This window comes from Microtus pennsylvanicus, chromosome 8, assembly GCF_037038515.1.
Source record: "Microtus pennsylvanicus isolate mMicPen1 chromosome 8, mMicPen1.hap1, whole genome shotgun sequence".
In the NCBI taxonomy this organism is placed as follows: domain Eukaryota; kingdom Metazoa; phylum Chordata; class Mammalia; order Rodentia; family Cricetidae; genus Microtus; species Microtus pennsylvanicus.
In genome coordinates this window covers 55,295,501-55,411,635 of record NC_134586.1, presented here as the reverse complement: position 1 = coordinate 55,411,635, position 116,135 = coordinate 55,295,501, and the positions used below count along the sequence as shown (strand labels likewise).

General features: G+C 52.1%; 1 protein-coding gene across 3 annotated transcripts; it reads left to right on the top strand.

Annotated features, from left to right (window-relative positions):
* Positions 1 to 35,930: 35,930 nt before the first annotated feature.
* Fbln2 (fibulin 2) lies at positions 35,931 to 98,027 on the top strand. Of its 3 annotated transcripts, XM_075983486.1 has the most exons (19): positions 35,967 to 36,024; positions 37,789 to 37,977; positions 56,815 to 58,106; positions 75,466 to 75,577; positions 77,869 to 77,998; positions 79,835 to 80,015; positions 82,065 to 82,274; positions 82,751 to 82,864; positions 83,453 to 83,554; positions 85,378 to 85,518; positions 89,028 to 89,162; positions 90,376 to 90,513; positions 91,967 to 92,110; positions 92,224 to 92,352; positions 92,517 to 92,642; positions 94,243 to 94,359; positions 94,751 to 94,879; positions 95,882 to 96,005; positions 97,102 to 98,027. In XM_075983486.1, exons 3-19 carry the CDS (start codon positions 56,828 to 56,830, stop codon positions 97,457 to 97,459), a joined length of 3,669 nt encoding a protein of 1,222 aa, XP_075839601.1. In that variant the 5' UTR covers positions 35,967 to 36,024; positions 37,789 to 37,977; positions 56,815 to 56,827; the 3' UTR covers positions 97,460 to 98,027. The 3 variants fall into 3 exon arrangements, with proteins under 3 accessions (XP_075839600.1, XP_075839603.1, XP_075839601.1); XM_075983485.1 differs by lacking the exon at positions 37,789 to 37,977 and having other exon boundaries at positions 35,931 to 36,024; positions 97,102 to 98,019; XM_075983488.1 differs by lacking the exons at positions 37,789 to 37,977; positions 85,378 to 85,518 and having other exon boundaries at positions 35,931 to 36,024; positions 97,102 to 98,019.
* Positions 98,028 to 116,135: the final 18,108 nt, after the last annotated feature.

Below are 116,135 nucleotides of genomic sequence, written 5' to 3'. Positions count from 1 at the left end.
GCTGGGCAATAGACTGTATCTGCCGTCCCACTGTGCTCTGTATTCCTGAGAGCGGAACTGCTGCCTCTTTGCTGAAGCAAACCAGGGACAGGACAAGGGTCAGCACAGAAGGGACCCTCAAGGTCCTAAACCTCTGTGCTAGCTGGTTTTTGTCAAACTAAAGTCATCTGAGAAGCTGGAACTCAACTGAGGAGTTGTCTCCCTCAGATCTGTAGACAAACATATGGGGCCCATAGGTGTGGGGAGGGCCAGGTCACAGTGGGTGGGGCCATTCCTGGGCAGGCAGGGGGTGTACTGTATAAGAGAGCAGGCTGAGAAAGCCAGTAAGCAGCATCCTCCATGGTCTCTGCTTCGGTTTCTGCCTTGAGTTTCTGCCCTGACTTCCTTCAGTGAGGGGGTGTGACTTATGAGCTGAAATAAACCCTCCCCTCCCCAAGTTGTTCTAGGTCAGTGTTTCATTACAATAACAGAGAGAAAATGAGGGCAATCCCATGTATAGTCAGGGGACCTGAGACCTCAGAGACAGGGGCCTTGCCCCAAGCAGGCGCTAGAGACCACAGGGAGGCAGAGGCCAGGCCTTTCCTCATGGGCACCTGGGCCTATTGTTCTCCTGATGCCTGGCACACCTCGTCAAAGGACTCAGTTCTTTCCATATTGACTAAGAATATGCTGTTTGGAGTGGGAGGGACATCCTTAGAGCCAGCACTGACTGGAGAGTGTCACAAATGCTTTGAGGCACCCCTGAATGTGAGCTGGTTTCATTCCCAGTCTGCTCAGTGGGAACTATGTGTCTCACATGGTTTCCTCCAGGTATCTTAGAGCTTCTATGCTTGCTCTAGCTCCACCCCTGAGTGCCCTGGGGAACATAGCCCCCCTGTACCCCAAAAACTGTGTCAGTGGAAGGTTTGGGCCTTTGGACCAGGCTGAGTAAGTGGTCGAAAACCTTGTCAGCGCCTTCTTGGTTCTGACTCGCTGTTTTCGGGCTGTGGTGATGGGGCCTTGTCTAGGGGGCTCACACTGGGCAGAGAGGAATGGGCAGAGCCCAATCAGAGGTCGATCTTTTCCACCCTCCAGCCAAGGCACAGCCTGCTGGTCTGTTGTCTCCATAACTGATATGCAGGCAGCCAGACACAGTTATGGCGTGTGTCTGCAAGGCTATTTTGTCTAATATGCTAAACGCCTTTGGAAATTCCCAGAGCCCATCTGGTCCTAGTTATACCACAATATTGCTGTCTCTTCAGCTCTCAGACAAGGGACCACTTTTATTTCTTCCTTCGTAGCTTAGGAATGTACTTAAACACAAGCCGGCAGCCGCCCAATCTGCTCCCCAGTTGCTTGGTCGTGGTCACGCCCATCATTGTTTTAAAGGAACTCTGATCTTTCCCCAAGTCCTCCAAAACCCCAAGAGTGCCTGGGGAGGGCAGATACTTCAAAGGTGCCTCCCCCTTGGCTCTGGGGTGCTCTGGAACCTCTGCCCAGTTTCTCAATGGGTACCATAAACTTGAACAGGCCCCTTGGCTGCTCCAAGCCTGGTCAGGAAAAGACACCTGAAGGATGCTAAGCTGATGGCTGTTTCTTCCACCTAAACCCCTTTGTCACCCACAGCCACCCAAGAACCAGAGGGGAGAGCCAACACCAAGACTCCATATCTAAAGCATCTGGAGGGCCTAGGCGGACCACGCCTACACTCTTCCTTGGCTGGAGTGTGTGTTTGTTCCTACCCAAGAATTCTTGTCCCTTGGGGTCCCTTGGGGGTCCAGCTGGCTGCAATGTCCGGAGACTGGGGAGCTACTCCATGTTGTCTCCCCTCCAGGATGACTGACTCTTGGCTGCTGCCCTGGGCAGTTGCGTGGGGCCAGCTGGCACCCTGTCCCTTCCTTGAGGTAGTTCCACTGTGGAGTCCTAGTCTGGGCCCAGCACCAGCCACGCCTGCTGTCACAGAAGCACGGTATCATTCAGACTGGGCAGCGCTATCCTTCTTTATTCCCTTTGAGGTTTGATGTGGCTGTACACTTGTTCTATGAACTTGTGAGCTCAGTGGTTTGGGAGATTTCCTGTGAATGCTGTAAGACCGGTACCCCGTCCTGACTGTTCCCCCAACACAATGCTGAAGCACCATTCAAGCTTTAGTGCTGGGCACTATGGGTCTCTGAGATCCCAGGATGAGGAGGGCTTCCAGTTGAATCCAGTTAGAATCCGGAGACAGTAATAAATAAACCTTTGTGTCTGGGCTAAGGAGGCCTTGGGGTGACTTGTTATATAGCATAATCTTGTCCAAGGTGACTGATACATGTTCTTTGTTACCGTTTTCTGAGACATGTCACAATAGAGTCCTTACATATTTTCATTTTGGGAGGGGAGAAGGAACCTTGTCTATGGTTATTAGATTTAGAACAACTGTATTTCCTATCACAAAGAGAAAGTCTGGTTTTGGTAATGGATAGGTAAAATACAAGAAGAAAAAGAATCCTGGCCATGTTACATAGGGCTACCATGAGCGGATGCACAGGTTACATACATACTGCTTTTACCCAGGAGGTACAGTAGATTTGTGGTTAGGGCAACTTTCCGGCTGAGAATACGCAAATGTCTTCAGAAGGCCCTTCAGTACCTGGCTAGCAATTGCTATGCAGGCTGACAGCTATACCTGTCAAGCCTGTAGTTTCAACCATTGTGTGGTCTCCAGAACTTGATAGGTACTTGTTAGAATGTATCCATGTGATAAACACCCTCTGCTGTTAACTCTGCTCACAGCAAGATGTTAACCCTCCAGTTACCCCCAGGTGCTTCCACCTGGTGCTCTGGTTCCAGGGCAAAATAAATAAATAAATAACAGCACAACAGTAATAACGACAAACACAGCATCTCAGAGCAGAAAGGGTCTGTTCTGGTTTGGACGTGGTTTTCATTCTCCAAAGGCTCCTATGTAGGAGGCCTGGTGCTTAGCTGGCTGTGTGGGGATGTGGGGACCTTTACAAGGTGGAGCCTGGGCAGGGGAAGCTGGGATTCCTGGTCATGCTGCCCCCCAGAAGCAATTGGGGTAGGTCTTATGAGACCCCCAAAGTGTTCTCTTGAGAACCAGAGCCTGTTTCCTGAATCACCCTCTGGCTGCCTGTCCGGTGCTGTGGCCTCTCCTTATTGCACACACTCTGTCACTGTGATGAGTCTTCAGGTGGTCACCAGAGCCAGGTGGAGCCCTGCCCCTATGCTCCAGGACTGTGAACCCAATAAAGCTCTTTTCTATAAAGTTACTCCCTCCCTTAGTGTTGGTGTATGTGGGACTCCAGGACAGAGCCATGATCTCCTGGCAGCTGATAGCTGTTCATGCAGCAGCCACTGCAGAAACCACAGAAAGCCCTGGCTGAACAACACAGGAAAGTGGCAGGCCAAGCGAACTGTGGGGAACATTTTAACAAGCATCCGCAGACAGACTGGCAAGCCTGGTTGTGAGCCTTTAGCAGCTATTGGTGTGCTCTGGGATGGGGGTTGGGCTGTGGGGTGTTCTTCCTCTCCCCTCCAGGTCTGAGGGCTCTTCCCTGACTGGGCTTCACTTATGCTCTAGTTCCATGCCCACAGTCAGCCAATCGGCAACAGAATTCAACTGAGGATGAAGCAGGATTTGCCTGGGATGGACTCTCTCTCTCTCTCTCTCTCTCTCTCTCTCTCTCTCTCTCTCTCTCTCTCTCTCTCTCTCTCTCTCTCTCTCTTCTCTTCTCTCTCTCTCTCTCTCTCTCTCTCTCTCTCTCTCTCTCTCTCTCTCTCTCTCACACACACACACACACACACACACACACGGTCCTCTGAAGCTCCGTGCTTCAGTTTCCAGCTTCCAAATGTCTGTGGGACAATTTATTTTAAGTTCCTCTACCTCTTTTAAGGTTATTGATCCTGAATTGATAATGAAGTATCTCCTGTTTGTACATACCTACGTGGTGCTGTCTTCCCACTACGTTCTTGAAGGAGATTGGGACAAGAACCTGGTTGGGCACAGGTGATGGTCTGCGTGTGCCACCTTGACAGTAATACAAGCTGGCTAATGCGTCTGTGGAGGTGCAAGAGTCTCTCCTACTCCTCTACATGGGGCCCTTGCTGTCTCATGCTGGGTCCAGCCAAGTGTCAGCCAAGATCACATTCTTTAGGAATACAGAAAAGACGCTGCATACGCTTGGCTTCCTTTTGCAACCGTTACATTCTAGCAGTGCTGTTGCTTACAAGGGGTCAGAATTGTCCAGGGAGTTCATGTGTGTGGCTGAGCTAGATAAATAATGTACCATTGTCAAAGAGAGGATGGTGTCAGCCAAGGTCCAGCTCCCAGATGTCCTCTGTGCAGGCGGATCAGCACCACCCCCTCCAGCCAGTGCCCTGATCCTGCTGTGTCCTGCCAAGACAGCATCCTCTCATGATCCAAATGATAGTAGGTTTCAGAGGAAATGTGGGGATAGCTATGGGCCCTGTGGCCCGATGATCAGGAGCAGGCATGCCAACTCTGTCTTTTCCAACCAGCTGGGGGACCCTTGAAAGCTGTTCCCCCACCTGAAGCCTCAGATACCATGTCTCTGATGTTGGCTAAACTGAGGGACCTTAGGAGGACCAGGTAGGCATGGAAACAGCCTGGCACACTGTAGGTACTTAGCCCCTATGAACCCAGAGTTTGCCGAGATATGGAGCTCCACAGCTTGACTCTGGGTGCCTGGCTGAGACCCTGGGGTGGCATATACTCTCTGAGCTTGGCTTCATCTGTCCAGAGAAGATTCTTGGGGTGCTGGAAACAAGCACATTCTACTTACTTCTGGCTTCACTGTTCCTTCCTGCCAGGTGTAAGCAGCAGGCCTGGAGCCTGTGCCTTTGACACCATCCCAGAATAAGGCTGCAGACACTCAGTCGGTGCCAATTAACATCTTGTCATCTGCTCGTTGGGAGAGAAATTAGCTAGTATGTCTTGGGGCTCCCCCTCTTCCAGACTGTGGGGCTAGAAGCCAGCAGCAGCTAAGGCCAGAGACTTGATCCAGTCTCACCCTGCTGGGGGGCGGGAGAGGAGGCGGCTCCTCCAGTCCGTGAGGCCACGCCCACCCTTGAACAGCCCTTTTCACCTCCCTCCCTCTCTCTCTCCCGTGTTTGTCAGCCAGGCCTGACACTGCAGGACTGGAGGAGGAGACTCGGGCCCTCCAGCCAACACCACAATTGTTTTTCCACCTGCAATGGCCAAGGAACCACTGGCAGCCAGGAGGTGGCTCAGCTTGAGACACCAGCAGATGCATTAGGAATGTGATTCCCCGCTGTATGCAATGGCACCTGGGGTAGCTGAGCCAGTAGCCGGTCCTGGCCCTTGTCCTTTGGTCTTGAACTAGTGATTTACGATCCCATAGTTTCACAATTCCATCATCTTTAAGAATATTTATGACTATTTCTCAATGAGCTACTCCACAGGAGACACCAGATATGCCTGGTACAGTGAATATTCCAGGCATCAGAGATCCTCATGATTGCTGCTTTTATTCCAGCTTGGGAACTGGTTCTGACCTCTGAGGGTGGCAGCTAAGTAACCCAGGGTCAGATCAGGACCCTTTTTACTCGGTGAGCACCCACGTGAAGTCTCATGGATGTGATAGCCCCACCCAAAGGGGTTCAAGGAGTGAGGGATGTTTTCTTCCTTCCTGTAGCCAGGGAGAGTCCCAGAAGATGGGACCAAATAATGGCAAGAGCTGCCTTGTTCCATCTCCCATTACACAGGAGAAAAACAGCTGGGCCAGGGTGATGGGGTCACTGATGCAGCTGGACGGACGACAGTCCAGTGTAGCTAAGGTGTGGCCAGGCCAGTCTCCCTGAGGTCCTGCTGTGGGAACAAGATGTCCTGACTTCTGCAGCAGCAGCCCTTGCTGCTGTTTGTATGAGCATCCGTTGGCAGCTCAGCTCCTGCCCCACCCTCCACGGTGACGGGCTGCCACCTTCTACCTCCATCCAAAAACATGGAGCTTTGGGTGCCCTATCAGTTCAAGGTCAGTGAGAGGACAGGTGGGCCAGTGTGAAGTTGGGGTGCTGGCATAGACGCCCCCCCCCCGGGACATTCATAAGCAGGGATAAATGGTTGTCACTGTTGGGTAAACACAGATGCTGTCCTGGCTAGTTTTAAGTCAACTCAATTTGACACAAGCTAAAGTCATCAGAGAGAAGAGAAACTCAGTTGCGGAAAATGCCTCCTCTACAGAGTCTGTTTATAAGGTGTTTTCTTAATCACTGATCAGTCAGGGAGGGCCCAGCCCATGGTAGGTGGTGTCATTCCTGGACTGGTGTTCTGGCTTCTATAAGAAAGCCGGCTGACATAAATAAACGACATTGAATCTATAATTTGTGATCCTAAAGAAGCTAAATAAGAAGGTGAACTCAAAGAAAAACATATAGTTATCTTCCTGGATATGGGAAGTAGACAAGATTGCCGAGCAAAAATTGGGATCTTGGGGGTGGGGTGGGATAGGGGTAAGGGGAGATGGGGAGAGAAATGTGAGAAGGGGAGGATGGGAGGAACTTGGGGAATTGGGATGGTTGGGATAAAGGAAGGGTGGATATGGGAGCAGGGAAGCATATATCTTAATTAAGGGATCCAGCTTAGGGTGGGCAAGAGACCTGAACCTAGAGGGGCTCCCAGGTGCCCAGGGGGATGTCCCCAGTTAGTGCCTTGGGCAGCTGAGGATAAGGAACCTGAAATGGCCCTATCCTATAACCACACTGATGAATATCTTGCATATCACCATAGAACCTTCATCACGCGATGGATGGAGATAGAGACAGAGACCCATATTGGAGCACCGGGATAAGCTCCCAAGGTCCCAATGAGGAGCAGACGGAGGGAGAACATGAGCATGGAAGTCAGGACCGTGAGGGGTGCACCCACCCACTGAGACAGAGGGACTGATCTATTGGGAGCTCACCAAGGCCAGCTGGACTGGAACTGAAAAAGCATGGGATAAAACCGGACTCTTTGAACAATCAGGATTGATGAGAAGCCAAAGACAATGGCACTGGGGTTTGATCCTACTTCATGTTCTGGCTTGGTGGGAGCCTAGCTAGTTTGGATGCTCACCTTCCTAGACCTAGATGGAGGGGGGAGGACCTTAGACTTTCTACCTGACTGCTCTTCGGTCTGGAGAGGGAGGGGAAAAGGAATGGGGGGAGGGGAAGGGAGTGGGAGGAAGGGGAGGGAAATGGGAGGATGAGAGGAGGCAGAAATTTTTTTTTCCAAGAAAAAATAAATAATAATAATAATAAAAAAAGAAAGCCGGCTGAGCAAACCATGTGGAGCAAGCCAGTAAGCAGCATACCTCCAGGGCATCTGCTCCTAGCCTGCAGGCTCCTGCCCTGTTTGAGTTCCTGTCCTGATTTCCTTCAGTGATGGACTACACTTGGAAGTGTAAGCCACATAAACTATTTCCTCCCCTCCCCAATTTGCTTTTTGGTCATGGTGTTTCATTACAGTAATGGTAACCCTAACTAAGGCAGATGCGTGACCATGTGACTCACCTAACATCGAGTACCTCTTATGGTCGGTGTATATCCACCTGCTCCACCCCAGCTTCATGCTCACCCAGAGTGGGTTTGTGGAGGAGGGGTAGAGTTCATTTGGTCCCTAGGTTGACAGTGGGTGTGGTCTCCAGGGAGAGGGGGAGGAAGCACAGGGTCCTTGGGAAGGGGAGCAGAGAGGCTTGTAGTTGGTTATTTTTTCACTCTTTGTTCTTTACTCTTTTGGGGGGGGGGTGCCATCCACCTACCAAATAAAGAGTCTTACTCTTTCTTATGAATGCCTAGCCTTAGCCTGGCTTATTTCTAGACAGCTTTTCTTAATTTAAATTATACTGTCTACCTTTTGCCTCTGGGCTTTTATTTTTCTCTATTCTGTATACCTTTCTTTACTTCTTACTCCATGCCTTGCTGGCTCCTGGTGTCCTCCCTTCTTCTCCTTTTCTTGTTCCTTGATCTTCTTTTTCCAAAATTCCCCTCCTATTTATCCTCTCTGCCTGCCAGCCCCACCTCTCCTTTTTCCTGCCTTGCTATTGGCTGTTCAGCTCTTTATTAGACCAATCAGGTGTTTTAGACAGCCAAGGTAACAGCTTCACGGAGTTAAACAAATGTAACATAAAAGAATGTAACACATCTTCGCATCATTAAAAAATATCCCACAGCATAAACAAATGTAACACATCTTAGACTAATATTCCACAACAGACACTAGGTTGGCTTAGCTGAAATGGAGCCTTGTGAAGCCACAGCGCAGAGGCGAAGAGATCACATGAAATCTCTCCTCTGGGGCCTGGAGGAACAGCAAGGTTCAGGCTTCTAGTCAGAAAAGGAAACTGATATAAGCAAGAAGTCCAGGTATGCAAGACCCAAGGAGTACCAGGCATTAAGTGGACAGTGGTCCCACCACCCTCGTGGCTCCCACCAGCTCCCTCTACTGGCAGGTAAGAAGTTGCCATCTGCTCAGCTGAGACCAGGCCATGGGTAGGGAGGGCTTGGAGATGTTGAGTCTGGGTCCCTCCTGTTTTTGCAGCCTGCCTAAGATGCTTCCTGTTCACAGGACTGAACAAGATGATGCTCTCTCTCCGTTGTTAGTCAAGTGTAAACTAACAATTCCAAAAGAATGCGAGAGAGGAATAATCTCAAATGCAGGACTGAAGGTCGGAATATAGCCAGGGTTCTCACAGAGGGCCTGGGAAGAGGTCCCTGGGACATTTGATTTTGCACTGGCTCCGTGTCCTTGGAAGCCTCCAGGCTGCTCCTGGATACTTCTGGAAAACAGTGCCAGCCCAGAGGTTGACGGTGCCTATAGGAACTTGGATCTGTCCCACGGATGCAGGCCAGACAGTGGAGAGGAGAGAAGGCAGGCAAAAGGCTTTGCCAGTGCTCTTTTAAGGCATTGGCATGATATGGAAGTGGACAGAGGCCAGTGCCAGGGTGTATGCTACCCATCAATAGCTAGTCATGGAAGACTGGGAGCCTGCAGATGATGATGGAATATTTTCCCAAAGGATGTTGGGAACAAAATGAACCTAGCCAGATCCCTGTGGTGCTGGGCATGGGATCTGCCAGAAGTGGGGCAAGGGGTGTGGTGGCCCCTTCTTAGTGAGTGTGGGCCGTTCAAGTGTGGGCTGACAGTAAGAGTTGAGACTCAGGGATCTGGACCCAGGCATCCGGCTGTAGGGCCCAACCTCCTTTCTTGATTAGCAGGGCTGGCAAGACTCAGGCAAGCCTTACCTGGGAGTTCCCAGCTCAGGACTCTGAGTTTATTACATGAGGTATTCTAAGATGTCACCAGGTCTGTGCTGCCCTGCCAAACTGGGTCAGGAAGTAGGTCCCATGCCTGCAGTGTCTCTGTCCCCACTTCCATAATAGTTACTTCAGACCTATCTTTTCCCTGCTCCTGTGCCACCCAGGGCACCTCCTGCCTCCCTCTCCGCCACCCACTGCTGCCTCTGAGATCCTTGTCCTTCTTCTCCCCATGTCCCCACCTTTCAGCATCACGGATTCTAGCCCTCCTGGCATTCTGGATGTCCCATACCTGCCGCCTCCTCCTCCACTCCCTCACCCTGGGCAGTGCTCAGTTGAGACAGAGTTCCCCTCGTTGATACCCTCAAGAGCCAGGCTGAGGTCTTCAAGTCTCTGCCCACCTCTCAGCAGCACCGGAGATACGACAGGAGAGGCAGGGAGCCGGAACTTGCCTCAAGTGCTAAACCCCATAGGACTGTAGTCCTCTTGGCTGTGGGAATACTAGAGCTATGCCAAACTGGGAAGAACATAGTCCTCACTCCTGAGGGAATCCTCTGGGGCAGTCCCAGTGGGGCCAGAGCCAAGGGCTTCCCTTCTCTTGGAAAGGGTCCCTGGTTGAAGAACCTCAGAAGCCTCCTGATCCACCGTGACAGTCCAGCAGAATCAATATGCCATGGACAAAGGTGTAGGTTCAGGGATTATGAGAAGACCCTTCTAGTCCAGGAGGCCTTCCTGAAGAGAGAGACACATGACACTCCTGTGTTAGGAACATTGATCCAGGTAGAAGGAACAACATATGTAAAATCCCAGGGGAATAAAGAGGTTTGGTAGATAGGCAGGGCTAGGAGCTTGGGATTCCGAGGCTAGAAGGAAAGGTTTTTTTGTTTTTTTTGTTTTTTGTTTTTTTTTTATAAAGTCTTCCTTATTCCATGCCCTTTGAAAAGTTTATACGTCCCAATAAACCTCTCCGCCGACGCAATAATCTAAATCAGACCAAATCAAACTGAATTAGAAAAAGCCTAGATTTAATGGATGCCAGTGCTTCTGGGTGGCCTTCCAGCCACCCAGGAATGGAGATGGAAAGGAAGACCGGAAACACCACGAAGAGGGGAAAGGAAGACCAGAAAGACCACGGAGAGGGGAAAGGGAGACAGGGAAGACCACGTGTTTGTTCTCTGGGAGGCAGCTTAAATAGCTTGTGGGAGTGGTCTTGATCCTCTCTGGGGAGGGGTCACTCTTTGGCGGGCTTTCTCGGAGAGGGCTTGGAATAGGACTTTCCACCAAACATCCCAGACTCATTGGGGTGCCCAGGGACTGGGGTGAAGCCTTAACCCAAACACTCCACTCTTTGGGTTTAGAGGTGTTAGGGGCTGAGGTGATGCCTCCAACCAAACACGCTTCTCATGGTGTCGCTTTCTTTCCCAACTGCCTTAAAGCTCCCTCCTCCTAGGCAGCTGATGGCGGTGCTGCTGGTCAGAGACCTAGGTCCTTCCCTAGTTCTGCCACTCACTAGTTATTCAGCTCTAAGCCAGTTAACTTTTCTGAGCCTCAGTTTCCTTAGCTATAAAATGGGCATGTGTCTCCTTCCTCCCGGAGCTGTTGTGAGTTAAAAATAATCTGTGCTCAGAGAAGCCCCCTCTCTGGTCTGACATGGAATAAGGACTAGAAATGGAAAATCTAGAAGTAATCAACATTGTGAACTTCCGTCCCCTTCCTGGGGGCCTTTGTCTCTCAGTACTTCCTGCCCCAATCACAATATTCTAGGAATCTGGTGACTTTTTGATTGTAGCCTCCCACTGTGACCTGAAAGGGAATCCACTTTCTTCCTGAATCTTGGTTTACCCATCTGTGAAATAGACATTGCTGAGCAGAGCCATAGAGAATACTTGAAAAGGCCTCCCCTACACTAGACCCTCCCCCACACTAGACTGCTTCCAGCTGTCACTACTCAGCTGGTGGTCCTGCTGTGCTCAAGAGGAATCAATGGGGGGGATGTTCCCCAGGGCTGGACTGGCACAGTCAGAGACTCCTGGCTCAAGCCCTGAGAGCCAGGGTCCTGTGACTCCAGGCTGTAGAGGATGCAAGCTTACAGCTCCAGGTGCTCAGGCTGGGGGCTTGTTACCCTGGATTTTATCCAGCCACCCGGCACAAGACAGTTGTCATCCAGCATCAGGCAGCATCCTGGCTGGGCCTCGGACGTGGGGACGCTCAGAAGCTGCAATTGCAAAGGTGTCTGGATGCCTGGTCCTTAAGGTTCGGCAGCATCCTGGAACTCCAAAGACTGGAGCCTGCAGCCTCTCACTTCTGGCTTTCCACAGCGTCTATCTTTAGCCTTGGCTCTTAGTACTCCTACTAGTCCGCAGGCCTCTGACAATGACCCAAGACTCAGAAGAATCACAGGACTCACATCTATGATCTCAGCACTCAGGCGGAGGCAGGCCCCCCCTCTGTGAGTTCTAGGTCAGCCAGGCTTACTCAGTAAAAGTCTCTCAGAACAAATGGACTGGGAAAGATTCACATGGCTTGAATTATTTTCATAATAATCGTCAGAATTTTTTATTCTTTTTGTCTTGCTGACATTTACAATGATGATAGAAAGACAGGAAAAACATGAATCAGGCTGCACACAACTATACTTTGTGCAAGTGTGTGCATGCGTGTGTGTGTGTGTGTGTGAGTGTGACTATATGTGCCTGTGTATGTATGGGCAAAAGCCAGAAGAGGGAATCAGTGTCCTCCTTACTCACTCTACCTAGTCCTTTGAGGCATGGTCTTTTGGGAACCTGAAGCCAGCAAGCCAGGAGCTCTTCCTATCTTGTTACCCTTGAAACTGGGGTTGCAATGATAAGATACCAGTTTTAGAGTAAAAATTAAAATATTAGGAAATGCTTACCAGCCCTAGGAGGTGGTGCATAGAAATGATTCTATTGATGTGGCCCAAGGAACCATCACCTTCAAGGCTTAGTGGATAGTGGAGTGAGTCACCATTTGCAAGATGAGCAGTGTTGGAAGCTGCTGGGGGCTATGGTCCCCCGGACCCCCAGTTCTCTGTGAGCAGCTTGTTCTTCCTATGCTTGCAGCTGCTCTGAGCAAACAACTTTTCCTCTGCTCTGAGAAGGCTGCAGCTGCTCTGATCATGAGACCCTGATGGCAGGCTGGAGGGTCTGCAGCTGAAACATTAGAGCTGGGTGTGGTCAGAGCACTATATAAGCTTCCCCTGAGCACGATAAACTTGGCATTGGCATTCTTGTGTCAAGGATGACCCGTGTCCTCATCTTTCTGCATGTTTCGATCTTCAGTCCCTTGCCCAGAGACTCGCGAACCGTAGCAGTAGCGTTAACCGTCCTGTAGTACAGGCACCACACTACAGGAGTAGAACTGTACAGAGCAGTTTCCCGAATATGGGAGGCAAGTTGTGAGAGCCGTTTGGAGAGCAAGGTCAGTCTACCAGTTTTCTAGTAATCACACAAGAAAGCATTCCCCCAGGTGGTGCACACCCCACACTGCAGTTGGGGTTGAGGAAAGGGCTCCTCGCTGCCTTTGGGGGCTACAGCAAATGGAAGCATCCAGAACTAAGAAAGGCTGTGGAAACGCCCTGCCGTTTCTCACCTCGTATCTGTGAAACACCAGATTTTCCTCACCTAGGTTCAACAAAAATCAGATATTATGACAGACTGAAGAAGCAGCTGTAAAATATCAGCTGTTTTTAATGAAGCCAGACATTAAAGAGATTTGTAAAAATGCAAAATAATAATTACCACACTTCTCATTGACGACGACTCCTCCTCCTCCTCCTCCTCCTCCTCCTTCTCTTCTTCTTCTTCTTCTTCTTCTTCTTCTTCTTCTTCTTCTTCTTCTTCTTCTTCTTCTTCTTCTTCTTCTTCTTCTTCTTTTCTTTTGAGACAGGGTCTCCTGTAGCTCAGACTGACCTCAAGCCTGATATGTGGCCAACGATGGCCTTGAACTCTTGATTCTTCTGCCTCCAACCCCCAGGTGCTGGGAATAAGCACCTGTCAGCACACCAGTTTTTATGTGGTGCTGGAAACCCAACCCAGGACTCTTTACACACCAGGTAAGCATATCACTAGCTGAGCAACTTTCCCTAATCCATCAATGAATTTTTTAAAAGATTTTTTGTGGGTCTGGAGAGATGGTTAAGCTGTTAAGAGCACTGACTCCTCTTCCAGAAGACCTGTTTGATTACCAACCACCTACATGGTGGCAAAACCATCTGTAATTTCCACTCCAGCGGATCCTACGCCCTTTTCTGACCTCTCCAAGCACCCTTCACCATTCGCAGTTAGCTTTCTGCCTCATGCTTGTGGATCAGATGTAGGCTCTCAGCTACTGCTCCGGCTCCACGCCTACTTTCTTGCATTTCCCGACTGTGATGATCATGGACTCTAACCTTGTGGAACTGTGAGCCCCAAATTTAATGCTTTCTTTTATAAGTTTGCTTTGGCCATGGTGTTTTGTCATTAAGGTAGCTTAGGAAGGAAAGAAGATGGCCACCATGTCTGTTCAGGGCCACAGAGACAACCTAACAAGGCACATGGGCAGGAGGACTCAGACTTGAGGCTGCATGAGCATGGGGCCTGGAGTTTGCAATGGGATTGTGACATTTGAGGACTGTCAAGGGAGATGAGACAGGACTTACTATGCTTAAATCGGTTCTGAGGAGGTGAGCATCTGGACATCCAGCACTGGGCTCAGAAAGGTGCAGGGATCAGCCTAGAGGTCTGCATCAGGACGTGACAGCAGGAGGGAGCCCGCGTCCAGCCCTTCCAGGCTCTTCTCACTACAGGATGGGGCTGCTGGCCTGAGGTCTGTGGTAGGAGATGCTCTGCAGGAAACTTCCTTCCTTCCTTTCCTGGCAGCGGAGGAGAAGGAGTGGTTGGGGGCGGGGGGGGGGTGCAGAGGACCAGCCAGACAAGGACGTCTTATGAGAGGAAGGCTTAGGGGCTAGCTAGCCCTGTCTGCACATAGGATTAGGGCCACCAGTTTGATGAGTAGCACCCCTGATGCAGGCTGCCTGCTGGGCCCAGTGGCAAGCTCGCTGGGTTGTGGGGGTGGTGAGCTCACAGCCGTCTGGGCTGGGAAAATGAGATCACAGCTAAGGGCTTCCTAGGATGACAGGGCACAGCCAGAGATATGCTGGTCCTGGGAGACTTCCTAACCTCCACTGCCACTCAGACTCAGGACTGGGCTGTGGCCCAGGTGGTATACAGCCAGGGTAAGGGCTAAGAGAATTTGGAGTCTGGCTGACCTGGGCTACATCTGTGTGATGGGGTGGGACAGCAGGAAAGACCACTCTTTGGAACTGAGAGGCCAAAGCCACTAGTGCACTGAATGGGAGTGGTCAGGCATCTGTTCCAGGACAGCCAATGAGAGTGGCTAACGGGGGCTGAGTTGGGGAATAAGAGGGATGGAACAGAGTCTGAGATATAGATCCAGGTAGTACTAAGAAATAAACTATCCCTTACTCCCACTTCCTGCAGACCAGATCTCTGTTAACCTGCCCCCTAGTGGCTTCTCTCTGCTGAACAGCCCTGCAGCCCTGTTGCTGTAAGTGGTAACTGATTGGTCCCAGCCCAACCCCACTCTGCCCTCTATGTGAACTTAGAGGCAGGAGAGTATGGGAGGGGGTCTCAGAAAGGCTGATTGCATGCCCTCTGCGGCCTGACTCCCCTGCCTTACCCAGCTGGTTTGTATCCTCTGATTCTTTTTAGGCTACTCCATCCTGCCTTGCCGTCCTCTTTCTTTTCCTGCCAAGACCCATATGGTTCACAGTCTCGCGTGGGGCTTGTCCCTTGCTCAGACTCCCCAGCAGGCTCCAGCACTGCCCTACTGTACAGTTCTCCATGCAGCCAACCCTGGGGCCCCACCCTAGTCTCTCTCCTGTATACTCCTCCTCTTTCTCACTGCCCGGGTCCCCTCAGGGGGCTGCTTCTGCTGCCACCTCTGTGTATCTGCTTTTCCCCAGAGCCCAGCCTGAGTCGTTGGCCCATCCTTGGCCCAAGTGCTACTTCCAATATCTCTTTTTCCTTTAGTACCTCAGCTCCTGCTGAGAACCTCCCCTGAGCAAGGTCCTGATGTCTTCCAAGAACTCCTCCTCAACCCCGTGTTCAGCCCCCTGATATGGGATTCCCCTCTGTATGCTGTGAATACCATTGGTTAATAAAGAAACTGTCTTGGGCCTGCGCAGGGAATAGAGGTAGGCAGGGAAAATTAAACTGAATTTTGGGAGAAAGGAGGCAGAGTCAGAAAGAAGCCATGTTATCCCACTGGAGATAAACACCGGAACTTTTCCAGGTAAGCCACAGCCACATGACAATATACAGGTTAATAGAAATGGGTTAAATTAATATGTAAGAGTTAGCCAATAAGAAGCCAGAGCTAATGGGCCAAGCAGTGATTTAATTAATACAGTTTTTGTGTGATTATTTCGGGGCTAAGTGGCCAGGAACAAACAAGAGGCCTCCCTACAACAGCTCCCCTTCCCACAATCCCTCCCTTTCTCCTCCCATCCTTATCCTCCTTTTTGTCCAGCCATCTCCCATTCATCTCTTCCTACTCTGTGCCTTGTCTGCCCTTCTATCTCTCTCCCCTTCCCTCCTCCTCCCTCTCTTTCCAGCACACTCCATCCTTCCCCTCTTTTCTTCACTTGTTCATTTAGTTCCACTTTATACCAGGCCTTCTTTTAGATGCTCTCAGATGTGCAAGGGATGTGGTTCTTGCCTTGAAATTAGGCCCAAACTGGGTTCTGCAGGATGAGTAGGAGGCTTCAGGAAGAGTGAGAGGAAAGGGACTCAGGACAGAGGAAGGAGAATGGTGTGGGTAGGGGAAAAGGAAAGCACAGAGCTGCTCTCAAACCTTGAAGACCAGGCTGAGCCATCCAGACTCTGGTCTGATGATAGCGAGGGCACCAGGCTTCCAGGCAGGGTGTGGCATGGGCAAGTGTATGCTTCTGGAAGTGCCTTCCCTTTGGCCAGAATCAGGCTGACTGTCAAGTTGATTGACAGGGGTGAGGCTTGTGTGCTAGGCCAGCACATTCTCTTGGTATCCAGACCTCAGCCAACATGGAGCTTGCAGCCAGTGTCTGGTTTCAAGCCTGTTGCTTTAAGGCTCTGACATCTTGCCTCTGCCTTGATCCACTAAACCCTAGCTAAAGCTAAACTACATGTTATCAGGGAGCTCTGGGGGGTGTCTCTCAGGGCACCCCCAGTCTCTGAGAGCTTCAGGCTCAGCTCAGTATGGGCGACTCACAGATAAGAGAGAGTCAGGACAGATTAGGGCCACGGCTTGGTCTTGGCTGTGGACATCTGGGTCAGATACCCCTGCTGGCTTTTCAAGAGAAGCCAGAATATAGACTCTGCAAATGTCTTGATTTTAAAACTATTCCAGGCAAGAGCAGTGCATTTGTGGTCCAAGGGTATCCCCTCTATACTCCCACCTCACCATGCTCCTCTCCTAGCAAACAGCAGGCCTGCTTCTTTTCAAACTGGGGGCTGATCCTCCTGGACAGATATGAGAGTCTCTGTAGGAAAAAAAAACCAGAAATGTATACCACAAAGACATGAAAGTGGGGATGTGAAGAACTGCTGGCCCATCACACACTAATCACAGCCCTAAGCAGAAGTATCTACTGATGGGCAGATGGACAGATTGACACAGTACATCTGCTTCAACAACAGACTAGGCATCCACATCTTAAAGGAAGGGGATTGGACACCAGCTGTATCATGGATGAATTCTGGTTTATTTAAATTAGCAAACTGATCATAAAAGGACAAGCTCTGGATAGTTCTTCTTGTACGACATCCCTAAAACCGTTAAATTCAAGCCAGAAGGTAATGTATGTTACAGAGGTTGGAGAGTTAGCTTTAAAAGGGCTAGAGTTGTCTTGTGGGAAGTGGGAGATCGCATAAACAGTATAGGATGAACTTGCAGAAAAAAGAGAGAGATGCTCATAGAGGAGGGGAAAGGCAGGCTTGGGAAGCTGTCCAGGGCTTGAGCACCTATGGAGCTATTGGCGTCTGAAGTGATTGCTCATGTCAGCTTCTAGCTCCTTTCCATGCCTCCATTATGAGGGAGTTTCACTTCATCAAACTTGCTCTCCAGTGTGTATTATAATGGCTGTGAGCTATTTCTTCTTCTTCCTCTTCTTCTCCTTCTTCTTCTCCTCCTCCTTCTCCTTCTTCTTCTCTTCCTCCTCCTTTTTCTCCTTCTCCTTCTCTTCCTCCTCCTCCTCCTTTTCCTTCTCTTCCTTCTCCTCCTTCTCCTTCTCCTTCTCCTCCTTCTCCTTTTCCTTCTCCTCTTTCTCCTTCTTAATATTTTATTATTGTATGTGTATAGGTGTTGCCTGTAGCATGTCTGTGCACCACATGCATGGAGTGTCCAGGAAGACCAGAAGAAGGTGCTGGATCCCCTAAGAATTTAGATGATCATGAGCTGTCAAGTGGGTTCTGCAATCTGTCTTGGTTACTTTTCTATTGCTCAGATAAAATACTGTGACCAATGTGAATCTATTTGGGGGCTTACAGTTTCCGAGGGTTGAAGTTCATGGCCATCAAGACAGAGGGCATGGCAGCAGGCAAGCAGGCATGGAGCTGGAGCTATAGCTGAGGGCTTACCTATCGAAACACAGCCATGAGGCACCAGAAAGCTAACTGGGAATGTGGAATATTGAAACCTCAAAGTCCATCCCCCGGTGACTCACCTTCTTCAGTAAATCCACACTTCCTTGCATGAAAGAAAGGACATGACTGTTCTTGGTGCCGTGGAAGAGAAGGTTTATCATAAATAAAAGGGAGAACGTAGTCAGAGGCAGGAACATCTCGGAGAGTCCAGAGTGAACATGACCAGACTGAGCTGAACCATGTGAGGAAAGAAGGGGAGGGAGAGCAAGCAATGAGCTGCTAACTGAGAGGGGCAACCTGGGCCAAGAGACTGGCATGACCAACATGGCTGAACTCTGTTGTAATATGGAGCGGCGGCAGGGTTGCGTCCCCAAACACCCCAGCCGCCTGCCTGGCTCGGCTAGCTTATGCCCCAAATAATTACACAGATACTGTATTCTTTTAAACACTGCTCTGGCCCATTTCTAATCATCTGTGTAGCGCCCCTAGGTGCGCTTACCGGGAAGATTCTAGCCTAAGTCCATCCTGGGTCGGAGCTGGGGCATGGTGTGCGTCTTCCCTGGAGCAGGTAGCATGGCGTCTCTCTGAAGGCGTCTGCTCTGGAGAGGAGAGCTGTCGAGTCTGACCTCACTTCCTCTTCCTCCTGGCATTCTGTTCTGTCTACTCCTCCCACCTATCTTCTAACCAATGAAATGGGCCGAGGCAGTTCCTTTATTGCTTAGCCAATGAAATCAACAGATTGATATATGACACTCCCACATCAGAACTCCACAGGGAAGGGCAGCCCAACCACTGGACTGGAAAAGTATAGGGTAGGGGGCCAGGTATGGCAGTCATACCCTGTAACAGGTAGGGACTAGGAATGCAGAGAGAACCTGACCATCAGTGTTGGCTTTGACAGGTTAATGGGCACCTCAGTTAGCCATTTGTCCTGACTTTGAGACCTAACACTCCTAATCCTTTCTGAACAGGTCCACCATAAACATTCAAACACAAGAGCCTATGAGAAATATATGAGCCTATGGGGACTATTCTCATTCAAACCACTACGGAATCTAACTTAGGTCCTCTGCAAGAGCAGCCAGTACTCTTAAATGTAGAGCCATCTCTCCACACATACACCCTTAAGATTTCCTTTCTTTCTTTCTTTCTTTTTTTTTTTTTTTTGATTTTTTGAGACAGAGTTTTTCTGTAGCTTTGGAGCCTGTCCTGGAACTAGTTCTTGTAGACCAGGCTGGGCTTGAACTCACAGAAATCTACCTACCTCTGCCTCTCAAGTGGTGGGGTTAAAGGTGTGCACCACGACTGTCCAGGTAAGATTTATTTTCTTTAACTGGACATGGTTGTGCCTCTAATCCCACTGCTCAGGAGGAGGAGCAGAAGGAGATGGATCTGGTGTACATAATGAGTTCCAGTCCAGCCAGAGCTACATAGTGAGATCCTGTCAAAGAAAGAAAGAAAGAAAGAAAGAAAAAAAGAAAGAAAGAAAGAAAAAAAGAAAGAAAGAAAGAAAGTTGGATGTTGGATACATGCCTTTAAGCTTAACACTTGGGAGACAGAGGCAGGTGGACCTCTGAGGCCAGTTTGGTCTTCAGAGTGAGTTCCAGGACAGCCAGGGCTATACAGAAATGCTGTTTAAAAACTTTTTAAAAATTGTTTGTGTGTGTGTGTGTGTGTGTCTGTGTGTGTGTGTGAGAGAGAGAGAGGGAGAGAGAGAGAGAGAGAGAGAGAGAGAGAGAGAGAGAGAGAGAGGGAGAGAACAAATGCATGCATGCACGTGTGTCCCAGGAAACCAGAACAGGGTGTCTAATCTTTAAGAGCTCAAGTTACAAGTGTTGTTGCTGGGTCAAGAGACCCAGTTCCGGTCCCAACTGCTTAGTCTTATGCTAGATCCATGGCCTTCTTTCACTGAGCCACATATCTGGCGCTTTTGGGCTGCCTGGCTCGGGAGAAGCACAATCCACCCACCTGCCTTTGCTGTCTCTTGAGAAGGGACTGGATTAATGTGGTTGTCTGTTTAGGAGTGTTTCCAATTTCTGTCTGGTAAGGGTGGCTGGTCTTTTATTTTGGCTAGGAGCACATATTGCTCAATCCCCCTTCTCCCACACCCGACTGGGATCCGCTTCTCAGACACCTCAGTCATCTCAGTTGGATGTAGTCCCCAAGCTTGGGCACATGTCTACAAGCCAGGACAGAGTTTCATGGGTACCTGTGGGCTTAAGCTTGGGTATGTTGGGGTAGGCAGTAGTGATCCTGGGTGGTGAGACTGCTGATCTCAGTGTCACTGAGGGAAGAGAATCCCTGCTTGAAGAGGAGCAGAGCCTTTCATGGATGGGGATGGGCCACAGCCTGACTTCTCCCAATATCCTTCCGTGCTTTCTCTAGGCAGCTCAGGTACAAATATATGTGCCATGGGTGTGTATTGAGCAGTCTGGACTCTGAAGGACGAAGAACAGAGACTCCTTTTCTGTCTGTTCGGTGCTGTCCTATGGCTCAGGCTCTGATGATCCACGTTTTCCAGTCTCATCTCTGGGAATTCCCAGTGCTCAAACATGAAAAGCCCAGCTTAGCCACTGACAGTTGAGATGCCCCTGCCCCTTCCTATCTGGCACCATGTGACCTGGGGTACCAGACACAGGGACGGGGAAGAGAAGCATGGCCTGTCTTTTTCTGAGGTGAGAGATTGCCACCAGGCCAAACGGACTCTCCTGGCCTCTCGACCTCCCTGACTGCAGTGGCTGGCTATCAGTGATGCAAAGGCCCTTGAAGAAGCACCCCTGTAGTGCATTCTTTCCAAAGCGCTTGCTATGGAGGACACCTTCTCTGCTGGGACATTTGGCACTGGAAGAACCATCTTACCCTCAGCACAGTTGCTGCTGCTTCTGTGACCCCCGTGCCCAGGAACAGCCCAGGCAGCCCAGGCCAGACCCCCTATAGTGCAGCCATTTGACCTGAAGGAACTCTGGCCTGACAGCTCTCCCACTCCTCTTGTCTGCAGGCCTGAAGGCCAGCTGTGATCACAGCATGAGATGACATCCCAGGGAGATGATGGCTGTTGCTAAAATTCCTTCCCAGGGGAAGTCAGCCTTCCCCCAAAGTCGTAATTCTGCCAAAGCTTAGAACCAGTGTGTTTATTGTACTTCCATGCAGAGTATAGATAAGGGTCACCCATACAGATGTGGGCATTCCTCCCCTAACTGGCTGTACCTGGAAAGCCTTACCAGCAGGGATGAGGGCTTTGCTATAGCCATAGATGGAGCCCCTCCCCCAGTCTTTTCCTGCCTCACAATACTCTAGCCCCTCCCACAGGCCTTGTGCTGCCTGCAGTGTTGCCAGGTGGTGGGGAGCAGCTGGAGACTCAGGCAAAAATCTCCAGCCCTCTGCCACCTCTCCATGAGGGGTGTAAACTGTGATAAATCCAGCTGGGATGATCTTTGGTAAGGGGCTCTGCTGAACTCCCCATGGTAGCCTTTGTCTGGCTTGGAGGATAGTCACTGATAAAAGGGGCCTATTTCCCCTCTTTGCAGGCACTCAGTCTCCAGGGGGCTGCAGGCTGTGTCTGGTCACTATCTGGCTCCCTTTAGAAAGTAAGTTTTAAGATGCTCCTCTGTCTTGATTGTGGGGTCCAGGCCACTAAATCCTGAGATGAGCTGTCCCTCAACACCCTGATCAGCTAGGCGAGACTCTGTTGGCAGAGGCTGCTCATTCATTCCCAGCTGCTCAGCCCAGAAATAATCACGCAGAAACCATATTATTTAAAATACTGTTTGGCCAATAACTTAAGCATATTTCTGGTTTACTCTTATATCTTAAATTAACCCATTGCTATTAATCTATGTATCACCACATGGCTGTGGCTTACTGGCAAGGTTCCAGCACATCCGTCTTCTGTGGGAAGCTACATGGCTTCTCACTGATTCCACTTCTTTCTCCCAGCATTCAGTTTAGTCTTCCCATCCAGCTCAATTCTGCTAAGCCACTGGCCGAAACAGATTTATTCATTAACCAATAAAAACAACACATAGACAGAAGGACTTCCCATACTAAGACTCAGCATTTGCCCACAGCCTCATCATGAACTCTGGTTAGATCCAGCACTGACATCCTTCTCCTGATACCCATATGCAGGTAGAAACCATTCATCATTTCCTCTTGTCCCAAGAGGGACACAGAAGATGGGAGCAGGCAGCAGGGCAAAGATGAGAGAGGATAAGGGAGATGCTATCACTGCTGGGAGTTCAATGTGACTGGACAGTGACCCTGTAGGGTACACCCAGATACATCCCAGAAAGCCCAGGTTTTTTAGTAACTATCTACCAGCATCCTTGGGATGATCTGCCCACAGGCAGATAGACAAGAAGCCATCTATATCAAGGGGTAAATCATACATGAGGATGCAGGTGACCTCTGGCTTTAGGACTGAGGACAAAGGGAACAAAGGCATGCAGTCGTGTGCAGCTGTGTGTAGTACCTTGGCCCTTGCTAACTCCATAGGCCTAATTGTCTACCAACAACTTCCTCATGGCTGAGCAATTGCCTGTATCTGGTACCCAGACCCTGGCAGAACCTGCCACCCTACTCCCCACCCAAGTGGCTCTGGGGATACCCACTTCTGGTGATGGGACACAGGTCTCAAGCACCCTAGGCAGGGGCTCCACACCGAATAACAGCTCAGAAAATTCTTCTGTTGTAGAATTTTACAGAACACTAGTACACGCTTCATCATTTACGTCAGACTCCTTGAAGTTCCGTCATGGTGCTGCTTTCTTTCCATGTGTGTCTCTGGGATGGAACTCGTCAGACTTGGCAGCAAATGCCCTTACCCACTGAGCAATCTCACCAGTGCTGCCAAACCATTTTTTTCCTGGTGATTGTCCCCTTTGAAGGCCCGCAGCAGTGGGAGAGCACCCTTGTTGGTTCCATTTAATGCCCACTTTCTGGTTTCCATTCCACCCCTTCAGTTGCAAGCAGGCATGCCCTCAGCTTGCACATGCGTATGTGATGTGTTCCATGCCCCCTGCTGCCCTCGTCTGCTTTGCCCATATTAAACCCAGAGGTTCTCTCACTGCTCTCGCGCAGTTGGTGGGTGGCAGTTCTGCCCGTGGGCCGGACTCTGCAGGAGACCTTCTGCCAGCTGGTTTGCCGTAAGCCCAGGAAGCCACAGCTGGCCACTTAACTGATCCCTGGGGACTAAGTGGAAGATGGGAGCTTAGACTCATTTCTCCCTGAAGTTGGCCCACAAGGGTCATGTGGCCTCTGTTCCTGTGAGGCAAATCAGAGGTACCACCCCCTCTTTAGTTGTTAGATATTATTTTCTTATTTAATTTATTACTTTTTCTTTTGTTAGATCTAGTATGTGCTGCTAATGTGAATAGCAGGCCTCTACTCTAAACACCCTTTTAGTGTGTATTTTTCCTTTAAATAAGCTAAGATGAGGGACGGGACAATTTACAGAGACATAGCTGACAGTTGTTAGTCCCTTCTCTGGTACTCAGATGCTGCACTGTCCTCATGGTGCCCGGGAGTAGGGGTAGGGGAGACACTTCTTGTGGTACCCAGCAAAAGGTCTGTGATTGGTGCAAACACAGTCCTTCTTTGGCATGGAAAATTGTACTGTGATAGTCACAGACAATCTGATCACACCCCTTTCTTACTTACTAAGCTCACCTGGGCCTCAGCTGAGGGACATGAGGGCCTGAGACCAGTACAGTATAAAGTGTGTCAAAGAATGCTGGGTACTGCCAGCCAGGAAGAAAGGCTGTAGAGACAGCAGGGGACAAGGGACAGGAAAAGGGAGAGAGTGGCAGAGAGCCTGTCTGAGCTAAGAGTTCCAGGGAGCTGCAGAGCCCCAAGGGTTCGAGTCTCAGATACTCTGGGTCAGAGAGCTATGACATATTGCCACCAAAGGCCCTGATCCCGTGCCCAAGGCCTGTTCAGGAGCTGGGGGATACCGCAGTTGCCCAGTGCTGAGCTGTGGGGCTTCATGCCCAGGCAATAAGCCTCCAGTCTGAACACCTGGAAACTCAAGTCTCTGGCTTCTACACCTTGGAGCTCTACAGCTCTCAGGCTTTGAGCTGCAGCCTCTGGGCCGCAGTTCCTGGGCTTTGGGCAGGGACTGCCAACACTGGGGATTGTCTCCTTGCCTGCTCGGATTTGTATCCGTGGGGTGGGGCATAAGGACCCCAGTCAGCTGAACTCCTATGATATGAAGCTCACTTGTGCAGTCCTCTCAGAGGAAGTCAGGGGAGGGTCTGGCGTGGGAAATAAGGTGGTATCATCTGGATGCCTCAAGTCACTTGGAGCTGAGCCTGTGGGCTGGGGACCATGACCTCCAAGGGTTCTGGCTTCTCGTCAGCAAATGGGCCACCTAGTATTGCCTTTCTGGAGGCTTGGATGTGCCTTGCATGAGATGAGAGGGAGCAGGGTTTGCCGGGCTCCCTTGCCCTAGGGGAGACAGACAGAGACTCAGACAAGGGCCTGGTGCCACTGAGGCTATGGGGAAGTGGGGGGGGGCTCTCCTTAGATCCCATGGCATCTGGTGTTTCTGGCAGGAGCCCAGACCTTGAGAGGGGTCCTGGGATGCTGCCCGCCCTCTGCCTCCTCCCACATGTTGGCATCTGGTTTTGTTCAGCTGGAGCCAAGCTGGGAGGTAGGGGGGGTTCCGGCAAAGAGCTGGGGGAACAAGGCCCCTTTGTCTGCTCCAGGGTCTGCCTGTTCCCTCTGAATTGTGGGTTGGGCCTCAAGCTGGCTATTTGGGGAACTGTCTGTGATAGGAAAGAGGCCAAGTTTCCGAGTTATAGGGGAAACTGAGGCAAGGAGGACAAAATAACAAGATAAATGTGTCACCAGCACAGATAGAACCAGCGCTAGTTTCCTGAGTCCAAGCCCAGAACCCTCCCCTCCTGTACTGTCCTTTGGGTTCCTGGTGGCTTCCAAATCCTTCCTGGGACCTGTGCAGGAATAGGTCCCTCTTCACCAGCTCTGTGCTTTCCTGTCCCTCCAGTCATGTCCATATTTGGAGGGCTTTGGGAAGATGTGGAGGTAGATACAGGTCTACCGAAGGGTCATGACCTTGGCTTGAAGGAAGTTTGCTGCCTCTGGGAGAAGCCTGAGATAATACAGCCTGGGGACAGTGCTCTGGGATGTGACTCTGAGGTGTTTGGGGTGGCTGGGGGGAAGTGGGGACAGGAGAGTAGAGTAGAAGGCTCCTAAGAGTAAGGGATGTTACAGCTGACACCCGGAAAGTGAGGGAGTAGCCAGCTAGGTGGGGTTGTGGGTTGGCTGTTTCTGTTGTGTGGTACAGCATGAGCCCCACCCAGCCTGAAAGGTGGCAGAGAGAAAGACATGGCAGACATATGGAAGAACCCTAAAGACCTGGGAGGAGGAGGGGAGGGGGAGAGGAAGGAGTCAGGAAGCATCTCCTACAGGGAATGGAGACACAATTTGGAGCCAAACCACCACAAGGCCTTGCCGGCCAGGCTGCTGGGTGTGGGCTCTGCTTCTGGACTCAGGGGAGCCATGGGAGGGCTTCAGGGCAAGGAGCCACATGGCTAGATTGTTCTTGGGAAAGAGCAATCACAGAAAAGCAAACAGCATTTTAAGGCAAAGGACATGAGCAGAAACTTTACACAAGAGGAAAAGCAGATGGCGGAAGCTCAGCCTTCTCAGAGGGCCATGTGAATGAGAACCACCCGGAGACACCATTTAACACCTACTGCATGGGCACATGTCAGCCAAGGGGCTGGGAGGCAGCAGCTAGCGAGGTCGCACATGGGTAGGGACACTTGCAAGCAGCAGCCTGGCCTGGGCTAGTGAATTCCAGCTAGTGTAAACTCCATGACTCAGCCCCATTGTCCTGGATGGCTGCCGTAGAGGACTCCTATGATGTCACAGGGAGACAGCCACAAAACTGTTGTGGCAGGATTGTAGCAGGACCGAGGAAACAAAGCAACTAATTGCCCTCAACCAAGAGACTCATTCAGCATGTTATAGCTGGGTTGTAGAATAGTATGAGGTGTTGAAAAGAGACCAGGAGAACCACCGGTGTTCATATGGACATACCCCATTTTCAGCGCCATGACAGACACTTACAGTATACGTCTCTATAGTGACAGGAACAGCCTGAAAGCTAGATTAGGGATGCATCCAGAGAGAGGAGCTCCATTTAGGAAACAGTCATCCATCTGGAGGCCCTGGGAGAGGAGATCTGGGTGGGATATGGCTGCCTGCCACAGGAACCCCTTCCTCTATGATCATGTAACTTCAATCAAACTCCCAAAGCCCAAGTCATTCTCTCTCCTGGTGCCCACATTTTTGTGATGGGTGTAACCTGATTGTCTTATTAGTCATTAACCACAGGCAACTGGCTTTATTACCAGACCCACCAAGTTCTGCTCTGGTCAAGCCAAGGGGGCCAGTGACCGTGGGAGATGCAATCCCTTGAGTTCTGATTGGCTGGTTTGCTAAAGAGTAAAATTCTCCAGCTGGTAATTGGTCACTGGGGAACTTGGTGAAGCTCTTTGTACCTGTTGGGAATTTTACAGAGAACATACTTCTAAAATGTGTGTTAAATACATGTCCTGCAGAGTGAGAATCAGAGAAGGTGCTGACTTCAAAGCCAGGCTGCTGATTGGCAGCTCAGTCAGGGCCATTCATGGATTCCTGCCAAGCGGCTAGCCCTTGGAGGCTCATTCCTGCTCTACCTCCCTGCCTCAGGTTTTTGGGAGGACAATAGTCTTGGACTGAGCTAATCAACACAGCCCATTCCCACGGGAGTGATTGGTTCAGGTGTGGATACCCACCTTAAACCTAGGACTGTGCTTGGTGCCAGAAGGAGTGGCCTTGGAGGAAAATCAAAGATGAGAGATGAGAGTAGATAACGTCACTCTGGATCCAGCTGTGCTTGAAGTCCACCCTTCTATTCTAGTACGGAACCTCCTTTCCCCTTTGGCATAAGTATGTTTGAGTCAAGTGCTCTGTGATTTGTGGAAGGTCTATCCAGCCCCTTCCCGACTCATCAGGGATGGCTGCTCCCCACCTGCTCCTCCCTTGCTCCTCCCAGCTCCCAGCATCACCCTGCTGTGCACTGTCTCTCTCATCAGCACCTTCCCTATCCGCCTTCTTGCCCAGCCTCTTCCCACAGTTCCCTTGGTTCTCTGAATTATAAACTCTTTCTACAGTGTACAGGTTGCCTTCATCCTCTTTTTTCAACTCTCCCTCTAAATGACTGGCCTTCATCTCCTTTCCACTGCACCTAGTGATTGCCTAGGGCACCTTCTGCAGCTCCTCTTCTAGTTGCTCATTTATTCATCACTCTGACACTGGAGGAGGCAGAATTGGTGCCCCTGCTTCCTAGAGGGGGTGAGGAGTCCCGGAGAGGACAGACCTGTGTTAAGGAGACTCATTTGGACCTCTGGGTTGCCCCACCTTGATGCTTTCTGGTACTTCTCATGGCCTGTGTCTTCGTATTACAGTTTGAGCTCTATGTGGACAAAGAGGAGTCCTATCCACAGGCTGCATAGACCCAGGTACAGAATGACTGGCCAGACATTGCTTGGTACTAAGCACTCAATATGAACAAACTGTGTCCTGAGTATTCCATACACACATACGCTCCCGAACACTGAGAGCATTTTCCATGGAGGACTCCAGTAGCTCAAGCAGCCCCCGCCCCAAACTCACTGAGTTCTCCACTGTGCAGGAGAGACAATGTCTCTGGGTCAAAGGATGGTGAATGCAGAGTAGGGGCTTAGACCTGCAGCTAGGCAGCCTGACCACAGCCTGGTCTGTTCCTTCTATGCTCTACCATCCTATCTGGATAGGTTGTGGGCAGATGCTGAGGTTGTATCCCTTTGGGGGGGGTCCAAACAGTCAGCAGGGTGTAGAGCAGAGACTGCTCTCAGAGCCCAGGCATTCGGGAGCCTACCCAGGACGGAGGGTGATGAAGGAATGAAGAACCTCACCAGGGGATTATTCTTGGCTTCCAAGGGCTGGAGCCAGCTGGGCAATGTGATTCCCTGGGTATAGGTCCCTGACCGGTGCCTGAGTTTGGCTTTAGTAGGATGCCAGGAGGAAGAAGAGGCTGAAGGTCTCCAGGATGGAGATGGTGGGAATATACCAGAGAACAACTTAGTACAGACAGCTGGGACAAATGGACAACCCACATGGAATGCCAAGGTCCTGCAAGGCCAAGGAGGTCAACATGTCTGGCGCTTTAGCATGGCCACTCCCAATAACTACTACCAGCTTGGGTCCTAAAGCCTAAAGGTGACAGTGTGGAAGAGAATCCTTAAGGGCTGTATAGCCCATGTCAGAAGCCTGTTCTGCTCAGTCCCTGGTATAGCCCTGGGTCAGAGACATGAACTTGGGTCATGGAGTCCATTCAGGAGGAAACAGTCATGGAGCCCAGACTGAGAAGGAGCAGGCCGATGCGAAGGACTAGAGGGCAGTCTGCACCCCCAGCCAGAGTCACCTCTAACAGAGTCTGTGCGAAGAGGCTGTCTCCCACTGAAGTTGCTGTAGCATATGTGGGACTGTGGCACTCCCAGCTCCATCTGACTCCTTCCTCTGGGTTCAGTTGGATAGAGGGCTTGAGGACTCCCATTCTTCCTACCCATGGAAGGGGGTTTGCAGCTCTGTCATGCCTTGCTGTGCTTCCCAGGGCTGTTAGAGCTGAGAAAACACACCTTGCCGGGTTGGCCTACGACTAAGGAGCCTGAGATTCCAGAGGAACCTGGGGCACAGAGCCTCAGTTTTGTTACCTGTGAAGTGGGGACATGCTGTTTAAGCTCCAGGGTGCTAGACGGAGACATGAGATGCCCGTGTTGCAGCATGGGCTCTATGAGCTGCTGGTCCTGCAACTGAGTTAGTTTGACTTGTGGAACTTGAAGAGATCTGGCCACTTGGATGAGGTGGTTCAGAGCCCGTGAGCCTTGGGGAGCAGGAGAGGTGCTGCTGGCTGCACAGCTCTGACACATGCTGGGATTGGAGACTGGGAGCTCAGGAAGGCTGGGAATGGGGTTCAGTTTCAGAAGACTCTGGCCAAGCTGCCCAGGCCCAAGGAAACTCCCTACCGTTTCCTGGTGTCCCTGTGTTAGTGCTGCTATGCTGTTATTGCCTGATAGCAACACACAGGGGCCTCAGCTCAACTGCAAGCGTCGGAGTAGAGGGGGTCCATCACTTCTGGGGGGATGTGTTCTTGTGGCCACCAATCTTCAGGTGATTATGACCCTAAACTCATGAATTCCCAAAGGTAGGTGGGGTATTCTTATAGGCAGATGGAGGTTGTTTGCAGAAGTCTCTCTGTTTTCTCATATTCCTGGTGATTCCCTCCTCTCATCCCCAGGCAGCATGCTAAGGGACCAACGCCAGTATGCAGAATGGGGCTGGAGAGGCTGGGGTGAGGCTTAAGGGCAATTAATAGATGGATGGATGAATATATGAATGAGGCAGTGGCTGTGTCTGTCTTAGAAGGGAAGAAGCCATTCCAAGAATTCCCGAGTCTGAAGTCTTAGAGCAGTGGTTTTCAACCTATGGGTCGCGACCCTTTTGGATGTCAAGCAACCTTTTTACATGGGTCATCTACCAGATATCTTGCAGATCAGATATTTACATTACAATTCATAATAGTAGTAAAATTGCGGTTATAAAGTAGAAAATAATGTTATGGGTAGGGACCACCACAGCATGAGGAGCTGTGTTAGATGGGTTGTAGCATTAGGAAGGTTGAGAATCATTCATTGCCTTAGAAAAAAATATTGGTGGGTCCACCTTCATCAACTGAAAAAAAAATCCCTACATAAAAAAATCACATGACCAAAATATAGGAGTGTTTGTAGAGAAAAGGGTGAACCCCTTTTCTATGCAAAGAATTTCAGAAAGAGTCTATTGTACATGCTGAGGCACCCTTCCCAGAGTGAGGGTAGCCAGGAGGCTGGGCACCCGGTGCCAGTCAGCTCTTGGTGTGGCAGAGGAAATAGTGTGCCCTTCAGGGATCTGTCAGCACAAGTATCAAAAGCATCTAGAGATGCATTGTGCCCTGTGCCACTGCAACTTCTTGGAGGTGGACAGGTTCCCAAATCTAAATCCAAAGATACTCTTCAAATGATTTTTTAAAATAATAAAACCATTTAGAAATGGTCAGAACTGTATCAACAAACTGGGCAGAATGGAAGGGACTTCTGAAGAGACGCTGACCGCAGCTGTGAGTGTTTGGGAGACACAGAAAAAAGCCGGGGCAGCTCACGGAGAGACAGTAAGCAGAGTGTTTTGAGGCATTCATATGCTCAGGCTCACACATTTATTCACACACATATGCATGCATGCACTCACTGAGGCAGATGCTCATACTTACATATAGTGATACATTCCTACATGCATTTATTCTTTCATCAGATATACATTTGCATAAAACAGAAGTGATTGAAGCAGATTCTTCTGAGAAGACGTTTGCTGGTATAGACAGTTTGTTTTATATTCTGTACTGTATTTATTAAAATCAGAGCTAGACTCTAGGATTTCATAGGTGGGAAAACCAAGGCTTAGAATAGATAGAAGCTGCTCAGGACTATTGTTTCTGTCTCTGAACTGCCTGTTATTTGGCCTTTGACAAGTCTCTTCCCTCTCTAGGCTGTTCTGGAAAGGTGGGGGGCTCTGGGTATTCCCAGCCTACTTTCTGTCCCATAGGGCTGAACTTCATTCTGAGTTCAGCACCCTACCCCAAGCCAGGAGAGCTGGCCTGAATGGCCAGGGTGGGTCAAGTCTTGTCCCTGGTGACCAGCATTTCTGAAGTTCCAGAAATTTCATCACACCAGGCAGAGGGAAGTGGGGGATGAATCAGTACTGAGCTGGACCACAGAGGCAGAAGCCGACCATTCCCAGACGGAGGCGTCAGGCCGGCAGCTTTCTTGGAACATGCAGGGAACTCATGGAAGAGTAATGACTCCCCACCTCCCCAGGGGTTCCATGTGCTTTCAGACCCTCAGCATATTTTGCAAAGGGGCACTTGGTTTTTCTTCATGGTGCTTGGAGGGAGGGCAGAGCATGCTGGTTGCATGGGACCCTGCCTTATCATGGAGCCTTAGCTTCTTCAACTGTAAAGCTGGACCAGTGATGAAAATCTGGGCATTGTTGGGAGGGGCCTGAGACGCGCATTGGGTGGGCGGTGGGGGCTGCACATGGTAGGCCATTTTGCTTCACTGAATCAAGTTTACAGCCAAACTTTTTTTTTTTTAGGAGAATTTGTGAACAAGAAACTCCTGGTCAAATTGGCCAAAGCCTCAAATGAAACAGCTAGTTCAAAATTGCAACTCGGACTGGCAGGAACTTTCTGAAGCGAGTATTTCCTGGCCCCTATAGTGTAAGCCTGCTATCGGATAGCTCTGGGTTGAGCAGGAAGTGCTTAAGCATCTACTATCAGGAAGAGCTCCTGTGTTCTTGTGCTGCTTCGAGCTGGTCTCTGTTTATTCTTGGCAGGTCACATGGAAGACCATGGCCACAAGCTCAGTCTCCATCAAGGAGCAGAAACAAGTGTCCTCTTTGGGCTCCACACATTCTGACCCTCACTTATTTAACTCCCTTCCCTGATCCAACCACTAAAGCTGGGGATAGACTTCTCCAGCAGGCCACACCTGGGCCAGGTGTCCAGCCAAGAAGTGGGGGAATCCTCCCAGTCCCAATGCATCGTGTAGACCCAGAATAGAGACAGGAAAGTTCTGCAAAGGCCCCGCTACCTGGGGATGTAACTGTTGAACTAAATTGTGGACTGCATAGGTCTTGTAGGACCCACAAACCCCACTCCTCCACAGTTACAGCATTGCACATCTGGGCTTCCTAGCAGAGAGGTTAGCTAGGTACAGGTCAGACTGCTGTAACAAAGGGACCTGTGCTTTGGTGCATTTGCTAGGTACAGGTCAGACTGCTGTAACAAAGGGACCTGTGCTTTGGCGCATTTCCGAGTGAAGCACCAGGGTAGGTAAGGCAGCTTGTGATACCCAAGGGTTCCTTCCAATCTAACAGGGCATGACCTGTATCCAGCCAGCCGGAAGTGAAAGGAAAGGGCAGGCCTGTCCTTTCTTAAAGCTGGTCATATCATTCCTGCTCCTTTCCAGTGGTTCAGAATGTTTATGGCTGTGGCAGCAGGAAATGCAGTCCTTAGCCAGGCTCACCTGCCCATCTGAACTTACAATGGGTAAATTCTTTTTTTTTTTTTAATTAATTAATTTATTTATTTATTAAGGATTTCTGCCTCCTCCCCGCAACCGCCTCCCATTTCCCTCCCCCTCCCCCAATCAAGTCACCCTCCCTCATCTGCTCTAAGAGCAATAAGGGTTCCCTGACCTGTGGGAAGCCCAAGGACCGCCCACCTCTATCCAGGTCTCCTAAGGTGAGCATCCAAACTGCCTAGGCTCCCCCAAAGCCAGTACGTGCAGTAGGATCAAAAACCCACTGCGATTGTTCTTGAGTTCTCAGTATTCCTCATTGTCCTCTATGTTCAGCTAGTCCGGATTTGTCCCATGCTTTTTCAGACCCAGGCCAGCTGGCCTTGGTGAGTTCCCGATAGAACATCCCCATTCAGGCGATGAAAGGAGACAGAGACAGAGGAGCACGGGACAGAAATCTCAAGGTCCAAATCAGGAGCAGAAGGAGACGGAGCACGAGCAAGGAACTCAGGACCGCGAGGGGTGTACCCACACACTGAGACAATGGGTAAATTCTAACCAAACTAGAGGTGTCTAGTTCCTGCCACAGGTAGGAAGGAGTTGGGTAGATGGAACAAATTCATGGTGAGCTGGAAGGCAGAGGGGTGGAGACGTCCCCAGGCAGGCAAACCAGCTTCTCACTGGTGAAGACCACAGTTCCAGCCTTGAAGTGGGTGAAGGGCTAGAGAGGAGGGGATCCAGATCAGAGAGGGCCTGAGCCTGACCCTAACCATTGACTGTGTTTCTATGTATCCAATGCCTTGCTCATGTCAACTGCTAGTTCTTGTCCCAGGTCTCCCTGGAGTCCGAGATGTGTAGGGTGGTGGTGCAGCCACTCTGGGGAAGCAGCAGGGTGTAGGAAGGGCATGCACAGGCAGGAATTCCAGGTGTGGATGTACTACCATCGAGAAGGCCGGGGAAGCCTCGGGGGCCCCAGACGGCCTTTCTCCTTTTTCTTGCAGACACCTCACCCTCTGTGAAGGGACAATGTTAGGAAGGCATTCTGCCCAGCTGTGTTATAACCTCTCAGGTACCTGGGAATTACTGAGAACTCAGATGCTCCACTCTACCCACTGAAGCAGTGGACTTAGGCAGTGTAGACATTTGTATTTCAGATAAAGACAGAAAGTACCAGCGTATCCTGTTCATTGGCAAACACGGCTGTCATGAGTGGTGCTGCCCAGTGTCTTTGTGGGACAACAGGATGGAGGGTGATGCCCCCCCATGGGTGGGCTGACCTCTGAAAGTCACTGGCTGTCATCTTTGAAAGTTATCTTCATTCAGTTTCTGCTGCTGTATGAAGAAAAGAGTCTTATTTAGCTCCGACTCTGGGAGAGCTGCAATTACGGGGCCAGCATCCTGGGGAGGGCCCCTGGGCTGCACCACCTCATGGTGGAAACTCTGTGAGAGGGACAGATCACATGTCGAGACGGGAAGTCAGAGGGGGTGGGGTGGGCAGGCTGGGTCTTTACAACAACGGCTCACTGAACTGGGTCTGAGAGAGACTCATTAATCCCATCTGAGGGTGGAGCCCCCACATAACCACGCTCCACCAGGCCCACTTCCTGAAGATTCTATCACTGCAACATGTTCACCCTCCCGATCACTCCCATCTCCAGGAGCCTTGGGCACACTCAGGTCTCAGGAGCCTGAGGACACTCGAAGGGTATTCAAGCCTTAGCAGAGCTGTTTCTGGCCTGGAGAGACAGCGCTCTCCACTGGAGGGTCTTGGTGACTCTGACACCTCCTGTCCTCTTTTCCTGGGCCGCTGGGGAACCAATGGACTGATGCTACCTCACTGTGACCGCAATAGTAAAGGAAGGGCAGGAGAGGAGGAGGTGCAGCTTGGGTGGGAGCATCAGAGAGCCACTGTTGGAGGCTGAGAGTCACATCAATCCCCAGAGGCAGGAGGACAGCTTCCAATAGGAGTCCTGGCCCCTTGCTGCCTGCACCAGGATGGTAGCAAGATTTGGGTCCCTGTGGGTACTCTTTTGCCTCCAAGTTTGAGTCCCACTGACATTACACCCTTTCTCCCACAAACAGCCCAGGGTGAAGGTGTCATGAGTATAGTCACAACAATAATAAAGTCAAGGGTTTAGCATGTCAAGACATTGCTTCCAGAATCTAACATGGGAACCCTGGAGCTGACTGAAGGCCACTCAGAAAGGACTTTAAGACAAGGCCTGTCTAGCCTCGAAGGCTACCTTCCCAAACCCTTAGATGGTGTCCTGTGCCTTTACAGAGGGGCAGAGACCATCCTGAGGCCACCAGGTATAGATGCAGGCCCCTCCCTCAAAGATTATGAGCCTTTCCTTCCAAGCCCCTTTGTCTAGGTGGTGTAGGTGAGCCCCGTGTCTCCTGTCTGCGGCGCCTCAGTGCCTGGGGAGGCCAAGAGATTGGCACTTGTGTGAATAACACCTCTGCCCCCCGTGACACTCTGTCTGGGCCTTATCAGCCTATAACTTCCTTCAACTCTGTGTCAGCCAAGCCCCGGCCCCAAATTCCTGATGGGTGATGCAGACTTTGTCTTCGATAAGAGTCCTGGCAGGCTCTAGGCGAGCCACATCTCTGGCTCAAATGACGGAGGTGGGAAACAACCTCTGCTTTATCTGGTGGAAAGACAGCCAGGCCCTGGCTCCTTGTCTGCAGCCTGAGCCTGAATTTTGCCTGTTTGTCTCTCATTTCTGAACCTGGGACCTCGGACCTGTGGTGGGTAAAGAGTCCACACTTGCTGCATTCTTACTTTAGCTTATTCTCATAAGCTGGTTGAGCACACCCCTTTGGGATTTCAGCTCAACCCCTGCTGTGGGCTTTGATGTCTTTTTGTTCAATTTACAGTTGAAGAGATCAGTCAAAGCTCAGAGCGAAGTGACTTGCCCAAGTTCACACAGCTGCATGTGTTAGAATTCTTAGCAGCTAAGTTATGATTTATCATTCACAAATCAATCTCAGAAAGGTAGCCAGGGAGAGAATCCAGCCAAGTAGCAGGACACAGTGGCTCTGATGGGGTCTCGGGGAAGGGAAGTGAGGATGTTGTAGCTATATCTCAAAGAGAGAAAGAGCCAGCCCTGGGCTCCTGGGAGAGAAGTTTTCAGGCAGAGTGTAACAGCACATGCAAAGGCCCTGCCTGAGAGAGGCCTTTCTGCAAAGGACCCGCGAAAGAAGGCCTGTCAAGTTCATATGGAAGCTGAGGCAGGCTGGGTGAGGCTCATTGTCAGCTTCCTATCATGCATAGACCCTGGGCCTGCTGGGAGTGGACAGTGGCAACCAGGATACCTGCCTCGTTTGAGGGGTGGGGAGACAAGGACCCAGGAACGGTATTTTTGGAGTTTATTACTTGACGTGTGTTGACCGCCTGTTGCGCCCTACGCTGTGGATAATAGGGTTCTCCACATCTCTCTACCTACAGGGGTCAAGGGTACTGGCCAAGATATACCATGTACATGCAACACAACTAGGCTGGAAAAAGGGCAGGGTGACCTAGACTGTGGAGAACTGAGGTGTGGGTGCGTCCTTGCCTAGTTTCTGCAGGCCTGCCTCTGGGCAGCTTTGTGTCTGGGCACCTCTGGCCAACACAGCATGCTCGAGGGAGTTGGGTCCAGAAGAAGTTGAAGAAGCGGAGCAGTGCTGAGACATCTAAGAGTCAAAGTGTAGCCAGGATGCAGAAACGTGCCGCCGAGACGGGGTGCCGAGAGGGGGCTCAGAGACCGGGACAAGAAAGCCCGGCGCCGGTTGAGCCAGGGGCTGGACGAAGATCTCTTGGCAAAAGCCGAGGCCCCGCCCTGAGGCGGGACCTGTGGGGCGGGGCCTCAAGGCCTGGCTCGTCCCGCTCTTCCCCGCCCCGCGCCGCGCGCAACCCGGGCTCTGGATTCACCGACGGCGGGTCCACCGATGGACAGACGGCGGCGCAGCGCAGCACAGAGCACCGGGTGAGTACGGGGCCCTGAGTGTCCACGCCGCGCTCCCTCCTGGTCGGTCATCTTGCCTTGACCCCTGGCTGCATCCCTCTGGCCTTCCAACCCCCAGCCTTGTCCCTCGGGGTCTCCCAGGATCAGCCCCCACCACCACCAGAGCAGGGAAGACTGGGCCTCTCAGTCTGGCACCACCCCACCTGCAGTCACACACTGCCACACACGCACTCACACTTACACTAACAGAAGTTACTGCAAGCTCTGCAGAGGCATAGGCCACCACCCCAACCCCTAGTCCAGAATCTCTCACGCAGGGGCTGTGCAAACTCTCCCGTCCCGCATCCATCCCTCTGCATGCTGTGCTTTCACGCACGCCAGCCTGCCGTTCAGGCATCCCTCAGACACGCAAATGTGTCGTGTTACACACGTGTGCTTCCAACACCCATAACAAGTTTGGTCCAACACCGGTTGTTGTGGCATGCTTAGCGACATCCACTGTTTCACACACATCTCCCACGCCGGCCTGAGGACACAGAGGGTCCCCACACTCAGGTGCACAGACAACATCATAGTCCCTAGCATCTGTGGTTCTCCTGGTAAGTGGGGGCCTTAGCTGAGTGGGAGAAGGAGGGTGTCTGCTCGTGTTATTGTTGGCTCACACTTACTGTGGCCCGGGTGGCTGTGGGGGGCCCAGGAGGGGCTCAGTCTTCAGGGGTGGGCCTGGCTCCTCACAGCCCTTTGGTTCTCTCCATCACCCTCGTTTCCTAGGCAACGGTGTCATATCTTCCTCCCCTGCTGTCCTGAGATCTTGCCCATCTGCTTTGTGGTGATGGGCACTCCGGCCAGTCAGAAGTTGATCTGAGCCGGCGGGTGTCCTGGGACAGTTCAGAGAGACACAAAGGAGTCTATGGTGTGAGTGAATGTTGCTCAGAGGGTGGTGAACCAGGCCCCCCAGGAGGGGCTGGATGGCTTTGGCGGCAGCAGAAGGCTCCCTGGGCTTGGCACTGGCTGTAGCTGATGCATATTTGTGAAGGAATGACGGAAGCTCAGGGCCTCACCTTCCTGAGGTGCCAAGGGTGGGTGCGGTGCAGGACCCCCAAGAGAAAAGGCAGGGTGGAAGGTGTTGCCAAGGGCAGGTACTCCTTGACTTCCTGCCCACCCCACCATCTAATATGTGGAAAGCCTCTGTCTTGAGACACAGACCGGCCAGCCCCAGCCGTGACTGGCTCTGCATGTTTTGCTTGGCTCTCAACATGCTATTATTGTTTTTAAAAATCGAATTAGCTGCCAGCATTTACTAACTGGCAGCTTTCACAGAAAAGCCTGGATTTCCGTCTTTTCTTGAAAAACACAAGCTCCGGTGGCTCAGGATTCATATGCTTTTGTGGCTTGCTTCAACCAGTGCTGATTGTCTGCTATCCTTAGGGATGGGCCATGTGCACCTTTGGGTGCAGTCCCACCAGGCCTTCCTTATGGGCTCTTGTCTGACCTTTAGGGGCCTGTTTTCGCTGGGACCCTTTGACTGCATGTGATCCCTTGACTGCCTCAAGGGTGGTCCCAGGCTCTGCCATGGCAGGAAGCCTTCAGTGAGTCTTCCACCATTCAGGACCTTGGTCACTAGAGGTGGGAGTGTCCAGGGCTCCGGTCTACAGGGGATCCTTGTGATGGGGTAGACAGTTGGTGCTGGTCTGTGGGGGTGATGGCCTGGTGTCTCCACTGGAGAAAGTTCAGAACTCCTGCTAGATCTGAGGTAGGCCTCAGACAGCATTCTTTTCTTCGTAGATCCTGAGAACCACTCTCTGAGGCCCTATTGGTTCTGATTGACACACAGAGAACGGGGGCTCAGAGAGAGTTCAGCAAGCAGGCCTGGAACAGACAAAGCTCTCTGCCTTCCAGCACTGAACCCTGAGAAAGGGGACCTTGCCATCGGTGACTCTGGACCTTCCTGAGTCTCACCCGTGCTGACACACGGTAGGAGCCTGACAAATGCTCCCGCGTGACTAAGGAGAGGGAACTGCTCCTTAGGATCATGGTGGACGGAGCTCAGGGGTGAGGTTAGACACAGCCTGGCCCACAGGACCCTATCACTGTGATTCCTGTGGTCACCAGGTGGAGAGCACAAAGTTTGGGCATACCGTGGCACTGCTCAGGTGCCTCCCCTCGGACGTCTGCTGGCCTGGCACTGTAGAGTTAGAAGCTGGGCTCTGAGCCATTCTTCTTAGTATTCCTCCCGCTGGCCTCCGCGAATGAGATGTCACGCAGAGAGGGGACTCAGGATACCAGGCAAGCCACGCTTACGTTCCTGCAGGCAGCTGCCGGATGGGTAGCGCAGGGTGTGGTGACCGATGTGTTATTCTAAGCTGAAATTTCTGTGGCCTTCCACACTCGTCCTCTGTATGTGGCTGATTTCAGGTGTGCTGAGCACCCCTGTGTCCTGTGGCTGCCTGTCCGTGGCTCATGGAACATGGAGAGGGAGCAGCCACTGGCCTCCTTTAGCAGGTCTAGAGCCTGGCTGCCCCCTGCCCTCCTGGGCCTCACCCTTCCCTGGGCTTCAGCCTTCTCTTTTGTATGGTAGAGATGTCTGGAATCTTCTAGCACTTGTGAGCATGTAGTGAGGAAGTGGAGATGGGGCGACTGGCTAACGTTTTGTCCCAGCCAGGTGTGGGTGCAGAGCTCCTGGGGGCAGGGGTGGGTGAAGCCTGTGCTGTGTGTGTGAGTGTGTATGTGTGTGTGTGTGTGTGTGTGTGTGTGAGTGTGTGTGTGTGTGTGTGTGTACGCGCCTGTGTGCACCTGTGGGGCAGTCTTGTTATATAGCGGGGCTGGCCTAGATCTTACCTTCTCGCCTAGGCTTAGGGGTTGAGCAGAAGGATCTTTGAGGAGGACTCTCTAAACTGAAATGTGGTAGCCATGGTAACGGCAAGTGAAAGGGGCCTAGGGTAAGAGTCCCCCTGATGACTGTGAGGCAGAAAAAGGGAAGAGGAGGAGCTTTTGTGGGGAGGAGGCTGTAGGGACAGAGGAGGTGTGAGGTGCCCAACAGTTTGGAATTTCCTGGAAGTTTTTTTGTTTGTTTGTTTCTTTTATTTTGCTTTCTGAAACAGAGTCTTACTATGTAGCTTTGTCTGGCCTCAACTCACTATGTAGACCAGGTTGACCTTGAACTCCCAGAGATCTGCCTGCCTCTGCCTCCTTAGTGTTCCAATTAAAGAAGTGTGCCAATATGCACTGGAAGTTCCTGGAAGTTTTGGATCAGGAATCCCCAAGATACAGGTTCCTGTAAAGATGCTTGGGAAGTGTCTGGGTTCTAGAGGCTTTGTGCTTCCGCAGAATGGTGCTGTGTGGCCGCTGAGCCTCCTCAGAGTCAGGCCTGGTGGGCACACCAAGCTTCCCATGAGATGAAACAGAGGGAAGGCTGTGTGGAAAGGTCTAGAAGGTCTGCTGGAAGATAATAACGAAGAACTGCCTCTTGTGTTGCCATGCTGCCTTGCGTAAGATCAGAATACACATTCAGGGGCCGGCGTGTGGAGCAGCCACTACCCTGAGGGGAAAGGCATGGGATGTCAGTGCAAGAGAGGTGAGACACCCTACTGCATGCCTTGTTGTATCTGGAGTGTTGAGCCTTGTTGGTGAGGTAGGCTCAGAACATGCAGGAGAGGCTGGGGTGTTGACTAGTAGTTGAGCATGTGGTTAATGTGTTTAACCCTATGAGCCACCCCGAGTGACACGGAAAATAAACCTCCGAACATCACACAGAGCTGAAAGCCATCAGCGAATGGGTGTTTGCTTGTGAGTGAGGGCTGGTGTCCATATCCCTGTGCTCATGACCTCGTGGAACAGACCGACTTCTCCCTGGCACGACCTGGGAAAGTTTCCACAGAGATTACATTATATGGTGCCAAAGTCACGCTTTGCAAAGTCCAGCCAGTGAGCAAAAGGAAATCCCTCCCCTCTCTCCCTCCCTCCTCTCACCCTCTCCTTTCCTCTCTCCTTTCCTGGGGTGTGCACTCCTGGTTAATCCCCGGGGGGTGTCTGGAATGGGCATTTGGCATTTGGTTGGGAGTGTGTGTCCTCATATGGTCTTAGGTACATAGCCCAACTCAGGGTATCGGCTTAAACGCCACTCTCGCATGGGAAGAAGCTGGTGCAGAAAGAGCCTGTTTGGCCTCATATGAGGTTCACAGCTCTTGTTCAGGCCCATTGGCTCACTCAGCCTCCGAGCCTCAGTTTCCTTCCTTTCTCAGCTTTGTCAGAGAAGACATGCCTTCATCCGGCAGGTATTCACTGAGTACCACTGAGTCCTGAGGATAATGCAGTGGTCCAGGCCACATCCTCCACATCACAGAGCTTGATCTGGTGGGAGATGCAGACCAGAGGCAGGTGGTGCACATATCCCTGTCAGCAGAGGGGCATATGAGGTTGCCTAGAACAGGGTCTGAGGGTGGGCTTAACATTAGGGACCCCACCCTGGGTACTGCTATCAGAAGAGACCTTAACACAGAGACATGTCAGGAAAAGTGACCAGAACCAGCTACAGGATAAGACCCCTCCCCACCCCATAACTTATCAAGGTGGATAGTCGTGGAGGTGAGAGAGGATGGCCTCTGGAGGTGCCGCACTGCTAGGGGGTTCTGATGGCTTAGGGTGGTCTGGTTGAAATGCAAGGTCCCCATGACTGCAATCAGGACAGCAAGCTGGAAGTGACATCAGGGTTATTGCCCCCACTACATCAGTTTATGTCCTGCCTACTACTACAGTTGGAAGTTGGAGCTAGGACCAAAGTGGTCAGGTTGGAAATGAGAAGTGAACAAGACCCAGGGGTCCCCTGATGATAGATCCATTGATTAGGATCCTTGTATCATCTGGGGTCACAGTGGTCCAGCTCTCCTCCCGAGGCCTGAAAGCCCCTCTGTATGTTATACCCTCCCAAAAGGCTAGAACCTGGCAGTGGTGGTAGTGGGGAAATTCAGTTTAATGTACAGAAAACTCTGTATACTGAAGAGGTGAGTGGAGACTGGGACGGGGGCTCAATGGGAGCAGTGGAAACTGTGGCCACACTTAGGGACAGTTGAGAATCTAGTGGGCATTTTGTGGGAATGTCCATGGAGGTGCTTGCTGGAGTTGGGGCTCCTAAGTTTGCTCCCCAGGCTTCCTTGCTGGGGAAGGTGCACAGAGGGAGGAGGATATCTCTCGTGGCAGTCTCGAGGGCTCTGGGGTGCGGCACTCGTAATTTAGGTACACAGTCTGGAGTGACGGGAGTTCAGAGGCCTCCGAAGCTGAGCCAGGAGGCAGCTACATTCAGCTGAACCTCAGGGGAGCTGGGGAGCTTCCTGGGCATGTGGGGGGACCACCATTTTGATGGAAAGGGAGAATGAGAGACACTGGGGCCTTGAAAAAGCATGCTTCCTCTTGGCGAGTGGATTGATTACGAGAGGGAGGTAGAACCTTGGGAATAGAGAACTCTCAGTTTTGAGAAATGGACCGGGGACAGGCACTTCCGAAACTCTAAACACAGGATGGACAAAGCCAGAACTCTTGAGGTGACAGGACAGGTAGATCAAGGCTCTGAGAGGGTCTGTGCCTGCTTGCAGTCACACTAAGGAAGAAGAATGGACTGGAGTCAGCTCTGTCCACCTCCATGGTCTCGGTGGTGAGGTGCTACAGGCCTCCTTTTGGCATGTGCCTTTTCCAGGGTGCCTTGAGGGTCAGGCTGTGCGTCATTTACAGCCATTGTCCTCGAAATTACTGTAACTTGGAAAGGGTTCAGAAATGCCTCTGCATGCAGGCTGATTGCTGCGGAGAAAGTGCAGGTCTAGGGGAGGTTGTTTCCTTCCTTGGGGTGGGAGCCTGACTGTATTGTCCTTGGCTAGGGTCTCCACCCACGTCTTCCAGCTGGTGAGGAAATGGTGCCACCCCAGCACTGGGCAGAGGCCAAGGGGATGGTGGGAGCCTCAGGAAGTGTGGGCTGGGGCACTGAGCACCCATGCTGCGTCCACGAGAGGACATTGCTTGAGGCAGACCCGATCCCCCCAGTCTCTCTTCCCTTTGGGCCTCAGGTGGCTCATCTCTGAGGTGAGGACAGCACCTTTGGGACCAAGGATGGCTTGCATGTGGAAAGAAGCTCTGGGGTGTGAGGAGGGCCAGGCTGTGTATCGGAGTGTGGGGATGAAGACTGGTTGGTCACTTGCCTTTGGCCTTAGCCACAGGTTATCTCTTCCAGCCTCAGAGTCTCCATCTGGGGAGTGGTTGAGTGACAGTCCCCTCCCAAAGGCAGATGGAGACGGAAGGAGGTCACAATCCGTGCACCCCTCCCGAAACACATGCTGGGCATGTGAGCAGCACTGAGTGGCAGCTTCTCTCTTGGCACCTGTCACTCCTTTGGTTGCTGAGGTGTCTTTGCCAAGTTGACTTTTGGCCTGTGGTCCTGCTTCCCAGCTCTTGGTGCCCCCAGAGTCCATCCTCCCTTACCTGTGACTCCCCCAGCCTGAATGTCCAGCCCTGACTTTTTTTTATTTTTGAGACAGAGTTTCTCTGTAGCTTTGGAGTCTGTCTTGGAACTAGCTCTTGTAGACCAGGCTGGCCTCGAACTCAGAGATCCGCCTGCTTCTGCCTCCCAAGTGCTGGGATTAAAGGTGTGTGCTGCCACCATTCAGCTCCAGTCCTGACTTTTATCCAAGGGAGCATTCAAGAAATCCAGAAAGTTCTGGTTTTAGGGTTTTCTCCCCTGGGAAACACATCAGAGAACCCTTGAGTACCCTCCTTGCTATTCCCCTGGGTCTAACCCTATTCTGAGAATGGATCCCAGGACAGTGAGGTGAATCAGGGAGGTGAAGAGAGGATGCAGTGAGGAAGGAGAGGTCCTCCTGAGACCCAGGGATCAGGGCATCAGGGCAGGCAGTCTTGGTGCATAGAATGTCTTGTAAAGACAACTTGCCAATACACTCCAGTCCCTGACATGCACATAGGCATATGCACACAAGAAAACACAGGAACACACATCCATAGTCACATGCATCCATATACACACTCCCTCCTTCTAAGAGTTATTATTACTATTAATTATTGTGTTCCTGTGTCCATGCATGTAACTCCAGAGGTGTCAGATGTGGGGTTACAGGTTTGTGAGTTCCTGATGTGGATGTTAGGAATGAAACTTGAGTCTTCTGGAAGAATAGCAAGTGCGCTTAGCCATGGAGGTATCCCCCATTCTTTCCTATATACAGACATGCACACTCATTGGCACTAACAAAAACAGTTATGCTCAGGCAATGTTCTCACACACAGTACACATTCCTACACCCAATACAGGCGCTCTCTCTCTCTCTCTCTCTCTCTCTCTCTCTCTCTCTCTCACACACACACACACACACACACACACACACCCTCTGTTCCTGGGTCCCTTAGGCAGTCTTCTACAGTTAAGATGATTGCGTTCCTCGGGTTGCAGAGAGGTTGCAGTGGCTGGATTCTTCTGCAGGGGAGAGTAAAGCTGGGGCCCTGGGTCACCTGCTTTTGAACTGCCCAGCATCCATGGATTTGATTTTCAGCCCTATCGTCAGGAGCACCCAGCTTGGTCTTGATCCTTTGTTTCTGCTTCAGCCATGATTGCTGACTGTGTCGGCAGGGTGCAAGGTGGGGTGGGGTTCCTCAGACTCTTGGTCTGGTGGTTGTACCATGGCTGGGACCAGATCTTGCTGGTTTTCGCATACCACCTGCTCTCTGGCAGTCTTGAGAAATACATAAATTCCAGGTTTGTGCCAATAAATTGTTGCTTGGCAAAGGCCTTGGGAGTTGAAGAGGCAAGCTGCCCTCTCCCTTGGCTGACATCTCCATCCAGCTGTGATGGCAGCTGGGGAAGATGGGTGCAGAGTGCCAGTCAGTCACTGAAGGACCCTGAAGGCTGTATGGTCTGGCAGAGGGAAGCAGGGCAAGTTGGGGTCGGGGGAGTGGCTATGCTCCACAGCCAGGGTGGGAGAGCTGGTTCGTACTTAGGAGAGGTGGGAAGTGGCCAGGTGAGGGGAGGCCATCACATGTGTGGCTATATATGCACACGTGACCCTGGAAAAGAATCTTCATGTTTACCCCAGAAAGACCTTGAGGAAGAAGGAAAGACAAAACCTCTGTGAGAGACTATGGGGCCGTGTTTATGGCCACTGCTCCCTCCAGCCCTATCCCCCAAAGGTCACCTCGTTGTCTACGAAGAGATGGGCTAGCCCTTCTCAGAGATTTGAATCCCACAGTGTTGGATTTTATTGCTCGTTTTTCTGCATCTAGGGATGTTTGAATTTGCTTTTGGCTCTTGCCTGCCAGAATGGTGAACCACACTGACTTCCAGCCTTGTGTGGCTTCTGGCGTCCGATGCCACAGTGGAGAGTGGGCAGCGAGGTCTTCCCTCGTGCTGTCTGTGTCTGCTTTAGATTTTAGGATTTTCTTGGTTTTATAATGGGAGGAGGGGGAGGCACATTCCATTTTAAAGGCCTGGAGCAATTTTTAAAACAATCTTTTAATAGGATGGAAATTTTGAGGGGCCCTGTCTGTGCTGCCTCACGCTGGCCTCTGTCAAAAGGCTTTTCCTTTCAATCTCAGTCTCCTGTGAGGACACTGCTGTTCTCATGCAACAGGCAGGAGACTGAGTTCAGAGAGGTACAGCCTCTCACCTGTGGACACACAGCGGGGGAACTCACTCTGCTAGGATCTCCACTAGGCCAGTCGGACTCCAGGGCCTGAGCTCTGGTTCTGGTCCCCAGGGCAGGGAGCTGTCTGAGGTGCTGGCCAGCTGTGGAGCCCTGGGGCTTGGTCGGGGCTGTATTGTGGAAATGAAGAACTCTGACTCACGACTTCCTTTGGTCTGTGACTTTCGTGGGCAAGCCTGACTCTTGACACCCATTCATACAGTCACTGTCTACTGGCCCGTGACTCCATTCATCCTATGCTGATGTCCCCACCTTCCACCCACCTCCGTCCTCCATCTCCTCACCCACCCAGCCACTACCCACTCTGTTCTCCATCTACTCATCCGCTCAACTGACACCCACCAACTTGCTGATAGCTCCATCAGTCTACCTTCCCAGCCATCTGCCCTCCATCCACTGACAACCCATCTACCCAGCTCCCCACGCTCTTCTCACCAGTACCTACTTACTTAGCCATTTTCTAAGTTCATGTGTCCATTAACTCACCTTTTCACCCATCTATCTTCTAATTCTTACCCATCCACTGACACATTCATCTCCCCATCAAACCACCTTCCCACCTATACATTTACCTATCTACCTGTCCAGTCATTCACTTATCCATTTACCTACCCACCCAGCCACCTTCCCATCTACCCTTCTACCCTTCCACTCATATATCCATATACCCACCCATTCGCCCACCTGCTAACCATATATCAAATCTGTTAATCCACTTTCCATCCACCCATCCATCCATCCACCCATCCATTCATCCCTCCCTCCTTCCCTCCCTCCCTTTTTCCCTTCCTCCCTTTCTCCCTCCCTCCCTCCTTCCCTCCCTCCCTTTCCTCTCTTCCTCCCTTTCTCCCTTCCTCCCTTCCTCCTTTCCTCCCTCCCTCCCTCCCTCCCTCCCTTTCCTCCCTTCCTCCCTTCCTCCCTTCCTCCCTTCCTCCCTCCCTCCCTCCCTCCCTCCCTCCCTCCCTCCCTCCACCCAGTCACTCCTCCATGCCTCCATCTACCCACTACCTAGCTACTTCCTCTCCTTTCATCCACTTTCTAACCCTTTGGACTTGATCTTAATCATAGAATGGGATTAGAGGCTGCAGTTTCAGAGGAAAGATATCTCAGGTTGGGGTAATGATAAGAAGGGAATCGGGAAAAATCTTCCAGTTTGGTGGGAATTGGTTCTTTGGAGGGCTCCAGAGGGAGACAGCTTGGGAGAGATGGGTGGGGAAGAAGGATGTGTGCTTGCAAAGTGATCCTTGAGGTTTTCATTTTATGGGGGAGGGGCAGGGACCAGTCCCTGTCTCCACAGAATATGCCTGTATGTTAAGACTTGGGTTCCAGGGACAGCCTGGTTCAAGTTAGCTTGGGTTAGCTCATTACAAGTTTGGCTTTTCAGTTAGCTTTAGGTGTAGCTAGTGCAGGTGCCTGGCAGCTGTGGCCATGCCTCTTTCTCTTTTTCCCTCCCTCCCTCCCTCCCTTCCTTTCTTCTTCCTTTCTTCCCTCCCTCTCCCTCTCCCTCTCCGTTCCTCCCTCCTCCCTTCCTTCCTTTGAGCCAAACTTGCTCCAGTGTCTTCAGTCTCCTTCTGAGGACAGAGTGACTTCAGGGACCCTTGATGCCTCATACAGGGTGATAGAGAGAGTTCATTCCCACTGTGCCCCCTGAGCTTGGTCCTGTGGGCTCTGACTGACTTGATATCCGTCACTCACTGTTGCAAGGGAAATGGAAGTGCTGAGTTGCGTGCCGTGGGCCCTAGAGGGCAATTTAGGAGCTGTTCTTAGACGGGCAGTGTGCAGGTCAGAGCCATCCTTTGTGTACCACAGAGGTTTGCAGAGCCCGCTAAGGGGATCCGGGGAGACAGCTCAGGCAGCCTGGCCCTTGAGCTAGCTCAGAGAGGTCAAGGGTGCTTCATCATAGGCTGGATGAGGCCCCAGGTAGGAGTGCTGAGATCAGTCTTGGCCCAGTCAAGCCCTTTTCACTGCTCCACCCTGGGACTGCTTCCGCTTTGTAGGCTAATAACTGGGGAAGGCAAAGATGGAGCACCCCGGAGCCAAAAGCAACATTTTCTTTTCTCCAATGTTAATTAAGAGTGCTGGGCGTTAAGCTGTGTAATTTTTCACCTGCTTGTCCTGGTTATGAGATTAGCAGTTCATACCTATGAACCCAAGGTTCAGCCCTCACCCAACACTTGGCAGCATTTTATTCTTTTCTTTCTTAGGCAGGGGTGGAAAGGGAGGGTGAAGCCTGGCTGTTCCAATGAGAGTTTGTTTTTCCAACATTCTCATGAGGTCACTCCATTGAAGAATAGTCCAGGGGCTGGAGAGTGAGTGAGAAGCTGCCCAGCACCCTAAATCCCACATGGGGCCAAGCAAACACATCCAGATTGTTTTGTTTTGTTGGCTCGTTTTTGTTTTCAAAACTTCTTTTATTTTTATGTAACCCAGACTGGCCCGAAATGCCTGGCCTCCAGCAATCCTCCTGCCTCAGCCTCTCAAGTAGCTTGAGCCATAGGCATGTGCCATCACGCCTGGCTCTGGGTCACTAGTTTAAATTCATGACTTGCATTTGTATTCAGAATTTCCCTTCTCTTTCCAGGGTAATTGAGGTGGGTGTCCCCATCCTTTTCACCCACTGTCTTCAGCCTGAACCGTTCTTCCTGGCCTGCCTCTTGCCCAAGTACTGTGCCCCAGAGGACTCCAGACCCTTCTCTGAGTCCCAACTAATTCTTTTCCCTGCACAGCCAGACTTGATTTGTGGCAATCACACCATGCTGTGTTCTGACCGGGTCACGGGGCACAAAGGAAGTAGAGCTTCGGAGAGAAACCAGACTCCATGATGGTTGGCAGTCGTGTGTGGCTTTACATCCCTTCCCCAGATTCCTGCCCTCTTCCTTTTGTTGCCTTTTTCTGAATGACGTGGTTCTTTTTCTTTTGAAAAACACCTTACAGAGGAAAAGCACATGTATGAAACATGCATCAGTGTCGGGGTAAGGCGGGAGGGCAGATCCTTGGGCAGCACCACCTTCATGTATCAAGAGGACACGGCTGTCCCTGGAAGGCACTGTGGCTCTGTGGACCCTTCCTCCAGGGGATTGGCCATGGGGAGACATGGTTCTTAGTTCTGCCTCCCGCCCCATTCTTTAAATAGGGATGTCCAGCCTTTGGCCATTGTCACCTACAATTGTGTGGGCTGCCTTCACAGATCTGCTGGAACCATGTGGAACCATGTGGCCTGCAGGCTGGAGGTTGGACACGTCTACTTGGTTTTCCGCTTTCTAGGACTAGGATTGTCTTCAGACCTCAGAAGTTTCTCTTTGAATTTCAAGCATGCTGTTACCCAGTTAGGCAGAACAGTGCGTGCCGGTGTCTGCCAAGCTCCCAGTGCACTCACTGGACCGGTGTAATTAAGGTCTCCTTCCCTTCCGTTCCTCTCCCTTGTCCCCTGATCACCTTCTTTCTTGTTGTCTACTTCCCAGCTCCTGCTGTCTCTCTTCCATGGTACCCGCGGTGTGCCAGACTGGTTCATGCCCAAGGGCTTTTGCATCTGCATTTCCTCTGCCCGTTGCCATTCTCCAGACCTTTGGATATTTTTGCTGGCTAAATCTCAGTTGAAATGTCACCCCCTCAGCCTCCTTGCTCCTCTTTTATCAAGGGTGTTTCCAGCTCATTGTTACAATGCCCAGATTGCAGATTGGATTACTGATTTCTTCCATGTGTTTTTTTCTACATTAGGTTATTGGTTCCAGAAGAGTCTCTCTCTCTCTCTCTCTCTCTCTCTCTCTCTCTCTCTCTCTCTCTCTCTCTCTCTCTCACACACACACACACACACACACACACACACACACACACACACGATACTCATGTCACTATGTAGCCCAGGTTAACCTTGAACTTGTGATCTTAAATCACATTTTCCCTGTGTCTCTGACAGGGGGACTTCTGTTGGTCCACTGTCCCATCTTAGTACTCAGCAAGGGCTGATGGGAGATGGGATGAGGAGGCACTTGCTGAACTAAAGGACTTGAGTTCCTGTCCCCATTCAGATCTGGGTTCATATCCCTTTACTCTTTATGTTTTTGGGTCCTTGGACAGATCACTTATCCCATCTGGCCTCAGTTTCCTCATCAGTGAATTATAGCTAAATAAAATAAACTTGTCTGGACACTCGCAGCCTGGTGTCGGCATTGTCTGCTCTGAGCAGCTCAAATGAGGATGAAGCTGGTCAGCTGCTGAGCTCCTGCCTGGGGGCTGGTGCCAAGAACAAGCTTATTTTCCCAGTGATCTAATGACTTCCTCTTATCAGACGAGGAGCACCGGGTCACCCTCTAATTTCCCTTTTGGCACTGGCTGCCAGGAAGCTTACTACTGAAGACAGGTTTCAGGGGCAGCTCTTGTTTCCTGTCAGGTCTTACCTGTCCCCTCTCTGTGATCTGATCACTCTCTTCTCTTTTGGCTTTTGGTTTGAACTGCATGTGTGAGGTGGGTTTTTTGTTTGTTTGTTTTGTAAAATACACACACAATGTATCAGTTTTGAGTGTGTGGCTCAGTGTCATTAAGAGCCGCTACAGTGTTGTGCAGTTGTCTCCATTTCTATCTCTAGACTCTAATCCTGAGCAGAAGTTCTGGCCATTCAGTACCAGCGCCCCCTCTGTGTCCTGGCACCCACCAATTGCTCTATGCTCATGCCCCAGGGCCCTTTCACATGCATTTCCCCTGCCTGTTGCCATTCCCCGGAGCTTGGGTGACTACACATATTTTTCCTGGGTAAGTCTCAGTTGGAATGTTGCCTCTTCGTCCTCCTCTGTCCTCTTGTACCCAAAGTGTGTCCACTTCTCCATCACAGTGCCCAGACTGTGTAAGTGTAAGTGGACTCTTCAGTGAGTGTCCATTTTGACTAGCATGTTTTGTTACTGGACATCATGTCCTTAAGGGGCATTTGCATGGTGGCCTGTCCCAGAATGTCCTTGCTGAGGCTGGTGGCATTCCATCATCTGGTTGTTTTTATTGGCCTCTTGACCAGTGGGTGGCATGCCGTGGTGAGTGTGGTCATGTGGGATTAATTTAATGAACATGACCTTGTTTTTCTGGGCCTTTGGTGAACCCAGGAAAATCTATGCAATAAAGGTAGGTTCTGAACAATTTTAGAATCCATTGTCAGTGTGCTTGTGAGTTTGTCTCTGTGTGTGTCTGTGCATGTGTCTGTATGTCTGTGTATTTGTATGTGTGTGTATATATGTCTGTGTGTGTGTATCTGTGTCTATGTGTGTGTTTCTCTGTGCATTTGTGTGTGTGTGTATGTCTGTATGTGTGCCTGTATTCTATCTGCCTCTGTATGTGTGGGTCTGTGTGTGGATTTGTGTGTCTCTGTGTGTGCTTGTGTGTGCACATATTCTGTATGTCTCTGTATGTGTGGGTCTGGGTGCGTGTCATGTGTTTGCTTTTGTCTCTCTGTGTGTCTATGTGTGCTAGGCACTGCATGGCTCCAGTTTCTTTTCACCTGGAGACCCCAGTTGGGAGGTGTTGACTGCTAATGATCCACACCTGTACCTTCTCCAGCTTCTCACTGTTGGCTGGCAGGTGTCTTCTCATCTTGACATGACGGACGGTAGCTCTTCCTGGTCTTTGGTGGGGTGAGGGCTGGGTTCCTAGGCCTTTGCCCTGCCCGGTCCATTGGTAGCCCTAGTGCTGTGCTGAGGCTGAGACCCTAGTTCCTCTCTTCTCTCCCCGTACCCAGGAACTCTGGCCTGCTGAGGCCTGTACACGTGCCCATATCCCAGACTTGAGGCCAGTGGGGCAGGGGACACATCTCTTACCACTGAGGGTCTTGAGGAGCTGTAGGCTGTTGAATCTGAAGAGACTGACACACTGAGGGTGACTAGTGCTAGACACAGTGGCTACTGAGTAGAGGGAAAGTAGAGGAAGGCCGTCCTGGTCTACACAGTGAGTTTCAGGCTATCCAGGGCTACATGGCCAGACTGTGTCTCAAACAAAGGAGAAGCCTAAGTCCTTGTGGAATCAAGACCAGGAGCTCTCAGGTCTTACAGAGAGCTAGGGAGGCTGAATCAGTCAAGGGCAGTGTGTTCAGTCTGGTACCATAAACACAAAGTCCCATGGGTGGAGCTGTGTGCAGATGGACTGGCTATTGGCTTGTGCTGTCCTCTGGTTGGATGAGGGGATGGGTCTGGAAGCCTTGAGGGCAGTACCCTGGCCAGGTGGAACTGATTGCTCATGTTCTGACTGGCCAGAGAGAAGGGCTCGTGTGTTTATTTCCCTGCTGTCAGCCCAGCTGTTTGCAAGCCCCAGGGTTTTCTGTAGCTGCCTGTCATTTAAAGGAGATTCATTCCGAATGCTTGAGAAGTTGTAAGGCATACAGCGCCAGGCTGAGACTTTCCTCCAGAGCTGCCCGTCCAGTGCAGGCTGCCAGTTAAAACAGGGTTTCAGAAACCCACCCAGTGACTATGTCCTAAATATCACAGGGGTGTACTCATGTTAAACTAGTGTTCATTGCTGTCTGAAATCCCAGTGTGACTGCATGGCCTGGGTTTTTATTTCTTAGTTCTAGCAGGTCTCTTCTTGTCAGAACCAGAAGTTCTTAGAGAATTGGAGAAGCAAAGGACCCGTCTTACTGTGTAACATGCAGAAGACTTGTTGAAAGCTTCATCTCCCACAGCTTAATTGTCTACAGCCAACAGTGGCCTCAAATATCAAGTAGCAAATCTCAGGACTAGACATCACAGGTTTGAAGAGGTGTGCACTCTGGGGTGAATGATGACCTCTAGTGCCTTCCTGCCTGGGACCTGAGCCGCTCTGCCCAGTGGATTCATGCTGTGTTCACTACCCTCCTGCTGGTTACTTAATAGGGTGCGGCATTGATATGGAACTTGCTTTTCAGCGGTCCCATGCCACTCAGTCATGGCCCCAACGCACAGAAGCACTGATGGTGGTGATCCATATGCCAAAGAGAGTCAGGAAGTGCTCATTGGAGGGGAGGGGTAAGTAAAGGAGAAGCTTGCTGGCTGGCACTTTTATCTAAGTCAGGATTGCAGGATTTGGAGATGTTTGAAGTCTCAGGCATCCCCAGGGATCCAGGAATCCTTTGCCAGAGAATAAGGGGGATTTCTGGGCACTGCTATTATGTGGTCACTGCTCTCCTCTGAACAGACCCCACTTTTACAATGGCAACAATAGAATGTCTTTCTGGGGCCACTCTGGCCTTCCAATGCCCTTGCCAGCTCAGAGTCATGCAACAATATGGAGGTTAACTTGTCAATCACTTCACTGGAGGACCATGGTTTGTAGAGGGTCTGGAACAGTGAGGACTCGGATGTGGCCAGTCACAGAGACCAGCAGAAGTCTAAGCAACATCCTAGAGCACCCGAGGCTCATATACAGAGACCTGCTCCTCTTGGGCATCCTTGCTCACCAAGGGATTTGTATGAGGATGTGGAGACGGGATCTCCAATGGGTACCCTTGGAGAGAGAACTTTGCTGAAAGAGTCTCTACCCCCCAAGGCCCTGTCCATGTGACGTCAAGTCATGTGTTTTCTAAAAATTAAAAGTTTTGTGTATGCATGTGGTATATGTATGTGTATATTTGCAAGTGTGTATGGAGGTCATAGGTCACTGATGAGTGTCTTCCTCTTTCTCTTGCCCCACTTTACTTTTGAGACACAGTCTCTCTCTGAACCTGGAGCTCACTGAGTCAGCTGGCATGGCCCCAGGGATCTTCCTGTCTTCTCTTCCCCAGAGCTGGGATTACAGGCATGTGTGGCTGTGTCCAGATTCTTAGATGGGCCTTGGGGATCAAACTCAGGTCCTCACGCTTGGGAAACAAGCAAGGCTGGCCCAGCCCTCAGCTTCCTGAGCGTGTGTCCTCTGTCTCAGGAACATGCTTGCTTTCACCTGGGCTGCCTCAGTGACTGTGCTCCTGTTCTCTTCCCTGCTCTTCCCACTTAGCATTCCATTTTGAAGGTGCACGAGGTCTCTGCTTTCCATGCTGTGGGGTCCATCAAAGGGCGTGCCTCTCAGGCTGCAGGCAGGGCAGAAAGGGATCTGTGGTCTCCTGGGTCTGGATGACAAGGGGCAGTCACGGAAGCCAACCGTGTCTGTGACAGGAGGAGTGGTGAGGGAAGAGGAACTGTGGCCATGGGGAAAGGTGAACTGCCATGGTATCCCAGAGGGACAGAGGGAAACAAGCAAGGAGTGGACACCCCAGCCTCTCTGTCCCTCCCTTTGACTGGACAGGAAGCTGGAGAACCAAGATGGGGTCTCAGCAGAGTCCAGCCTCCCTGGCACAGAGCAGCACATCTGGGGATGGACAGCCAGACAGTAACTCCCACAGTGACCCCACCACCAACCCGCAGACCACGTCAGTGCTTCCTGGGTGTGAAGTATGTGTCAGCTGCACGCCGCGCTCTGTAGTGCGGGCAGCTTCAGAACATACTGGATGGAGTTGTCCTCACACGATGCTATTCTAGCATGTGTCCTATCTGCCCCCCACTTCTGGAGAGTGGGGCTCCCAGGGGAAACTCTGGGAGACCCTGGCTAGGTGTGGTTGTGACCTTACTCTGGGGAACTTCATCCATGCATGTTAAGAGACAACTGGGAGGGCTAGTGAAGGGCCCTGAAGGCCTGTGGGGTTCACTGGAGGTTTGTGGAGACTGCAGCCTGCTTAGATCTTCCTTCCCCTTCCTACTGTCATGAGGATGAGTGGTTTGAGTTTTTTTTTTGTTTTTTACCAAAATATCAATCGCTCAATTTTACCAATAAAGACCCGGAAGCCAGCTGCTGGGGTGAAAGCCTGCTGTCTCAGAGAGGCAGAGCAAGCACCCAGCTCACCTTCCTTTTTACCTACGTCCCTGAAACCTCCCGCCTTCTCTACACCATCTCAAACCAAACTCCTCCAACTGAATGCCCCTCCCTTCTACTTCCTGTGCATCTATCTGTTCTCCTGATTCCCTCTTACTCCATATGGTCTTTTTTCTTAATAACCACTTCCTGATTATTATTTTTTCTTAATAATCACTTAACAGTTCAACTCTTGTTGACTGATTGCTGGCTCTGCCTCTTGACCTATCATTGACTTTATTTAATCCTGTTTACAGTATTCAAGCAGAAAGCTCTTGGATTAAAGGTGTGTGCTAGAGCTGAGACACACCAGAGATAGAAACAGGTTTTTGCAGTAAATAATGTAATCTTGGGGTTCACAGTGTGGCAATTATCCTGCAGCAGGTGAGGACAGAATCAGCTGGCATGAGCTCCTGGGGCTTCAGATATCCCCGATTCCGTGCCTGGCATGGATGGACACAGGCTCTCTCTTTCAGGGTTATTTTTATGGCATGGTTCCTGGCTTCCCAAACCCTTCCCAGTCCCAACACATCCATGGACTCCATCTGTGGCTTCCTCTTCTAGGCTTCCAAAACCCCTCCTCTTTCCCCTGCCTGACCAGAGTCTGTCTGTCTGCATACTCTGTGGACTTGATCTTCACAGCAAGCACCTCTTCCCACCTTCCTTCTTCTCCTGGGCCAGCCCGCACTTCTTGTTCTTTCTGTCTTCTGCTGTACTCGACACAGGTAGTCTACATGGTTGTCAGGCCCCTGGGCTGCAGGCATACCACGTCCCTCACTCGGGAAAACACACTGCTCTGCTTTCATTACTGTCTCCTTGCTCACCTGTTCCCAGCGCCCATCCTTCCTCCTACCCAAGTCCCTCCCTGTGTCCTGCTGCTCCTGCCTCAAGCCTATGCACTCGCTGTCCCTAGCCCAAAGCACTTTGCCTCCTCAAGTCTGTCAGATGCCACCTCCCGTCAGATGTCTTTCCTGAGTCCTCAGGATAGCAGGCTTCGCAACCAGACCCTCCCCAGATTCTCTATTTACTGCCTTACAGAGCCACAAGTGCCTGGAACAGGTGAGCATGTACCATTTTCCCCAGGGCCATCAGCTAGCCCATCTTACTGGCTGACGAAACACGAGTCCCTGGACGTACCCAGCACAGATTCCTGCCAGCTGATAGCTGCAACTGGTGGTGACCACCTGCCATTCTTTCATTGCTTCCCTTAGGGCTCAGGCCATGCCCACAGGCCATACTTACCCTGCCTGGGTTGGGCAGGAGCTGGGTATCCCAGGCACATTCGTTCTCCAGAAAGCTCAGTACCCTCTCTGCTCCTCTTTCTCACCCCAGACCTTCAAGAAGTTACCATCCATCTTCTTAGTGTTTAAAGTGAGACTTGTGTGTGGTGGTATAGACCTGCTTACCCTAGTACTTGGGAGGCTGAGGAAGGAGAATTCTCTCAAGTTCAAGCCAGCCGTCACTACAATGTGAGACCTGTCTCCAAACAAACACAAACAAACAAAAAAAAAACTCCCCCTAAAACAAATCGACAAATATTGAGACCCAGGAACTATGCTTTGTTGTATTTTCTAAAAGATATAAAACAGGGCTAGGCTTGCCCAATCAGTGAGGTGGTCATCAGGGCTCAATCCCCAGAACCTACGTAAAATGCCGGGCATGATGCTATGTCCCTGTAATCACAGCTCTGGGGAGACAGAAGGAAGGAGCCCTGGAGCTCGCTGGCCAGCTAGTTTACCTTAATTGTCCAGCTCCAGGCCAGTGAGGAACCTTGTCTTAAAGAAGGTGGACAGTGTTTCTGAGGATGAAACCCGAGGTTGTTCTTTGACATCACACATGTGCACACAGGTAGACTCATACATATACACATATGCAACATGTGACCCCCCCAGGAACAAATGCATACATAACCCCCCCCACATGCACATGTGCACACACACACACACACACACACACACACACACACACACACACACACCAAACAGGTACCATCAAAACGGATGGTGTGAGAATCGCTGTTCGTGACTTCAGGGGATTGTGTTGTCCAGGGGCTGACCTGATGTTGAGTCACTGTGCCTGTGCGGATCTGTAACTTTTTCAGGAGTGAGGATTTGAGTGGCTGTGGAAGACTTTGAGGAGAGCAGGGAACAGGAAAGGGGAGGCTCCTGGGAGCATTTATGATTGGTTGGGGGAACCTAACCAGTGCTGGGCATGGTGTGGGTTCTGGCTGCTTCTTCCTGGTGATGGAAGCTAGACCCCTGGATCACTCTGGCATCCCAGGGAAGGTCGGGGAGGCCGCTGGGGTGATGGTTAATCTGGGAATCAGGCAGGGCAGGTGTGGCTTGGGGCAGCAGAGCAGAAGAGAGCTGATCTTGGAGATGGGCAGGACAGAGACAGCAAGGTGCTGTGAGGAAATGGAGAACATCCAAGGTTGACCTTGAAATTCCAGGGTCTCATGGGAGAGATGATCATGAACTCTGGAGTTTACGTATGTAGACGTGTGCATGTATGTAGACATGTGCATGTATGTAGACGTGGGCATGCGTGTAGACGTGGGCATGCGTGTAGACGTGGGCATGCGTGTAGACGTGGGCATGCGTGTAGACGTGGGCATGTGTGTAGACGTGGGCATGTGTGTAGACGTGGGCATGTGTGTAGACGTGGGCATGCGTGTAGACGTGGGTGTGTATGTAGATGTGGGCATGCATGTAGACGTGGGCATGTATGTAGACGTGGGCGTGTATGTAGATGTGGGCATGCATGTAGACGTGGGCATGTATGTAGATGTGGGCATGCATGTAGACGTGGGCATGTATGTCGATGTGGGCATGGGATTATGTGTGCAGGATGACCCATGGGTGTGTCAGGGTGACTGGGCAGGGTGAGGCCACAGTGCTGGACTGAGTGAGCATGTACTCAAGTGTACTTACTTGCCTTTACTTTAGTGTGTGTGTGTGTGTGTGTGTGTGTGTGTGTGTGTGTGTGTGTCTGTCTGTGGATTAGATGACGCAGAGGACTCAAGTCACCTTGAGAACACAGATGTAGGGCCAAATTGCTGACCTACTTCAGCATCTGTGGCACCTGAATGACACATGCTCATGTTCCTGTATCTTCCCTGCATGTGGCTGTCTGTGTGTGCGAGAGACCAGGCCCGAAGGCTGCGTGAGTGTGGGCAGAGGGACGTGCCTGGAGGTGGAGATGGCTGTGTGCTGTGTGTGCACATGCTGGGGTGTGCACCTAATCTCTGTGTGTGTCCTTGGCGTGACCGGCTTCCTCTCCATCCTTCCAGGGCCTCTCAAGACATGATGCTGCTCCAGGAGTCTGCAGGAGCGTGGCTGGCCTTGGCCCTGGTCACGGCACTGACTCTAAGCCCAGGCATGGCTGTCCCGTGGCAGGACTGCACAGGCGTGGAGTGTCCAGTACTGGAGAACTGCATCGAGGAAGCCCTGGAGCCAGGAGCCTGCTGCGCCACCTGTGTTCAGCAGGGCTGTGCCTGTGAAGGCTACCAGTACTATGACTGTGTGCAGGGAGGTTTCGTGGACGGCCGTGTGCCAGCCGGCCAGTCCTATTTTGTGGACTTTGGTAGCACCGAGTGCTCCTGCCCGCAGGGTGGTGGCAAGATCAGCTGCCAGTTTATGCTGTGCCCTGAACTGCCACCCAACTGCATCGAGGCTGTGGTGGTAGCGGACAGTTGTCCCCAGTGTGGCCAGGTGGGCTGTGTCCACTCTGGCCGTAAGTATGCAGCTGGCCACACTGTCCATCTCTCACCCTGCCGGGCCTGCCACTGCCCTGATGTTGGCGGTGAGCTCATTTGCTACCAGCTCCCTGGTTGCCATGGGAACTTCTCAGATGCAGAGGATGGTGATGCTGAGCGACAGTACGAAGACCCCTACAGTTATGATCAGGAGGTGGCTGAGGCAGAAGCCACTATGGCCACTGTGAATGAGGTCCCTGCAGGTGCAGAGGGCCCCCCAGCTGCTCTAGGAGGCGGGAATCTGCCACCATCCTCCATTCGAGCAACTCCCTGGCCAGCTGCCCTCCCCAGACCCACAGCAGCTGCTGCCCTGGGTCCCCCAGCACCCATGCAGGCCAAAGCCAGGAGAGTGACCCAGGACATTGATGAGGAAGAGGAGGATGAAGTGGAGGAGATGTCGGTCACTGAGCCACCAGCAGCAGGTGACCCCGGGAAGCCGGACAGCTTGCCTACAGCATCCCCAGCTGGACCTGACCTCCTTGTCCAGGAGAAGGAGGCTGAAGCCAAGGCAGGACCAGAAGAGAACCTTATTCCTGATGCCCAGGCTACTCCTCCCAGTGCAGGGCAGGAGGGTGCTGCTCCCCTGCCTAAGTCAGGCATGGCTGGTCTCATTCCATCTCTGGCCACAGACAGCTCTCCCGAGGACCCAGTGAGGTCCAGCAGCTACCCCACCCTTTCCACACTGCCGCCTGACAGAGCCCAGGTCACATCCTCCCCAGAGGTGCCTGAAGAAATACGCCACCACCCGCAATTGCGACCTCGATCCCGGGCAGAAGAGGACACAGACCCTAACTCAGTACATTCTGTCCCCAGAAGTGGTCCTGATGGTAAGGCCCTTTCCTGTGTCCCTGCAGGACAACTGAGCCTGGAAGGAACTGTCACTGCCTATGGGTTCACTTTAGCTGCCCTCTCTCAGGCCTGAGACAAAGTGGCATGGGTTGGTGGAGATTTCCATGGTGCTTTCTTTCAGGCCTAAGACAGAAAGACATTGGCAAGGGATCTCAGCAGCTGCCCTTTCATAGGCTTGGCCGAGGGGTACAGAGAGGTCATTTTCTAGGAGGTACAGAGTCCCTGGTGGGCTCTGGCTGAGGGCACAGAAGGTTTTCTTCATCAGAATAGAGTATGGTCCTGCCTACTAGAGTTCAAGGGTGTCTTAGCAGGGATCACAGGGCTCAGCGGGTCTGGTCAACTGTCCGTGAGTGGGCTGATGGCAGAGGGGACATGTTCTATCGTGGCTCTAACTCTGCTGCTCCTTCCAGCCATGAGTCTGGTTAATGCGTCAGCCCCGCAGTGGCTCACACCTTATACAAAGTAGACGCTAAAGTCCCCGTGGTGTCCACATGTCTTTCTCAGCTGCCTAGGGACTTCCTTGCCTCCTCCCCTGACCCCATCACTCTCATAGTTAGCTAAGGCCCATTCTCATAGTCTTGGACAGGCAGCCTCTGGTCCTGGGACCTTTGCACTTGCCACAGCTTCTGTCTGAGATGCTTTCCCAGGTGTCTGGATGACCTATTCCTTTTCTCTGTGACAGGTGCCTCTTTAGGGTGCCCTCTCTGCCACCCGCCTGCCTTCTTGCAGCTTTGACCTCTCTCAGTCAAAGCTGACATTAGAGGCATCATCACTTCGGTCCTTGCTTATTTTCTGATGTTTAGCATTATACCAGTCAGATTTGGGGCTGAGCCCAAGGGCTCCAGTACCTCCTGTGCACAGCTGGCGCTCTGTAAACATTGGATGATGGTTGGAACCGGCGGGAGACCACTGCCAACCTCTCTTCCCCATTCTTCTTCAACTCTGTTGACTCACTGTCTCCCTGAGAATCTGATCTCCCAGTTGTTCTCAGCATTTGCTAAGCTCAGACAGCACCTCCTCCAGGAAGTCTTTCCCGAGCAGTTGAGTCTTGTCTCCTTCCAACCCACCAACTCTATTTTCTCCCGTTTTCCTTACAATAGTGCCTGGGAAATTATGTGGTTTCCCCACAGCCAGAGCCTGTGTCTTGTTCAGCCCCATACTGCAGGGTTGTCTGTGAGCAGGGCCCCAATGGCCCGGGCAAAGCAGGAGTGGGCTGGTGTGGCTCTGGGCCTCGGGTTTGAGGGATGGATGTCAGGGAAGGGCCTGGGAGGGTTTTCAGACAGAGTGGGTGAGGGGCTCTGAGGCAGTCATCTTGTGACCATGATCCTTTTCTGTTGTTCCAGGCTCTGTGGCTATGAGTGAGCCACAAAGTGTGTCTTTTATGACTAGGATGGCTCCAGGCCTATGGTCCTCATACCACCAGCATCTCTGCTTCCAGCCTGCTTCCCATCCCCGTGGCTTCCTGCTCCCAGCCTGCTAGGGAGGTGTGGCTATAGAGGAGGCCTGTGACTGACTGGGCCTGGGGCCCAGGTTGTTCTCCGCCCTGAGCCTGGAAGTACAGGGGGCAGGGAAGGTCTAATGAAGTGCATGTGTGTGGGAGGGCTCAGTGCCCTTGGCCTGCAGCCTCTGGGTTTCCAGGATAGGAAAAGCCCTGGCTTCCCCGGTGACTCCAAGGGATCTGGGAGCAGCTTTGTTCACCTGGTGGATCTCCATGCTGGGTTTTCTCAGCTGTGTTTTGGCTATGGCATTGATGAAAGTTGCTGGAACTAGGCCTGAAGTACCCTCACCTACTGCAGGGCCATCCTAACAGGGGCCCAACTCACGGAAAGGCCCAGTTTATAGTCAGCAGGGCCACGAGGGCCCTAGAGCTTCAGCTGAGGAAGAAGAGGTTTAAAACAGGACCCAGAGCCCTCCATAGGCAAATGGCTTGGCCCTTTGTGCCTCAGTTTCTCCATCCGCAGGCAGTGTAGAAGCCCTACTTCAGGGCCGTTCTGAGGCCGCAGCGAGCTCCTCTGTGGTTGTCGACGGCATGGGGCTGAGTGCCCCCAGAGCATGAGGTGTGACTGACTCTACTCTCGTCTGCCCTTCACCCACAACTCTCTGCTCCTCAGCATTTGTGGGGCCCAGCCTCAGTCAGGGCAGTGTTAGGGAACAAGGCGGGCTCAGCCGACCCTTCGGGGGCCTAGCAGAGTGGAGTGCATTAAGCAGATAAAGGCAGCCAGCGGGGCATGCAGCTGGTGAGGGTGGGTGACTGACAGCAGGCCTTGTGGGTGGGGCTTTGGTGGCCTGCCAAGCCTCTGAGAAAAGTGGGGTCTGAAACTTAGAGTCTCCAGGCTGCTATTGGAGGGGAGTTTGGGGCTATGGGTGGGGGAGAAGCTGGGAGAGACAGCTTTGCCCTACTCAACCTTCTGGGCTCACTGAGAGGCAGGCCGGAAATGACCCTAGCCCTGTTGCCATGGCAGCTCTGGGGCCTGGAGAAGGTGGTTTCTATCCACTGTCTGGGCCTAACTAGGGCGGGGGTCCTGCCTGGGAGTCAGAACTGTACCAGGGATCTCCACGGCCTCAGCTGGGCTGTCCCTGCCTGAGCGTGTCCAGATGTTGCCTAAATGGAAGCCACATGCTTGCCTCTCTGGGCTTTGGAGAGGGGCTCTGACGTCTGCTTCTGCTGTCACTCAAGGGGCTTTGGGAGGGTCCTGATTCTACCGGACTGGCATAGCAGAGGGAGCTGAAGAAACAGCAGGAGGTGGCTTGGCCTTGAAGAGGCTGTTAGAAAGCTGGGCAGGAAGGGCTCCCTTCCTTGGGGCTGCCTCATTCTGCAGGGCAGGTGTCTATCTGGTGCCCAAGTACAGGTGCAGGCTCCTACCTGTCACAGGCGCCATCCTCTGGGCACTAGTATATAAACTCAGTGATGATTAAGCCCTTTTGTCCCCACCAAAGCTCAGAAGGTTCCAGAGAGCCCTGCCTTCTTTCTGGCCTATGGACATAGTGAGAGGAGGCTGGCATGAGGTATGGTACCCTGTGCCTATCTCTTGTGGGTCAGGGAGACTGGAGGGGAGACTGCCTGTGCTTAGTGTTAGGAGGGGCCCGTGAAGGGGGGTGTCTGTAAAGTTCCTGCAGCCAGTAGGAATGAAATCTAAGAGGAGATCCTCTAGCTGATATGAGGAAGAGCTGTTGGCGCAGGGGCAGAAACCAAACCCAGGGCACCATGCCTGTCCTAGGATGCAGATCTGGGCCCAGAACCCTGTCTGGTGAGGCATAGATATAATCTGTTCCTTAGGAGTCTGGGACGGTGGGGCTGCAAGACCAGGGCCAGCCAGGGCAATGATTGAGACCCTGTCCTCAGAGGAAAAGGTGATAGCAAAAGAGCACGGGGTGTGGCTTAGTGGCAGAGTGCAGCCGGGCATGGGCAGGGTCATCTCTCCTCAGCACTCTGCTTACCAAAAAGATCTGGGCCTGTCTGAGTCCACAGGGGTTTTAAACCTGTGAGGTGTCTCAGGCGTCATGAGGATGAAGGGCTGTGTATAAAGTTGTTCCCTGCAGGAACTTGGGAACCCTCTGATTCCATTCCCCCCACCCACTGCCAGCTCCTAGGGCCTGGACATAGGACGTGCCAGGGCTGCTGGGTGGTTGTGGTGCTGGGAGGAGCCCGGGGCTTTCCCCAGCTTCTGCAGCCTCTGCTGTCCTCAGCAAGGCCCTGACTACAGCTCAGCTGTACCGAGTGTGCTGACCTTCCTGTCAGAGGTTTGGAGATGCAGAGGACCCTATGGTCTGTGTTTCCACCAGCGCTGGTTACAAAACATTTGAGACAAGAATTGAAACTGTGTGAAACAAGCAGTTTGGTCCTTATGCCCTAAACATCAGTCCACACAGCATAGTGATATGTGACCGTAGTCTGGAGAAGATCTAGAGCATACAGTGGCTGTGCAGAGGCCAGGCTGGCTCATATATGGGACTGGAACACCTGCTGTTTGGGGGCAGTGCCAGGGTCTCCTGGATCCAGTGCCCTTAGGATCCGTAGGGACAACTGGGCAGTGTTGTCAGAGGTGTCCTGCTTCTGTTCTGCGAACCTGCCATCCTGGCCCTCATTGGTCTACCTGTCGGCTTCTCTACAGAGCATGTTCGTGGTCATTAGAAGTGAGAAGGCCTCTGGGAAACTGCACTTCTGCCTGGTGTTGTTGAATGATAAGCAGGTGTGACCATGCTGGGCTCACGTACCACAGGCCAGCCGCTGGGCAGACAGAGAGGCAGCCCTTCTCACTGGGCAGAGGTGGCTGCTAGCCCTCCATCTTAGCTATGGTGTCACCGCCAGTGGTTGGCAGCTGGATTTGGGTCTGTTTCTCTGGGCCACTGTTTGAACCCTGGAGTGACACAGTCTGGCCGACACAATGGGGAAACTGTCTTCCCAGGTCAAGGGGCTTCTCTGAAGGTCACACAGAGAGGTGGCTGTGGGAAGAGTGGGCTCTAGTTCCCATGAGGGACTCACAGGTAGCTCATATGGGTTTCCTAGGCACTATCCTCCCTATAGGCACCAGTTACATTTAAAGTTGTCCTCACAGTCTGAAGCCAAGGACCACTGTGGGGGGGGGGATTCTTTAATTGGGCCCTTCCACATCAATCATCAATCAATACAACTTCTCTCAGCCAGGGCCTCAGGCCAGTCTGATCAATTGACATTCCCTCTTCACAGGTGACTCAGGTTGTGTCAGGTTGACAGTACAAACTGTCCAGCACAGATGTATACCGCCATGCCTGGGGGAACAAGACCATGGGGATCAAAGTTTCTCTAAATATTCTGTCATCTTTATGAGTGGGATGTTCTCATGGTGTCTCTCAGGGCTGCCACTCCACGGGGACCAACTTTCTCTAAATCTTCTGTTTCTTTAATGTCTTTCTTTAAAAGAAGATTTATTGAGATCATATTTATAGCCAGAAGTCCCCTGCATTTGAAGGCATAGTTCAGTGGCTTTTAATGTATTCACAGTTATGCAGAAATCATCTAAACCTAATTCCAGATTATTCTCAGCATGTGTGGACTCCACAGCCTGTCCCAGCTGCTTCCTCAGCTTATGACTGCTCCCTCCCTTCTGCCCACTGATGTGCGGATTCCTGATGGTCTAGGATGCTCAGGAAACTCTCCACTGGGTTTCCTGACCATGTGCCACCTCCAGGGCTGTGGGGTTACCTCTCTGCCACTCTCCTAAGCCACGCCACTGCCGGTGCTTCTGGTTTTCTTCACAGATGTCTCCTCTGACCCACAGGGTCTCATTTCTGCTCTGCCTGGTCTGATCCCCATGATCTTGTCTCTGCTCTATCTGGTCTTGTTTTCGATCCCCATGGTCTCATCTTTGACCCACCCTGACTCATCTCCGCTCCCCAAGGTTTCTCGTCCTCAACTGGTATGCTCCAGTCTGTCCTAACCCAAAGATGAAGAGTGCACAGTGGTCCTGTGTGCAGGCTCAGCACCGGCGACGCTGCTGCTTTGATGCTCTCCATAGCCAGCTCTGCAGGAAGTCTGACCCCAGGAGAGCGGCTTCAGAGTCCTCAGCAGGCCCTGAGGAATGAGTAAGAGAGTGAGTGAGGGGCCTCTCTACCCCTGCGTGCCAGCCCTCAACACCGTGGCAGGAGCTTCAGGGGCCCCATTTTATTTGCTCCCCACAACAAAAGCATTTCCCCATGATCTGCACAAGGGCAGAGGATGTGCTCTTGCCGCCTGGCCTGCTGGGAGGATCCCAGCTTAGATGACTCAGATCTTTCTCACTGTATAACCTTCAGGCAAATAACTTGGCTGCCCTGTACAAGAGCCTTACAGAGGTCCTTCTGCCATCCTTTGTCTGCCACTGGAAGACAGGAGAACTTTGTAGGACTCTGCAAGGCCCTTGCCCCCATGGGCACACAGTGCTTCCCAGCTCGGTGCCCTGGGAAAGAGCCCAGTATGACTCTCAGAAAGTGGATTCCAGGCCCTGCTCCTCCTGCCTGTGTGACCGCAGGCAAAGGAGTCACCCTCTCTGAGCCTCAGTTCTGCATCTGGAAGATGTAGGAAGCCCTGTTAGGGCTCAGAGTGGCTGCAGAGCTCTGCTGTGTGGTGTGCTCTCTGCTTTCCCTGCAGGGGTTGCTGTGCTCTGGGGAGTGCAAGGAGCGTGGATTTGTGCTTTTGTTTTGACAGATCTGTGTCCTTTCTGCTCGTCAGAAGCCTGTCCCTCCTGCCAAAGAGCCAAGGGGCCAGGCCTGCTGGGGATGGGCTGGAGTGTTTAGCTGCTCACTTCCTGCCCCACCCATGTGTTTGTCATTTCAGCTGCCTCCAGATGTGCATCTGAGTGCTCCTCCCTGCCTGCCTCCTCCTTGTGCTGTGCTCCCCTTCTAGCTAAGTGTTCCTCCCTGCCTGTCATTTACTCTGTATTCCTCTGGCACTCCTTTGCTAGCCATGAACAAATGCCCAGCCTGAAGTCCTTTCTACCTGTAGTGTTGCCTGTTTGTGAGGTGACATTCCATTAAGGGTAAGCAAGTGGGTGGATTATGTGTCAGGTGCTGGATTCAACTCTGGCTATGTATGGATCTTTTCATTCCTTGAGATACCCTCAGGGGTTCACCGTCATTATACCCATTTTATAGATGGGTGATCGAGGCCCAGGGAGTTTAAGGGAACTATCATAGGTTCCAAGGCCAACGAAACAGAGAAATGTGCTGACTACCCACTTGGCCTTTTGCCCTGGTACTTCCTAGCCCTGCATGGCATCCCCCTGAGTGCCCAACTACACTGTACAGGCAAATGTGCCTCTATTGTCCAGATGGAGGCTCTGGAATAATTACAGGGCACTGGGCCCATTGGGCAGAACAGGGCTGGTGTGTAGCTGGCAGACTGTCGGCTTTTCTCTGGCCTCTGGCCTGGACCTCTTTGCGTCATTCAGTCCAGGGGCCAGAGAGCCAGAGTCTCTGGGATGTAGGTGGTGGAGTGTGGGAAGCTGAGCGCAGGGTCTGACTGTCCTGCTCTTGCTTAGAGAGCTGCTGAGCTTGGGATGGGATGGGCCAAGCTCCTGGATGGTGTTGGATGCCTGGGAACATGTCAGCAGCGAACAGAGGTGAGGCCTACCCTGCAGGGATGGTGTCCAGCTGTGGCTCAATGCCTGGGGGTCCACTACACCTTTGGGAGGCTGTGGCCCGGAAGCAGTTAGAGATACCAGGCTGGTGGAAGGTCAGATTCCACTTGTATAGAAGATGCTGGTTCTGTTGTTTCATGGGCTGGAGAGACTGAGCATGGTCACTTTTGGTTTTCTTCAGAATCCTGGGATCTGGAATTTCATCTGGAAGCTCCCAACATGTGAATACTGGCAGTTTATTCAAACAATTTAAAGCACCAAGAAAATGTGCAGTGGGCCTGACCTTGCTTCTGGGAGTGTTGACTGCCCTGCTCCTTCCCATGCCCAGGCATACAACCAGAACTCTGAAGAGGCTAGGGATAGGTGAGGAGCCTGCCAAAAGCCCAGGGAGCTCTGAGATGGAATCATGAGTCCTGACTCCTAGCTAGGGCTCCCTTCCCTGTGAAGACCCTCCCAGCTGAGCCAAAGCCCATGGGAAGCGCTTTCATGAAGGAGATGTGATTGGATCTGAGGGGACCAGCAGAACCCTGTGGCTCAGGGATGGTGGCAGTTTAGCTGCCATTAGGAAACCCACATCAGCTCTGGCTGTAGCTTGAGGAACAGAAGCAGTCAGGTCAGCATGTTGTTGAGATTCTAGGCGTCTACCCCTCCAGGCTATCTCCCTGCTGAGCAAAGAATAGGGCTGAGCAAGGTAGAAGGCCAGCTTGGAAGAATGAGGAGAGGGCAGTAGGCTGGGGAGGATGGTCAAGTAAGTGCAGTTGGCAAGGGATAAGGAACCCTCTTGTGTCACTTCCCAGGTATGGGCATAACAGCATACTTCCTGATAGAGATGGCCTTCAGTTGTGTGCTGGAGGTTTTGGTGTGAGGTGTAGACACCTGGGGAGAGGCCATGTGATCCATGGGAGTCCGAAGCTGGGTGTCTGACAGTTTGGATCTGGACTGTTTCCTAGAGGCTCATGTGGAAAGACTTGTTTGTAGACAGAAGTTTCTGTCCTGCCTGGTCCCACAGCCATTCAGTTCCAAATAAACACACAGAGGCTTATTTCAATTATAAACTGTTTGGCCTATTAGCTCAGGCTTATTACTAACTAGCTCTTACAACTTAAATTAACAAATCAAATTAACCATAATTCTTGTCTATGTTTAGCTACGTGGCTTGATACCTTTTCTCATTAAGGCATTCTCATCTTGCTTCCTCTGTGCCTGGCTGGTGACTGACTCTCTGCCTTTCCTCTTCCTAGAATTTTCTTAGTTTGATTGCCCTGCCTATACTTCCTGCCTGGCTACTGGCCAGTCAGCATTTTATTAAACCAACATGAGTGTGCAAAAGCATTATTTCACAGCCCTTGTTCCCACTTCAATGCTGTGAAAGATGGAACTTTTAAGAATTGAGGCCTGGTGGCATAGTGGTGGCACATGCCTTTAATCCCAGCACTTGGAAGGCAGAAGTAGGATCTGTGTTAGTTCAAGGCCAGTGGTCTACAGAGTGAGTTCCAGGGCAGCCAGGGCCACACAGAAAAACCCTGTCTTGAAAAACCAAAAGAAGAAGAGGAGGGAGGATGGAGGAGGAGAATAAGGAGAAGGAGGAGGAAAAGAAGAAGTAGGGCCTAGTGGAATGTCTTTAGGCCTCTGGGCACGTGCCCTTGACCATGGACGCAGGCCCTCTCTCACTCAACCCATGGTGGGCTGCTAGGACTGTTTGTGGGACCATTACCATCCAGGGTAGACTCATTTGATACTCACAGAGACACATGAGTACACATATACTTACATTTGTGTTAGCATTTCCTGGGGAGGCATGAACAAATGTCTATTCACCCCAGTTAAGACCATAATGGCAGACCAAATGATTCCACACAAGTCCTTGGTGAACCCATGGGTTTAGTTGGGGTTACAAGAATATGAACACAACTTAATGTGCATCCCCTAATATCTGTTGTTGACTATTGGTACATCTTTGGGGAGTGGGCAGGGTTCGTGTCTCACTCCCATGAAGGAATACTAGGAGGCCCAGCCTTCAAAGGGCATTGTGTGGACAATCACTGCAGCTTTGATTTCAAGGCAGCAATAGTGTTGTTATGCCTAGAGGAAGCATCATCACCAACACACACACACACACACACACACACACATTGCATTGTGGCTAGTTTTATGTCAACCTGACACAAGCTAAAGTCATTTGAAAAGAGGGAACCTCGACTGAAAAAAAAATGTTTTCATAAGATTCAGTTGTAGGGCATTTTTTTATTATGTGATTGATGGGGAAGGGTTCAGCCCATGGTAAATGGTGCCATTTCTGGGCTGGTGTTCCTGGGTTCTTCTATAAGAAAGCAAACTGAGCAAGCCAGTAAACACCAACCCTCCCTGGACTCTGCATCAGCTCCTGTCCCCAGGTTCCTGCCCTGCTTGAGTTATTGCTCTGACTTCCTTTAATGGTGGACTATGATCTGGAGGTGTAAGTCAAATAAACCCTTTCCTCCCTCAACCTGCTTCTGGTCATGTTGGTTGCAGCAATAGAAACCCTAACTTAGATACTCACAGAGTTAACACACAGTATCTTCAGGAAATTGATTCCAGGGACCTCCTGCCTTCATCTTGGGTACCAAAGTTGAAGGATGCTTAAGTCTCTATGTAAAACCCATGACCAGATCCTGTGTGCATCCTACTTTAATTCCTGCAGGTTGCTGGTTATTCTGAGGTAGGGTGAATGCAATGTGTTCATAGCAGCTACACTGCACTGTCTGGAGACCAGACATCAGAAGGATGTCTGTGCGCTTTTGCTCAATGCCGATACAAGTCTTTTGGAAATATTTTCCTAAATTGAGTTGGTTGAATTCACAGCTGTAGAGTCAGTGGATGAGAGGGCCAGCATATAGACACATGCATGCTGAAAACATTTCAGTCTTGACCCTGTATCTTTTTTTTTTTTTTTTTTTTGCTTTTTCGAGACAGGAGACAGGGTTTCTCTGTGGCTTTGGAGCCTGTCCTGGAACTAGCTCTGTAGACCAGGCTGGTCTCGAACTCACAGAGATCCACCTGCCTCTGCCTCCCGAGTGCTGGGATTAAAGGCGTGCACCACCATTGCCCAGCTTGACCCTGTATCTTAAAACGCTAAAAAAATCGATGCTACATCTAACCCAGTTAATTCCCTAATGGCATCTAATACTCTGCTTTCTCTAATTGTTCCCAAGGTGGGCTGTAAAACTTGTTTTGTAAAGGTAATATGCAATCAAGGATGATTAACCAGCATCTGCTTTACCGTGACGTTTGTATTCCCTGGGTTTGTTATTCCCAAACTCCCCTGAAGCCCAATGCACACAGTCTCAAGTGTCTTTTAATGTAGCACAATGGAACAGGCCTTCCCCAAATGTCCTGTTGGAGCTTAATGTGCAGACAGCAGTGTTCAGGTCTCAGTGGACAGCACAGAGAGGCCACACCTGTGCACACACGTGGCCCTTCAGCCAGCAGATGGAGACCAGTGTTCCCTGGTGATACCTCCATGTTGTTAGCTCTCACTCCCTCCTGGCCCCATTAAAATCATTGTTCTGACTTGCCAATTCCCTGGCCTATTTGTTGTATGAGCCCATTTGTTTGTTTCCCCATCACCCAGCTGCCCAAACTCCAGAAATAACCACACAGTAACTGTGTTAATTAAATCACTGCTTGGCCCATTAGCTCTAGCTTCTTATTAACTAACTCTTACATCTTAATTTAACCCATTTTTATTAATCTGTGCATCACCACAAGGTTGTGGCCTACCAGCAAAGTTTTGGTGCATCTGTCTCTGGCAGAGGCTCCATGGCTTCTTCTGACTCCGCCTTCTTTCCCCCAGCATTCAGTTTAGTTTTCCCCGCCTACCTAAGTTCTGCCTAGTTCAGGCCTAAGGCAGTTTCTTTATTAGCCAATGGTATTCACAGCATACAGAGGGGAATCCCACATCACCTATTCTTGTGTTTGTTTTGTAGAATGGAATGATCCACTTGTGTCTGGCTCTTTTGGAAGAATACATTGGGTCCTATTCACATTCTTGTGTGTAGCAGTTAAATTACTTTTGTTAGTGTTAATTGCTGCTCCTGTTGAGATGGCAAGCAGAATGTCTCAGTGCCATTCTGCTGTGGGAATGAATCATAGCTTGCTGATTTGCTCTGATACTGATGGGCATTTAGGTCTGTGCTGCTGGCAGCATCCCTCTGTCTCTGGAAAGCAAGAGGCATCCCTGTGTATTAACTGCACACCTAGGTGGAGGGCTTATAGCATTGACTGATGGTTTCTGATCATTTTCCAGAGCACCCCAAAGTTTACGTGTGCTTGATTTATGTGTGTGTGTGTGTGTGTGTGTGTGTGTGTGTGTGTGTGTGGCAGGTGGCTTCGCACCACTCTCATCTCTGGTTCATCCCAGTGCCAGCTATCTTTCGTCCTTGACCCCAGGATAGAGCAGCATCTCCTCTTGCTTTTAAGTCGCATTCATGAGAATTGTGGTGCTGAGAACCTTTCCTTGTAGATGCCCCTTTTCATTCTCCTTTGCCTCTGAGTGTGTGTGGTATACGATAGGTTGAGCCTCTGTCTAGCTGTTCATAAACGTGGCAGAGTGGCAGGACCCTCCACTGAGAGCCAAGGGATGTGCCACAGGTGCAGGCTGCAGTTCCGCAGTTGCTGCTAGACTCAGACTCTGATCAGCATACAGCAGGACCAGCCAGGCATGGGAGAGCATGACGGAAGGCAGGGGTGCATGGCATATGTGTGCTAATAGGTCTGGGAAGAACCTATATAGAGATAGAAAACCAAGGCTGGGTGGGCTTAGGTGGAACCCCATCCCAATGGTTCCGTATGGTCCCTATTACTCCTCTGCACAGTCCCATGAACCTGGGGTAGAAGGCAGAGCTGAGGTCAGGACCTTTTCTGATTTGTCTACTTCACAGGCCTCATAAAAATGCTCAAGGCTCCTGGGTGGCCCAGAAAGGCTCACCCTGGGTTGTACAGGAAATGTCACCATGTCCCTCAAGGCTGGTGGGACCCACGATGCTGTGTCATTCTCTGGGCTGTGTGTTGAGGCCCTCAAAGCAAACATCCTGTTGGGCAGGGCTCTGGTGGGGACTCCCACTGCTACCTTCCTGCCAGGAGAGAAAAATGCACTGCAGCGGTTCAAAGCCAGAATGCTTTGTGGGGAGAGGGGGCTTTCATGTCAGGGAAAGGGGACTGTCTAGGAGGTCTGGGCTGGATTGTTTGGGAGAGCCATTGTTCTGTGATCAAAGGAGGTTGTAGCCTCCGGAATCCCTGAATCTATTTACAAGGGAAGGGCTCAGGAACGGCTGATACCTGCCTGCAATATACAGAAGGCTGGGCTCCTCCCCACGACACCATCTGGTGCTGGAGCTTGGGTTTCCACTCAGATGCCAGGTGCATCTCTGTGTAATCCTTTTAAAAGACGGACGGCAGTTTATATAGCTCCTGAACTCGGACTAAAACACGTTCAGGAATGACTTCATTTCATCTACACGTCTGCCTCGGGCTCTCTGACACCTGTGTGTGATTGGCTGGGAGCCTCTTCACTGTTTCATCTCTGATTGTTAGGTATTCCTGGAATCTTTGCTGTCACAAATGCATCATGCGTCTGGGACCCTCCTGTCTGGGTTCATGGTGGTGCCTGTCAGCATCTGAGATTCCTGGAAGGGGAAGTTCCAGCTCACAGTTCTTTATATTATATTGCAATGTGTGTGTGTGTTTTAAATAGCATGAAATTTCCAAGTATGGAGCATGCAGCTGAACAGCATTAAATGAAGTCACACTGGAGTGAGATCTCCAACTTCTGAAACTCTGCCCCTGTTGAATACTCAGCCCCACCCCTGGTGCCCACCTCACGTCTGTCTTTGAATCTGAGTGGAGGCATGTGCTTGCTGTCTGTGGTCTGTGTGTCTAGATTGTGCTATATCATTCCTGAGCCTCAGTCTTCACTATGGGATTTTCTAGTCCTGTTACCTTATCCTGTTTTTGTCTCTTCCTGTGGCCAGAGTCTTTCCCCATGTCATGCTTGTGGTATATGAACATGTCACATGGTGGTTTTGGTCTTCATTGGTGACTTGTTGCTACATAGGGACTATGTCTCTGCAGACATTTCTAGCATAGATTGTTCAGTGGCCTGGGACCCTGGGGCATCTATTTCTTGTTTTCCTAATAACAAAATTTCTGCAAAATGAGTTTGCACATCTTCCCTTTCAGCAGATAGCAGGGCAGGTTTTCCAAATCTCTCTCTCTGTGCCACCCAGGGGTGTGAGAAGTGAGATCAGGGAACTCTCTAGCTGGGAGGACCCTGAAGCCCAATACTCCAAAGACCATAGCAGAGTGGTCAGAGCCAGGCCAGTCACTGTTCACCAGGAGGTGAGGATGTCCCGGCCATCCTTGGGAGGAATAGGGAGGCGCAGCCGTTCCAGAAGAGGCAGAAGGGCAAACAGCATCACAGAACAGGCAGTGGCCCAGCCTTCCCTCAGGCATTGGTTCTGGTGCTGTGCTTTTCTGGCTTAGCTCATTCAGAAGGGTGCAACACACCTCACCATGTGTGCTGGTGGACAAGGGCATCTCTGAGTGGCCCCTTTACTACACGTGCAGACATCAGACATCGTAGGCTGGTCTGAGCTTTAAATGTTGATGGCTGCTGAGAGCCTGAACGCCCCACCTGGAAGCAGAATTTGTGTTGTTCTTGGTCCATGCTGGGCCCTGTGTTGCCCACTGGGGAACCGAGGTGACTCAGGCCCATTTTTGGACACAGGACTCTCCAAGGGTGTGTCACTCGGCAGGGATATCGTGGTGCAGTGTGTGTGTCTCTGTGTGTAGCCAGAAGTGGGAGCCAACTGACCTTCCCAGAGGCAGGTGTGTGCTGGCCATTTGGAGGGGCAGGAAGTCATATTGGATGGGCTTCTTAAGGACCGGTGGGTGGACATTCCCCAGGTGGACAGGAAGAAGGAGGGTGTTCCTAGCATAGTTAATCACCAATGAAGACAGCAACAAGCAGAGGCCCAAGTGACTCGGCAGAAGGTGAGAACTGCTTTGTAGGCCTGGACTGTCACACCAGGGAGTGTGGCACTTTGTCCTGTAATGGCTTTCCATGGAGCTCCAGGGCTCCCTAAGGTGACTCAGAGTTATTTAAGGTCAGTGCAGTATAAGAGAGGGTAAGTGAGGTGATGTGGTAGAATTGAGGTATACAGAAGCCAGGGGACCCTCTCTGAGGAAAAGTGATCCCTGAAGAGGGGAAAGGAGTTGGCTTGGTTGAGAGTAGAAGTGGGGCAAAGCAGGGGGAGGGTGGGAGATCCTGGGCAGACAGCATAGCAAGAGCAAAGGCCCTGGGAAGAAATGAACCTGAGACAGCAAGGCATGAGTGAGCAGAGAGAGCAAAGAAGGGAAAAAATGGAGAGAGAGGCAGGACCGTCCGTGGGACCTCACAGTCATGAAGAAGTCCTCATCTGATCCCTGTGTGTGGACAGTCACCTGGGTACCATCCTGAAAGTGATGGGAGGACTGATGGAAGCAGAGGGTCAGGAGTTAGGCAGACCGATAAGACAGGTGGGTAGCCCTGGTGGAGGGGACATATTTGACCTAGTGGGTCCTCAGGACACTCAGGGACTTCGCTGACACAAAAAGGTCCTGTAAAGCAGCAGTTTAGGCATCAAAAGGAGGCAACCATCCCAGCCTTGGGAAGCCAGGAGCAACCTGAAGCAAGTCTACTGCTGGTTGGGCACAAATTCCTATGACCAGGCTAGGTACAAAAGTGTAGGAGGGGCCAAGGCAACGTGACATAGGAAGTTCATGGATCAGAAGATATGACCAGAGTCAGAGTGTGAGGAAGAGGAGAGGCTTGGTGTACTCTCCACAGACCAGAAGCCAGAGAGCTCAAGAAATCCCGAGAGAGAGAGAGAGAGAGAGAGAGAGAGAGAGAGAGAGAGAGAGAGAGAGAGAGAGAGAGAGAGAGGCTCTAGGGTGTCTGGGGTCAGGGAGGGACCTAGGCCTGTGGGAGCTTCCTCAGGCTCATCTTGGAAATTGTAGGGTAGAGTCCTCGTTGTGACCTTGCCTCCCATATCTTAGACATTGAGTCCACATTAGACCCAGTCCCCCTTATGTTCCAAATAGGTTGACCTTCCAGCATGAGGTCACAGCTCCAGATGCCTTTGAAGTAAGAAAACTGGGGTGGGAAAAGCCAGAGGGGGAATAGTGGAAGTCTACCAAGTGCAAGTTAAAATGGTCTGAGACCAAGAAACTAGAAGAGAAGACCACCAAGTCCATGCTGACGCGGCCCCTCTCATGCTGGAGACTGTGTTCACTGGTCTTTCAGGACTGGCTGGATCAAGTTGCCTGGAAGGGAAAGGGAAGAGAGGAAGTGTGGTGGGGCCATCTATTTTCCACTTCCTCTGGGCAGAGGGAGTAAGAGCAGCTGGAGTCTTTTGGCCCCATGCCTGGCTTGCTGCTGGCACTCAGCACGTCGGGGCTGTCATTGTTATCTCTTGAGGCATCCATCATACATTGCCTGGCCAAGACCCCAGGATCTGGTGCAATCTGGTTGTCCCACAAGGCTTTCTTAGAAAAGCCTTAGGGAGGGAAGATTCCTGCCTATAGAAGGAAGACCAAGTGTTAGGATTTGGATATGAAATGCCCCAGCCAAGGCTCATTATGTCTTAAAGGCTGGGTTCCCAGCCTATGGGCTATCTCTGCCATACACACATGTGTATGTACATTGTGTATGTGTGTGTGTATCTCTTTATGGAGCCCAGGTTCAAATTTGTAATCCCCCTGCCTCAGCTTCCAGCATGGTTGGTTTACAGGCATATACTCCCCTGCCTGTCTTGTATACTTTTATGTAGTCACTTTTGTAAATGGAGGCTAAGTGGGGTGATGCGATGGGGTTGGGGTACACAGAGTCAGGGAGACATTCTCTGAGGAGATTTGATCCCTGAAAAGGGAAAAGGATGGAGTCAGACTGGTTGAGAGCCATGGCCCTGCCCCTCTTTGTTTTGAGACAGTCTCACAATGTTGCCCCTGCTGATCTTGAACAATAATCCTGCTGCAAAACTGTCTGAATATTGGATCACGGGCTAGTCCCACCAGGCCTGGATATTTGTGTAAATTTGAGAATCACCTTGACAAGCCCTATAAACAGATTGGGTCCTTGGTTATAATTGTGTTAAAGTTGTAGTTCTCATGCTGGAGGGTTCATGTCCTGAATACATGGACCCTATTCCAGTATGTATACATGGTATGTGTTTCAAATACAGTTGTTAAAGCACTTGCTGATCTAGCAGAGAACACAGGTTCAACCCAGCACCCACACAGTAGCCCAAGACCACCTGCAACTCCAGTTCTAGGGGATCTGATGCCCTCTTGTGGCCTCTGCACTCATGTGTGCATATACATGCAGCAAAATAACACATCAATCTAAGAAGGAGGAGGAGGAGAGAGAGAAAGACAGAGAGACAGAGCGATTCCTTTCTTGTTGGACAATATGATTGATTACTGCTGATTTATTTCTAGATTTCTCTTTTAAATGGCATTTTTTCTAAATTTCCTGTTGTTGTATTAAGTAAAACCATTATTTGAATACATCAATTTTGGTTTTGATCATTGTGTTATAATAATTGTTAATTAGTATTAATTTGTATTAGTTAGACTTCATCAGTACAACCAAATCCCTGAGAAAAGCAACTTAAGGTGGCTTTTAGTGAACTCCCACAAGCCCCTGAAGCTCTTTTCTTATCTCCTGTTCCATCTAGGCTACTCGGGTCAGGTTCCTCAGAAGCAGAACCCCACTCAGGGCTTCTTATGTTTGCAATGATTTGTTTAGGGATATGTCTTGACAGAAACAGTCTAGAGGTTGTGGAAGGGGCTAGACAAATCACAGGTCAGCTGCTGCCTGTGCAGTCTGATCCTGTGGGCTCTGGAGTGAGCAGCCTGCAAAATACACTCTCTCTCTCTCTCTCTCTCTCTCTCTCTCTCTCTCTCTCTCTCTCTCTCTCTCTGTCTCTCTCTCTCTCTTCCCATGCCCTTGGAACCAGTCATTGGCTGCCCATTGTTCTACCCACCCTGCAGGAGGACCCAGTCTCCCTAGTGCTTCCTTAGAAAGGAAGGGCTGGACGTGCAGGGCAGGGGGTGTTTGAAGGTTGGGGCTAAGAGGTTTCCTTGCCTAGTGCCTACAGTGTGTCCTGCATTTGGTGTCCCCAAACCTAACCACACCTCCTAAACCTAACCACATTGCAACCCACAGGCTCCACCAAAGACCTGATTGAGACGTGCTGCGCAGCCGGCCAGCAGTGGGCCATCGACAATGATGAATGCCAGGAGATCCCCGAGAACGGCGCTGAGAGTGATGTCTGCAGGTGAGTGGCCTGGAGTGAGGGGACCTGTTCTTGCCTTCCCAGGACCCCAAGTGTGTGAAGGTGTCCCAAAGTGAATGAAGTGAGCCTTCTGGCTAGGCTGATGTGGGAAGACAGACTGGTCTTGAGAGTCAGATGATCTGGTCTTGAGTGTCAGTTGGCCACATGGATCTGTGGCTGTCTTGGTGTGTAAATACAATGGTGTGCAACTGAGAGCAAGTTCAAAGGAACATCATCACCTTTGGGTGTCTGGGGCTCCCTGATTACTGCAGCTACCCCTCCCCAGTTCAGCTACCCTGAATGCTCCAGAGCCTGGCCACTCTCTGTCCTCATCTGCCACCCGTGCTGTGGCTCAGATGTGTGTGCTCTGCTTCCCCTGCGAGGATTAGTCAGCTCTTACTCCCCTTCTCATCTTTCAACAGCCTACTCATTTCTTCAAAAAGGAGAATGGAGTTCAGAGAGGCTGTGTGATTCACCTAGAGCTGCACAGCCCACCAGTAATATGGCCAGGATTAGAACCCCTGTTTTCTAAAGTCCAGCTCACTCTGCCTCTGCCACCTCCTCCTCTTCTGAGATAATCTCACTATGTAGCCCTGCTGACCTAAAACTCTATGTAGACCAGGCTGACTTCAAATTCACAGAAATCTGCCTGCCTTTGCCTCCCAAGCGCTGGGATTAAAAGCATACGCCACTGTTGTGGAATATTATTTTAAGGTGTGCTACTTTTTTTTATGCTCTGGAACATTTATTTAATGATGCAAAGATGTTTTTGATTAAATGAAAGTCACATTCACCTGCGGTCAGGAGGTTTGGTCAGCCACTAGCTGATGGGATGTGGTAGAGAGGAGCCAGGTGGAGTTTTTAAGGCCAGTTTTTAAGGCTGAGGGAGAGACACAGGAGAGGAGGCGAGCTTGGTGAGCTGCTTGCTATTCAGCCTCTCAGGGAAGCAGGATTCCACCTCAGCCTTCGAATCCTGAGTGACAGATTTAGATAAGTTCCCTTTGTGGCTGTGATAGAGTCGGTGTGTCTGAGGGAACAGATTTCCCTCGGGCTGCTGGCTCTCGCAGCATAAACACTGCTGATAGCGGCGGAGTTGCAATTGTTGATTCCGACAACCGTGGCATAAAAGACAGCAACAGTTTATAAAAGAGAACAGTACGCTACCCTCTCTGACCCCACTCTGCCTTCTTTAGAGAAATTTAAATGCTAACCTTGTTCCTCCCCTTTTCTTTTTGCCATTCCCATTTGGGGTACTGAATGGTCAGAGCACACTTACAATTCAGACCCCATGTGTCTTGAGCTTTGTAGCCATAATGCTTACATCCCTCTTGAGACGGAGCTAACCTCACATCGACCATAGCTACACTACTGGACAGCTGAGCCCTGCATGTGTCCCTCCCATGTAGTGCTGAGTCCCGCCTCCCATAACCTAAGCTTTGCTGGCTTATCAGCCTCCTCATCCATGGATTAGCCATGTGGAGAGGTATTGTGAAATATTAAGATGTGTTACATTTGTTTATTCTGTGGGACATTTGTTTAATGATGAAAAGATGTGTTGCATTCTTTTATGTTGCTTTTGTTTAACTCTGTGAATCTGTTTTACTGTGCCTGTCTAAAACACCAGGTTGGTCAAATAAAGAGCTGAACAGCCAATAGCAAGGCAGGAGAAAGGATAGGCGGGGCTCCCAGACAGACAGAATAAATAGGAGAAAAAGAGGGATCAGGAGGCAAGAGAGGTCAAGGAGTGAGAAAAGAAGGGACCAACCAGCCACACAGCCAGACATGGAGTAAGAAGGAAAGAAAAGATATACAGAAGTAGAGAAAAGTAAAAGTCCAGAGGTAAGAGGTAGATGGTATAATTTAAGATTAGAAAATCTGGCTAGAAACAAGCCAAGTGAAGGCCGGACTTTTATAAGAAAGAATAAGCCTCTGTGTGATTTATTTGGGAGCTTGGTGGTGGGCCACCCAAAGAGTAAAGAGGAAAAACCAACCAACAGAGAGGGGCAGGTAGTGACCCCCCCCACCAGATCTACCCTGCCCTTCCTGAGGTTGAATCTAACTTTCTCAGGATTGGTAGTGGAACTCTGAATGCCAGTGTCTCTCTTCAGAGGTCAAGGACACAGCTCTGAGGCCAGTGCGTCCCAGGCCTTGGACCTGGTGGGGGTTGTGCCTGCCCTGCTGCTGGTACTGGCCCCTCTCGCTGTAGACCTCAGGTGGGGGCTGTGAGGTGGGGACTGCCACCCTCCTGGGGAGGGTTCCAGGAAGACAGGTACTGAGGCAGCCCCCTATTTCAGGATATCCCAGAGGCACTGTTGTGTCTCCTACTTGAAGGAGAAAAGCTGCATGGCTGGTGTCGTGGGGGCCAAGGAGGGTGAGACCTGTGGAGCCGAGGACAATGATACCTGTGGCACCTCCCTGTACAAGGCAAGTCCCCTGCCTCCGCAACTGTTGGGGGTGGGGTGGGGGGCAGACTCACTGCCTGCCCAGGAAAAGCTAACAGTTGTGGCATTGATCGACAAATCCACAAAGTATGCGTTCAGCTCCACCAATAACCCAGGTGACTTTGCTTTCTCTGATGCAGGTCTGGTTGAGGGTGGCAGGGTGTGCCTGAAGAGGCCTGTGGGTGGAAGTCTTGCTGGAGTGCACAGTGGCCCCAGGATCGGTGTGGCTGCAAACAATGGAATGGCCTAGAAGCTGGTTTCCCTTGCATGTGTTTGCTGGAGACTAGAGACAGGCAGGGCTAAGCTGCACCAGGGACAGGGATGAAGCAGGAAAGAGGGAAAGAAGGGGGGATGGCCTGGGATTAGAAGAGGATCTTGCTGCAGGCAGGTCTCGAGTCCGGCTTCTGTGGTTACCTTTAATCCAGGTCAGTTTCCCTTCTGTCAGCCTCAGTTTCCACATGCACAAAACGGGGGCAAGGAATTACCCCTCCTGGGGCAGGCAAGGCCCAGTACCAGCACCTGGGACTTGTGGTCACATGGTCTCCAGCAGTGGGTATTGCGGCATCAGATGAAGGACTGGGGTATCACTCGCCACAGCTGTGCTTGTGACTGGCCTGGCACCAGCAAATGTTCAGCTGGGCCTGTGTGGCTATCACTGGCTGGCTGCTCTGGACCAGGTGATGCAGGTGACCCACAGCTAAGCTGTCTCTGTTCCGGGAATGGAACCTTCTCTTCCACAACGGGCTGCCCGGGCCTGGTTCAGAAAGAGATGGACAGCATGTGTTGCTCAGCCTCCCTCAGTGTGACACGCCCGAGATCACCCCCTTATGAGAGAGTGAAAGGTTTTGGTTCGGTTTGTCTGCTTGGCCTTGCTGTCTTTGGTGAGATGGCAGCATGGTAGAATCAGTTGCTCACATGGAAGAGACCTGTGTCCTCCATTCTCCTTCAAGGACATGTCCTCAGTGACCTAACACCTGCCACTAGACCGGCTCTGGACCCTGGAGTAGGCATACTCCAAACTCACACTGTCATGGCATGTAAGACCTTTAGAAGCCTAGGTTCAAAATGGGCACATGATCACCTTTACCCGTGACCAAAGCAAGTGATTGGTCACCCCAAGCTGGAGCTCACTCTGAGATGCTGAGCTGTCCAGCCACAGGCTGGGTACCAGGGAGGCTGGCCAGCTGGTGCTGCTGCCACACCCAGCCTACTGCCACAGTTTGACAATGTAAATCTGGTTTCCCTGTGGCAGTTGGCAGTCTTCACTGGGCGGGTCTGTATATCCTTAGGGATACAACCGCTGTCTTTTTGCTGAATTGTCATTGTCGGGATATTAGCTTCAGGTCCCTTTGTGACCTGACATGACACCAGGAGGTCTGTCACATACACACTGTGAGGAGGAGCACCAGGGAGAGCAAGACGGGTACACTCCCAAGTAGACCCCGTCCTGAGCACTTTATGAAGTCGATGGGATTACAGGGCCCTTGAGAAATGCTGTCTTTGCTGAGCTGACAGGATCCAGGTCTGCTTCTAAGGGTGGGGCATGGTGAGCAGGGCTGGGCTTCATTTGTAGTTCTTTCCAAAGGGACATCTATTCATCCATTAAAGAAAATTAACATTAGTCCTAACCTTCTCCAGACTTGGGATGTAGGCCACCTTCCAGCCTGGGAGAGCATACAGACAGACAGAAGAACTAGACGATGTTAATTCACCCCAGAACCTGCCCCAGGCTATGCCCATGGACCCTGAATGAGTCACAGGCAGACAGACTGTGGGAAGACAGGCAGGCTCTGAGGTACTGATGCTCTGTCTTCCTCAGCAATGCTGTGACTGCTGTGGCCTGGGACTCCGTGTGCGGGCTGAGGGCCAGTCGTGCGAATCCAACCCCAACCTGGGCTATCCTTGCAACCATGTCATGCTCTCCTGCTGCGAAGGCGAAGAACCCCTCATAGTGCCTGAGGTCCGCCGGCCACCAGAGCCTGAGGCTGCCCCACGGAGAGGTGGGTGATACTCTCCCAGGTGGAGGTAGTTAGAGGAGGATGGTTAGGGCTCTTAGATTGGTTGGGCTGGGTGGCCTCAGGCTGCAGTGGGGACCCTAGTCCATTGTTGTATGTGGTTTGAGCTCTGCAGAGGTTCTGTGACTATTGACTAGACTCTGACCCTGTTGCTGCTGGCATGGCAGTCCCACACAGTTCTCTCTGTACCAACCACCAATGACCATCAACACCTTGGCTGCTCTGACCATACCCACATCTTTCCACTGTTTCCCCATTGCACCATTCAGGTCTGCTTATCTATGTCTCCATCTGGTCATCTGTGCATCGGTCTATCATTTATCTGTCATCTATCCATCCATCCATCCTATCATCATCCACCCACCCATCCATCTATCCTATCATCATCCACCCACCCACCCATCCACCCACCCATCCATCCACCCATCCATCCATCCATCCAATCATCATCCACCCATCCATCCACCCACCCACCCATCTATCCTATCATCTATCCACATCCATCCATCTTTCTTATCCACCTAATTCTCTGTCTATTCATTCATTGTTCCACTTCCTCATTAGTCCCCAAATCTATCCATGATCCACCTCCCCAACTCACTCATTCACCTGTTCTTTCACCCGTCCACCCACACACCCACTCATCCATCCATCTTCCCTTTCATCTGTCCCTCTATTTGCCCATCCATCCACTTACCCAGCCATCTGCCAGCTTAGCTGAGGTGCTGGTTGAAAAAAATAACTTACGAAGAACAAGCTATATCCAAAGAGTGGTTCAAGGTAGAGGTCAGGAGGAGACCCAAACTCAGAGGACAGTGCACAGGGAACCGGATAGACAACACTGCTGGCCAGGGTCCATCCATCCTCAACATAACCACCCACACAACATTGTGTCTTTTCCACTGAGGAGCTTCTGGAGTCTTCTTGGCTCTGGGAGATGCTGGTGGTAGGAGCAGACTGTTCTGCTTCAAGTCCTGTTTGAAATGGCCTCAGGCATATCCTCTCCCTTTTCTGCTGGGAGAATGGTCAGAAAAGGCACGCAGATGGCAATGAGCAGGGCCTGGTCCACGGAGGTACATGCTGGTGTGCTCAGGAACCCCTGGGCCTTGGTCTGCCTCTGGTCACTGTTCAAGGTCCGTAGGACAGCTGTGGGCACCAGACCAGGGCTTCTCAGGATGGAGCTCAATGCAGACACCCTGCCTATCACATGTCCTATGACATACAGCTTCATGCTGCCATCCTGTTCTCTTGATGCCCAAGGCTAATGGTAAGGGCTGAGGTATCAGGCCAGTGCAGAGCAGCCCAGCATCAGCCGCCTTTCTCTCACTACTACCCTCTGCAGAGCAGGCTGTGGGTCCCAGGACCTGGGGGACACAAAGAGCCTAGTGCTGAAGTCATAGCCTGATTTGTCTCAACCTAGGACAGCACTCTTTCTATGACTCCAGTTCAGCACTTTAGCAAGAGCCTCAATTAGGCATGGTCTGTCCTGTTGAAGGGACCCAGATGATGAAGACTCAGACCCATTATAGAGGTTCACTATTGTTCATTCATCCATCTACCGTCCCTCCATCCCTCCATCTATACCTCCATCCCCCACCCCCATCCATCTCATCCTCCATCCCCCCATCCATCCCCCATCCCCCATCTATCCCATCCCTCCCCTCCCTCCATCCCATCCCTCCCCTCCCTCCATCCTATCCCTTCCTTCCCTCCATCCCATCCCTCCCCTCCTTCCATCCCATCCCTCCCCTCCCTCCATCCTATCCCTTCCCTCCCTCCATCCCATCCCTCCCCTCCCTCCATCCCACCCTCCCCTCATCCATCCCCTCCTTCATTCATCCTCTCCCCCTCCATCCTTCCATTTCCCCTCCATCCCTCCATTCCCCCTCCGCCCCTTTGCTCCTCCTCCCTCTTCCCTCCTTTACTTCTCCATCATTACCATCCATTGAGCCTCTGTTGCTTTCCTGGATCCTGTGGGCTCAGCCACCCATTGGTCAAGTTGGCTATGTTCCAAGTGCTGACCAACCACCCCAGTTTCAGAGGCAGAGATGGCAAGCCGGGAGGCCCTGTCACTGGGCACAGAGGCGGAACTTCCCAATAGCCTGCCGGGAGATGACCAGGACGAGTGCTTGCTGCTCCCTGGGGAGCTTTGCCAGCATCTGTGCATCAATACTGTGGGCTCCTACCGCTGTGCCTGCTTCCCTGGATTCGAGCTGCAGGGTGACGGCCGCACCTGCCGCCCAGGTGAGCTGTAGGCAGTCCAGGTACAGGCTTGTCCTGCCAGTGGAGGGGTGGCCTTGCTAGACTCTCTTCCTCCTGACTCTGGGTTGATGCTGGCAGAAACCAGAGGAGGCCTAGCTCTGGGGACTCTGAAGACTGCCTGAAGCTGGGCTTGGGCTTCAGAGACCCTCTCCAGGCCCTAGTTGTGTCCCTAGCACTGTGCCTTTCTTCCTGTCTACTGTGTGGGGGTGGAACTGCTTTTTAGTCTAGATACCTGCTGCTTCTTTCCCTCTTTTGTCTTCTCCCAGTAACTGTGAGATTGCTCTTGCCCAAGGTGTGTGTGTGTGTTTGTACCCAGAACCTTAGTTTCCTCCTCTATGAATGGTCAAGGGGCATGGTCAGTGAGGTCATCATCAGTGCCTGGTATGGTTGCTTGTGAGTGTCCAAGGCCAGACAGAAGATGTAAGCCTGCCCCCTGCTGTATGTTCCGCTCATAACAGATAGAGGCGCCCCTCAGTTGGACACTGTGCGGGAGTCTGCACCAAGGCCTGAGTCTGCCCAAGTGTCTCCCAACACCATCCCACTGCCTGTGCCACAGCCTAACACCTGCAAAGGTGAGTGGAGGGATGTGCTCTCTGCAGGGAGGGCCAGGAGGGCTTGAACTGTAGAAGTCTGGGCTGTGTGGTGTGGTGGGCCCTGGGGCTGGTGTATGCAAGCTGGTCTAGGCCATCAGATACCTCTGCTTTGTAGAAGGGTGGGACCTACCTGGTGATGACTGAGGAGGAGGAGGGAGAGGAGGAGAAGGTGACATCAGGGGATTCTGGGTCTCTGTGTGACCCTGGTCAAGTGGGCCACCTGCTCGGTCTCATTTCTGGAAAGCCAAGTCTTCATTCAGGAATTCTGGGAAGTCTTCCCTTCCTGCCTTTGGCCTTTTGTTCCTCACTGCCCTCCCTGGCCCTCGAAGAAAGGCTTGGCCTCTGAGTGGAATGTCGGAGAGACCCAAAGTGCTGTTCCTAGTGCCACTTGGGACTGTAGCCACTTCCTGGTGTCCATGTGAAGAGCCACAGACATAGGGTTCTCATCTTTTCACATCTTCCTCCCTGGGCCTGCAGTGGAGACCTGAACCCATATCAGAGTGGGGGGATAAGCAGTGTGGTCAGGACCAAGGCCTATGTATTCTGACTACAGGAATCTTCCCTCAGACAATGGGCCCTGCAGGCAGGTATGCCGTGTTGTTGGAGGCACAGCCATGTGCTCCTGCTTCCCTGGCTACGCCATCATGGCGGACGGTGTGTCCTGTGAAGGTGAGTACCTCGGGATCACCCTCTAACCTTTGCAGATCAGGTTGTCCTGTGGTGAGGGCTTAGGAAAGGTGTGACCATGACATCAAACACACACTGATCATGAGATTCGGCTGTTGTGACAGAGAACCCAGCAGAGCAGTGTAGGTGCTTCCCTCTGGTATCACTGAGCCCCTGGTATGGGCCTCCCATGGTGCTGGAGAGGTCCAAGGTCCCAGCTCCTGTCTGGTCGCTCTGCTGCTTCTTAGAGGATGTTTCTCAGAACTGAACTTGTCCCGTGTCACCTGGAGGCCCACTGGACACAGATTCCTGGGAACTCTACAGGCTCCCCAGACGTCCTGATTAGGGGAAAGCTCAGAACATGTGTTCTTACCAGGACCCATGGCCATACTAACCCAGACTCTGCTCCCTGAGGGCTGGTCTGGTCTGTGGCTGAGCTTGCGTAGTGGTCTGAGTTCATCCATGCTCAAGCCTGAGGTGGAGAAAGAGAAAGGAGTGATGTGTCAGTGTGTCAGGGCAGCACCCCCTTTCACCCCCCAACATACACAACACACCCTTCACACATGAAGTGGAAAGAACTTCAGTCATGGAAGGAGAGTTGGCAATGGTGACAGCTTCCTCTGGCGTTCACAAGCACATGGAGAATGATGGTCACAAAGTCCACGCCCTTTACCCCAGTGAGCAGTATAGGTGAGGTCCTGTCTCAGCTGGTTCACTGTGTACTAGAACTCACAGTGTACGGTAGGAGTAGTAGTTCTGACACTTGCTGGTTGGCTTCCTCGGTGAGTTTTGTCTGATCTAGCTTAAGCGGTCCTAGGATCTTACCTCTCCCATCTGCACAGAGGCAGAAGAGCGAGCTACAAGTCCAGGGCTCAGAAGACATGGTCTGAGTGTCTGCATATGATGACCAAGTCTGTCCAAGAGGATGCCCCCATTCCTCTCTGAAACTCAGATCCCATGTCCAATCATCCTGGGGACTCAGTTTGTATATGAGTGATGTCGTCCTGTTAGTCTAGAGAAGGTAGCTAAGGTGTACAGCATGTGGCAACTGACCGACCTTTCTGTGGGCTCTGATTCTCCCCAGGGCTCTAGGGACTGAGAAGGGTGTCTTGGTTCAGAAGTCTTCAGATCTGATCCCCACCAGGGACCTGGGAACGGGGTGCCCAGTGTACCGCCTCTGCCGGCCATGCAGCTTAGCCGGTGTTAACTTTCTCCCACACACCCCTTCCCCCCAGAGGCTCCCCAGCAGAAGGGCTGAGGGGTAGAAGCCAGAGGTTACAAAAGAGCATCTGTGAGGGCTCGTGTAGTGCCCACACAGGAGAAGGCCTGCCCCAATCTGTTCTCGGGAACAGTCATGGAATTCTCTGCTGGGACAGCCTGAGAACTTTAAAAACATTTTCAGATTTGGGTTTGTAATGAAACTTCATAAACCTGCCTAGCTTGTCAGCCTCAGGAGCCCTCCCCCCTCTCTGTGAATGCTGCCGGCCTGGACCCCAAAGCCCTTGAACTTGCAGACTCTTCTGCTGGTAATTCCTTGGCGGCTGCAGACTCGGGCGTTACCACAGGCTGCCCGTGGTGTGGTGTGGGCCGTTGCTTGCCCTCTCCTGAGTCTTACTCCGTCTGCTCTTACTAGGCAGCGGGAGTCAGCTCTCTACCATCTTTGAGTTTTACAAACTCAACTTGGGTCCAAGGTTCAGCCATCATACTGACAGGCACACATAGGGTTTTTGAGGGTTTTGTTTTGGTTTTCTCTCTCTGTCCCCGGATGCCCCTGGCAGCCGTGCGTCTCTAACAGCCTCTGTTTTTCCTTCCGTGGCTGTCATTAGACCAAGACGAGTGCCTGATGGGCACTCACGATTGTAGCTGGCAACAGTTCTGTGTGAACACCCTGGGATCCTTCTACTGTGTCAACCACACAGTGCTCTGTGCAGAGGGCTATATCCTCAACGCACATAGGAAGTGTGTGGGTAAGCTGGAGCCCCTGCCTGCCGCTCGTGCCACGGCTGTCTGCTCTGCTCCACGCCAGTCCACCACACCGTGCCACATGCTAAAGGACCCGTCCTTTGCATGTGAGCTCCCACACAGCGGCCTGCTGCGCTCTGTGTCACACCCTTGTGTCCCAGTGTCTTGTCCCGCTTGTCCTCAGTGGCTATGTTCCCAGATATGCCTGTGACTCAGAAAACGAATGGGGTAGCTCCCTGGTGTGTCAGGGACAGAGAGGCCAGATGTGGGCAGCAGGATTGTGCAGCGGTGTGGAGGTGGGGAGGCCTAGGCTGGAAGCAGGGCCCAAGTGGCTTAAGACCTTGTCTTCTCTCAGCTATTGGAAGCTGTTGACACCAGGAGGATTGTGGGACATATGCAGTGTGCACACAGCCTGGGTCATGAAGCCTGTCACCTCAGACACTTAGATTGCCTACAGATTTATCTGGAGTCTCCCAAAAGGCGAGTGAATTGTACTGGGTCCAGATGACCCAGGTCAGCATCCGTTTGCCATGTGGCCCTGAGCCACACAGATGGCACTTTCTACTCTGAGTCTTCCCTCAGTGGACACGGAGAGTGTGGGCCCTGTGTCAGCCCACACATGCCTGGGCCTCTTGTCTCCCTATACCTATGTAGGTGGGGACTCTGAGGTTCCGTGGACAAGGATGGGGCTCCATGCTGTCTTGTGTCTGGGTCATCTGGTATTCTCACTGAGGAAACAAAAGCCCTGGACTTGGGCATCTCAGCAATAGTGGGGAAGTCAGGAAGCCTGGCCAATGTTATGACAGGGACACAGGCAACAGGAGATGTCATTCTTGCCAGTGGCACCCAGGGGAGGAGGAATCTACCCCTGTTTCCAGGAATGGGTGGGACTTGGAGACGAGGACAGGCCCAGAGCAGCAAGGAGGCAGCTGAAACAAAGGTGTGGTGGTACAAACTGGGCAGAGTGCTCAGGGCTTGCGGCCGGAGTCCTGTCTGTCTTGTCTGTGCTTGGGGACCATGTCCAGCCTGGACATATCCTCTTGCTCCTCTGTGCTGCTGGGCAGCAGCGCTGGCCAACATGTTTGCCTGGCTACAGCCATGGTACAACATGACCCTCTGACGTGCTTGCCAGTGGTGACAGCTCCTGGGTGGGCTGGGTCTGTGTGTGCCTGTTGGGGGACATGTGAGCCCCTTCGTAGGATATCCTCCCATCTGCCACTCCCTGGCTCAGCAGCTAAGACCTGTGCTTGCAGGGTCCTTAGCAGCTGGAAGATGGGCCCGAGGATAAGGAAGCCAAGTTACATTCCATTCAGCAAGATTTATGAGCAGGCTCTATTTCTTCCCTCTGTGTTCTGCAAAAACTGTCAGCCCTCTCTCCTGCTCCATGCAAATATCGCTTGGGGGCTTGGGGGTTCCCCAGTTGCTCCACTGTGGTGCAATAACCCAGACAGGGGAGGGACAGGATCATGCTAAGATGAAGTGTGGCTTTGCTGACAACCACTAACCCCTCTGAGCCTTAGTTTCCCCCTAAGAAAGAGATCTACGATGGTGTCTGCCTCTGAAGGTCACCATGGAGGTCAGATGCATTAGTTCCTGGGAGGAGCTCTGGCAGGGTTCCTAAGCCACTGAGGCTTGGAAACTGGGGACGGGACTGGGCGTGGCCTCTGCTACACAGCACTCCCCCCCACCCCCCGTGCTTTACTCTTATGAAAGTTCCCAGCTGTACTGGACAGTGGGGAGCTGAGATGGTGCAACCTCGGCTCTGGGGCCCCCCTGCAGCAGAAAGCAAGCGGTGAAGAAAGGGTGTAGCTTGGACCACATTTCCTGACTTCATCCTTGCTGACTGCATAACTCAGTCCAGTGGCATCCCTTTGGGGGAGAGAGTTCCCATCTGTGAAATGGCCACCCCGTATCATAAGAAGTCTCATCAGTTCTTGTAACTTTCTGACCTCTGTGATCCTCTGAGTGGTAGTTGTTGTCATTCAATAATGAGGCCTCCCAGCTGTGGGAAACTTCTGGGGTCCTGGGTGTCTGCTTCCCTGGGCCAGTCCAGCTCTAAGTCAGAAGTCTTTGTGGTGGCTGATCAGAACCGTCAATTCCCTGTCCCTATTCCTGGCCATGCCATCTCTGCCTGGAAGGGCCTCTTTCCCTCCCCCACTTTCCTACCTGGTCCCCTAGTTATCCTCATAGATTCAACTCAAACGTTAGCACCCCGAGAAGCAGCTGGCATTGGTCCTGGGCGGGCAGTCCTCTGAGCTGAGCCCTGGGCACCTCACATGTCTTCATCTGTGTCTTCCCCTGCCTGCCATGGTCCAGCCATTCGACTGGCCACTCATGAAGGTCAGGGGCTGTACTGACCCACTGTGTGGCCCCAGGAACATTGCACAGAATAAGCACTGGCGAGTGTGGCACTGAGCTATTAGACTGTGCCTAGTGCCACTACCTCCCAGGTACAGGCAGGAGGAGCAGGGCTGGGCAGAGCCTCCATGGGACCTTAGCCTTGGCCTGGAGGCAATTTTAGGTTGGTGACTTCTGTTTCCTTTTGTGTCAGTTCTCTGTTCCCTCCTCCCAGCTGCTCGTTCCTATAATATTTCTATGTCCATCCGTGGCCTCTTCCTCATGTACCCATTCCCTAAAGGGACCTCAGCCACCAGACCACTCCCCTCAGCTCCTTCAGTGAGCCCAGAGGTCAGTCTCTAGCCCCGGAGAATTCTGGGACCTTCCTCTGCACACCTGATCCAGCCGGCTGCCCCTTCCCAGGTGCTGGCATCTACCTAGCTGCTCAACACCAAAGCTTGACTAACTTCCTGGTTCTCTGCCCATCAGTGGGTCTTGTTGCTCCTGCCCTCTCCCACACCCAGTGGTACCAACCACCATCCCTCTAGGGATAATTATATTTCCTCCTAAACTCTTCAGCTCCAGCCAGGATGCCCTCACTCCTATACCAGGAGCCCTCTATGGCTCCCATCCTCTGCTTGTCCTAACTTCCATCTGTTCACATTTTCTTCTCTCCTCTACAGCCACTCCTGCCTCTGGGCTGGTCCTGAACTCACCTGGGCTGTCATATAACTGTTCCTTCTGCCTGGACTGTCAGAGTGGCTCCTGCTGTCACCTCTTCACATTCTTGCTCAGACGCGTCCTTCTGACAGTGCTCCTCGTCCCTACCTTAAACTTGCTTGCCCTGTCTACACCTCAGCCTGCCCTCCTCCTGCTGTGGTCCCCAAAGTCTTCTTGAGCAACCTCATTGCATATGCCAGCATCTCCAAGTGGCCACTCCAAGGGCAGGTGTTTCTGTCTCGCTCACTCACCCATCCCTCTTGCCGAGAGCTCTGCTTGGCACGTAGAGGGTGTGATAAATCTCTGTTGAATGAAAGGGATACTTGGATGAGGGACATCAGCCACGTGCTTCTCCCTGCATGGTGAGTACCTGAGGTCAGAGCCTGGGGTTTTCTGCCTCCTGGTACGGTACCTGGAGCCCCTGCTGGCCGTGACAGCTGCTTTGATCTCCACACAGACATCAACGAGTGTGTGACGGACCTGCACACGTGCACCCGGGACGAGCACTGTGTGAACACGCCGGGCTCCTTCCAGTGCTACAAGTCTCTCACCTGTGAGCCAGGCTACGCACTCACGGATGGCGAGTGCACTGGTGAGAAAGCGCTGAGGCCCAGCCTCACGTGTGTACCCCAGGCTGACCACACCGCAGGGATGTCCCTACCCCCACATTCCTGCTTCCCTGTCATCTGCCCCTGGCTTCCTACCACCTGCTGGCCTCTATGCCAGTCTTTCCCCTCACTGTGCCTCAGTTCCCTGTTTGCACGTGGAAATGGAGCCCCACAGAAGACTGCTCATGTTCCTTTCACTGGGAAATTCTAGCTTTATAAAAGAAGAGATTTTTTTAAAAAGCATCTTAAATATTTCTCAAACTTCTTTTAATGCCACATGGGGTTCTGGGTACCAGAAGCACTGATGTGAGGTGACCTTTCTGTGACCTTCTGGTAGGGGAAGAGAGGACTATAGAGGTGGCAGAATGGCCGTGGGAGGTGGAAGGGCGTGTCTTTAGTGCAGATCTATAAAGGCCCCACAAAAGTGAGAATGCATTTGAGATCCAGGCGATGGTCACTTACCTGGAAGGGTGTTTTTGACCTACAGAACAGCAAGCATAGAGGCTTCTGATGTGGAGGAAGGATCGCAGCAAGGGCCCCAGGTTTGAGCTCCTGTGATCCTCTCACATTTTTCTGGCTGTGCCTAACATTCTATAGCAATGGAACCTTGCCTGTGCCTCAGTTTCCCCCTCAGGAAGATGAGCTAGTCACAGGATCTACATCTTGTGTTGCTGTGAGGATGACATAAATCACCTCATGTGCTTTGCATAGTATTGGGGACCATGGAGGAACTTGGGGCATGGAGGAACTCTGGGCATGAAGAAGCTTTAGATGTGAAAAAGCTTTGGGGCATGGAGAAGCTAGAGACCATGGAAAAGCATTGGGGCATGGAGAAGCTAGAGACCATGGAGAAGCTTTGGAGCATGGAGAAGCTTTGGGACATGGAAAAGCTCAGGACCATGGAGGAGCTCGAGGGCATGGAGAAGCTCAGGACCATGGAGGACCTTGGGGCATGGAGAAGCTCGGGGCATGGAGGAGCTCGGGACCATGGAGGAGCTCAGGGCATGTGGTTATGACATTTTTACTCCTGGGACATGAGCCTCCCTGGTAACTCGGCTCTGCAGCTTTGCCGGCATGCAGACCTCTGTGACTGCTGAGGTTACAGTGGCGTGAGGATGGGACACGTGACAGGGTTGCTGGATATGTGAATGGGGCCCACCTGCATCCCACCCCTGATGCCTGACCTCTGTATAACAGATGTGGATGAGTGTGTGACAGGCACACACAACTGCAAACCAGGCTTCTCATGCCAGAACACCAAAGGCTCCTTCTACTGCCAGGCCCGGCAGCGCTGCATGGACGGCTTCTTGCAGGACCCTGAGGGCAACTGCGTGGGTAAGCGGGCTGTGCGCTGTCGTTCCTGGGTCCTGAGAGCTTTAAAGGCCTGGTGATTCTAAGTGACTGCCTCCTTCTCTAAGCCTCCATGTCTTCATTCTTTGAGTGTGGATGGTTAGGACAAATGCAAAATGGTAGCTGCTCTGCTTGCCTTGGAGCTCTTCCTCTCAAGATCTGTTTACCGTCTTGTGGGACCACACTGGAAGAATGTAGATCATGTGTTTTTGACCCAGGTGACAGGAAGAAAGGTCTATGATGCAATGCCACAGGGTTCCCGACTGCAGTGAAACCCACATACTGTCAAAGCTCAGTGAAGCTGAGCTCTTCTAGATCAGCTCCGTGCTGAGCTTAGGGTAGGGACATCCAGTGTGACGGATGCTGGTCACACTGTCACACATTGTCCTGAGAAGGTCTGAGATATGTCACTTCTCCCAAACAGCCAGGACAGGCCACATCCACAGATCTGCTGACCTGGCTCCTGTCAGAACACAGACGGCAGAAGGGATGATAAGAGAGGCAAATGGCTGGCAGTGTGCAGGAGGCAGAACTGGTTAGGTGACAGGCAGTCCATGTGACAACAGTGGCTCATCACAAGGAGACCAAATGGCAGAGGGGGTTCTGCCTGTCTGAAGCTTCATCGAGGTTCTGGGGTTCCCCCAGACAGCCTCATTGCTGGATCCCTTCCTGCCCAAGTGTTGTCTTTAATGTCTCCCAGCACCATGTCCCAGTGCACATGGGATTCTTGGGATCCTGCAGGCCCTGGGACCACCCTCCAGGCCAGAGCTGGCAAGGAGGGGAGGATTTTACATATTCACGCAGCTCCTCAATGGTTTCTGAGTGCCTCCTATGTTCTAGGGTTCTAGGTAGGGCAGCCGTAACATAGGCTGAACTGTTTTATGGGGAGGAGACCAAATAGGCAGTCATGTTCATAAGAACATCAGTAATTCATGTGTACTCTGATAAATAATTAACAACCTATAATCAGCCAGGAGGGTCTCCTTGAGATAACACTGGCCAATGGCCTGAGGAATGAAGTAAGCTGGCACTAGAAACATTAGGGACAGTGTGTGGCAGGTAATGGAGCGCTCTCTCTCTCTCTCTCTGTGTGTGTGTGTGTGTGTGAGAGAGAGAGAGAGAGAGCGCGAGCGAGCACTGCAGAGTTGGGGGAGCAGCTGGCAGGCCGCTGTATTGTCAATACTGGAGGCACTGTTTGGATAGCAAGAGCAGGAGCCTGCTGTTCCAGTCACCCCAGCTGCCTGCCTTCCCCTTGCTTTAGCTGTTTCACTGGACAGATGTGGACAGATGTAGTGAGCTAGTGGCTCTGGCTTCTGGAGGCGGGACTCTCATATACCAGGGTTCAGGGGTGGGATGGTCTAGGCTGAAGGCCCAGAGCTGGTCAGACAAGCATAGGAGGGGGTGAAACAGGCTCTCCAGCACCCTGTCCCTGTTACAGACATCAACGAATGCACATCCTTGCTGGAGCCCTGCCGCCCGGGATTCAGCTGCATCAACACTGTGGGTTCCTACACATGCCAGAGGAACCCACTGGTCTGCGGGCGTGGTTACCATGCCAATGAGGAAGGCTCTGAGTGTGTGGGTAAGGTTGGAGCCTCCCTGAATCCACGCAGCCTCCCCATCTAGCTCTCTGCCCAAGAGGCCCTGTAGAGGAGCCGTCCAGACCTCAGGGTGCCTTGCTTGCCTGCCCCACAGATGTGAATGAGTGTGAAACAGGTGTGCACCGCTGTGGTGAGGGCCAGCTGTGCCACAACCTCCCTGGATCCTACCGCTGTGACTGCAAGCCCGGCTTCCAGAGGGATGCATTCGGCAGGACCTGCATCGGTAAGGGATCCCCTGGACCTTCTGGATATCAGCCTTCAAGCCACCCCTTCCTCCGTGCTCTTGTCCTCCTTGCCTCTCACCCTTTACCCTGGGTACCTCTATTTCTGGACCACTTCCCGTGCGGTTTCCCACTCTGTGCCTGCTGCTCATTGTCTCCCCTGCAGATGTGAACGAATGCTGGATCTCACCGGGACGCCTGTGCCAGCACACTTGCGAGAACACACCGGGCTCCTACCGCTGCTCCTGTGCTGCTGGCTTCATTTTGGCTGCAGATGGCAAGCACTGTGAAGGTACTTCCCACCCTGACTTCTGACCCCTGACCTCTGACCGCAGGCACTAGATCCCACTTGGACAGACAGGCTCTGCTCCTACTGTGATCACAGGGAGTTTGCTGCCAAGATGCCACAAGGCAACCATGAGAGCTCAGGTGAAGGAGCAATGGCCACATGGTTCCCAGGGATGATGTCATCAATCCATAAGGTCCAGGAGAGTCTATTTTCTCTGGCTTTTCAGGAATTTCAGTTGAATGTAGAATTAGCTGCTACTTGCACATTGCCGATGGCATAAGCCTTGAGGTACACACTGACCTAAACCAAGTGTGGGCACGGACTACGGCTGTGGGTCAAGTCTTCTCAAGTGTGACGGGCCTGTAGCTGGGGAAATGATGGCACACTATCCACACAGATGCCCCTAGTGCAGCTGGCTCGGTCCGCTGGGGAAGGAAGTCATGAGGCAGCTCAGTGAGAAGCTGGGTCATGGCATCTCTGGCCCCATTTTCTTAGCACTGTCTCCCTCACTCTCTTCCACATGAGAAAGATCTCCCGAGACTTCGGTGGGACTCCCAGTCCTCTGGGCTTAGCTGTGGCAGGACGCTGGTGGCATAATATGGGCCTGCCACATCCAGGTTGGGTGTGAGCAGCTTGGAGTGGGCAGGGCCTCTGTCTCAGCATTCTGCCTAGGCACAGCTCCTACATTCGTCTCTGTGCTCCCACTTGCTGCGCGCTGGAGACGTGGAGGTGAACTGAGCATGGATTCCGCTGCCCAGAAGCTTAGTCCAGCAGAGCGGACAAAACCAAACATTGATACATGTCTCTGTGAATGGCATGGATTTTAGGAGCTAGACACCGTCAGGCATGGCTTGCCCTCTTTTACATTCCCTCTGTCCTGTCCACCTTTGCCTCCTTGATGTTCCTTTAAAAACACCCAGCAACTCCCACTTCGGGGGCTTTGCACATGCTGAGCCCTCTACCTGGAGAACCCCTTTCCCAGATGGTCACATGGCCCTGTTCCTCTGATCACATCCTCCCTGACCACTTTATATAAGGCTGCAGCCCACCACAGGACCACCGTGAGGCACCCCTTCCCATTTCTCTGATGTTTTCCCCTTGCCACTTGACATACTTAGGCATGCTAGCTGTCTCATTTGCCACTCGTTCTCCTCCCCCATCTCTGTCCATGTAAGCTAGCTTTCCCAGAAGATATTGTCTGCCTTGCTCATGGCTGTCTCCCCACGTCCAGTGTGGGCCTGGCACAGTCTATTCTGACGCTCTGAGGAAGTCATGAACTAACCTTCCTGATTCACCCCCACTCCAGCTCCTGCAACCCCCCCCCCACTTTCATGCAGTGTCAACTCTTGGCCTGTGGTGCACCCAGGTGACTCGAGAGCCATCTGCTCCAGCAGTTTTATGTCCCCAGTAGGATAGCACCAGGCTCTGCCTTGACTTTGTCCTGGGGCCAGAGGACCTGCCCTTGCTGCGTTACTTGCCTGGTCCCACCCTCACCAATGGGTGACTGAAAGGAATGTCTGTCTGAACAAGGATACCGGTGAGCCAGCCCAGCCCACTATATGGGCTGGGAGGATCCACCGTGATGGAGCCTGTATCCCCACAGATGTGAATGAGTGTGAGGCCCGGCGCTGCAGCCAGGAATGTGCCAACATCTACGGCTCCTATCAGTGCTACTGTCGCCAGGGCTACCAGCTGGCAGAGGATGGGCATAGCTGCACAGGTGGGCACCTGTCTTCCCCCACGGACTCTGTGAAGAAGGGACCCATTTCCTGTGTGCTGGGATAGGTCTGAGTTCATATCCCAGCTTACAGTGTTCCTGCTGTGGGACCTTGGGTCTCTCTACTCTTACCTAAGGTTCCTCTGCTGTAAAGTGAGATGATGACCCTGATCTCAACAGGAGTGTGTCACCCAAGTCGGGCTGGTACCGTCATGATCAGTAACACACATTGTTGTGTGAGGTGCGCTCCAGTTCTAGCCCCCATCGTCTATGTGGCTCTGAGAAGGTCACACGCACCATTAGAGCCTTCTTGTCTTCCCAAATGGGCCCCTGGGATTCCCGGCTCTGCCGGTGGATGGCTGGCCGAGGCTCACCAGATGACCCTTTCTGGCAGACATCGACGAGTGTGCACAGGGCGCTGGCATTCTCTGCACCTTCCGCTGTGTCAACGTGCCCGGGAGCTACCAGTGTGCATGCCCAGAGCAGGGCTACACCATGATGGCCAATGGGAGGTCCTGCAAGGGTAAGTGACAGCCTCCACTCCGCCAGGCCTTGGACAGCTCTGCTCGGGACAATAGTCCTCATGTCCAGACCTGGGGTGAGGAAGAGGGTGGGCTTCCAGCCACTCATGCCAGCATAGAATCTCCCAGGCTTGGCCATGAACCTGTCCCCTGCCCTGGTGTGAAGAGACAGGGAACTGTCTACGAGCCTCAGAGACCCAAGTTGGTGTCCTCAAATTTCCATCACACTGTCTAGTGGCAGGTTGGAACAGCAAAGTGTGTGGTCCACAGGCCGGGATGTAGGGAAGGAGTCCCAGGGAGGTCAGCACTGTCTAGTGCAGGTTGACAGCCCCCTGTCACCACAGTGTGAGTCAGGAGATAGGGGAGGTGGCTCTGCCACTGGGGACACAGAAAGCCCCAGCTTTAGCAGTTTATCAGATTTGCTACAGAGGAGATAGTTCTGGGATGGACCAGAGTGACTTTGACTCTCCCTCTGAGCTGGATCCCTGAGCTATGATTCTAATCAGTGCCACTGACCACAAAATTTTGGGCCTGCCAAGACATCAAGACAAGGTGGCCATGGGAGGGGCCCTGACTCCCCTTCAAGAGGAACTTTGGACTTGAAGCCTGGGTGGCCTTGTGCAGTGAACAGATCAGTGGGTCTCGGTGGCTAGCTCTCCCTGCCCCTGTGTGTCTTGAAGAAAGAGTGCCTTAGGCATGGGGTGGGCAGCTCTGCATTCAGGTTGGTGGCTGTGGGTCCTGGGAGTTAGTCCAGCACCAGGTTGCATCCCCGTTAGTGGTGGCACTTGCTGTGTAGTGGGCACCTTGCACTTTATTCTGAGAACCTGAGAAGCCAGCATGGTCAGAACCCGCTGCCGCTGTGTGATGGTGATGGGGCTGGACAGTGAGCCACACTCTTAGACCACATGGTGTCTGCAACCCAGGCCTCCAGCTGGATGGGAGTGGTTCAGGCTGGGTTCCTATGTCACGAGGACTCTCTTATCAGCCCCACTTTTCCCTCCCAGACCTGGATGAGTGTGCACTGGGCACCCACAACTGCTCTGAATCTGAGACGTGCCATAACCTCCAGGGCGGTTTCCGCTGCCTGCGCTTCGAGTGCCCACCAAACTATGTCCGTGTCTCGGAAACGTGAGTGCCTTCAGCTCTGGTGTGATTCAGCGCCCTTCATGGCTCCTGTGCCACAGGCCCAATGGCAGGTGGTCCCTGCCGTGGCCACCTCCTGCCCCTTCCTGTAAAGCACTCTGAAGAGAATAGAGAGCTGTCCAGGCACATAGAGGGCTGTCACCTCCAAGACAGTAAATTTAATCTGGAGCCAGGTATGAATGGCCACAGCCCAGGAACATGAATTAAGGTTGCCTCAACATGCTCATGGAAGCAGTTTTATGAAGTCAATCAGTTAATCAACCTTATAGAATCTTTAACACAGACATAGTATTTGTTGGGAACTTCAGTTCCCAACCTCACCTCCCTATACACAGACACACACGCACACATGCATGCACGCACGCACACCCCTCGTACCTCACCTACTGTGTACCCCCCCCCAGCGTTTGACCCCTTGCTATAGATCTACTCATTACTTCCCGGGGGTTCTGGGGACCTGCACCCAGAGCAGCCTCATGGTGCAGCTTCATGAGACAACCCCCAGTGGGGGCCTCCTGAGCACACCATCAAGCTGTTCCTGTCCCTACCCTGTCATCTGGCTGCTGGCTGCATTTGTAGGATCCTGCCAGGAACTCACCAGGTTGTAGACTGAGGCCTCAGTTCCTCACCCCCCAGCCTCTCAAGGGCTGCTTGGGATCTGCCCTCCTTAGTGCAGGCCACTAGGTGAGGGAGATGCAGAATTTATTAACTTGGAGGTGACAACACCCATCACTGCAAGAGGAGACAGGGGAGTGTGGCTGCCAGCAGGCAGCACTCAGGTTATATCAGGAAGTGGGGTGTGGTGGGAGGGGAAGAAAGGAAGGAGCAAACATGGATGAAAAAGAGCTGCTGACAGGCCTGCCGGGACCTTTGCTGGGCACTGCCAACCCCCCCCCCCCCGGGAGACCATCTCTTAGTGGGAACTGAGGCCCAGAGGTAAAGTGATATCTGGACTCCTATGGGTAGAGCTCACATTTGACCTCTGGTCCTCTGGTTCCTGAGCCAACTTCTGGGTTCTGTCCCATCTCTGGGATGGGAGTGAGGATCGCCAGCCAACTGACCAAGCATCCTCCCCTCACAGGAAGTGTGAGCGCACCACATGCCAGGATATTGCTGAGTGCCAGACCTCACCAGCCCGCATCACGTATTACCAGCTCAATTTCCAGACTGGCCTACTGGTACCCGCTCACATCTTCCGCATTGGCCCTGCTCCTGCCTTTGCTGGGGACACCATCTCTCTGACCATCACCAAGGGGAATGAGGAGGGCTACTTCGTCACAAGCAGACCCAATGCCTACACTGGCGTGGTATCCCTGCAGAGGTCTGTCCTAGAGCCCCGGGACTTTGCCCTGGATGTCGAGATGAAGCTGTGGCGGCAGGGCTCGGTCACTACCTTCCTGGTCAAGATGTACATCTTCTTCACCACCTTTGCCCCATGAGGTGCCACATGAGCCAGTCCCTCCAGGTGGCATCTGGGCAGCTGTGCCACTGCTGAGTGGCCTTTACTGTGACTTTGTGACCTAACATAATTGTGCTGATATGTTGGTCTCTGGTCTTTGCCCTGGAAGGAGGGAGATGTTCCCCAGCAGGCAATGGGTACAGGTCAAGGTCACCCAAGACTGAATGATCGCCCGCAGACTGGAAACCGCCGCAAGGGGCTTCAGAACTCCACTCCATGACTCTGGCTAAAGCTGATATTCTATTCCTGGTCCCACTGTGTTTTTTCAATTCAAAAAACGACAAACAAACCCATCTGTGCTTAGTGGCAGGCACAGGCCTTTAATCCCAGCAGTGGGGAGGCAGAGGCAGAAAGATCTCTCTGAGTTCCAGGCCAGCCTGGTCTATATTAGGAGTTCTACCAGCTGGGGCTGCATAGAGAAATCCTGTGTCAAAAAAAAGGAAAAAAGGAAAAAAAAAAAGAAATTCATCTCAAGTTTTTTTGCTATAGTTTAATTATAAGAATAGTATGTATACATTATTAAAATTGATCAAATAGCACAAAAAGGTTATTTAGCCTCTTTGTCTCCTTTCTTTTGTAAAAATGTTGGAGTTTGACATCAGTACCAGGACATCACAGGGTCCCTAACCTAGTGATGAGCTTAGAGTGAGATCCGAAGGTCAGCTAACTGACCTTTTCCATTACAAGCCTCTCCTCCTGCCCACACTTGTTCCCTCCTGCTGGCCCCTCCTCCTCAGATGTGGACCCTAGCTGCTTGTCTTGTCACCTTGGATATGATGGCAGCAGGTCTGGAGTGGACTTGGGTGGGGCTAAAACAGATACGTATTTCTTTGAGCCTGTGTGATTTCAGCTCGGTTAGGCTTCAGCCAAGGAGGCACCTATGAAAATGTGGGAAACCATGTCCCTGAGAGCGGAGGGGCGGTGCCTGAGGTCTACAGTGAGGGTCAGAGTGGGCATGCCAACTCCACTGTGTCCCCTGAGACGGGGTTTCTTTCTGTGAGCAGTCTAGAACAGTTACATGTGGTGAGCAGCAGTCGGTATTAACTATGGGATGGAAACTGAGCTGGGTCAAGCAGATCTGTAATCCCAAGTACTTGGGACACTGAGGCAGGAGGATTGACAGTTAATGGTAGCTCTGTCCCAAAGAGTTAAAAAAAATTGGGTGGGGGGCTGAGGATGTAGTATAGTGGTAGAGCACTTGGTTGGTTCACTTTCTAGTACCACGCAGGAAAACCAAATGGTGGAGAGAGCATAGGCATGGCTGAGTGTGTCACGGGTAGTAACAGCAGTGTGGGTGTCTGCACACACATGTGCGTGGGACACCAGCTCTGGCTGGGTGTAGAAAATCTTACTGTGAGCAGTGGTAGAACCTGGAGAAGTGGCCCATGGGAATGGTGGCACCGAACCCCCAGTGGCTGGCATTCTTTTTAAAGATGTTTTTAAGAAACCACATTTTGGTATAAATTCTCCTGGTTTTAAGCTGTGGTTGAAATTTTAAAAACAAAAATTGGGCATGAGGGCCAGCAAATGGCTCAGTGGGTAAAGGGACCTGATAGACCTGAGTTGGGTTCCCAGGACTCACATGGTGGAAGGAGAGAACTGACTCCCACAAGCTGTCCTCTGACCTCTGCACCCGTGCTCTGGCATGTGCGTGCACACGCGCTCACACACGCTCACACACACACACACGTGAGCACACTCACTTTCTAAATACATTTTTTTAAAGGAAAGCAGTAAACATGGGAGCTGGGAAGATGGCCTAGTGGTTAAGAGATCCATATGGCAGCTCACAATTATCTGCAACTCTAATTCCAGGGGATCTGATGCCCTCTTGTCCCTGTGGGCACCAGACACACGTGGTGCACATGCACACATGCAGGTAAAGCAGTATAGTGGCATTTCATTTTTATTAACTCTCCGATCTTCAGGCAAGCTTTAACAGAGAGTTAAACAGCCCAACTGGTCAGCCTTACAGACCAGGCAGTGGTGACACACACCTTTAATCCCAGTAGCTACACTAGTTGCCACAGAAACCGGGCATGCATGCCTTTTATCCCAGCGGTACACGCCTTTAATCCCAGCCCTAGAGAGGATTATAAAACAGGAAGAAACAGCTCTCAGACACAGTCTCATTCTGAGATTCCTGGAGGCAGGATTGCCATTTCAGATTGAGGTGGAGGTAAGAGCCGGTGACTGGTGGCTTTGCCTTTCAGATCTTCAGGTTGAACCCCAATTTCTTGTGGTTTTTATTAATTGTGCTTTATAAAACACTCATACACATAAGAAAGAATAAATAAATTTTAACAAAACGAGCATAAGCCAGGCAAATCCTACGGTCACAGCTCTTGCGGAGGTCATCACCCAGAGATTTTTCCTCTGTTCTCCCTTTCACTGCCCCCTCTCCCCAGGAGTGTAGCTCTGCCTCTGGCCTACCCATCTCTCTTCTCACTTCTTTGGCCTTCAGAGTCCCAGAACTCAGGCTCTGTTGTGACACCATCTGCAAGACAAAGGACTAGATGGAGCTCCATTGACAAGCACATCAGTGACACCCCGATGTAGGTCACTCCCCAGCTGGCAGCACCTACCCCTGTTCTCTGGGGCATCCTGCCAGCTCATGGTTACTTCCCCTGGATCTGCATTAGGGCCCCTGGACTCTTTGGGGGCAATGTCTCAGCTACATCCATCAGTATTTCCGATGGGGAACATGAGCCCTAGCAGCGTTTGACTGTAAACTGGCCAGCAACCAGTCTCAGTTGTACTTCTGGGCAGTCTCTGTGGCTTCCATTCAACAGCTCCCATTGCGAAAGCATTCCCCACCACTCTGGTCAAATACCCTTGCTCCACTGCATTCAGGAGAAGTCAGATTCCCACTGTTCATAGTGGTTCAAGATCTCCAGTCCCCATTGAATTGCTCCCCTGACTCCCATCTTCCAGGTATGGCTAACTCTCCCTGGTCCTGTAGAGCCCCATGGGGACATTTTGACTTTCCAAAGCTATACAAAAAAACATTGTCTCAAAAAACCAACAAAGAAAGAAGGAAAGAAAGAAAAGAAAAGAAAAGAAAAGAAAAGAAAAGAAAAGAAAAGAAAGAAAAACACACACACATGCTTTTCACTTTATTTATTTAGGCAGAAGTGGGATTGAATCTAGGGCCTTGGGCATGCAAGGCCAGTATTCTACATTAGGCTATTTCTGCCTTTTCTTTTTTATGCTCAGATCAGGTTTCACTAAGTGGCCTAGACAGGCTTTGGACTTGACATCCTTCTGTCTCAGCCTCTTTAATAGCTAGGATTAGATGGCTTAAAATAATATTTGTCCTATTGTGAGTTACTCTTTTCAGTGCTGGAAATGGAGAGACAAGGGCCCTGTAGGTGCAGTAAGCACTCTGCTTCCGAGCTCCATCCCCGGACAGCAGTGTGATGGTTTGGTTTGTGTTTCCATCGGGTTGGTGTTTGTAACTTTTCTGTTATTGCTATAACACCATGAGCAAGGCGACTTAGAAAACGAAGGTTTCTTTGGGATTGCAGTTCCTGAGAGACAGCAGTCCATCATGGTGGGAAGTGTGACAGCGAGCTGCAGGCACGGCGGCCTGCGCAGCAGACTGTGGGCTCACACTTTGAGCTGCAAACCCTAAGAGAAAGCAAGTCAGAAAGCGGCACTATGCTTTCAACTCTCAAAGCCTGCCTTCTGTGACACACTTCCTCCAGCAAGACCACACCTCCTAATCCTACCCAAACGGTGCCGCCAAATGGGGACCAGTGCTGAGACTTTGAAGACATTTTATGTAAACTACCTCTGGGAGTGATAAACACAGGGGTGCTACGGTATCTACAACCTTAGATGCTGACCGCATTCTGATTCTTCAGGCTACTATGAGACATTCAATACACCTTATTAGTTATCCTGCCCCCTGTCCCCCTGTGTGCTGTGCCATGATACACCAGAACCCCTCCCCTCAATCACATGGCACCCCTCTTTGACTGTTCTTCCTCTGCCCTCCGTCTGGAGTCTTGCTCTCAGCTTCTCTGTGAGGTCACCTTTCAAGGACTCCACTTATGAGGAAGATTGCATGTTGCTTCTCTCCCGTCCCTGACTTGACTGTCCTCTACACTGGGAGTAAAGCGCAGCTGTCTGAGGCCCTTCCGGGTTGGTGAGCAGCTGGAGCTCCATTGGGTCACCTCAGAGGGTACTGCACCAATTCATCCCCTCTGCGTGGATTTAGAAATGTGCCCCATTGGATTGTGACCCCCTCCCTTTCTCCATCTCACCTCTAGGTTTGCCCACTCTGATGAACTTCACTGTGTGGCAATAGACATTTTTTTTTCTGGTGGGGAGCGGCTGAGGCTCCAAGGGCAGGAGCTGTTCTCCCTCTGAGGTTAGGGAATTAGCCCACATCAACCCAACTCCTGCCAGAGGATTTTGAGTTTGATTTTCACTACTTCCTGTTTCCTTCTACTCCATGAAGTCAACTCCTTAGGAGTTGAATTGAATTGGTCCCTAACTCCACTGGGAATGGTGATCAGGTGGTACACACGATAATCTCAGTACTTGAGAGATGAAGGATCAGGATTAAAGACATCTTCAACTAGAGTGAGTTCAAGGCTAGCTCAGACCTCTTATGCTAGGGAACATTGATGAAGACCACGTGCCTGTTACAAAACATCACAGACCCCTCCCAGGGTACCATACCTGACCCTGCAGGATCTTGGCTGGATCTCAGCAGCTTTGAGGACTGGGAATAAATCAGACGATGCCTCCTGTTGGGTTTGTCAGGAGTCATCCTCATAACTGGGCTGGAGCTGTGGGGTCCTCGGTAGGAAGGCCATGGACACAGGCTGTCATGTGGCCGCTCACCGTGGCTGCGTGGCTGAAGTCTGCTGGTCAAGTTTCTCACTGTCGGGTTCTTTCTCTTTTTCTCCACTCTATCAGTTACTCCTTTCTGTTGCCATGATAAAACGCCAAGACCAAAAACAACTTTGAAGAGAAAAATCCTTTGGCTTCCAGTTCCTAAGGAGACTGTCTGTCATGATGAGGAAGGTAGGGCACTGGGAATGTGGACAGCCTGGTCGTCAGGAGGTAGAGAGGGAGAGCTGGAAGCAGGACCAGGCTATAAAACCTTAAAGCCCTGCCCCCAGTGACACGCCAGTGATGTAATCCTCCTCTCACACCCTGCAAAGGCTCCGCCTCCTAAAGGTTCCACAAGCTCCCCAAACAGTGCCACCAAATGAGAGCAAGCTCTTAACTACACGAGCCTTTGGGGACATTTCATCCTCTGTCGTCACATATTTATAGTGGAGTAACAGCCACTTGATCAGAAGCTCAATTAAAGCAACCAGAGGCTTGTATGTGGCTTCATGGTAGGGGGACTTAGGGGGCTGAGACCTTAAGCTTGCAGGTCTTGGTTGATCTAAGGGTAGTCAGGAGAAAGCACACGGCCTGAACGTGCGGTTAGTAGTTCTTCAGTTAATTAAGTTTTCAATGTGTGTGCATGGGTGTTTTGTTTGCTTGTATACCTGTGCATTGTGGGCATCCTTGTGTCTAGAGAGGCCAGAGAGGCCGTCAGATCTCCGAGGACTGGAGCTACAGTTAACTGTGAGCAGCCAGTGCGTCCCCTGGAAGAGCAGTCAGTGTTCTTAACTGTCGAGCCATCATCTCTCCGGCCCCAGTGGATATTTGGCTTTTGAAAAGTTAGGCACTCAGCATTTAAAGCTTGCGATGACTGTGTATCCAGGCCAATGCTATTGGCTGCAAGTCCTCTGAGGGGCGCCCTCTCCCCCTTGGCCCTCTTGAAGCTACCTGGGCTGTCCCACATGCCACCGGCAGACCCTACCCGCAGAGCACGGTGCCTGTGTGAGGATTCCTCCATAGAGGACACACGTGCAGGAGGGCATGCTGTCTGCAGGTGTCAAAGCTCCATACTGTCCTTGCATAGAGTTGTTCCAATAACAGTGGTACGCAGATGCTGGCAATGTGCTTCTCAAATGCTAAGGGGACACACAGCTAACTTGCTGATGGTCTGGGTGGGCAGAGGGGGGCGTCCATGGCACGCGAATACCTGGGGTGTTTAACTAGGCCTCTCGGATACACTATTAACCAGAGTTCGTCCTGCAGCAGAGGCCCCTGACTTCTTGGCATGACATTTAGAGAAGTTTGGAGCATCATATAAATAGTGAGAAAATGTACATATGGCTTTAGGCCTTGAACTTCTCTGAAAGCTCCGGGCTTCCTTTTTCTCCTGAGTTTCTTAAGTCAAGCTGTTCTCTTGAAAGTTTCTAATTTGATGACCTCTTGAGATCACATGATTTAGACAGGATGGCCCAGAGACACCACAAATCTCTTTGTGTATATACAGAGCCATCATCCTGCTGTGGGCAGGGCAGTGTTTTCTGGGGGCTATAAATGGGGCTCACAGGAGAGGTCTCCGGCCGGATTCTGTCACACAGTGGAGCAAGGGCGCCCTCTCGTGGCTGCATCCCAACCCAGTCAACAAGTAATGGCAAAGGTGGATTTGGGTAGAGGTGTTTTCAGTGCCCGGGGAGGCTTTGAGGCCTCACACTGTGGCCCATAGTGGCTTTGGAAAAGTTTTAGTGTGAGCTGACACCAGAGGTCTAGGTGGACAGTTGGAGATTAAGTGGGATGCCTGGGAATGGGCCTTGAGGGGACCAGCAGAGCTAGCTGTCCTTCCTTAAACCATGTGTCTGGGCCCATGGTCACCCTAGAGTCAACTTCCCTGCCCCACCTAGGACTAATGGATCCCGACATGCAAGAGTCTTCCATGAAAACAACCTCTGTGAAGGCCTGGGACTTTCCTGGTCTGTGGGCCACACACTCCACCCAGAGAAGCAGCCCCGTGCTTCAAGCTCCGTGCTGGGGGCTCAAGTCTCGCCTCACCCACCACAGCCTAGGCAGAGTTTGGCATGGGCTCACCAAGGCCCATATAAGGATTCACACATTGTGAGGATGGCCAAAGCCAGGCAAACAAGAGAAGCCACAGGCTGGCAGAAAATAATTGCAAACGCAAAGCTGATAACGGACAACTGTCGCGCATACAAGGGACTCCTAACACATGACAGCAGACGATGACACAAACCCAACGCAGGCAGATGATGAGCAGACATCTCGGTGAGAACACGCATGTGCGCAGACGGCTCATACGCACGTGAAAGTATGACCTGTTTCTGTCACCAGGGAGCCGCCAGTGAGACCCAGCTGCCACAGCCCCTCGTGTGAGCTTTCGCTTTCAGTTAGCCACCCAAAAAACATCAGAGAGGAAGTTCCAGAAACAAATAAGCCAGGAATTGGTGAGACTGCTCAGTGGGTAAAGGCCCTTGCCAAGTGGCCTGAGTTTGATCCCAGAAGGTGGAAGGAGAGAGCCGACTTTACCAGGTTAACCTCTGACCTCCAAAGGTGGCACCCATCCATACGCACACACACACACACACACACACACACACACACACACACACACACACGTGTATGCACGTGTAATCAATGTGGGGGCTCTTGAGACGGCTCAGTGGGTAAGAGCGCTTGCTGTACTTGCAGAGGTCCTTCAGGTGAAGAGAATCGGTAAGCGCTCCAGAGCCTCAAGTGAAAAGGGCTCAGTTTCCAACACCCACACAGTGGCTCACAACTCTGGTCCCGGGGGGGGGGGGGGTTTCTGGCCTCTGGTGACACCCGGCATACATATGGTATGCAAACATAATTGTAGGCAAAACATTCATATGCATAAAATAAAAACTGATTTAAAAAATAACAAAAATTTAAAATAAGTAATTCATAATTCTCTGGCTTTGACCTCTCCCACACTGAATGACACACTGTCTTGCTTTCATGCAGCGAACTTCTCGACCAGCGAGAAAGAACAACCACCACATGAGGATTCTTCTCAGATCACGCTTTAATGGAGTGCCCTTGGTTGATGGGGGAGCAGGAAGCGAGAGGGCCCCCAAGAGCACTAAAGCAGCTGCTTATATAGGGAGTAGGCACACGGGTCGCCCTGTGATTGGCTGCCACCATCAGCTGACACCAGACTGTGTCAGGATAGGCCCAAGGACTCTAAACCACAGCACATGCCGGAAGCGGGGGAGGGGGAGGACTCGCAGCTCCCAAAGGCATAGCCAAATATGGAGTTGTTTATTTCCAACAAGACAGGATGTCGGCGCCATCTTGTAATGGTGATCCTGTCCGGCTCCCTGCACTTTCACTCTGTTATCTTCAGGGTGTGGGTTGCCCTCCCGTTCAGGCTGTCTGTCACTGTCATCTTGGTTGTAGAATCTACTGTCTTCAAATGACTCTTTTGTTTTACTTTTTAAGTTTCAATTTCTGGTTGTTTTGAGAAAAGATCTCCTGTGGCTCAGGCTGACCTTGAACTCACTGGGTAGCTGGGACTGGCCTTGAACTCTTGATCTTTCTGTGTCCACTTCCCAAGTGTTAGGGTTGCAGCTATGGCCGCGGTGCCCAGGAAAGTGGCCCTTGCTTTGCCTAGAATGACTCCAGAGTAGTGATGCTGGCAACCCAGGTGTGCTGAAGAGAAGCCGTGAGTGCTTCCCATCTGGGGCTGTGGTGTTTGCTGGGAAATGTCCCCAGAGGCTAATTTAAAGACTTGGAACCTAGTTGGTGACTCTGTCCGGGAGAGGTTTAGGCCTTGCCGGAGGAAGTGCAGCACTGAGGGGGAGCTGAGAGGATGCAGCTTCTCCCTGCGTCCCGAGTCCACCGGCTCTGCTCTGTGCTTCTTGTTGAAAATGGGACCACTTAGCTTCCGCTCCTGTCTCCATACCTGTTGAGTGCCGCCATATTTTCCCACCACAATGGACCCTCATCCCTCTGAAACCATAACCCAGTAAACCCTTTCTTCTAGAAGTTGCCTTGGTCGTGGTATTTTTACCACAGCAGCAGGGGTGGTACATTCCCTCGTGGGAAGAGGATCTGGGCATGCTCTCCTCAAGGGGACAGGAGCCAGATGTTCTCCCATCAGGTGAAGGAAAGTGAGTGCTCCCTCACACGAGGAGGAAGTGTTTTCTCTGAGCGAACGGAAGTGGGGTGGGGAGGAGGGGGAGAGAGAAGTTAGATAGCCTTTGTTACAGCACACCACAGCATCTGATCGTTGTGTTGTTGCTGCCTTGTGCTATTTCTGTCATGTCTCACCAGGCCTCATTGATAAAATGAACTATCGTAGGTATGCAAATAAAAGAAAAACACAAGACCCATGGGACTCGGGGCCATCTGCCATTTTAGGTGCCTACTGGGGATCTTGAAGTGTGTTCCAGGATAACGGGGGGGGGGGGGGGGGGGGGAGGCGGCACACATCCACTTTGATCTTTGGTGAGATCTGAGTGAATTCACCAAAGGCAGTCTGTGTAACTTCCCCAATCACACAGGTTGCTGAGGAATTCAAAGAGTGGCTGGGGCAAACAACTAGGGATGAGCTAGAGTGGAAACGGACGGGGTGAGAAGGCAGAGATCCCAGGCAGACGCAGAAGCTGTGGTTTCCATCGCTGGGAGAGCCCTGGTGCCGCTAAGCCTCCAGGGCTAAGGGTCTCAGACACCCTAACATTTGCCGCTACTGAGGTTTTCTAGGGCAACCCGAAGCTTGAGCGCTGTAACATCAGTCACTGCAGGAGCTGAGGAGCCCAGTACCTGAGACCCGTCCAGGAGCCGTGACACTAGCATGCACCCGCTTGCTGCCGCTAATCATTGCTAGAAGCCTAGCGTTACAATAGCTGCTCAAAGCCAGGCCCACTGGGGGCTAAAGCCCAGGGTAATGAGCCTACAGCATGAGCACCCACAACTCTGAGTTCTTGGCTTCTAAATCTGGGAGCAACTGAGTCCTGGCTTCCAGGGCTTCCTTTAGCTGTGGTCTCTGGCTCTGCCATCTGCCTGTCCAGTCCTCCCCCTCCCGCCGGGGGGGCGGGCTCGACACTCAAGGACTGGGACTACCCACTGGAGGGTTTCCCTTTGCTCTTACACCCATATCTGGGTACACACGGACCCCAGTGGCTGACCGGTAGCAGCAAGGCTCTGGGTGCTACCCCAATGCTTCAAGTCTCTCTCACCCAGCGTGGAACCTGACATCTCCATGGTAGTGCCCTCCCCAGCCCGTGGGGGAGTGTTGATGACACCTAGCGGTCAAGGGAGGGATTGCTAGCAGCTGGGTCGGTGCAGACTGGGTAAGCTGAGAGGTGGCCAGGGGGATACATAAACAAGGGTGTGCCGAACCCACATGAGGCCCCTCACCTGTTCCCAAACTCCAATGGACATGCCACCTTTCCTGTCACTCCTGCCACAGGCAAGGAATCCCTGCCACTTTGGCTGTGGCTGCCAGACACCTCAGAGCTCCCATACCCCATTTTCTCTCAGTGTACACAGAAATTACACTGACTTGAATCTTGCCACTGGAGAGCATTGTATGGGTTAAGAGGCCCACTAGAGCCCCACCACGGGCCTCTTGGTGCTCTGATAACTGTAATTTCTGTGTAATTGGCATTTAAGAAATGCTAGGTGTGCCCAGCTGCCAGCCCACAAGCACACACATGCACGCGGGGGTGTGCACCTCTGGGAAGGTGACTCCTGTGTGTGGCCAGTGTGGGATGCTGACCATAGGTCACATTTGCTGAGTCGATCTGGCCACCCACGTGACAGCAGGCAGTCCTAATAGCTGTGCTGGGCAGTGGCTGTAAATGAGGCCTGTCCTACGCTGGGTGCCTGGAGGACCTGGGTGCCTAAGTGTGGGGAGCCTTGTGGGTGGCAACGGACCCACAGCTCTGTGATGTTTGGCCTTTGTGACTCCCAGGCCCTTGCCCAGCCACTCTCAGGGGTAGGAAGTGATGCAGGACTGGTCTACCTACGTTGACTGCGCTGGGAGGAACATGTGTGGCCAATGCCTTTCTATGCCTGTCTTCATTTTATAGACACAGAAACCAAGGTCCAGAGAGGTTCCATATTCTACTCAGGGACCCTAACTAGGGCTGATAAGAGGCTGTGGTGGGGCTGGTCCTCCTGAGCCCGTCTGCCACACCTTCAGTCCCGTTTTGCCCCCCCTACAGAGCTGGTGTTTCCCATGGCCTTCACGATTCCTGCAATAGCTCCCCTCTGAGTCGCCACTGCCCATCCAGCACCAGGCATAAAGTGTGCAGATTAATGTCAAGTGAACCAGCTCCACAGCTGTGCTCGGTCTGGGAAGAAGGGGGCTCTTTTCCACTCTTCAGAGTTCACCAGAATGTCCAGGGTGAGCCGGTTCTGGAGGAAAAGGTTGATGGAGCAGTTGGATAGGAGTTGCCTAGGTGTCCTCCCTCTACCCATGAAGCTGCTGTTAACTCGGCACTGGCCCCAGAAACTGGGCTTGCCTCCAAGGCTCCCTGCACCCTGGTGGATCAGTCAGAGACAGCCTTATCATTCCTGTCCATTTTATCAGATCAGAAGCTCAAGGCCAGTTCTGCTTGGCTGAGGTCAAGGCTTCTGAGGCTGCCCTCCCTACTCCAGGACCCCGTGAGGCACAGGAAGGGTGGGAACAGGAAGGGACCGTGGGGCTTCCACGCTGGCTCAAGGGCTCTGCCATCAGGGTCAGGGTTTATGCCTGAAGCTCCCACTCGTAGGTCATCAGGACAACGCCCTTCGGCCAGCTGAGCCGTCCTGCAGAGCCCGAGGGATAGCAGCTGGGGTTGAGGATTTTTGGCATCAACCTGCCTCCAAAGGTCAAGCCCAAAGAGAACAAGGGTCATCTTGTCATCTATGGGGGCCAAGAACTCCTGGGGAAAGCCCACCAGCCCTGAGAAGGCAAAGGGTACCATGGCCTAGGTCTGGGCCATTCTGGCTGTTGTGCAGCTGGAGGCCCCAGCTTCTCTACTGTGAATGGCGGTCTCAGTAGCCACGCCCTCCTGGCCTACTCACATCCTGCCCTCTTGGGGAGCCCCTCCAGCCCGCGTGCCCTTTGCTGGCCTGTTCCTTGCACAGTATCTTACTTGTGGCTCCAGTCATGGATGCTACAGTTGAAGCCTCTCAGCAGGGAGGAGTAATGTGAGGTTCTGAATGGAAGAGAAAGGGAGAGAGATGGGCGGGGCTGTGCTGGCTGTAAACTGAGCCCCAATGGCACCAGCCATGACATACAGGAGGTTCCGACAAAGGCAGGCCTTTCCCAGCTATCAGACAGCTGTGTTTGTCAAAATGTTAGGTCGGGGCCAGAGCAAAGTGGAGGGTGGACAGCATGGCCACGAGAGGCGTGGGCAGGTAGTTCAGGCTTGAACAGGACAGAGGAAAGTTAGCTCAGTGGTCACTCTGTTGCTTGTGCTGGAAATAAGGCACCCCTCTCACTTCCCTGTATTCTATCTATTGGACCCCAGAACATTCTAGACCTGACCTCCCCTCCCTCTTTTCCAATATTTTCCAACCATTGGTGAGTCCTGCAGAATGAAACCCTAAGAACACTCCAGAACCTGGCCCCTAACCACCCCACCCCCAAGCTTCCCACCCAACTGTGTGGCCTCGACTACTCTGGCCTAACCACTGCCCTGCCTCTCTTGCCCTGCCTTCAGTGCCCCAGTGTGCCTCCTGCTGAGCCTCTGTAGGAGTCTTGCTTCTGTAGACAAAGCCCTTGCTAAGCAGCCTCGGCCCACCTTGGTGTCCTACAGTTCCCTGGAGCCCACCTCTCTAACTCACTCTCCCCTTGCCTTCATATCCCTCTGATGGGCAGGCTAAACTTGCTGTCGTGGCCAGGGACCACTGTCTCCACCCCAAATGCTGTTTCTTGACGTTCGTGAGGCCCCCTCCCTCCCTGCTTCTCCATGTCTTTCTCAGGTAGGCCCTCGCAGACCACCAGGTCTTTCCATGAAGACTTCCCCACCCCCTTGCACTCTGTCTTCTTAGAGAAATGTAGCTTTCTCAGAGTCTGTTCACTTACGAACAGTATTCCTGTCCTCCGTATGAAATAATGGGGGCTCTAGGAAACAGGTGTTGCGGTGTGATGGACTGACTTATGGTGGGGAAAACTGGGTGTCTGGGATAAGGGGGATACTTTCAGAGCACTCCTATCTCTCCCCAAGACTCAGTTTCCCCGTCCGTGTTCTAATGCAGGGCTCCCCTTCTCACAGCCAGTAGCATCATGTTGGGGAACGGAGCCTTTGCTTTATCCTAGAAAAGGGTTACCATGGAAACAGGCTTAGAGAGCATCCAGCCCTTTGTTAGACCGGGAGCCTGCCTTTGGCTATCTCCTCCCCAGCTGCCTGAGGTCTGACTATGTAGGGACCAGTGGCTGAGGGGGGGGTGTGGGTGGGAAGGGGGCGGGCGTCATTCTGGCTGTACTTTTCCCCCAGCTCCTCCCCAAAGTGTTTGTGTCACCAACTTGTGATGCTCTGGAGGACAGGCAGTGAAGCCGGAAGATCAGGCCCCAGGGCACTCGACCTAGGGGCATATTCCCAACTCACGTGGCCTTAGGGCCGGGACTCCTCCCTTTTCCATTCCCCTGGCCCTGGCTTTTCCTACGCTCCTCTCTGTGGTGATAAGCAGACTGGGCGCCTCTACTCGCTAGCGCCCACGAGGACAGGATGTGGGCAGGGCGGGTGCGCGTCGCAGTCCTCAGCGTGGCCACAGGTGGACATCCTCGGTTCCTCCTCGGGCCCCACAACCCAGTACGGGACAGCTGCGCACGGCGGACTGAGAGGGGCCGCAGTATTTCTGCTGACCCCGGGCTTTAACCTGCAACTTGGCCCGGAGAACACCGGGAGGGTACGCAAGGACTCTCGGAAATGAGCTCGACCCTCAACAGCAGGTGGTCAGGCTCAGGGGGCGAGTGCTGGTCCCTCGCGTGTCCACCCGCCTTTGACTGGCACAGCTAGGAAGGTCTCCAAGGCCATCACCGCCGAAGGTGCGGGACGCCGCCAGGGGGCGCTGCGAGTATCTCTGTCCCTTCAGTGAGCGCGACCGCAGAACGCACAGGTGCTGGGGTGCTCAGCGCTGGTTCGCAGAGAGCTGAAGCGCAGGCCCTAAAACTTTCCACCCGGAGGTCACACGCTCTGCTGACAGCAGCTCTCGGCTCCAGAACACAAGGCTGGCACGCCCTGGGTTTCAGTACATTGCAGGATGCGGACCCTGCAGCCCACTGCCCCCCCAGCAAGGGTTCCGATCTCTCGGTTCTGCTCTTTCTCAGCTGTGAGACTTAAGCAAGTTTGTGCCTGGTTTCCTGCCTTGTGAGACGAGATTGGTACGAGTAGAGATCGCACAGGGTTGCAACGGGGAAACCTAGAGCACTCCCAGATACATGTTCCCGACCATCACAGCGCAGTTGACTGGTGGGTCTGGTGGATTTGGCGAAAAACAGGTCACTGAGCAGGTGGCACCGTGTCCTGGCAGGTGCTTACGAGACCCGAAAGACATTTGGATCAAACTTTTCTCCTTGTGGGAAGACAAGACCAATGAAAAGCTCCACTAGGTTGATTTGGGAGGCAAATTCAGTGCTAGGCCATTCTCTTTGTCCCAGAAAAGACAGCCATCCTTGGTGTACCTGGTTGTCCACCTGCTCCATACACTGCATGCCCCTTTGTAAGCTGCCTACCCGAGTGCAGGTGTGGCGGGCAGCATCCCGCAGCAAGCGTGTGCTAGTGAACTGTGCCTTTAGAGTAAGGACTGCAGCGCGGGATGGGGGCTTGCGGCCCGTTGCCTGACACACTGTGTGTGAAAGAAGGCCTGCAGCTGAACCAGCTCAGGTTTGCGGTCCAGAGGCGTGTAGGAGGAAGAGAGCCCAGCCGGAGTCCACTGTGAGGTACCTACACCAGGTTCATTTCTGCACGTGGAAAACCGATACATCCACGTCATGGTCTTAAATGGTGACAACTATGAAGATGAGCAATGGGTAGGGCTGGGGGACCCTGTTAGAAAGAAATAAAAGGTCAGGGAAGACTGTCCTAGACAGATCTGCTAGGACGAAGGATGGGAAGTGGTTTGCCTATGGGGAGTCAGTAGTAACTGAGAACGACTGCAGGGCAGGGCTGTGCTCCCGTGCACACTTGCCTTCTGACCACGGCAGGCACACCCAGCGACACTCTTGCAAACCCTCAGCTTTCACAACTGGAAGCCGGGTCAACCCTTTTTGATCACACGGGGGCAGCAGAAGACGCAGCTGTGAGAAGGTACAGGTGGTAGCCCAGCGGGACTCTTCCAAAAGTCAGGCTTAACACCGCAGGGCACCCTCTGTACTCAATGCTGCGCCTGTACTTCCTTCCCCCGAGGGGCATCTCTCCGAACCTTGGTGCCTCCACCTGGGGAATGGGAGCAATCGGGAACAGATTATTGCGTGCTCAGTAACAGCGCTTTCGCAGGTTTGCTCTGTGACTGTGGGCAACGCGTCTGGTCTGAGTCTTTTCCTCAAGTGAAACACCGGGATGAGAACGGACGTATAGTGTGTGATCTGGGGGCGAGATCAATGCTACGATTGCACAGTACCCAGCATGTAGGCTGTAGCTCTTGACAGTTACAATAGTGAAGTCGTTTGTGACTTGGGGCTGAGAGTAGAAAGTGACCCATGTTCAGATGTTCATGCCGAAAGCTTGCCACAAGAGATGATTTATTCATCAGGTTCTCATTAGGACAGGTGGTCAAGACCCTCCAGGATTGCCCATTTGACAGAGGGGACACTGGGAACCAGAGAGGGCACCAGTTCCAGGCCTGGGAGTCCCATCTTATTCCTGTAAGTAGATCATCCTGCCCAGTTGCAGGACTTTCCCTTGGTGGAAGGTTCTCAGGCTGTCCCTTTTCGATACTGAAGTCTCCTGTGTGAGGCTGTGAGAGAAGAGAGAGCTCTGAGTGCCAGACCCTTGAAGGGGCATCCTCCTGAGAGCTATGAGAACTTCTCATGGAAGCCAGTTCTTTCAAGGTCCAGGACACTGATGTTTGTGGTGGGTGTGGGGGTGGATTCCAGAGGGTAGCAGCCCTGGGGCAGGGGGAGGGGAGGTGTGGTGAGAGAGGGGTGCTCAACCTTTCCCCTGGGAGTGAACCTCAGCTGTACTTTTTGCGGAAGCTTTTTCCCCTGTCTCCTCCAGCCCTTGAGCAATGCCCACAGCTGGATCAGTGTAATAGCCCCGAGCCTTGGACACCCCCTACGTCTCCAGGGTTATTTTCCTTGTGGTGAAGGTGGTATTTACAGTGAAAACAGCCATTGAAGCAAATCGCAAAAATAATGTCAGTTTCCACTTTTGACAAAAATGGGAAGGCAGGTGGCTTCTTGTCTGCGATAAGCGCATCTGCTTCTGCAGTAATTACTATCTGAGATAATTATGAAAAAGAATTTAAATACTCAGGGCATGCGCGGGGCCAGGACAGCGTTCTTTCTCCTTAGTCCTAATCTCTCCTGCAAGTCGGAGTCTTGTCCCAACCGGGACAGTGCTGGGAGGGCCGACAGGCAGGGATGGGGTGGGGGACGAGCCAGGCTGGGCAGTTGCCCCTCTTCTGGCTTTCCCAGGCCTCAGGGCCCTTGTCTGTAAGCTAGGTTGACCCCACAGGAGCCTGGTGAGGAAATAGAGCAGGTGAGAATGAGGAGCCTGGAACACTGCATGGCCATAGCCAGGTTTCAGCGATTGGCTCCTTCTTTCCTTTGGGGAGCAAGGGAGCCTCTGAAACCCTCCCCCAAACTTTGGCACCCCCAAAATTGAGGTGCAGCTCACTCTCAGGATACAGAAGTCACAGCAGCAGGTGCCCAGAGCCTAGAGGAGAGAAGTCCAGCCTTAGGGAATCCTGGTCTTGGTCCGGGTTGGTGATGGGGTCAGGCTAGAGTTGAACCAAGAGCCCAGGGCAGGAAGCTGAGTCCAGTCTGGAGTACAGACCAGCTTCCTTGTGCCAGCTCAGCAGCATTGGGTGGACCAGAGTAGGTAACCCTTGCCCCTAAAGGGTTGGAGCAGCATCTGGGTGACCATGTGGCAAGAAGAGAGCATCCTGACAACTTTTGTTCTGAGGCTGTATTGAAGGGTGAATCAGGAGTCAGGGGTGCCCAGTTTTGGAGGGTCTGTGTCAGTAGCTTAGCCAGTAAGACACAAAGGACAAAGGGGGGGGCAGAGCTTTGCTCAGACTGACCATTCCTTTGGCTGAACCTGGGCCCCATGATGGGCACGAAGGAGGAGGGGGCTAGCCAAGGGAACAGGGAACAGGGCCTTGTGACTCAACAGAACAGGACAAGACAGGTGCTCCAGTTTTGCCTGGCTCTGCCCTGAGTCACTGTCTGGCTGCACACAAGACAACATCTAACTTGGATCTTTTGGAACCCTCCATGCTGTGGAGAGCTGGGCTGCGAAAGGGAGTCCCAGTGGCTTAAACAAGACAGCAATGCTATCTTTCTCATATTAAAACTTTCCAGTATGGGCTGGGCAGAGGGAACCGGCTTCCTTCTAGCTGCTGGTTCTACCAAACCAAGGAGGATGCCCAATGCAGCCGCCAGGTTTCCAGTCCCTCATGTTCTACATTAGCAGGTCAAAGGAGGACAAGAGGAAAAGGAGCCAAGTGGAGGTATCAGTTATATCCCTAGAAAGGCTCCTGGAAGCCAGCGGGGCGCTTTTGCTTACATCCGAGTGTTTGGGGGGTTGATCACAGGTCACTCCTAGATGCAAGATTGAAGGTCCAGTGCCACCTGAAGTGGAGGACAGGGCTGGAGCCTGCATGGGACTCTGCCAGAATGCAACCTCAGGCCTTTCTTCATAGACTGGGGTGGGAAGAATGGACTGGTACAAGCTGCCATGTCCTAGGTGCCCCCAAACAGCAAACAAGCTATACAGACTGAGGAGCAAGGCCCCACACAGCACTGGGATCCCCTTTTGGGGATGGCAGTCCCCTTGATGGTAGCCTCCCTAGCCATGGGCTGCTCCTTCTGTTTCTCGTGAAATCCACTGATCTTCAGCCTGCCTGGGGCACAGGAGGGGCACCCAGGAATGCCTGAACTGTGGATGGAGCCTTGCTCTATGAAGACTCTAGAGGGCAGGCTCTACCTGGAACCTGGGCTGTAGGGAATCGGCTGCCATGGGGCCACCTGGGTGAGTGGGAAGGGACAGTTGTTTGCATGGGAGCTCAGCTCTCATTCTAAGTTCCACGTTCTGTGTAAGACTCTAGTGTGGGCTCTGAGCACATCACTAAGCAGGAAGTGAAGTAGGGTGATGCCAGAGGTTGCCAGTGACTCACTGACCAGGGGCTTTCTGGGAAGGCACAGAGCAGAAACCTGTGAGACGAAAGGAGGGCAATCAAGCCTTGGATCAAGGTGTTCCAGAGCACAGCTTGTGCAAAGGCCCTGTGGCAGCTTTGCCTGGTGTGTTAAAGTTGGAGGCAGGGAAGAGAAGGTGGAACATGCCGGCAGAAGGGGGGTGGTGGTAGGACCCGAGACCATGGAAGTAACACCATGGACCTCCAAGCCACGCATCTCTCTCCTGGGGCCCAGTGGCTTCCCTGCTGCCACAGTTCCTACTCAGGCCTCCTCTTCTCCGTTCTTGCCTCAAAGACTACCAACCCCTTCCCCACATTGGCTGAGATTGTGGTATAGTCCTGCAGTACAGGCATCCAGAAAGACAGCGTAGACACCAACTGTATAGCGTAGACACAACCCCTATAACATAGGTGCTCAGTGCTGGAGCGTAGACTCAAACACTGGAGCGTAAATTCCAAGCCTTGGAGTGTAGACACCACACCCTGCA

Coding starts and splice junctions, on each gene's coding strand:
- Fbln2 (XM_075983485.1), top strand. CDS start 35,987: ATGGACAGACGGCGGCGCAGCGCAGCACAGAGCACCGG. Junction 58,107..75,465: donor CCCCAGAAGTGGTCCTGATG/GTAAGGCCCTTT, acceptor TGCAACCCACAG/GCTCCACCAAAGACCTGATT. Junction 96,006..97,101: donor TATGTCCGTGTCTCGGAAAC/GTGAGTGCCTTC, acceptor CTCCCCTCACAG/GAAGTGTGAGCGCACCACAT.